The 118,878-nt window shown below is 40.0% G+C and overlaps 2 protein-coding genes and 3 pseudogenes across 2 annotated transcripts; 2 read left to right on the forward strand and 3 right to left on the reverse strand.

Moving 5' to 3' along the window:
• The first annotated feature begins 7,182 nt into the window (after positions 1–7,182).
• On the forward strand, positions 7,183–8,200 carry LOC113831264 (annotated as a pseudogene).
• A 3,002-nt stretch (positions 8,201–11,202) lies between these two features.
• On the forward strand, positions 11,203–12,015 carry LOC100755042 (annotated as a pseudogene).
• A 4,342-nt stretch (positions 12,016–16,357) lies between these two features.
• LOC100754462 (cytochrome P450 2C28) lies at positions 16,358–41,558 on the reverse strand. Its single transcript, XM_027407424.2, has 9 exons — positions 40,989–41,558; positions 39,708–39,870; positions 39,388–39,537; positions 33,101–33,261; positions 26,397–26,573; positions 23,087–23,228; positions 21,445–21,632; positions 18,597–18,738; positions 16,358–16,762 (listed from the first exon to the last, which is right to left on the reverse strand). The coding sequence occupies exons 1-9, from the start codon at positions 41,154–41,156 to the stop codon at positions 16,581–16,583; spliced, it is 1,473 nt and encodes a 490-aa protein (XP_027263225.1). The 5' UTR covers positions 41,157–41,558; the 3' UTR covers positions 16,358–16,580.
• A 363-nt stretch (positions 41,559–41,921) lies between these two features.
• Positions 41,922–72,424, reverse strand: LOC100757012 (annotated as a pseudogene).
• A 3,378-nt stretch (positions 72,425–75,802) lies between these two features.
• Hells (helicase, lymphoid specific) lies at positions 75,803–110,323 on the reverse strand. The gene is made up of 22 exons (XM_027407425.2): positions 110,125–110,323; positions 109,710–109,831; positions 105,366–105,488; positions 103,291–103,347; positions 101,178–101,214; positions 101,024–101,088; positions 99,309–99,347; positions 98,150–98,377; positions 96,398–96,580; positions 95,073–95,216; positions 92,776–92,972; positions 90,596–90,692; positions 88,328–88,489; positions 87,495–87,634; positions 87,277–87,415; positions 85,504–85,587; positions 85,304–85,423; positions 83,418–83,534; positions 82,562–82,721; positions 79,811–79,907; positions 78,965–79,041; positions 75,803–76,098 (listed from the first exon to the last, which is right to left on the reverse strand). Exons 1-22 carry the CDS (start codon positions 110,183–110,185, stop codon positions 76,004–76,006), a joined length of 2,544 nt encoding a protein of 847 aa, XP_027263226.1. The 5' UTR covers positions 110,186–110,323; the 3' UTR covers positions 75,803–76,003.
• Between the last annotated feature and the right edge of the window lie 8,555 nt (positions 110,324–118,878).

Raw genomic sequence — 118,878 nt, forward strand, 5'->3', positions numbered from 1 at the left:
CCCAAACAATGTACGTCCATACAACAAGGACATATGTTCAACCATGTTCATAGCAGCATTGTTTGTAATAGCCAGAACCTGGAAGCAACCTAAATGCCCCTCAACTGAAGAATGCATAGAGAAAATGTGGTACATTTATACAATTGAGTACTACTCAGCAGAAAAAAGCTATGGAATCTTGAAATTCAAAGGCAAATGGATGGAACTAGAAGAAACCATCCTGAGTGAGGTAACCCAGACACAAAAAAACAAACATGGTATGTACTCACTCATATATGAATTTTAGATATAGAGCTAAGGATTACCAGCCTACAATCCTCTTCACCAAAGAAACTAGGAAACAAAAAGGATTCTAATGGAAAAATGCATGGACCCCAGGAATAGGAAGGGGCAGGAACTCCTGAGCTAATTGGGAGCATGAGGGTAGGGGAGAAGGAGCTGCCAGAATGAGAGGAGGAGAAGAGGAGAGGATAGGAGGAAATGGAGGAGCAGAAATGTTGAGTTGGGGGAAGAATGGAGGAGAACAGAATGAGAGATACCATATCAGAGGAAGCCATTATAGGTCCGAGGAGACATCTAGCACCAGGGAGATTTCCAAAGACCTACAAGGATGACACGAACTGACAAATCTAGGCAATGGTGGAGAGGATAACCTAAATGCCCTTCCCCTATAATGAGACTGATGACTACTTTTATGCCATCCTAGAGCCCTCATCCAGTGGCTGATGGAAGCAGAGGCAGACACCACAGATGTACACTGAACTGAACTCTAGAACTTAGTTGCCGAGAGAGGGGAATGAACTTCAAAGGGGTCAGTACCAGGCTGTTGAAACCCACAGAAACAGCTGGGCTGAACAAGGGCACATGGACCCCAGACTGCTATCTGGGAGGCCAGTACAGGACTGATCCAGACCCCTGAATATGGATGTCAATTAGGTGGCCTCTGCACTCTAGGGGTCCCCTGGTAGTGGATTAGTATTTTTCCCTGGTGTAAGAGGGGACTTTAAGAGCCCATCCCACTTGAAGGGATGCACTCTCAGCCCGTACACATGGGGGAGGGCCTAGGCCTGGTCTAGGATCATGTGGTGGACTTTGGGGAGCCATCATCAAGGCCCTACCCTGCCTGGGGGGTGGAGGGTGGATGGGGTGGGGGCTAGGTGGGGGATGGGGGAATGGTTGTGGGGAGGGGGAAGGGATTGGGGAGTGGAGGGAGAGGGAGAAGGGAATGACATGTGAAACAAGCTTGTTCCTAATTTGAACTAATAAAAAAAAATTACAAAAAAAAAAAGAAACCAAACTAGCTATTCTGTGGGTAAAAGAGGAAAAAGCTTATTCCAAATTGTCAAGGGGAAATAGTCTCATGGTTAAATGACAATTGGAGAATGCAGGCAGCTCTCAGGCTGAGGTAAGGAAGTTAAAAGAGGGGGCTAAGAGGAATTATGAGGAAGCAAAGAGGTTAAGTGTCCTGGTAACAATTGTTTCAATCTAGCTGGACGTTGGTGGTGCATGCCTTAAATCCCAGCACTCGGGAGGCAGAGGCAGGCAGATCTCTGTGAGTTCTAGGCCAGCCTGGTCTCCAGAGCAAGTGCTAGGATAGGCTCCAAAGCTACACAGAGAAACCCTGTCTCGAAAAACCGCACGCGCGTGCGAGAGAGAGAGAAAGAGAGAGAGGGAGAGAGAGAGAGAGAGAGAAAGAGAGAGAGAGAGAGAGAGAGAGAGAGAGAGAGAGAGAGAGAGTTTCAATCCAGGATGTCTTCAAATGGACTGAAAGACTTGTCAGATAGAAATGTCCCAAATCACAGAGGAGAATGTCCCTCCCATGTGATAGGAGCCCAGTAGAACTAGAAGAAGCTTCCTGGCACATTGATGTCATTTTCCTAATAAAAGTAAACAACAGGGGGCTCCGTTGTAACACTAACCCAAATGGAAGGGAGAGGCAAATGCTCAGAGCAGGAGAGGGAGAAAAGGCTGGAGAGATGAGTAAGTAGAATTATCCCACGTTGAGATTAAGGTAAAGATGGGAGATTACCTTTTAGAATTTCCAATTTAGTGTCAGGGCCTGGCATAGTGCCACAGACATTGTCAGCAAAGCTTGCTTTGTTAGTTTCAGTTGAGCAGCTACTCCGAGCTATTTTCCACACCCACAAGCATTATGCAAGTTAACTCTTTCTTTCACCTTGCTGTTGGGCATGAGTGTGGCACCAACAAATCCCATCGATAGCTTTTTATGTTCTTAAGAGTCATGTGGTGTGATTTACAGTCAGGCATTGCAGGGGAGGCTAATCAGGATTATAATCCTTTGCTGCCTCTTTCTAATACCCTGAATGAGATAACAATGAAGGGGTTCCCTTATAAAGAGGGAGAGCAGGAGGCTCCAGAGCGCATATGGGCTCCTTATCACCTACCATTGCCTGTCTAAGCACACTCCCAATAGAAAATGCTGTAAGAGGCATGTCCTTTCCTCCTTTCTCTGTATACCAGTCCTTTTATAAAAGATTGATTGATTGATTTATGTTTGTATAATGCATACAGTGTTCTGTCTACATGTAACCCTGCAGTCCAGAAGAGGGCATCAGATCTCATTACAGATGGTTGTAAGCCATCATGTGGTTGATGGGAATTGAACTCAAGACCTATGGAAGACAAGCTAATATTCTTAACCATTGAGCCATCTCACCATCTGTCCCTTTTATATCCCAAGTTTCTACATCTAAAACTCCCTGGTCTGGAAACCAGGGGCTGTTGGTACAAACTTAAGAAAATCAGTCACCTGACCAGTGCTGATCTCAATTCTTTTTTTCTCAAGTGTATGTTTAGTGATATCAATAAAGAATTGTTTTTCTTTTTTGTTTTTTTTTTTGGACTCCCCTGGACCCATTCTGACAGCAAGGCAAATGTAAGGGGAAAAAAGGGAAGGTAAATATTGGATTACTCACCCATCTTTACTTGACCATCAGTAGTCAAGGGGCTGCAGCATCATTAGTGAGAGCCTATCCATGGCAATGATTAGGGGATTGATTCTTCCTTTTGGACAATCTCCAGGAGAATGTCTCTCTCTGGACTGCTGTGGAATGATCTTTTTGTACACATGAATATGTACTACTCTCATCAGCTAATAAAGAGATGACTAGCCTATAGCTGGGTAGGAGGAGTATGGGTAGGAGAACCAAGCTAAGAGGATGCTGAGAGGAAGAAAGGCAGAGTCACAGGAGTGAGAGGACTTTCCCGCTAGAGGCAGAGGGTGCAGATGAACATGGCATGCTAATAAGGATACCACCATGTGGCAGAGCACAAATAAAAAATATGGGTTAATTTAAAATGTAAGAGCTAGTTAGTAATAAGCCTGAGCTATGAGCTGAGCATTTATAATTAACATTTAAGACTCTGAGTGGTTATTTGAGAAAATGGTGACTGAGATGGAAAAACTCTGCCTATACTGGACAAGCTCCAAGAAGAGCTGCCTCTCTCTGATGGACAGTCTTCTTGATTATCCCTTCAATGTCCCTATTCCTGACACCAGGTACAGCTGCTTGGGGACCAGCTTCCAGCAACACAGGGCTTGAAAGGAAATCCATGGACTTTTTTGTCTGAAGGGGTAGAGGAAAAAACACTTGCATAGTCTCTTAATGGCTTCCTTCTTTATTCTGTATTATTCTGGTTCTGCATTCTCTCTCTAGGGCTTGTATACTCCAACAAAACTTCCAGGCAATATAGAAATTACAATGTGGTTATATTCTATTTCTCAAGTGAATGATTATAATGAATACAGGTGAAACCATGTTTTTCTATTTTTAATTTTTAATCACTTTTTTATTTTAAAACAATCTTTTCTCATTTTACAAACCAATCCTAGTTCCCACTCCCTCTCATACTCCTGCTCTTCCACCTTCCCCCACCCCACCCCACCCCATCCACTCCTCAGAGAGGGTAAGGCTTCCCCTGGGGAGTCAAGAAACTCTGACTTTGAGCCAGGACCAAGCCTGCCCCCCGCATCTGGGCTGAGCAAAGTCTCCCTCCAAAGACAGTGGGCTGAAAAAGCCAATTCAAACCCTATGGAGAAATCCTGGTCCCAGTGTCAGTGGCCCCCCAGACTGCCCAAGCCACACCACTGTCACCCACATTCAGAGGGCATAGTTTGTTTATATGAAGGCTCCTCCACTGTCAGTCCACAGGCTCAGGTCAGCTGTTTCTGTGAGTGTCCCCAAAATGGGCTTGACCAGTTTGCCCATATTATCACTCATCCCTCTCTTCAACTGGACCCTGGATATCCACCCAGTGCTTAGCTATGGATCTCTGCATCTGCTTCCACCAGTTGCTGGATGAAGGTTCTATGATGATAATTCAGGCAGTCATCAAATTAATTACAGACAAAGGCCAGTTCAGGTACCCTCTCCACTAATGCTTAGGAAGCCATGTTTTTCATCTCCCTTACATGATTAAAACAAAGCCATCCAAAGAACCCACATGCATTTACATCCAAGTCGTTTGTTACAGATTAACAGAGCATGAGCAAGCAGGATATTTTTCTTAGCCATTTCTTTCGTTGGCAAGCTACATATTGCAGTTACAAAGAATCAATCACTTTATTACTTATCGTGAAAGGTAGCATTGTAAGGAATCTTAGAGGAATAACAAACCTAAACATTTATACGTGAAAAACAATCAGTCAGCTCTACTTTAAATCTTTAGGATGCTATTTACTCATCAATAGGTTTTTTTTTTATATATCAATAGGACTGAGGGCAAAAATGGGTACAAAGAATTAATCATTATCTTTAATCATCAACCAACCGTAGCAAGGAAAGTACATCAGCTAGTAACAACTGGACTGCTTTGTATTTTTGACCCTCACCTAATCAATCTTTAACTCAGCTATGTGTTCTTGTGAACTTTAGATTGTTTTCTAGAGTTTTTCATCTCAAAGCTATTATCAAAACATGTACTCTAACCTGAAGTTACTTTAAGGCTTTGTTTCAGCTATAATGCACACTGAAACCTGCCAATGCATTTCAACATTAAAATAAAAAAAAAATTCAAGCCACCCTGGTTCCTGGGGACTCAATTGTTTTCCTTAATCATTCCTTAACCTGAACTACAATCTATGCAGCTCCTTAGGTGAAATTCATAAGTCCTCATGTGAAATGCTTCCTTACATCTATTTTTAATCACCAAAATTCTATTTAAACCAGCATTATTATTATCAATTAGACAGTACAGCTTAGGAAGAAATCAACACAATAATCCACAGTTTAAAATGCCCAGTAGAATGAATAGATGTTTCCATGAAATAAACACAGTACATTACAGGCAATGAGGATCTCCCCACATCCATTCACACCATGTCGGACACCAGAGAAAGATGGCAGCAGCAAACATGTAAAGGCACAGCAGAGCAAAAGACATTCTGGAGAATGTGGTCTCTGGGCCTTGCCTATCCAAGATTCACTCATCAAAGATTTGCCTCCTGGTGGGATGACACCTTGAACTTCAATTGCCAGCTGTTGCCCCTCTGGCATGGCCACCATAAGTCATCCTTGTGGATTCCTGGGTTTCCCTGGCACCAGGTTTCTCCGTAATGCCGAAATGCCCCCCATAAAGACACACCTTTTTTTCTCTCTCCTTCTGCCCCACCCCCAACCCACCCAACCCAATTCCTCATGTTTCCACTCCCACTCCCCTTCCACAGCCCAGCCCAACTTATCCAGTAGATCTCTTCTGTTTACCCTTCCCAGGGAAATCCATGCATCCCCAAAAAGAAGTCTTTCAAATCATATATTCTGCTTACATAGATGCATGAACTTAAAATTTTAAGTATAACTCATAAATTTTAGGTGGCAAATGTATATTAAGTTATTAGTTAATGTGCATGCTTTTGTTTTCATTCTAACTTGCTTATTTTTTCCATTTTATCTTTAAATTTTTATATTTTTAACTGAAATAGAATTATATTATTCTCCTTCCCTTTCTCCCTCCAACTCCTTCCATATCCCCCACAACTCTCAAATTGATAGCCTTTCTCTTTATAATTATTGTTTCATACATATTAATGCATGCGTATGTATGCACAAATACATAAATAAAACCTGATAACCTGTTGGAGGGGTGTGTGTGTGTGTGTGTGTGTGTGTGTGTGTGTGTGTGTGTGTGTTATACATTCTGACAACTTTGGATTGGATAACCAATAGGGGGCTTATCCTTGGTCTTTAATTCTCTCCCAGTAGTCATTAGTTGCCCATAGTCCATCGAAGGGTGGGACCCCATGAATTTTTTCTTCCTTCCATGTTGCCATATTTTATGATAGGAGCATCATTCCAGTCTTATTTATGCAACTATTTCTAGGGGAAACTCCTTCACAGCAGCATGACTGATACTCTTTCTCTTAACAATCTTTCCACCCCTCTTCTGTGATGTTTGAGCCATGGAGGCAGGAGCTGTGATGTGGATATATCTATTGGGGCCCAGGTACCACCATCTGTTGATCTCCGCACTGTTGTGGTTTTCTGTGACGGTCTCCATTGACTCTAAAAAGAAGCTCCTTTGATGAGGGGTAGGAACTACAGTCACATCTGAAATTTTAAATCATTCCTATTTGCAGGTGATATGATAATACACATATGAAATCATAAAAATTCAACCAGAAAACCTACACAAATAATAATTTCAACAAAGTGACAGGATACAAAATCAACTTACAAGTATCAGTGGCCTTTCTAGACAACAACAACAAAAAACACACTCAGAAAGAAATCATGGATAACCCCCATTTACAATATCATCATCAAAACAAAATATATTGGAATAAATCTAAGAAGATGACGTACCTCTACAATGAAAATCTCAAACCTCTGGAGAAAGAATTGAGAACTAGAACATGGAAATATACCCTGGTTTCGTGGATTGGTAGAATTGTTATTATGAAAATAACTATCCTGGTAGACTAGTCCACTGTGGGGAAGCAGCGGCGGCGAGCCGGCGGGGGTGCGGCTGAGGCCGGAGCCCTGCCCCCGGGCCGGGCGGCGGGCGCGGGGCGCGCAGCCGGCGCGGCGATGAGTGCGAGCGGGCGCAGCCCCGCTCAGTCCCGGGCTGCCGGCGCAGACCGCGGCATTGTCGGGGGAGGGGTCGGGAGCGGAGTCCCAGGCGAGCGGAGGCGCAGGCGGCTGCCGAGCGGAGCGGACGCGCCCCATGGGGAACACGCTGACCTGTTGCGTGTCCCCCAATGCCAGCCACTACGAGTCCGAGATCTACGAGGCGGCGGCCGGGGACGCGGTGGGGGTAGCGCCGGCGCCTGCTGTGGCCGTGGAGGTTGCCGAGTTGGATTTCGGAGCTGGCGAGGGCCACCACCTGCAGCACATCAGCGACCGACCGAGAGATGCCCGAAGATTTAGCTTTGGAATCAAACCCTTCTGACCATCCCAGGGCAATCACAGTTTTCCTCAGCAAATCTTAGACAGATGTGCATGAAAAGAGGAAGAGCAACCATTTAAACCATTGTGACCTTAGCAATATATTACCACATAAAGAACAGAGATGCAAATCGATCCCTGGACATTTTTGATGGACGACCACATCCACTCACAAGAGAGAAAGTTCCAGAGGAGTACTTTAAGCATGACCCCGAACACAAATTTATTTACAGATTTGTTCGCACACTTTTTAGTGCTGCACAACTGACAGCGGAATGTGCAATAGTAACGTTAGTTTACTAGGAGAGACTTCTAACTTACGCTGAGCTCGACATTCGTCCTACTAACTGGAAAAGAATTGTTTTGGGGGCCATTCTTCTTGCCTCCAAGGTTTGGGATGATCAGGCTGTATGGAATGTGGACTACTGCCAGATCCTCAAGGACATCACAGTTGAGGACATGAATGAGATGGAAAGGCATTTCTTGGAAATGCCTTTCGTAGATCTCGGATGGAAAGGCATTACTCCAAGTCAATATTAATGTTCCTGCCAGTGTTTATGCCAAATACTACTTTGACCTTCGCTCCTTAGCCGATGACAACAACCCGAATTTTCTGTTTGCTCCTCTCAGCAAAGAAAGAGCACAGAACCTAGAGGCCATTTCAAGGTTGTGGGAAGACAAATACAAAGACTTTGTGTAGAGCTGCTCTGAGAAGATCTTTAAGCGCTGATAATTTCATTGGTATTCAGCGCTCTAATGCCATCCTCTCTTAAGAGAGAGACATTGAGGAGTGAGAACACCAGGGACTCCTCATTGACACACTGGAGAAATAGCACCTCTCCTGGTCAGAGACTGGCAGAGGTTGGACTCCACTGAATGTAAAAACCTCAAATTCAAGAGACTTTGGACACTGACTGCTGACTCCATAGGAAAGAACGGGACCTTGTCAAAGCAACTACTCTCTGTCCTTTGTAATGTAAACAGTTACGAAAACCACTCTAAAGCAAAAGCTCTGACTACACACAGATATTGCTTACCATGTAGGCTAATGGCTGTGAAATATGTGAGGTTTTTAAATTGTTTCAATTTTTAGACTTTCATTTGAGACAGGGTCTTTATGTAGCTTGGGCTGGCCTCAAACTCATTATGTGACAGGCTAGTCTTGAATTCCTAATCTTCCTGCCTCTACCTCCCAAGTGCTGAGATCACCATGCTTGGCCCAGACATTTAGAGTTTAAAGACACTAACCGTATAGCTTGTGTTTTTATTGTTTTTCTTGCCCCTTCCCCAACTGCTGCCTATGCTTTTAGAGTTGATTCAGTATTACCATTAAAACATGAGACTCCTTCCCATTTTTGTGGTGCTGGGAATCAAACTGAGAACTTAGCATGTGCTTGGTGAGCATTTGACCACTGAGCTACACTCCTCAGCCCCAAGCATGAGATACTTAACACTCATGAAACCACCTAGGAGCAGATTGTAGCATCATTAGGTATTAAAAGTTCTCCTACTGTGTCATCAAAGCTGCTAGTCATTATTGGCAATCAGTTTAAATTACCAAAAAGCTGCTGGGTAACACTCACCGTTCGTATTCTTTGCAAGCACTGCTTGCTAGCATTTTGGTATGATTGGAGCCATAAAGACAAAGTATCAATTGTTGACTACTTCTGTTGGGTCCTCGCTGCATTTCCTGTGAACTATTAATGGTGCTTCTCATTTTCAGATGATTTTTCTCATTGTTAAACAAGTGTATTAAAAGATATCTCCATAATGCCAAACAAAAAAGAAAAGAAAAATCCTACTGAAAGTAATTTGCAGTTTTAATGCAACCCCCATCAAAATACCACAATATTCCTAAGTTCATATGGAACCACAAAAGACCCCAGAGAGCCCAGGCAATCCTGAGCAATATGAATACTGGATGGATTGCTATTCCAGATTTCAAGATGTATTATTCAGCTATAGTGATTAAAACAATGTAGTACTGGCAGAAGAACAGAGATGTGATAATAAAATAGAAGACCCAAATATTAGTATTCATAATTATACAATATTTGATAAAGAGTCAATAAATACACCAGAGAAAAGACAGTATCATCAGCAAATGGTGCTGGGGAAAGTGGATGTCATTAAAACTACTAGAAGAAAACATTGGCAGAACCTTACGTGATATAAATGTAAAAAAGGACTTTCTGAACAGGACTCCACTCCATCTGCCCAGGAATTAAGACCAACAATTGACAATTGATAATATAATTGACTTCTGCACAGTTAAAGAAGCAATCAAACAAGTGACTAGAAGCCCACAGAATGGGAAAGAATCTGTATCTGACTAAGGTTTAATATCCAGAACATACAAAGAATTCAAGAACAGAGTCAGGAAAATGACCCAATTAAAAAATGGGCTATGTGCCAGGCAGTAGTGGCATATGCCTTTAGTCCCAGCACTCAGGAGGCAGAGGCAGGTAGATCTCTGTGAGTTCAAGACCAGCCTGGTCTACAAGAACTAGTTCCAGGACAATCTCCAAAGCCACAGAGAAACCCTGTCTTGAAAAACCAAAAAAAAAGGGGGGGGGAGCTATGCACTGAACCATACCCCTGGAATCCAGTTGCAGAGAGGGAGGAGGGATGAGCAAAGGAGCCAAGACAGTGTTGGAGAAACTCCCAGAAACAGTTGACCTGACCTAGTGAGAGCATGGAGAGACCCTTAGTCATAAAGCTGCGGAAACAGCATTGAACCCAACAAGCACTCTGAATGTGGGTACCACCAAAGAAATAAAACTTTTCCATAACTGACGGAAAGTGAACTTTGGTGAAGTCACTGGGAAGGGATTGGTAAGCTCTCACCCTCAGGTAACTGTTAGTGCTGCTTAGGGTTTGTCATGTTCAAAATTAATGATTAAATAAAACACAATGAGAAAGCAAATTTGTTAAGCACAATATCGGCAAGCCTTGCACGTTCATTTAAAGATTGAAAAAAAAAATGGGTGCTGTACTTTTAACATGAACTGACCACCATGATTGGTCCCCACTAGAAGTATGGTTTTAAAGACTGTAGAATCATTGGAGGGATAACTTTGCTGAAGGAGGGGAGACTAAGGGAAGACTTTGCAGTTTTATGGATTGTATTCCCCTCCTGTCTGCTTTTTGTTCCAACAAAATAAGACTGGGAGAGACCCGACTAGTCCCAGCTGGACCTCCATGAAGTTATCTTCCACCATAGGCTTACTCTTCACGATGGCCTGTAATGTATCATGCATACTGTTGAGTCTATTAGGAAGTAGAGCCTTGCTGTAAGAATTAGGGTCCTTGGAGAAAGAAACAGGAATATGTGGGAACTGAAATCAAGAAGAACAGAAATTTAAATTTCAGCTAATAGGTCAGAACCTCATTTGAACCTCTGGAAGTTTCCTTTGAGAAGCAGGGTATGAAGGAGAGGCCACGAAGACACACATAGTGCAGGAAGCAGCCAGTCCTCCGTTGTCATTGCTACAGACAGCAGTGAACTCCTGGTGAGAACCAGCTTTTTCATGTTCGTTTTCCTCTGAAACCTGGCCCAGTTGTATTTGTATTAAAAATTTGTACACATTTGTATAATAATCTGTAACTTGTGGTATTTGGCACTATTAGAAGAAAAACTTTGGATTCAGGCCTTCTTGCTGTTTTTATATCATTGTTTTATTTTGTTTTTTAAATAAATCCTGTGGTTTGATAAAAAAAAAATCCTGTGGTCCTGGGAATTGGCCTTTAGGTTTTATGACATGGCTCCACTTCCTGTCTGCTTTATGCTTCCGGTGCCATGAAGATTTGGAGGAGTAAGAAATACCAAGGAGAGTGTCAGCGCCAGAGCCAGCACCAGAAGCGCCCTCACCTGCGCTCTCCCTCTTTGTGTTGCCTCTCCAGGGACTTGCCAGCCCGCACTCCTGCTCTCGCCCTTCACAAGATGGAGTTGCTATGTTGCAAGAGCATCACTGATCCAAGGCTGCTAGGGAACCAGCGTATCATGTAGAGCTTGTTCGGCCTGAAGGAGCACTGTGAGCAGTGAGCAGTGTGAGCAGTGAGCCCCCTACTTCCAGTGCATACAAAAGGAGATCAAGGGGCATACGCCATATGCGGAAGATGCTGGCATACTGGATGCTGGAGGCGTGTGAGGAGCAGAGCTGCGAGGAGGATGTCTTTCCTCTGGTCATGAACTACCTGAGCTCCGTCCCTCACCCAAAAGACGCAATTTCAGCTCCTCAGTACCGTCTGCCTGTTGCTGGCCTTCAAACAGCACAAAACCACCCCCCCCCCGCAACTATTGAGAAGTTCTGCATCTACAGGGACCAAAGTGTGGCTCCTTGACAGTTGCGGGAATAGGAGGTGCTGGTCCTGGGGAAATCTCAAGTGGAACCCAGCTGCTGTGATCGCACACAATTTCCTGGCTCTGATTCTGCACTACCTTTCTCTGCCCAGTGACCGACAGGTCTTGGTCAAAAAGCACACCCAGACCTTTTTGGCCCTCTGTGCTACAGATTACACCTTTGCAATGTACCGTCCATCCATGATCGCCACAGGCAGCATTGATTGGGGCTGCAGTTCAAGGCCTAGAAGCCTTCTTATGCAAGCATAAGAACATAATCAGTAACAGCCAAGGCAATGAGTCACCACCAAAGCCCAGCTATCCTACTACAGATAACCCTGTGTAGAAGAAAATGCCGGCCAGCCCACCCAAGCTGCAGTCGCCTTCCCAGGTGCCCAAGCCAGCCCTCATGAGCATGTGTTGCAGGCACTTCCTCCCTGAGCCAAGCCTGCCTCTATACCCAAAGACTGATGACAAAGAGACACCTGACCAGAGACAACAACAGGAAAGGATGAAGCACAGAGCCAGCCATCTGAGTCAATGGGACCTTGGGAGAGGGTATAAAGGCAGGCCTAACTTCCTTAATAAACAAGTCTGTAGCATGCTCTGCTGCTCCCTGACTCCCAGTGCCTGAGTCCTTGGTGCTGCATCTTCTCACCCCCTCCCCCAAGGGATGACTGAGAAGGGTCACTCACAACAGCCCTGCATATTCCAACACAGCTGAAGCATAAGAAAAAGACCTGAAAACCAACTTTATGAAGATGATAAAGGTCCTTAAAGAGGAAATCAATAAACCCCTTAAACAAAGCCAAAAAATAAATCTGCTATGAACATGGTTGAACAGATGTCCTTGTTGTATGAATGTGCTTCTTTTGGGTATATGCCTAAGAGTGGAATTGCCGGATCTTGTGGTAGACTGATTCCAATTTTCTTGAGGAGTCACCATACTGATTTCCTAAGTGGCTGTACAAGTTGGTACTCCCACCAGCAGTGGAGGCGTGTTCCCCTTTCTCCACATCCTCTCCAGCATAAACTGCCATTGGTGTTTTTGATTTTGGCCATTCTGACAGAAGTAAGATGGTATCTCAGTGTTGTTTTGATTTGCATTTCCCTGATGGCTAAGGATGTTGAACACTTTCTTATGTGTCTTTCAGCCATTTTAGATTCCTCTGCTGAGAATTGTCTACTTAGTTCTGTACCCCACTTTTTAATTGGATTGTTTGGTGTTTTCGAGAATAGCTTCTTGAGTTCTTTGTATATTTTTGGAGATCGGCCCTCTGTCAGATGTGGGGTTGGTGAATATCTTTTACCAGTCTGTGGGCTGCCATTTTGTCTTGCTGACTGTGTTTGCCTTACAGAAGCTTCTCAGTTTCAGGAGGTCCCATTGATTAATTGTTGATCTCAGTGTCTGTGCTACTGGTGTAATGTTCAGGAAGCAGTTCAAGGGTATTTCCCACTTTGTCTTCTAATAGGGTTAGTGTGGCTGAGTTTATGTTGAGGTCTTTGATTCATTTTGACTTAAGTTTTGTGCATGGCGATAGGCTTATGACTATCTGTAGTCTTCTACCTGTCCGCATCCAGTTATGCCAGCACCATTTGTTGAAGATGTTCTCTTTGTTCCAGCATGTAAATTTGGATTGTTTGTCAAAAATCAGGTGTTTGTAGGTGTGTGGGTTAATGTCAGGGTTTTCAACTCTATTCCATTGGTCTACCTGTCTATTTTTGTGCCAATACCAAGCTGTTTTTAGGACTATAGCTCTGTAATAGAGGTTGAAGTCAGGGATGGTGATGCCTCCAGAAGTTCCTTTATTGTACAGGGTTGTTTTGGCTATCCTGGGTCTTTTGTTTCTCCATACAAAGTTGCGAATTGTTCTTTCAAGGTCTGTGAAGAATTGTGTTGGGATTTTGATGGGGATTGCACTGAATCTTTTGGCAAGATTGCCATTTTTACTATGTTGATCCTACCTATCAAGAGCACAGGAGATCTTTCCATTTTCTGGTATCTCTATGAGGGATTTTCGCTTAACTTGAAGTAGGAAGCTCTGTTTATAATCTACATCTATGAGGTATGAAGACACACCTTTAATCCAGACCCTTTGAGCTGGAAAAACCCACTTCTAATGTGGATCATGCCTTCTGCTGGAAACCTTCATAAAAACATGGAAGAAGGGAGCTTTTGCTCTTTGCCTTTTTACTCTCGCCTTGCTAGAAAGTCCATTCCTTCCCTGGCATTAGAACCTACTTCTTCGGGATTTCAGCATGTACTGAAAACCCAGCTGAGACACCCACCTCCTAGACTGAGCAACTTCTGGATTCTTGGAGCTTCTTTTGGTAGAAAACCATTGTTAGACTAGCTGGACCATGGCCTGTAAGAAATTCTAATAAATCCTTGTTCTGTATATAGAAAAGGAGTCATTCTGTAAATTCTGATCCTCTAGAGAACCCTGAGTAACACATCTGGTTTGGGGGTTTTGTTTTTTGTTTTTGTTGCTGTTGTTTTTCCATCTCTTTGTTGAGGTTCTTTGTCAGAATACTGATCATCTCGGGGTGTGTTCTTGAAGGCGCTGAGTTCCTCTCATCATAGTTACGTCATAAGACGTCATACTGATTCTATCTTGTCAATTTCTGACACCTAATTCTGACCATTGGGAAAGACTGTGGTTTCATAAAACTGTTCGGTGCCTATCTGTGCCAAATCATCTAAAAACTGAAAGATTGGGTCTTTCAGTCTTCACAATCTGGTTTTGTTAGTCTCTGTCTTTCCAGGAACAAGCTGGTTTCAACCTGTAGTCACTTCCACCATCTCAGCATAGGCAGCATCCAAACCCAGTTTGTTTGTTTGTTTTTTCCTGTGTAGGCATGATATAGCTTCTTTCAGAACTAGAAAGCAATCAAGACTCAGATTTGCCTCAGACAGTGGTGTGTGGTTCAAAATGAACAAGTATGATATCTAGAAAGGGTATCCATCCTTACTACTTCCCCACCCCCACCCCCCGGGACTGGAGTAGAACCAGATGATTCATCTGTTCATGAGCTGTGGTCAGACACTGCAGAATTTTGCCTAAAACTGGATGGAGCTACCATTAGTGGACCAAGTTCCTATACCACATACATGGCAATAAATGCCACTAAGCTGTATCATGCTCTGAGCCCATAGCCTGAAAACCATAGCACAAGGTTCATGATTGAGCTGAAGCAGACTCCTGACCTAAGACCTCAGTATCAGCCACAAACAACGCTGGCTGGAACAGGAGTTTAATAACACAGATCACATGTTTTTCCCTGGCACCAGGCTTCTTCCAGGTACAAGAAAGCCTAGGGGTATGAGTTGTAGGATCTCCTCAGACTGAGTATCATCAAGCTGGCACTAAGTCCCAGAATACCCATGTGCTGACTCCCTTGCTCTACTCCACCCCAATCCCAGCAAACAAGACCCCATGCATACTATGCTGCCCCAGTTTGGTGTTGACCTGTGCTAAAACTGACAGTAATTCAAGCCAAAATACAAATAGGTCCCACCAGGTACAGATTTCTCTCTAGTGTTGGAGGAATTCTAGAGCACTATCTGCAACCACTGGCTCAATAATAGTCATGCTCTCTGGAGATAGGATGTTGTACATACAGTCTCTTGGAGTTCCAAGAGGGTATAGCTAAGCCAGGTCGTACCAGAATCTCAAAGTCACTGGTACCCTCAGTCTGAGGGGAGTTCTCAGGCTCACTGTGCATCTGGCAATGATGTAGAATGAAGCTGAAGTCTGTTTCATCAGAGTACAGGTTTCTACTTGACACTGGAACAGATCTACAGAATCCCCCTGTGAGCACCTGGGAGTTCAGGGGGTGACTTTGGTTTCTATCTCACGCAGGCCTGGGCATTCAAAACAATGAGAAAGAAGCCAGGGAAACAATCCTATTCTTGATAGTTTTTAACAACATAACCGACCTACAAGTGAAGCAAAAACCTCCCCAGTGAAAATTTAACACTAAAAGAAAACTGAGTGGGACATATGGAGGTGCAAAGACCTCCTGTACTCCTGGGTCAATAGAATTGATATGAAAAAGGCTATATTAGTGAAAGAGACCTGTGGATCTCTTTCACTAATTGGGTACAATCCTCATCAGAACTCTACTGTGAGTTTTCACAGAGATTGAAAAAAATCCTAAAATTCATATGAAAGCACAAAAGCCCCTGAAAACCCAAAGCAATGCTTAACAAAAAGATTAATGTTGGAATTATAAAAATACTTGATTTCAAATTACACTACAAAGCCATGGTAACAAAAACAGTATAAATGCTGACAAAGAAACAGACACATAGACCAACAGACTAATATAAAGGGCCAAAAAAACAAGCCTATGTAACTATAGCAACACAAGTTTTGAAAAAGTTGACAAAATAAAGAATTCTACTTCCTACTTATTGCTACCAATTCATACGTTTTCTGTTTCATTTTAATTTCATCCCATTATGATATCCCATTATGATACTAACTTTACTTTTTTCATTCTTTATATGCATTATGCACAAAGAAGCCTGAAAAATGACCCTTCAGTTAATAATTCCTTTTATTTTGAACTAAGCAGAGAAGAGATGGCTCTTGGTTGAACTATTCTGTATTACACTCTAACATACTAATAACTCAGTCAAGTTTAAGACTTGAAGGGGGGGGCAAAATATGTGCGGTAATTCATGAAAATCTTCTTAAAGGAGGATGGGTGCTCACTGTATTGTGGGGGAGTGGAGAGATATGAGAAAATAAATGAGAGAGGTAACCCTAATAGTGGGAAGGGCGTGGACTATGTCAGGGACACCTGCATAACAACAGCCAATCTGTCCGTTATCGAGGAATAAAGTACAGCTGGTATGAAGGTGGTACACAGCCGAAAGTACTGGCCACTGGGGTAGTGTCAATGTCCTTTGTATCAACCAAAGATTTCAGATCGAAGTTCTGTAAAATGGTGGTCAGAAACAGAAAGAGCTCCATGCGAGCCAGGGCCTCTCCCACGCACATTCGCTTTCCTGAAAAACAAAAGCAAACACAGAGGATCCTCTCCTTACAGTGGGTTATGAACTGTTATAAAGACAGTCAGTTAAGTATTTGATTCTTAAATGGTGGGTTGGTCAAACAGAATTGTAGGGGACAGTGTAAGCCACACCTGCTAGAAGCTGGCTACAGGTGTGCCTAACCACGCCCATCAGGGCATGGTCAAGGTGAGGTCAGGATGACTCGTGATAAGGTTTAAAGGTACAGACAAGGCACATGGGAGCCCCTTCTCTCTGGCCTCCCTGCCTTGCTGCCCCTGGCATGCTCTGGCTTTCGTTTGGCTGGAGCTTTGCTAATAAAGGATATCTTAACCTCACCAGTTACTAAGCTCATTCATTACAGAATGACAGAATGAACAGAGATGCACACAACTTTAGATACAATGTCATCTGCTTAATGTCTGGTTTTAGTAGGCACCCTTCATTTTTAAATATTTATTATGAGCTCTATGTCACAACTTCAGTAACAATTCATACAATAGAAATTATCCTTTGACCTTTCAAGTTGACATCAATCTTCCTCTAGTGACAGATTCACCTCACTGCTCTAATGGCTGAAGGCAGCAGTGTCAAGGAGATACCAAGTTTCCCTTTGTGCCTATTCAAGCTTACCTGTCTATAATCACCTACTTCAGATGCATGTCCTGCATCTGCCCTACGAGGCAAGATCCAAGTGGGTGGCCTGAACATTCACATTCTCTTTTCCGTCTGATACCCAATGCCATCCTATCCCTCTCAGCTCCACTTTACCACTCCCTTCCCCAAACTCCGGCCTTCACCATGGTCTAAGAAGTGCTGCTCTGATACTTTCCTGAAGCCCCCACTATCTGTGGCATTTCTCTATGATTCTCTGCGACCCTGACTCCCAGACTTCCTTGCTGCCCCTGCTTTCACAGCAGCATGGACCGTTTGAACATTATGCTGTGTCATCTTCTGCCTCCCTGCCCAAAGATGAGTTCCCTAAAAAGAAGGACTCAGTCTGTCACATATGAAAATGGACAAGGCAGACCCACAGGAAAGTCATAAAAACATGTGACCAAAAAAGAATGTGATTCTGTGTTCAGAGACTTGGAACACATAATGTGCACTGAGATTGAACAACCATAGTGTAGGCTCATAAGTCGAGGAAACCCTAGGGGCTCTGGAATCACTGTCGTGTGTCCTTCCGAGTTTTCGAGGTCTCTCTTGGCCTGCATTTTTGTCAAGTTCTTGTGTCCCGAATCTACAAAAATGTCCCCTCGTGTACTTCATTTCCTCTGTACAGGTCCCTGCCTCCTCTTCTTACCTCACTTCCTTCCTCCCTAGGAGCCAGCCAACTTTCCTCTGTCCTGTTAGAATGCTCTGTGACATGAGAACTTCCCCTCTGACCTTGCTAAAAACCCAAGCTTCCCTCTCTCACAGCACTAATGCAACTGGATGACAGTGACCTGTTGACTCACCTGCTGCTGACCTACATTCTAGTTTTCTCAATTTAAAATATAGGCTGGATATTCTCAAAGCCCCTCTAATGTGGAGCAACAATGAGGATGTGCCATGGTTGAGGAACATGCATGGGCTTTGGAAGTGTTGCTCCTGAGGAGACACAAAGAGCAAACCCACTTGTCTGTGAGGACATGGTGGATGATCCAATTTATCTCCAAATTGCATCTTGTAGAATCGGGCCTGGTGGCACATGTCTCTAGTGCCAAATACTCAGACAGCTTGGACAAGAAGCTTGAGTTCAGGAGTTCAAGATCAGCCTAGACAACATTGTGCCAAAAGTAAAGTTTACCTTGTACCTGAAATACCAATAGAAATAAATTTCATTTACCTGTGGAGAAAGGCATAAAGTAGTCACTCTTCTTAAAGTTTCCATTCTCATCCAGAAAATGGGCAGGGTCAAATATTTTGGGGTTGGGAAATTCTTTGTCATCATGTAGCACAGAAGTCAGTGATGTTATTAAGTCTGTGCCCTGAAAATAACAAATAAAAATATGGCATGAAGAATTCAATGAGTGGAAGGACTGGCAAGGAGACTCAGCAGATAGAGGCACTTGCATGCAAGCCTAAATTTGACCCTGGATCCCAGAAAGTGACAGGAGAGAACTGACTCATGCAAGTGGTCCTCTGACCTACACAGCCACACACACACATACACACATACACACATACACACATACACACATACACACATACACACACACACACACACACACACACACACACACTGTTTCTCTCTCTCTCTCTCAATAAATAAATGCAATTTTAAAAACTAACAATGAAAGAAACAAGAATGCTATCATGGCTTATTTTCCTGTAGTCTTTCTTTGTTTTCCTTGGTGGTTCACTGTCTTTATATGTATTAATGCTCACAAAGTATTATTGTTCAGCTCTTCTTATTTTAAATTTGTATTAATTTTATGTACCAACCACAGTTCTCCCTCCCTCCCCTCCTCCTGCCCCCCACTTTCTTAGATATCCTCATTCATGAAATAATGCAAAAAGAACACTATATGCATAAAAGTCAGTCCTAAAAAATGAAGGTGTAATAAAGGCTCCATAAAAAAGAGACTATATCTTTACTAGACTTAAATAAATTTTAACAGAGTTCTTTAAGTGAAAGAGATATCAGTTTATAAGAAAAAACATGAGAATGTATGGATTCATAGGTAACAATAAATCACAGACAAATTCAAAAGGATCTAACATTGTAAAAGAATGAAACACAAATCATATCTTCACTTTGAATGACAAAAAGTCAAAAATCATAAATATACAAGTATGTTCAAATATAAGTAATATAAGAAGATAAATGATGTGGCATCCAAATCAAATTGTGGGGCCATAGCTCAGTGGAACAACACTTGGCTAGCGTGTGCAAAGCCCTGGGCTCAATCACCAGCACTGTACTACAAAGAAAAGAAAGGGAAGTAGCAAGGATAAAGTTTCAAGGCATACATGAGCATGGTGAAACACACCCATAACCTAGGACTGAGAGGCAGATAGTGGAATCATCTGAACTCAAAAGACTGGGGACAGCATCAGCAAAACAGTGAGACACTAACTTAGAATATTAAAAATGTTCTGTTCAAAATGTAGGAAGGAATAGAGCATAGGTACAGAGTTTTATTAGGTTATTTTCTGTTTCCTTTGGTTGGTTTGCTTGTTTATCTCTTTTTAAACTTCATCAGCATGTTAAGTTGAATTTCAACACAACAAGATAAAATCAAAATATTTTTCTTATACAAGGCAAAATCTATAGTAGACACACACACACAAAGCAAGAAATCAAAACAGACTTACACACTTTTTGAGTAAACTACATTGCCACAAAAGGGGATTTTAAAAGACAGAGAAGAAATAAAGAAGATGTAATTAAACCAGAAAGCAAAAGATAATTGGAAGGCATTGCTTGTCAATGATTACCCTAATTATAGATGAAATTCTCAAATTTAAATACCACACCACAAGAAACTTAATGTTAAAAAAGTATGTTGTTGGCTTACTTCCCTTGTAGGGATGTATATAAACTGAAAGAGATGCAATAAGATGCTGCAGGCAGTGGAATCCAAATAGATTATGGCAGAAGTATCCATAATTAAAAATATATACTTTAAGCCAAAATCAGAAAAATGAGACAAAGAAGGTCATTATATAATAATAAAAGGGTTAATTCAGCCAGAGGGATGTATACAATTAAATTATATGTTATATACTATAATATATAACCATACACATAGGTGATATTATATAACTCCAATTATATATTATGTGTTATTATATATAATATGTGTCTCCAATGTGATGCATGGTACAACATAGAGCACCTAAATATAAAAGCTTAACATATTAGGATTACAGGGAAACATAGACTCCAATATAGTAAGAGCAGGGGCCTTCAACATATACACCCCTTTCAGTAGTGTACAGCTCACACAGCTAGTCAACAAAAATAGCAGTGTTTTAAATGTTTTAAAGAGTTTACACTTTATTTAGAAATCTCATTCATTCTGGAAAAGGGTAATCTATGTGTAAGCCATTGAACTGAAAACAAAACAATATTGAGAAAATAAAGGAAAGGTCAGATAAGTTAGAACCATAATCAAATCCCCAAATTGAAAGTTTTAGTATGTTAAAGCATAAATAATTTATAAATTATTGCATTTAAAATCACCCCAATAAAAAGCCTCAGAGAAGCATTTTGGAAAATCAATGAATGGAATGTTTAACATTTACTTAGAAATATAAATAGAACCCCAAAAATATTAATGAAGGCTGTATTTGGAAGACGTTGGATAATAAGATGTCTCATAAAACAGCAAGCAGATCTATGAGTTCAAGGTTAGCCAGAGCTACACAGTGAGTTCCAGGGTAGTCAGAGCTACACAGTGAGATCCCATCAAAAGAGAAGAAGGAAGAGGAAGAGAAAAAGGAAGAGGAAGGAGGAGGAAGAAAGAGGAGGAGGAGGAGAAAGAAGAAGAAGAAGAAGAAGAAGAAGAAGAAGAAGAAGAAGAAGAAGAAGAAGAAGAAGAAGAAGAAGAAGAAGAAGAAGTCATAAAACTTACTAGTCCTACAGAAATCCTGCTTTTCTTGTTTTGTGTTGGTGGAGGACTGGAATCATATTTTGAATTCAGAAACTATAAGGTAACTGAAGGGCATGGTCAGAGGAACAAGCTTACCTTGGGAATTACATAATTTCTGAATTTAACATTACAGGTAGCTGCATGGGGCACATTGTTGGGGATGAGGTTAACGTATCTCTGGACCTCATGCACCATTGCATCTGTGTAGGGCATTCGGGTCCTGTCCTGCATGCAGGGACTCCTGTTTCTGCCAATCTCATGATCAATCTCTTTCTGGACTTTAGCTGATAGGGAACAATTGAGAAATGGTACAGTTGTCATAACAATTCACATCTATGTGAAGTATGTTAAAGGCATTGGGCCATCTGCACACTTACAATTAGAGAATTACTATAATTCACAAAACTATCCCACTAGTTAGGTATTACTGTGCAGACAGATATATTATTGTACAGATTAATGAATATACTGAAATGAAATGTTTCAATATGTAAATTTCATGTACTATGTAGTTGGTAGCTTTTATGTATCTCACCTGGTCCCACAGCTGCTTATAAAATAATACTCTGGAGCTTAATAATAATAATAATTGTTTGGCTAATGGCTCAGGCATATTACTAACTAGCTCTCATGATTAAATTAACTCATTTCTATCATTTTATAATTTACCAGGAAGCTCGTGGCTTGTTACCTCACATCTTGTTTCCTGGTGGCTACATGGTGTCTTGCCAACACGGCCTTTCTCTCTGTAACTGTTTGAATTTCCCCCTGGCTCTGTTCCACCTAGCCATTGGTTAAAATATCTTTATTCATCAGTCAATAAAAGCAACACATATTCGCAGCGTAGAGAAGGACATCCCACATCAATATATAAATTCTAATGATTACTCTTATGAAAAGCACAAAACAAAAATTAATTTCATGTCGAAATCACAGTGGGGCTTTAAAATGGAACCCTGGAGCTGGAGGTATATTTTGGTGGTTGAAAGCACTGACCTGTCCCCCAGACAACCCAGATTTAATTCCTAGTACCCACAGGTGGCCCACAATCGTCTACAACTCCAATATCAGGAGATCTGATGCCTTCTGGTCCCTGTAGGCACCAGGCATGCACTGGGTCTGCAGACATATGTGTAGGCAAAACACCCATAAACATAAAATCAATAAATAAAAATTTTAATTGAATACTAATATATGTATTGTGTACTTATGCATATGTGAAACTTAGTATCTTTTTCATCCTTACATTTCCCAAAGACATTTACTTTGAGACATCCTAGTTTTGTCTGTAGTTTCTGATTACATTTATAAATAATAACTATTTCTATTATTTTATAATACTATTTCTGATCAGTTTTTCAATAAAGATGCATTATACTCCTATGACCACTTCACGCAAAATATATAAACTCACACACACACACACACACACACACACATAAATACATGCATACATATACTCATACATATATATGCACACATACACACACAAACATAAACACTCCAGACAGTACCCAGAGTATCTTTTTGTTGAATTCAGAGCTTTGGTGTTTAACTATTTCTCAGAGTAACTGTTCTTCCCTTTCTCATTTTTTCTATTATCAAAATTGGTCTTGTTTTTTTATCTTATCTTATGTGTACAAATGTCATCTAGTGACACAAAAAACATCAATATTAAAACTTCTTTCAGAGATGTCTAAAGAAGACTAGCTTTGCCTCACACATGTCAGAGTCATACCTGTGACCTCTGTGTGCTTCATGAGGAGCAACAGTCCATATCTGAGGGTAGTACTTGTGGTTTCTGATCCAGCTACAAACACGTCAGCCACAGTAGCCATCAAGCTTTCAGTAGTAAACTCAGAGTGTGGATTGTCCTTTTCCTAAGAATTTTTATTTGGTTATTAGATAGTGACCACTATATTAAATTGTAACAAGTGCTACTAATACAGGTTGCCCTACAGGTAAGCAAATTTAGAAAGTTAAGGGTGTAGCAAAAATATTACAGCAAGTATACAATATGTCAGACAATGTAAATTACCTAACCCAATCTTCATTTCTATTTCCTTATTTCTTCCTTGCATCAAAATCCAATTTCCTGAACCTTCTTATAGCTATGTTAAGCCATAAAAACCATGTCACACTAATAACATAAGAAAAGAACCCAATGATACAAATTTCTCATCCCTTTATACTTAAAATATATATAGCCCTAGTTTTTTCCCTTTAATCTAGTCACTGTAGATGTAATCTCTAGAGCTCAGAGGTCTCCCTTAATCAGCTAACATTTGACAAAAATGCTAATTCAGATCAAATGCCACCCATTTTCTTTCTGCAGCCAGTTGCCATGGCTAGTCAAGATGCTGTGTTTCTGGCTGTTGCAAAAGCAAAAGTGAGTGCTTAGAAAGCACAGCGCTATGGCATCTCTTCCCATTTTTCTACATTTACCAATTAAAAACTTCTAGCTTAACTAGTTACACTTAAGAATGTAAGTTTAGCACACACACACACACACACACACACACACACACACACACACACACACACAATCCTTTTTCTCTTCTTAGAATTCTATACTGATTTAAATCTCCCTCCTTAAATGAGACTTCAGTATTTACCAGGGAGTCTCACAGACAAGCCCCCTATGAGACATAAGTAAGATAACAGGTACCCACTTTGTCAGCCTTATCTATCTTCTTGGCCCTAAGAAATGCATGCCTGGTATCCTTGCTATTGCCAGAGAATTGCTAACTCTGTGTGTGGGTATATAAACTGAAAACCTTGTGGGATGAGAGATTATTAAAGAGCCATGATGAGAAGAGAATGTGTATGAGCTAATTCCTTCACATTCAGATCCCTTTACCTATATCCTGTGCTTGCTGAAGCATCCTGTCTGAATCCTGGGGGAGCATTGAGGCTGGCACTCTAAAGGACCCTGTTAATATTGACATAGGAAAGTAATAGTTTTCTCAGTCACCAAGACAGCCAATTTTAGACTTCAGAACATAATCAAAACAAGCTGGTTGCCCCTGGAGATGAATATCTGCTTTCCCCTAAAGACAAATACACAAAGTCATTTTCCCAGTTGTTTATTGCTGATTCAAGGTTAGCTTGATGTGATAATATCTCACTTGAACAAATAAAGCCTGTCTGGGGGTGAGAGAATGGAGCTTGCCACTAGCTAACCATAGAGGTCTGGAAGTCTGTACAGACAGACAGGAAGTGAGGTAGCTAAGCAGAAAAGGATATAAGCTGCTAGAAACAGGAGATCGCTCTCTTGTCTGCTGAGATGCTAAGGAGTTAAGGTGTGCTGTGGCTTGCACTCCTTCTCTCTAATCTCTTAGCATTTCCCTCAATATCTGATTCCAGCTTTTTATTATCTAGACCAATTAAGAACTCCATTTACAGCTTGAAGCAACTTTTGTAGACTTAACTTTCTCAGAAGTTGGCTTTTTGCATGTAGTCTCAGTCTCAGTTTATGTTACAGGCTCAAGGTTCTGCCAACTAACTGTTTACTTTCTGTCTGAAAACCCTCACTAACTTAGAGCTACATGTATGGCCAAGCATTACTCACTGGCTGGTCAATGTGATCTCACTAGCCTAAGAGAAACTATGTGACTTATCATGTGGTCAGGCTTTCTGCAAATGTAATATATAATCGTCCAGACTTTAGCTGTGAGAGAAGTGGTGGTGTGAGAAGCAGCTAGATTGAGCCATGTAAGAGCCGTGTAGAAAGCTCTTACAGAGATATAAATAGAGTTCTTAATTGGTCTAAGTAATAAAAACCCGGAGTCAGATATTGAGGAAGATGCTGAGAGATCAGAGAGAAGGAGCAAGCCATGTCACACCTTACCTCCTTAGCATCTTAGCAAACAAGAGAGCGGTTCCAGTTTCTCCCTGCTTATATCCTGTTTCCACCCAGCTAGTGGCAAGCTCCATTCTCTGACCTTCAGACAGGCTTTATGTGTACAAGCAAGGTATCACCACACAGAGTGTGTGTGTGTGTGTGTGTGTGTGTGTGTGTGTGTGTGTGTGCGTGCGTGCGTGCGTGCGCGCGCACGCACGCGAGAAAAGGATATAGCTGAATGGGCAGAGAGAGAAATGTGAGAGATGAAGAAGAACAAGCATGAGAGAAGTGTGAGAGAGTGAGTGAGCAGAGTGAGTGAATAAAGTGAGTGAATGATGTGGAAGTTTGTCTGTCTGTGTGTGTGAGAGAGAGAGAGAGAGAGAAGGAGGACTATGTGGAAGAGCTGCTGCTACATAAAGGACCTATGTGAAGATCTGTGTGAGAGAGTGTGAGGGAACTGTACGGTAGAACTATTTAAATGAGATGTATAGCAACGGCTGTGTGGAGATATGTGGTTGTGTGGAGTCAGAGATTTTCAGAGAGGATTTTTTCATTTTTTTAATTAGAAACAAGATTGTTTTACATGACAATCCCACCAGTTCCCTCTCCCTCCCGTCCTCCCCTAACATCCCCCCAACTAAAACCCTAGCTATCACATATCCTTTCTGCTCCCCCTGGATGGTGAGGCCTTCCATAAGGTGTCACCAGAGTCTATCGTATCCTTTGTGATAGGGTCTAGGCCCACCCCCGTGTGCAGAGAGGATTTTTTTAAGATGAAGTAAAAGATAAAGTTACCAACAGAAAGCACCTGTATCTCCTTATTTTTTCACCTCAGATAAATGAAAAAATTTTTCCTAAGCCAAATTTATGGAATTTTTTGAATACCCTGGGTACTGACTTGAGGCTGGTCCCTCAGTTAGCAGTATTTAATGTTTGATATTTTGTATTTTCTAAGTCATTTATATGTCTAACTCACCTGAAATGTATATTCCCTTTCCTCATATAACTTATTAAATGATGCCCATGTATTTTGATTGCTTAACAATTCAATTTTAAATCTTAAATGATGCTAATCCAATCCATGCCCACAATAGGAACCTAAAGTTCGTACCAAGTGTTTCTTGCCTGAAAAGTTAAATTTCTCCCAGTAAGAATAGAAATGATTGATGAAATACAAAATGCAAGCCAACGAATAGCATTTTACCTGTTCCATTTTGATCAGGAAACAGTCAATGAAGTCCCGAGGATTGTCCATGTCCAGTGTTTCTTGGTGTTCTTTCACACGTTTCAAAATATAACTTTTTATTTCAGCAAAGTTTTTAAGTGCTTTGTTATGGCTCCCTGGGAGATAATCAAGGAAGGCAGGGATAGCATTGCAGACCTTAAAGATTTAAAAATATATGTTTATTAGGCTGAATGTAATCACACACATTTGTAGACCAGTTACTCAGGAGGCTTATGTGAGTGAATCACCGGAGTCTATGAGTGTGAGAATAGCCGGGGTAGCATAATGAGATGCCCTATCAAAAAAAGGTAAAAAGAAAAGGAAAAAAAAGCCCTAAATTATTAACACATATTAAAATCATATTCCACATATACCAAGCAATAGTTAAAAGGTAGAGCAAATAAAAAAAGATGGTGGTCATTTGACAAAGAACATTTAGCTAAATATAAAAAAGAGTCAGTCCACTATGTTGACCAAGATGATCAAAGGTGAAAATTAACCACATAGTGATCAAACTCAGTTGTGAAATTTCATGTTAGTGACTCCTAACAGATAGATCATGAAGGAAACTTGCCAGACACAGTCTTGAGCAGAGATAGCTGTGAACAGATATAGCTGTTGAACTGAGCAACTCTTTTTTATTTCCCTGATTCCTTTGGTTATTTTAGGTTATGTATGAGAGTGTATTGTAGGGAAAAACCCTGATAACAGGTACTGCTGACCACACCCATCTACAAGACCTGGTTCTAAGACAGGTTCCAAAGCTACACAGAGAAATCCTGTGGCGGGGGCGGGGGGGGGGGCAGTCTTCTGAAAATTACTGCAGAAAAGCAAACAAAAATGCATCAGTTTAGGGTGATAACAAGAGAGATTAGTCAGTAAACAATTGCTGCACAAATTGAGGATCTAAGGCAGCCATGTGAAGAAGCCAGACATGGGTGGCCATGCTTGTAATCTCAGAGACCTGGAGGAAGAAGCAGGCAGATACTTGGGGCTCAGTAGCCAACTGGTCTACCCTGTAGGTGAACTTCAAGCCATAGGGAGACTGTCTCTAAAACAAGGTGAAGATCCTGAGGAAGCTTGTTCTCCAAACTCCACATGCATGCATACATACACAATTAGTACATGTACCACACACGTGTACACAAACACACAAAAACAAGTAAATAAAATAACTTTAAAATATGATAAAGCACTGGGGAGAGGAAGAGCACATCTTTAATCCCTATACTCAGGAGGCAGAGACTGGAAGCTCTCTGTGAGTTTGAGGCCAGCATGGTCTACAAAGCTAGTTTTAGGATATCCAGGGCTACACAAAGAAACCCTGTCTCAAGAAACCAAAGTAAAATAAAATATGATAAAGCAAAAATATTTCTGAAGGAAAAAAAGTAGCACAGGAGAGGGAGGAGGGAGAAGAATAATGTACTAAAGTCACTTCTTTCTGAATTCTTGAAGCTTGGAGACAAAGTGTGTTGGAAGCCAGGGGTTAGATAAACATGTGGACTATTACCTTTCCCACAGTTAGTGCTGATATTTAACCTATATTGAATATGTGGCTAAGTCCACAAGAGCTTTCTTCAATAACTTTCCTTCTTTGCACAGCAGATGGCTCTGCTGTCTGCAAACAGTCTGTGATCTGAGTTGGCTCTCTCTCACACCCTTCTGAGACTTTGTCTTACTGAGAGTTGGAGAGTCAGCTCCAGTATGTCCTGAATCCTGCCTGGAAGATAACTGTACAAAATAGTTCAACACGAGGGGTATAAACATTTACCCATAAAATGCTAAGTTGGGTTTCTTAATGTCTATGTTGAACTATTTGCAAGAGCTAAGAAATGGAACCAGCTTAGATATTCATCAAAATATTGTGTGTATGTGTGTACATATACAGACAGTGAAATGTTATTTCAGCCATAAATAATGAAATCATGACGTTTCATAAAATGCATGGAAATATAGATAGGTATATAAGCATTTTGGGTTTTTGTTTTGTTTTGTTTTTCAAGACCGGTTTCTCTGTAGCTTTGGAGGTTGTCCTGGAACTCTCTCAGTAGACCAGGCTGCCCTTGAACTCACAGAGATCCACCTGCCTCTGCCTCCCAAGTACTGGGATTAAAGGCATGAGCCACCACCGCTCAGCTAATAGATAGGTATATAAGTAAAAAGGGAACAATGAGAAGGGGAAAAGATTAACAAGAAGGGGAAGGAAAGACAAAAAGATAAGGGGGAGAACTCATGTGACAGAAAAACAGAAACTCCTTAGGGAGACAAAGAGAGCTAGCAAAAGTAGGGAAACAGAGAATGGTAAGAGCAGTGAGGGAGGAAAACAAATAAGAACAAAGTATAATTGCACATACATACACAAACACACACACCCATACACACAAGTACATGAACCATAATGAAGCTCATCATTTCATGTGGTGATTTTAATTTTTTTATTTTTTTTGGTTTTTCGAGACAGGGTTTCTCTGTGTAGCTTTGCACCCTGCACCCTATCCTGGCACTCGCTCTGTAGACTAGGCTGGCCTCAAACTCACAGAGATCCGCCTGCCTCTGCCTCTGCTTCTGCCTCCCAAGTGCTGGGAATAAAGGCCCAGCAATTTTAAAATTTTTTAACCCTTGAAATTTCATGAATTTCTATAATTCACATGTTATTGATGAGAATAGATATTAAGGAATTTTGAGCAAATGTGCTATAGAACACAAAGCCATCCTTGCTATTCTTACTAATAGTTCTCAGTCTCCAGAGTGAAATCCTGACTTTATAACCAGGAAGGATACAAGAGCATGAAGAAGGAAATTGGAAAAGTGGAAAACAGAGAAGGAGACTTAACTGGGGAGAGAAGGCATACATGAGCTGTAGAAAGGAGGAATAAGCCGGGCGTTGGTGGCGCACGCCTTTATTCCCAGCACTTGGGAGGCAGAGGCAGGTGGATTTCTGTGAGTTCAAGGCCAGCATGGTCTACAGAGTGAGTGTCATGTTAGGGTCCAAAGCTACACAGAGAAACACTGTCTCAAAAAACAAAAAAGAAAAGAAAAGAAAAGAAAAGAGGAATAAATAATTCTATGCTTGAAAAAGTCATAGTGAAACATTATTTTATGTTTACTCAAAATACATATATAATAAGTATGTTGTATACATATATATGCACACACATATTTGAAATTTAATATACATATATAATAAATGAAACTGTACCACTTGGAGTGATAATGCTTCCCTCGAGAACCATAAACTATCTTACAAAAAACACCAGAGATAGATGTGGGAAATCTCCATTCATTTTGGTAGTTGGGGAAGTCCAAGAAGCTCTTCAAACAGAATAAACTGTTTCCATTGCTCTTGATTGCCTCCCAGAACTTGAAGCTAAGACTGTACTACTGCTGAAGACAACTCACACTTTGGACACACAAGACTTGGAAGAATCCAGCTATAGCCAACCTAGAAATCTCTTCCCTGAGGACTAGTTTTTACTGGTTTCAAGGGTGATACACAAGTTGCCACAGGAAAAAAGCAATTGTAAGTCTTTATGTAGTGACAAAACCTACAAACCCCACTGACCAGAACAACAAGGTATCCCCAATGATGCAATAGTGGCACTTATATCTTGGAAATAACCAAGTAGTGTCTAACGGGACTTACCTCCTGCTCAATGGGAGGGAGTTCATTAGTACTGTAAGCTATAGATTGTATATTGAATCTACTACTGCTAGCTTCCTAAATCAGTATAGTTCCTAACTACACTCTAAATATGCATCCTATACTCCCAACTAAGTGTAGCTTTCACCACTCATCAAAGAAACCTTTTCTGTTTTTCTTTGGGGGGGTTGGTTTTTCAAGACAGGGTTTCTCTGTGCAGCTTTGGAGCCTATCCTGGCACTTGCTCTGGAGACCAGGCTGGCCTCGAACTCATAGAGATCTGCCTGCCTCTGCCTCCCGAGTGCTGGGATTAAAGGCGTGCGCCACCAGCGCCCAGCAAGAAACCTTTTCTTAAAAACAGATGAATACTATTACAGAAATGCACAACTGGTTAAAATGCTGTGCACGACTGACTGTGAGGTGTCCAACCGCAATGGATAAATCTATAAAGCAACTCCTACACATCAGGATGAGGGAACGTCACAGAAGAGGAGCAGAAAGATTGTAAGAGCCAGAAGATCAGGACATCTGTTGTGAGATAGTGCCTTCTGCATATGATGGAGAAGTTGAACTCAGGAAGTCTCAACAATATGATAGTCTAAACAAGACCAGCACATTAGCAGCAACACTTGACATGTAAATGGTGGGTGTTGAGAGAAGGGGAATCATTCTTCCGGGATGATCCCCCTGATAAATTATCTAATCCCAGTAGGTCATTCTAAATACATGCACATGAGAAACACTAAATGTATTCAGTAGCTTATTCAAGATATATATATATATATATTAAAGAAGTCAATAATTTGATAGGGAGTTACAGGGAAAAGAAAAGGTGGAAATGTTGTTAATGTAATACTCAGTATGAAATTCTAAATGAGACTTCCTCCTGCAGCAGATAGGACCAAAAATGGAGACCCATGGCCAGACATTATGCAGAGAGTGACCTTGGAACACAGAGTTCTAAACAAGAAGTCTCCATTAAACCCCTCCCCTAGAGCTCAGGAGACCCTTTGGAAGAGGAGGCAGAGAAGTGGGGGAGACAGAGTGGGTGGACGACACCAGAAGAACAAGGTCTTCTAAACAACTGAACAAAACTCATGAACACTCAGAGACTGAAGCAGCAATCATAGGGCCTATGCATATCTGCACCAGACCCTCTGTGTATATGCTATAGCTTTTGGTTTAGTTCTTTTTGTTGTTTGTTTGTTTGTTTGTTTTTCGAGACAGAGTTTCTCTGTGGCTTTGGAGGCTGTCCTGGAACTAGCTCTTGTAGACCAGGCTGGTCTCAAACTCACAGAGATCCGCCTGCCTCTGCCTCCTGAGTGCTGGGACTAAAGGTGTGCGCCACCACTGCCCAGATGGTTTAGTACTTTTATGGGCCTCCTGAACGTGTCAAGGAGTGGGTCTCTGATTTTTGTGCCTTCTCTTGGGACTCCATTATTTTTATGTTGGCTTGTCTTGTACATCTTCAATATGATGGTTTTTATTTTATCTTATTGTAATTTATTTTGTTTTGATATCTCTTAGAAACCTGTTCTCTTTTAATAAGAAACAGAAAGGGAGTGGATCCCGATGGGAGAGGAGGTGGGAAGGAACAAGGAGAAAGAAACTGCATTCAGATTATATTGTATGAGAAAGGAATTGCATCTGATAAAAGGGGGAATGAGAGTGGTAGAAACAGAAATTTACACAAAAATTTTAAATTAAAAATAAACATAAGAAACTCAAATAAAGAGACTTAACTAGTGATACCATAGTAAAAATGTTCCTAGAAAGTCTATTTTATATGAACAAAAAGGGAATTGTACTTTTAAAAAAGTATCATGAAACCCAACTCAGCATTTTATGGATAAATACTATTATACACAAGAGTGGTTAAATGATTTCTACACAAGTTCACAATTATCTCCCAGGCAGAGTTTAGAACATACCACAGAATGGGATGCTGTGATACCTTCTAAAGCCCAGTCAGTCTTCCCATCTATGTTCCCAAGCATCCATTCATGATACTCTCAGAGGAGAAATTTCAGCCATATAAATTGATAAAATGTCTCTGACTTGACTGACAGATAAGCCTGTGGGTGATAGAATCTTTTCAATGAAAACCTGGATGTGCTCTGAGAGTTTCAAGATGTTTCCAGGCTGTCACCAAGTATCACCTGGAAAAGGGAGTCAGTGGAAAAATCCTAAAGAGTTGGCTTGAACTGAATTTAGGCATTGCTACTGGTCAAAAAACTGAAGTTCTCAACTAAGTCTTTGAGAAGTTCATGGCACTATGACAAGATATGGACAGGACCATGGTTCGGAAACACTCATTTCATGGGCAGGAACTTCATTCCTCCATGAAAATATTTAAAAATCAAACAAAAAAAGCCATAGATTCAACTCTGGAGAAATCAAAAGTTTACAGATACCATGTGGAAGCAGAGTTGATAAAGCAGTGGAGGCAAGTTAAAAATAATAGGGAAAGGGCTGAGGTTAAGGGAACTGGCTGCTCTTCCAGAGGACCCAGGTTCAATTCCTAGCACCCACATGGTGGCTCACAACTTTCCAAAACACCAGTTTGGGGGAATCTGATGCATTTTTCTGGCCTCTGTGGGTACCAGGCAAGTGTGTGGTGCATAGAAAGGTATGAAGATACAACCCATATACATTTTTTTAAAAGGTAGAAAGGCTTTGTGCTATTTTGTCTGCCCTTGTCCCACCTGTCTCCTTGGCTTGACAATAGCCTTGACAATGGCACTTTGTAACTCGTTTGTGGCTTCTTTTGTTGTTGTTGTGTTGAGGATCAAACATAAATCCTTGTGCAAAGTACACAAACTAGCTAAACTAAGATTTCTCTTCAGCCTCTCCCTTTATTTTTCCTTCACCTACTTTAGCCTCCTGAGTAACTGAGATAGGGGGCAGAAGGAAAGAGGGGGGAGGAAGGGTAATGAAGACTGATTCTGCTTTCCAACAAAATTTTATATACCAAGCTTCAAATTTTAACTTGTCAAGAAATAAACATAAATGATTTGTTGTGAAGAAAACATCTTAGTCTCACCTGCATCCATGGGGAGTTCAAAATTTCAAAGTTTTCATTTAATTTCTCCATCAAGTTAAGAAAATTCTCGTCTTTATAATCAAAACGATTATGAAAAACAACTGAGCAGATCACATTGGAAGGAGCACAGCTCAGAATGAAGGTGGGATCACAGAGTGAGCCTGAAGGATTGGAAACATTTTAAAACACAATTGAAACATACCTGTAAAGTCTTTATCTTTGGACTAAAAAAGCAATAATAACTTTAGAATCTCTCAGGAAGTATTGGCACAGAATTTCAATGGACTTTCTGGTTCACAGAAGAAACTAAGAATATTGGACAATGGGATAAAGCTAGAGGTGTAGATATTTCCCAAGATCAAATTCTTGGATAAAGAGATTATGCTACTTTAGAAAGGCAGTGTCAATATCATGATCATCTGTTGGGTTTATGCTATGTAGCAGGTTTGAATGCTTGAGACAGAATTGGAGAAACAGTAAAGAAAATTGAGTCATTTACAAAAGTTATATAGATTTCGTACAGTTATACAGATGTCAGCAGCAGTAAGTAGAATGATATCAGACACAGAAGCTAGAAAAATAATAATTGAAACAATGGCTTTTGAAAATGCTAATACCCAATGCAAAAGGATAATTAGGCCTTTAAAAGCAAGATCATCACCTTTGGAGCATTGGATCCGAGATACAATTAATATTGAAATTCATGCCCATGATGATGATACATCGATAGGAGAGGTTTTCAAGAGATTTGAAGAAAAACTAAAATGTTAATTTTTTAAATTATGACAGACAAGTTTACCTGAAAAGTAATTGTAATCAGGGTGTTTCTAGAAACAATTCTTTTTATAAATATAATCCAAACAGAAATCTCCTCCCTTCTGGGTTACACAGAAGTTGTGGCAAAGGCAGGTATTGGACTAAGGGCTGTAGGTCAACAAGAGATTATAAAGGTAATACCCTTCCATTGGGAAATACCCTGAGGGGACTCTTACAGGCCCCTATGCAAGACCATATGCCAAATTCAGTTCAGTCCTTTCCTTTCACCATGGAAAGCACTTCCCAGAGCAATTAAAGAGCCTATTGAAGGAAATCATGTTACTCTGGGTGATAGAAGAGATACTAAATCGAGAACAAAAAGCCATTAAAAAAAATCACAAAGTGAATATATTGGCAAACTTCTGTAAATGAATAGAGACCAAAATCAAAGTACAAATAAATGATGTTTTCATTGGAGGTCTGGTAGACACAGGTGCAAATGTAACAATTTTATCACAAGAATCTTGGCATCTAAATTAGCCTCTTCAGGAGGTAAATATTCAACTTTTAGGGATTGGAACTTTATCTCAGGTAAAACAGAACACAAAGTGGCTTGAATGTATAGGGCCAGAAGTACAGAGCAGATTATTAAAGCCATATATTGCTAATATTGCAATGAATTTGTAGGGATGAGATTTATTACAGCAATGGAATACTCAGATAAACATTCCCCCAATATTAGAAACAAAACATAAATTAACATATGGTTCTGGAAATTTTTATGGAAGGTAATATAAAGAGCAGTCACCGACCTTCCAGGTAGTACAGGAAGAGGACACAACAGCTGCTGACCTCCCAAAGACACCAACAGCCCTACCTTTAAAATGGCTGACAGAGAAACCTGTTTGAGTTGCACAATGGCCCTTAACAACAGAGAAACTACTGGCTTTAGAAGAGTTGGTACAGGAGCAATTAATGCTCAACATAATGAGGAAACAACCAGCCCTTGGAATTCTCCTGCATTTGTTATTAAAAAGAAATCATGAAATGGAGAAGGGTAACAGATTTAAGAGCTGTTAATAAGTTGATACAGCCAATGGATGCTTAGCAGTCTGAAATTCCTTTGCTTTCTCTATTGCCTAAAGGATGGCCTGTCATAGCTGTTGATTTAAAAAATGTTTCTTTAGTATACTATTACAAGAAAAAGACAAAGAAAAATTTGCCTTCACAATAATTTGCCTTATAATAATTCTCAACCTGCTAAAAGATATCAATGGAAGGTTCTCCCAAAGGGAATGTTAAATAGCCTCACCCTGTGCCAATATTTTGTGTGGTAGTCATTGTAAATAATATGTAAGCAATTTCCTTAATCTATAATTTACCATTACATGAACAATATTTTATTATCTGGTTCAAATGTAGATAATTTAGAAAGCATGTCTAAAGACATAAAGATTGCCTTGTTGGCGATTACAAATTTCTCCTAAAAAAAAAAAAAAAACACAAAGAAGAGATTTTATTAATCATTTAGGTTATAAAATGGGTTTACAAAATATTAGACCACAGAATGTACAAATTATGAGAGATCCACTGCAAACTCTTAATGACTTTCAAAGATTACTAGGAGACATTTCCCATTTATGGCACATTATTGGTATAAAACCTGTTTAACTGATTAAGTTAAACAAAACCTTAGATAGTGACAAAGACTTAAATCATCCCAGAGAATTAACAGCTGAAGCTGAGAGAGAATTGGCATTAGTGGAAGATGAATTACAGATTGTACATGTGGATCATGTGGATCCAAAGTTTAACTGGATTCTATTCTAAGCATTCCCCTACAGGAATTTTATTGAAGAGCAAAGATATTATCATAGAACTAATATTTTACCACATAAACAGAGTAAAATTTAAAAACTTATGTGGAAAAGACCTCTGAGTTGATCCTAAAAGAAAAGTTGAGCACCTTTTACTAATGATAAAATTGAGAAATTATTGTTAGAAAGTGAACCCTTCTTCCATCAGCTACTGGATGTAGGCTCTAGGATGGTATTTAAGGTAGCCATCATTCTCATTATAGGAGAAGGACATTTAAGATAGCCTCTCCACTACTGCTTAGATTCTTAGTTGGGGCCATTTTTGTGGATCTCTGGACATTTCCCTAGTGCCAGATTTCTCTTTAAACCTATAATGGCTCCCACTATTAAGGTATTTTCTTTTCTTGAAACAGAGATCCACAGCACTGAGCCAAACTCCTGGAATCTACTTGTAGAGAGGGAGGAGTGATGAACAAAAGGGTCAAGACCATGCTGGGAAAACCACAGAAACAGATGATCTGAATAAGTGCAAGCTCACAGACCCTAGTCTGACAGCTGGGAAACCAACATAGGACCGAGCCAGGCCTTCTGAATGTGGGTGTCATCCAGGAGACCTGGGCAGTCTATAGGGCCTCTGGAAGTGGAACCAGTATTTATCCCTAGTGCAGGAACAGACTTCAGGAGCACATTCCTCATGGAGGGATACTCTCTTAGCCTAGATGCACAGGGGAGGGCCTAGGCCCTGCCCCAAATGACTTGACAGATTTTGATGATTCCCTCATGGAAGGCCTCACCCTCCTTAGGGAGTGGATGGGGGATGGGGATGGGGGGTTGGTGGGGGCATGAGAGGATGGGAGGGAGAGGGAACTAGGGTTGATATGTAAAATAAGATTGTTTCTAATTTAAATAAAATCTATAAAAAAGAAGTTATATACAATGAAAGGAAGGAAGGAAAGAAAGAAAGAAAAGAAAGAAAGAAAGTTGCATAGCTAACAGAGCTAATGTGAGACTCCTTTTCAGGTAAAACACCAAGATATTCAGCTTCTTATTAAAAGCAAATAAATAAATAAATAAATAGGAGAAAGGAAGAAAAAGAGGACATTCTCATTTTTCCTTGGAAGATAAATAATTTAAATTGTTAACTTAAGTCAGACATAGTAGCATACACCTTTATTCCCAGCACTCTGGAAGCAAAGCAGGCAAATTTCTGTTCTAGCCTGGTCTACATACTAAGTTCTAGGATAGCCAGAGCTACAGGGTAAAAGACCCTGTCTTGAGAAAACAAAAGTAAACAAACAAAAAGATTTGTGTGTGTGCATTTCAGACTAAAAAAAAAAATATCTAATTTCTGGTGCTGGAGACCTCCTTGGCAATTAAGAGCACTGACTACTATTCCAGAATCCCTGGGTGACTTGTGGCTCACAACTCTAGTTCCAGGGGATGCAATGTGCTCTTCTGGCCTCTGCAGGCATGGCATGCATATAGGCAAGACACCCATATAAAGTAAAACTGGAAATAAATAAATCTCAATTTTTTGAGCTGACTTCTAATCTATTCTTATATTTAGGAAAGATAAATCTCAAAGTAACTTAGAATACAAGCTGAAAAGCCAAATTCACTTTGATGAGCATTTCATGAGTAGAACTAGCATCAGGGTAAACTAATTATCATAAAAGTTCCAAGTCAAAATTCTAGTGGTTTAATATGCACCCAGAATTTCCTTTTTATTCAGATACGGTGAGGACAACAAATCAGATTAGAATCATAGGGAAGACTGGTGGTTACAGCGCCCAAGAGGAGGCAAACCATATCACATGGGGTCAGTCAGGGACGGCATCAGGGTTGGTCTGCAGGAGAGTTCAGAGAGGTCAGGAAACCAACTATTGTAGAGGGTAAAAAGGCCTTGTGCACACAGACAAGCGCTGGCAGGAATCCAGGAAAGTTAAACACACAGCTTACCTCTTCATTGGAATTAGGTGCATAGCTGCTCTTCCTGGAATGCCAGGAAAGATGTAGTAGTTTTATGCCCTGATGATCATTTTCTGTCTGATGGGACAGGCTCTGTTCTCCCAGAAGTTACATTTTCACTTATCCCAGACCTTTCCCCCTAAACCTTGAGTATTGTTTTTAGACCATAAAACCCATTCTTGTAAGTGATGTTACTTGTGCTTTACAACAGCCTAAGTGACTCCTGTGCTACCTTAGGGCCAGGCCAATCCTGACGTCCTCGGTGTTATGTGTACCACAGTCAAGTTCCCTAGACCCTAAATCTTGGGCACTATTTCTGAGTCAATGGGACCCAATCTTGTGAAAGAAGCCGGATGTACTTTGTAAGGGATCTCAATGTAAACATGTCTTGAACTGCTGTGCACTTGGGGCTTAGTTAATTGTTACCTGAATATTGTTATCTGAATACTTTTTTCCAAAATTATGCTGCACTTAAATATGACTAAGGTAAAAATGATCTGAGTCAGACTCGAGAAGTCTTAGTCTAGAGCTGGTTACAATAAAATCGGGCTGAGATGAATTTCACTCTTGTCTCTTCATGCATTGTTTTTTGGTTTTGGTTTTGGTTTTGGGATTTTTTTTTCTGCCTGCTGGAAAGCCTGCAGGGTGTTAGGACATTCACAGGAGGAAGGCATGAAGCAGGGTGAGAACACTGAGTGAAGCCTCATTGATAAAGTAGTCTCAGAGGCATCTAAGCCATAAGGATGCTCTTAAGGATCTCATACAGTGCTGTGGGATGACCCGGGGCAAAGAAAACACAGGATTATCATTTGAGAATTTGATAAAGGAAACGCTTGGAAGACTGGGCTATGGTTAGGTCCCTTTAAAAATCCAAGGCATGTTTTCTGTGACTAGGAAATAGCTAAGCCTGGGAGTAAAGGCCCCTCCCTAGATCTGAAAAGCATCTATGAGTCAAAGATTGCAAAATACAGAAAATTAAAACATGTAAGTTAAAACTAACTTACAATTAGGGGGAAATAGCGTAGAATTAATAGTAGTTGAAATAGGTTAAATAAATAATTTCATACATGTTACATATTAGCAGAATTCCGTCAGAGCACATATTTACTCAAGAGATATGAAATAGCACAGCAAATACCGATTAACATCAAATTACCACTGAGAGTTTTTAAACAGCCCTTTGTTTGCAGAGTCAACACAACTGATGAAAGTAGCACTCAAAGATGTTTATGTAAAAGAAAATAAAAACATGGTTCGTATCATTATTGACAGAAGTTGCAGGTATGGGTCTTGAGGCAAATCTGTGTCACTGTGTCACTAAAGCTGACCAAGCAGATATAGACCACCTTAATGACAAAACATGCCACTTCCTCATACCCATGAAATTATGATGGGCTCATTCATACCACATACACTTAATGAATATCCTCCAAGAAAACATTCCAAATAATAAAGTCATAATCACACTAAAAGGAACTATTACCCCATATGAAGTTTTTATGAGACTCAAAACTTTCTGGCTTCGCAATAGTCAGGTTAGAAAATAAGCTGTGGCAGAATGGGATTAGATGAGTATCATGACCACACTGTATGAACAGTCAGTGTGTACAAACACAAGGACAGAAAGGCAAAGCTCTGTCATTGGGCGCTAGCATAAGAGCGAACAACCACTGCCCAGGAGTAGCTGGCTACCGCTGCCGTGTTGAAAGGGCGGCATTAAGGAAGAGCAAAGTAAACGGTACCCACCGTTCGTTTTTCTTAACTCTTCCACAAGGCAGCGTGCTTCCTCTTGAATGCGGTCCTCGATGCTTCTCTTCCCCATCCCAAAATTCCTCAAGGTCATAAGTGAGAAGCGCCGAAGCTCCTTCCATTTTGTTCCATTGCTGAAAACGATTCCTACCAGAACAGGACATGGAAATAGAAGGGAGACCCCAGACAACGAAGAAGAACTGGCCTCTGACTGCCACTTGGCTCCCGCCCCGTCTCATCCCCATGATGCCTGGCCAGCACACACCTGCATACACAGGCATGCACATCCATGCACATAAGGGCGCATGCACACTCACCAAGGCCATTATTCATTCTTTCAACAATTGGGAAGTTACCCCTTCCAGAAAACTCCTCTCCAAGGTCATCCAGTGCCTCCTTTACTGCTTCATATCCGTGTACCACGACAGTGGGCTTCATGCCAAAATACAGAGTGAACACGGGGCCATAAACTTTTGAGAACTGGAAATTTAAAAAAAAGAAAGAAAGAAAATTCATGTAGCAGCAGAAGAACCTAGAAGACCTGGGCTGGTATTAGCATCTTACGCCCCTACATTTGTAGTTTGCCAACCACAACTTCAAATGTAGTTGGATTCAATCCCTAAAAAGCTGTCTGCTACAGCTTTCAGGTGCATCGTGAGTCTAGTTTCCCAGGGGACGGCCAGGCAAATAATGTGCAAACTGTCAGAACCATGACACTTTGAAGTAAGTTTATCTGTGGGTTTGCTGATAAAGAGAGTGACAAAGAAATCTCAAGTTCATTTTGGTTTCCCATGGGCACAAAGTCAAGACTCAGATTTGAACCCTGCTCAGGGATCTCTTGTACTTGAGCAACTCACCAGTTCCCAGCATCCACATTGAAACAAATACTCAACTGTGAAGGACACTACTTCAGGACTCGGCTGGGCTCTTCTCACAGGGTCTGACTCGGTCGCCCTGTGATAAATACTGGAAAGCCACCATTTAAAAACTCTCCCTCAATGAGTATGATACCAGGCAGTTTGTAACCCTGATATTACTAAGGGACAGATAGCAATTGCACCAGCACACGAAGTGTCCCACAGAATTTCTTCCACATGGCTCATTCCTAGGTCAGACAGCAGCTTTGTACAGAGTCCAGAAACACTGGTGCCCCCAATAGACCTTCCTAGGTCTATGTCATGCACATATGTTTAATGTGACTCAGGTTCCCTTGACATCAGATATGAATTGTTTCTTTGAAGAAATTAAATTATTCTTGCTAACTTAAACATAATACACAACATGTATATAGGTGACTTCTCCAGTAAATTCTCAAAACAATTCCATTACCTTTTAATAGCTAAAGACCATAAAGCAGAAAAAGTAGCTGTTCTCTGCTATATGGACTTTATCTTACAGTGTAAAATTTCTAATCTGGACAAATACATTATCTCATTTAATCATTTCTGACAATGACAGTCCAAATATGATAATCCATAGGGCACAATTGCCTTATAGTAAGTAACACAGTTTAACCATTTGCCTCCAGAAGTGTATTTATTTAATAGCAGAGATTAATTTTCTCTTTCCAACCACTGTGGAGCAGGAAGTATACTTACGTTGGCTAAGGATTTGCTGATGTCCTTTATATCTATCTGCAGGATGTTTCCAATAAGTGGGAGAGGAGTGGGACCAGGAGGGAGCCTCCCTCTCCCAGAGTTCTGTCTCCAGACTAAGAGGAGAAGCAGACAGGAGACAGTGAGCACCAGGACCAGGACTGGATCCATGGCAGCCTTCTCTTCTTAGGGAGACACCTGTGAACTTGCAGTCCCGGGCTTTTATAATGCTAGCTGCTAACTCAACATGTACCTCTGAGTGTAAGTGACCAATCAATGAGGCGCACTTTTATCTCTCTTCTGGGTGGACTCTGGCCTGTTGGAAAACACTAAAGCTACTCTTTACAATCTCACTGCCTGTCCCCACACCAAGCTGTTGTAACTAGTCTGGAGTTGGACTTGGCCCAGGTACTTTTGTGGGCTTTTTACTGTTGTTGTTATGCTTTTACTTGTAGGGTGGGGCATATTTCAATACCTTAGGTAGTTCCATTTGCATTCTGAAGCCCAGATTGAGGTGCAATGAATTAACTATTTGTTTTCATGTATGAATCTGGGTATACATGCATGTGCATACATATACATACAAGTGCATGTGGAGGTCAGAGGTTGACTTCTGGTGTCTTTATTTTTTGTTTGAGACCAGATTCCTCACTGAACCTGGAGCCCTGCAGATCATCAGTTTGGCCAGTGAGCTTCAGGGATCCTCTTGTCTCTGGCCCCCACCCAACACTGAGTTTATAGAGAACGCAGCATTTGCTTGGGTGTTGAGGGAACAGAACTCAAGTCCTCATGATTTCACGGTGGATACTTTATCAACTGAGTCATTTTTCTAGAACCTGAAGTAAATTGCTTGTGCAAAACTCATTCCAGTTTCTGGACTGGGAACCAGTTGGGAATTTAGGATGTTGGAGATAATCCATGTACTTAATCCCTAGTCTATAAAATACGATGTAGCCAGTGGTGCTTCTCAAACATCAGGATACTCTCCTTGAGACTGAAAGTCTCATCCAAGATTTCAGCATTCTGTGTCTAAAGAGAAAAAATGTGTATCATAACTCAGATGTCTTTGATTTGGGGGGAGTCCTTTTCACCCCTGTGTATCATCTTAGTCTTTCCACAAACCCAGTATCCTACTGCCTCTACCTCCATTTTCACTTGGAAAATGTGCACATTTTAACTGATCCAACATGTATCAAATTAGCTGAGTAAATGTATGCATATTTTACCATTAAATGCCCTAGTAGTAGTAGTAGTAGTAGTAGTAGTAGTAGTAGTAGTAGTAGTAATTTGGTTTTTCGAGACAGGGTTTCTCTGTGGCTTTGGAGACTGTCCTGGAACTAGCTCTTGTAGACCAGGTTGGACTCGAACTCACAGAGATCTGCCTGCCTCTGCCTCCCCCCCCCAGTGCTGTGATTAAAGCTGTGTGCCACCAACACCTGGCTCTAAATGCCCCTTTAAAACACTTATAATAGGGATTTTTGTTTCTAATTGTTGTTTGGGGATTTTTGGGGTTTTTTTTTTTTAATGGATAAAGGCAGTCTGGGGCATAGCAGACCTATTGTATCTTGTACCTCATACATGGGAGAACTGAGCGTTGAGATGAGATCTGTTGGCCATTGTAGTGTTCTGTGGCTTACACTGAGGCTATCCAGAGGGCAAATTAAAACCAGCCCCCAACCTCTAATTATTCTGAAGGTACGGCACCCTGATTTGGTTCCTACAACAACAGGCTTCACACTAAATAGCTCTTATTTGACTCAGATGTGTCCAGGGGAAAAAACAAAACAAAAACTGAACCAGTCTCACCTCTGCCAAGATGAAGGGAGGGTTATACAATGCTCTCCTAGTTATCTTTGAAGGGGTTTTGACAGTTTGGTTCCCACAGTTTTCACACCAATCATATGCCTTAGATTCTTTCAGTTACCCTTGCCTAAGGTAAAATTCTTTTTCAGTGCTGAGGAAGTTGGGCCTTAGAAACTCACACAGACTAAGGATGGTAGAACTAAGACCAGAAACCATGTCCCTTGCAATTTGCACCCTTCTCTCCAGACTTCTGGTTATCTGGGTTCACCATGAACCATGATCAATATTTCATGACTCAAGTTGTGAATGTCACATGAACATGAATTTAGTTAATAATTACAGCTCCTGTGTGTTAAGATTGGTGTTGGAAGATCAGCTTATAACACTCATTGCTTGAATGAATGCAGGGATTGGTGAATTCTTTATCCAAGGCAAAGAGAAGCAGCCTGACTCACATCACCCTAAAATCTAATAGCTGCAAACCACAGTCAGTTCTCTTTAGAACAATTGTGTTTTTCTTACAGCAGTCCTTACCACAAGCCTGTACTGTGTGTTTGGACATTGAACCTCTGTAACTGTGAGCTAAAAGAAATCTTCTTTCCTTCATAAGCAGCTGTTCTATTTTCATTTCTGTTGCTGTGATAATAATATGCCCCAACCAAAACCATCTTAGAAAAGAGGGGATTCATTTTAGCATACAGTTCCAGCTTACAGTCCAGCCTAGTGAGTAAATCAGGGCAGGAACTTCAAACAGCTAGTCATCACATTCACAGTCAAGAGCAGAGAGAGATGACACACACACTGGCTTTCACCTCTCAGCTTGATTTCTCTCTCCACTCTTACGTGGTTCAGAAACCCCTTCCTTAGGGTGGTGCCAGTCACAGTGGACTGGATCTTCCCACATCAATTAACTCAGTTTAAAACAGTCCCCCATAGCCACCTCCACAGGCCAAACGAAAGGACACAATCCCTCATTGAGACTCTCTTCCTAAATGATTCTAAGTTGTATCAAGTTAACAAAGTTAACCACCACAGTAGCCTATATCAGGTAGTTCCTTATAATAATGAAAAAGTAAGATTAATTCACTTTACAACCACCCCACAATTTTTCTGTGATAGTATTATTGACACTCATTTTATTTCTAATATAAAGCTATTTTGAATATTGTTAATATATACATTCGTATGCATTTTTTGGTATTACAATGAATTACATTTGTGTTTATCATGTACCTATAGTAGAAATGTTAAATATGTATGCACCCAAAGTAAATTTTTCGAAAGAATGATTCAAATGTTTGTCCTAATTTACAACTGTACTGTGAATACCAGTTGCTACAATCTATTGACACATGAAGTATAATCTTTTAATTATTATTTTAACTATTCTGACAAATTATATCTCACTGAAGTTTTTGTTGTTCGGGGGTGATTTTTGGTTTTTATTTTATGTGCATTTGTGTTTTGCTTGCATATATCTGTGTGGGGTTGTCAGATTCCCTGGAACTGGAGCTACAGAAAGTTGTGAGCTGCCATGTGTGTGTTGGGAATTAAACTGGATCCTCTGGAAGAGCAGCCAATGCTCTTAACATATGAAACATCTCTTCAGTCCTTCAGTGAAGTTTTCATTCAAATTAGCATGAAGAATATTAATGCTAAACACATTTTCAAATGTCTTTTGCCAATATAACTCTTCTTGTGAAAGACTTTTTTTTGTTTTTTTGAGACAGGGTTTCTCTGTAGCTTTGGATTACATTACATATTTTGTATAATATAATCTTCATTTTTGTATAATATAATCTTTATTTTTTTAACAATCATAAGTATACTAATAAATGATCAGTTTACATAGAGCATTGTTACATTCAGTACCATGAAAAGTAAACTACCTAATTATTTCTAAAGATCTATAATATTATACTGTATATTCCCTAAAACAAAGGTGATTTTTCCTATGTAACTTTAGTCAAATAATCATGGCTAGGAAATAATATTGGTAATTCCTCATTCTTAATTGTGTTCTACCAATAAGTCCCAAAGTTATTTATCACGTCTCGCTGGAAACTCAGTTCAGAATCCATCTTCATGTTACAAAGATTGTCCTATCACGTGCATTATTTCAGTCTTTCCCTAACTTATATGACTTTGGCATTCACTAACAGAATATTCCCAAGGTTTATAAAATGCTCTTTGATTTGCACTTATTTGATGCTTCTAAGTACTCAAGTTAATTTTAAGTATCTCTGGTCGAAAGGTCACAAAGTAAGTTCTTTGTTTTTCTAGATGACAAGCAATTAAGACCTATTTCATTATTAATGATGAGTTTCATAGTGCTGGAAGGTGCTATGTACACTTATAAAGGAGAAAATGAACCATCAGTCTTACCCAGCTGGGAACCCTGAAAGATACAATGGCAATCAGTCTGGCAGGGTTTAGCCAGTGGAGCAATAGTGGCACAAATATCATGAGAGTTACCACTTTCTGCTGAGATCCACAACCTGAAATCCTGTATCTGGTACTATTATCTGGACAAGAACCTATAGCTAGACAGGACATAGATAGACGGGAGAACCCACAACTGTTAGGATGCTAAACAGATACAGAATTAAACTGACTCTTTTTCATATTCTCTTTTTTATTAATTAATCAATGAATACTTTTTTCAGCCAGATCACAGTTTCCCCTCCCTCCTCTCCTCACGGTCCCTCCCCCCAATCACACGGCCCTCTGCTCCCATCTGCTCCCTCTCCCTTCCCTTCGGAAAGGTGCAGGCCTCCCATGTATATCAGCCAGCCATGGTATAGCAAGGTGCAGCAAGAATAGACACATCCTCTCCTATTAAGGCTGGACAAGGTGACCAGCAGGAGGAAAGGAGCCAAAGAGCATGCAACAGAGTCAGAGACAGCCTCCACTCCCTCTGCCAGAAGTCCCAAAGGAAGACCAAGTCACACAAATGGAACACATGTGCAGAGGGCCTAGGTCTCTAGGGCAAGTTCTCTGGTTGTTGGTTCAGTCTCCATGAGGTCCCATGATGGAATCTCAGAGTCTTTTTGATTTGCATTTCCCTGATTGCTAAAATGCTGAAAATTCTTTAGTTGTTTTTCAGCCATTTAAGACTCCTCTGTTCAGAATTCTGTTTAGATCTGTACCCCATTTTTGTAAACTGAACTATTTGGTTTTTTGGTGGGTAGTTTCTTGAGTTCTTTATATATTTTGGAAATCAGCCCTCTGTCAGATGTAGGGTTGAAGAAAATCGTTTCCCATTCTGTAGGCTGACGTTTTGTTCCTTTGACAGTGTCCTTTGCCTTACAGAAGCTTTTCAGTTTCATGAGGTCCCATTTACTAATTGTTGATTTAGTGCCTGCATGATGGGTGTTCTGTTCAGGAAGGCCATGTGTTCAAGGCTAGTCCTCACTTTCTCTTCTGTCAGGCTCCGTGTATCTGGGTTTTATGTTGAGGTCTTTTATCCACTTGGACTTAAGTTCTTTGCAGGGTGATAGATGTGGGTCTAGATTCTTCTAGATGCTAACATCCAGTTATGCCATCACCATTAGTTGAAGATGCTTTCTTTTTTCCATCATACATTTGTAACACGAAAAAAACAAAAGACTTAGAGACAGATATTGGGATTCAACCTAAAGATCAGGGAAGCAAAGCAGCCAAGCTACCAAAGAGCTCTTTCCTCTAAAAGGGCTGGGGTGTTCCTATTCCCAATGCGGCTGGAGAATGAATGCTCCTAACCTCAATGTGAAAGGAGAATGAATGCCTGACACTGAAACCTTGCTCCTGTCTTCTACACCTTCCAAATGCTGGGATTAAAGGTGTGTGACCCCAGAAGCTGAGATCATCTTTGTGTGAGCTGTTTCTTTTTAGGACTGGATCCATCTTGTGTAGATACGGGTAGCCCTGGACTCACAGAGATCTGTCCACCTCTTAATCCTGAGTCCTAGGATTAAAGGTGTGAACCACCACCTCCTAGTTTCTGGCTGCTGGGATTAAAGATGTGTGCCTGGCTTCTATGGCTTGTGGCTGACTTTGTTTTCTGAATTCTCAGGCAAGCATTAATAAATCATAAATAATATATCACTACATATATTTCTGGCTTCTTTATCAAAAATTGGATGTCCATAGGTATGTGGATTTCTGTCTGGATCTTTAATTTGGTTCCATTGGTCAATTGTCTGTTATATGCCAATACCGTGCAGTTTTTATTACTATAACTTGGTAGTACAGCTTGAAATCAGGGATGGTGATACCTCCAGAAGTTCTTTTATAGTACAGGATTCTTTTTAACTATCCTGGTTTTTTATTTCTATATGAAGTTGAATATTGTTCTTTCAAGTTCTGTAAAATATTGTGTTAGAATTTTCATGGGGATTGCACTGAATCTATAGACTATTTTGGTAAGATTATAGTTTTTACTATGTTAATCCTACCAATCCATGAGCATAGAAGATCTCTCCATCTTGAGATATCATCTTCAATTTCTTTCTTCAAAGACTTGAAGTCCTTGCAACACAGGTCTTTCACTTGCTTGGTTGGAGTTACACCAAGATATTTTATATTATTTGTGGCTCTTGTGAAGGATGTTGGTCCCCTAATTTCTTATTCAGCCCATTTATCATTTGTATATAAGGCTATTGGTTTTATAGTTTGTTTTGTATCTAGCCACTTCGTTGAAGGTGTTCATAAACTGCAGGAGTTCCCTGATAGAATTTTTTGGGTCACTTATGTATACTATCATATCATCAGCAACTAGGGAGAGTTTGACTTCTTTTCCAATTTGTATTCCCTTGATCTCCTTTTGCTGTTTTATTGTTCTAGCTAGAACTTCTAGTTCTAGTACTAGTATCTATACTGAATAGATAGAGTTGACAGCCTTGTCTTTTTCCTGATTTTAGTGGAATTGCTTTAATTTTCTCTCCTTTCAATTTGATGTTGGCTGTTGGCTTGTTGTATATTGTCTTTATTATATGTTTAGGTATGTTCCTTGTGTCCATGTTCTCTCCAGAACCTTTATCATGAACGAGTGTTAGATTTTTTTATTTTATTTTATTTTTTGGTTTTTCAAGACAGGGTTTCTCTGTATTGTTTTGGAGGCTGTCCTGGAACTCTCTCTGTAGACCAGGCTGGCCTCAAACTCACAGAGATCTGCCTGCCTCTGGCTCCTGAGTGCTGGGATTAAAGGCATGTGCCACCAATGCCCAGCTAGGAGTGTTAGATTTTGTCAAAGGATTTTTCAGTATCTAATTAGATAATCGTGTGGGTTTTTTTTTCTTTCAGTTTATATGATGGATTACATTGACAGATTTTTGTATGTTGAACCATCCCTGCATCTCTGGGATAAAGCCTACTTGATCATGGTGGATGATTTTTTGGGGGGGATTTGATTTGCTACTATTGTGTTGAGTATTTTTGCATCTATGTTCATAAAGGAAATTAGTCTGTAATTCTCTTTGTTTGTTGCATCTTTGTTTGCTTCAGGTATGTGGCCTTGTGAAATGAATGTGGCAACGTTCCTTCTGTTTTTATTTCATGCAATAATTTGAAGAATATTGGTATTAGCTCTTCTTTGAAAGTCTGGTAGCATTCTGCACTAAGCCCTGGACTTTTTTTTGGGGGGGGGGCTTTTAATGACTGCTTCTATTTGCTCAGGAGTTCTATGTCTATTTAAGCTGTTTATATGATCTTGATTAACTTTGGTAAGTGGTATCTACAGAGAGAATTGTCCATTTCTTTTAGATATTCTAATTTTGTGGAGTACAGGATTTTTTGAAGTATGGCCTAATGAGGAAATCTCTAGATTTCCTCAATGTTTGTTGTTATATCCCCCTTTCATTTTCTGATTTTGTTAATTTCCATATTCTCACTCTGCCTTTTAGCTAGTTTGGATAAGGGCTTATCTATCTTATTGATTTTGTCAAGGAACCAAATCTTTGTTTCACTGATACTTTGTATTGCTCTCTTTGTTTCTATCTTAATTGATTTTAGCTCTTTTAAACTCTTAAAGACTTGAATCTGATTTACTGTGCTGAAAATCGTCATGCAGAGTACCTAGTAAATAGTTAATGAGTTGTTAGGTGTGTGGATAGAAGACATACATCACATTCTCTGCTCCAGACACAGCTTCCTTCACCAAAACTTCAAACTGCCCCATTTGACCAAGCAATGCTCTGATATGTCCCTCAGGAGCTATGACCTTTACTCTTTATGATCCTTGTGATCCCAGCCTCTTAGCCTTGTGGATTTCCTCATCATTATGCATGACTCCACATAGCAGGAACTGCTTGAATCCTATGTTTTCTTATCATATGCCTCCCTGGAAAAATGAGTTCCTTAAGAAACAGAGGAGACAGGTGGTATACTCAACTTGATTTGCACATATACTACTGACAGGTACACTATGACTTATGGAACACATCATTCTATGTGCTTATCATTCAAAAATGTGGGGACCTCATCATCATAGATGAGCCCTACCTTGAAAGTACAGGTGAGTTTATTTTTTAAGAAAAAAATGAGAACTGCTATCATTTCACAATTCAGGATTATCAGTTCAGGCAAGGATCATCAATTAGTTCTATTAAGAGGGGTGTGGCCACTGGTAAGTCCTCCATGCTCCAGAGGATAGCGCCACACCCATGAAATGCTGATGCCCTCATTAGCCCAGTTTGTCAGGGGGGAGGGAGTGGCGAGGGAGATTTATGAGATGAAAAGATTTGATGAAAGTCAGAGAGAAAGAAAAAAGGAGACGGCAAGTGTGATCAGATTGCACTACAGACTTGTAAGAAATGGTCAAAGATTAGATTTATCTTTAAAATTACTAATTAACTTTATATACTGTTGTTAAATTGACTGGAAAAAAGGGTGCTCAGGCAGAGATTATATAAGTTAATGTTAAAACTATTGATAAATTATTTGGACAATAGGATATTCAAAGATTTAATTCCATCCTTCATACTTTTGTTTTGTTTTGTTTTAATGCATAACACAGAACCTCATTAACAGAGGATCTGAAAACATACTATGTTAGGAAAGATGATTCTTAGCATCATCAACAATGGAACCACAGTATATCCAGGGCCACAGTCTGATGAAGCAGGCCACCAACTGAGTGTCACCTATTAAATGTCCTTGTTCAAAACATGCAATTGGACCCCAATCTCCAAGAAAACATCCATGTAAAACCAGAGAAGCATTTCACAGGTCAAGTAGCTTTGACTCTTCAAAACAATTCTTGTATCAAAAAGAAAATGTTTAAAGGAAATGTTCACATTTGGAGAGCCAAACTGGAGATTTGTCCCTTTATTGCACTATAAGAAGTTCTCCACCAAATCTATAAAAGATACCTTGGTATATCTAAAAAATATAATATTAAGCTGTGTGGAGGATAATATTAGTATATTGATAACTTCTTCAGGGTGAGGGTGCTGGGAGACACACTTTAAAGTGTTTGGATGTTAAGTGTGATAGATTTAATAGACTAAAATATAGTTCTAAACACATCTTTATACCCCAATATGCCCATTATATATAAAAACACACTCATATATCCATTTAAGTACTAATTGAGTCCAGATATTCTCTTAGTTACTTCAGCTATAAACTTGACACAACCCAGAGTTGTAAGAAGGAACTTCAACTGAAGAATTGCCTTGATAAGATTGGCCTATGGGTATGTCTGTGGGTCACTGTCTTGATTGATGATTGACATGAAAGCACCCAGCCCACTGTGCGTGGTGCCAGGAAAGTGAACCTCTGTTGTATAATAAAGCTTTCTGGACAACAGCCAGGGAGAGCATACAGATAAGCAGAATTCCTCCACGGCTTCTGCTTCAAGTTCCTGCCCTGCAGGAGTGACTACCCTGCTAGTGTTCCTGACCTCACTTTCCTCAATGATGGACTATGACCTATAAGATTAAATAAACACTTTCCTCCCTAAGTTGCCTTTAAACATGGTGCTTATACAGCAGCAAAAACCAAGCTAGTAATGTTTAATGAAAAGTTAGAAACTCCATGTTTCTAAATTAATGATATTTAAGAGCTACACTTTTTTAAATCTTTTGCATATTACTACATTAAATATTTTCTTATTAGCTAGAGCAATAAGACAAGAAAAGGAGGTCAAGGGCATACAAATCAGAAAGGAAGAAGTCAAACTTTCACTATTTGCAGATGATATGATAGTCTACATAAGTGACCCGAAAAATTCTACCAGGGAACTCCTACAGCTGATAAACACCTTCAGCAAAGTAGCAGGATACAAAATTAACTCAAAAAAATCAGTAGCCCTACTATATGCAGATGATAAATGCAATGAGAAAGAAATCAGAGAAACATCAACCTTCACAATATCCACAAACACATAAAATATCTTGGGGTAACACTAACCAAAAAAGTGAAAGACCTGTACAGTAAGAACTTTGAGTCTTTAAAGAAAGAAATTAAAGAAAATACCAGAAAATGGAAAAATCTCCCATGTTCTTGGATAGGTAGGATCAACATAGCAAAAATGGCAATCTTGCCCAAAATCAATCTACAGGTTCAATGCAATCCCCATCAAAATCCCAACACAGTTCTTCACAGACCTTGAAAGAACAATACTCAACTTTATATGGAAAAACAAAAAACCCAGGATAGGATTGACATGTGAAGCAAGCTTGTTTCTAATTTGAACTAATAAAAAAAAATTTAAAAAACCAGGATAGCCAAAACAACCCTGTACAATAAAGGAACTTCTGGAGGCATCACCATCCCTGACTTCAAGCTCTATTAGAGCCATAGTCCTGAAAACAGCTTGGTATTGGCACAAAAATAAACAGATAGACCAATGGAATTGAATTGAAAACCCTGATATTAATCCACACACTTATGAACACCTGATTCTTGACAAAGAAGCTAAATCTATAACATGGAAAAAAGAAAGCATATTCAACAAATGGTGCTGGTACAACTGGATTTGGACATGTAGACGATTGCAGATAGATCCATATCTATCACCATGCACAAAACTTAAGTCCAAATGGATCAAAGACCTCAACATAAATCCAGCCACACTGAACCTTCTAGAAGAGAAAGTGGGAGATACCCTTGAACAAATTGATACAGGAGGCCACATCCTGAACATAACACCAGTAGCACAAACATTGAGATCTACTATTAATGAGACCTCCTGAAACTGAGAAGCTTCTGTAAGGCAAAGGACACAGTCAGTAAGACAAAACGACAGCCCACAGAATGGAAAAGATCTTCCCAACCCCACATATGACAGAGGGCTGATTTCCAAAATATACAATGAACTCAAGAAGCTAGCCACCAAAACACCAATCAATGAAATTAAAAAGTGGGTGCAGAACTAAATAGAAAATTCTTAACAGAGGAATCTAAAATGGCTGAAAGATATTTAAGAAAGTGCTCAAAATCCTTAGCTATCAGAGAAATGCAAGTCAAAACAACTCTGAGATACCATCTTACACCAGCCAGAATGGCTAAAATCAAAAACACCAATGACAATCTATGCTGGAAAGGATGTGAAGAAAAAGGAACACTCCTCCATTGCTGGTGGGAGTGCAAACTTGTAAGACCACTTTGGAAATCAGTATGGCAGTTTCTCAGGAAAATGGGAATCAGTCTACCTCAAGATCCAGCAATTCCTCTCTTGGGCATATACCCAAATAATGCACATTCATACAACAAGGATATATGTTCAACCATGTTCATAGCAACATTGTTTCTAATAGCCAGAACCTGGAAGCAACCTAGATGCCCCTCAACTGAAGAATGGATAGAGAAAATGTGGTACATTTACACAATGGAGTACTACTCAGTGGAAAAAAGCAATGGAATCTTGAAATTTGCAGGCAAATGGATGGAACTAGAAGAAACCATCCTGAGTGAGGTAACCCAGTCACAAGAAGACAAACATGGTGTGTACTCACTCATATATGAATTTTAGACATAGAGCAAAGGATTACCAGTCTATAATGCTCTTCACCAAAGAAACTAGGAAACAAGAAGGACTCTAAGAGAAAAATGCAGGGACCCCAGAGAATGGGAAGGGGCAGGATCTCCTGAGCTAATTGGGAGCATGAGGGTAGGGGAGTGGGATCTGGCAGAATGAGCGGGGGCAGAAAAAGAGGGGAGAGAAGGAAATGGAGGAGCAGAAAGGTTAAGTCTGGGTAAGAATAGAGGAGAGCAGGATGAGAGATACTATAACAGAGGGAGCCATTATAGGTCCGAGGAGAGATCTTTCACTAGGGAGATTTCCAGAGATCTACAAGGATGACATCAACTGACAATCTAGGCAATGGTGGAGAGGATAACCTAAATGCCCTTCCCCTATAATGAGACTGATGACTACTTTATATGTCATCTTAGAGCCCTCATCCAGTGGCTGATGGAAGCAGAGTCAGACACCCACAGCTATATATTGAACTGAGCTCTAGAACCCAGCTGCAGAGAGGGAAGGAATGAAGATCACAGGGGTTGGGACCAGGCTGGTGAAACCCACAAAAACAGCTGGCCTGAACAAGGGGGAACACGTGTACCCCAGTCTGATGTCTGGGAGACCAGCACAGGACTGATCCAGACCCCTGAACATGGATGTCAATGAGGAGGCCTCGGCACTCTATGGGGCTCCTGGTAGTGGATCAGTATTTTTCCCTGGTGTAAGAAGGGACTTTGAGAGGCCATCCCATGTGAAGGGATCATGTCAGGGAGGGCCTAGGCACTGCCCAGGATGATGTGGTGGACTTTGGGGAGCCCCCATGGAGGGCCTTATCCTCCCTGAGGAGCAGAGGGGGGATGGGGTGGGGGACTGGCGGGCTTGGGGAGGGGAAGGAGAGGGAGAAGGGATTGATATGTGAAGCAAGTTTGTTCCCAATTTGTATATTATATTTTTAAAAATCTAAAAAAAAAAAAATTCTCATATATTTGCAGCCATAGGAGGAACCCAGGTGTGAATTTGGGAACTTCAGCAACACTAAGTGGCAAAATGAGAGAAACAAGCTTACCTTAGGGATGAAGCAGTTTCTGAATTTAACATCAAGGTCACTGAATGAAGCAGGTTCAAGAGGACAAGGTCAATATACCTCTGGATCTCATGCACTACAGCATCTGTGTAGGGAGGGCATGTGGTTCCTGCCCTGCATGCAGGGGCTCCTGTTCCTGCCATCCACACGTTCTATCTCTTCCTGGACTTTAGCTAGTAACACAAAGTGGGAAATAATGTAATGTGGCTCAACTCCCATAGCAAGTCAGTGCTACATGGAGCATGACGAAGATGTCTCAGCAGCATCACGGGCCCTAAGCACATCTAGACTTGAAATGCCACAGGAAAATATAACTACCGAAAACCCAGGCATTCATTAACTAGATACACTTCTATATATTATCATACAGGAAAATCTATGCACATAAGAATACTTAAATGCTTCACTATATAGTTATTTTACACATATGAACTAAGAAATTTCTATCCCTGTAAGGACAAAAACTAGAATATAAAAATTAGTGTCATATCAAATTAACATATAGTGGTAATTGAATTCTCCTGGCACATGGATGAGGAGGTGTGCATGCACACTCATCTGCAAATTCCAATGGTTCTCTTTAGTTTACTCATATGCCAAACAAGGGCACTCATTCCAAAACACTCTTTTTTCCTTAAAGATTTATTTATTTTTTTATTTAATTTATTATGTATACAGTGTTCTGCCTGCAAATATGCCCACACACCAGAAGAGAACACTCTGAGAGCTCATTATAGATGCTTATGAGCCACCATGTGGTTGCTGGGAATTGAACTCAGTCATCTCTCCAGCCCTTTGAAACATTAACTGTCTTGGGAAATTTATGCTCACATTCAGAGGTAATGGGCATTTCTGTTGTTTTACTGTACTATTTACAAACAATTTCTCAAGGTTCCTTTTAAAAGAGATGAGGAATTAGAGCTGGAGAGATGGCTCAATGGTTAAGAGCACTGACTGCTCTTTTAAAGGACCCAGGTTCAATTCCCAACACCCACATGGCAGCTCACAACTGTCTGTAATTCCAAGATCTGGAATATATGCAAGCAAAACACCAACGCACATAAAATAAAAATAAAACCTAGAAAAAGAGATGAGGAATCACTTTTATCACCACCTCATACAAAATAGACTCCGCAGACTCTCTCTCTCTTTCTTACACACACACACACACACACACACACACACACACTTACTTCTCTCTCCTGCAGTACACTTAAAATTTTATCATATATATACTCATTCTTGTATCAGTGTTATCATGAATATTTCTCACAGGTAAGGGAGCTGTTTTGTTACATGTTTTACACCTTCTTGAACATAAAAAGCCTATTCAAATTCCTAATACTGGATGCTATCTTAGTATAATTATAAATGCTCAAATATGTTTCAAGCCCTAGAAATTTTTAATCACTAAAACTCATACAATTGTCACTCATGTCTCTCCTCTAAGACTCTTCATATGTTATCTACAGTCCATTCTGAAGCCAGAATGGGAAGGCTTGTCACATTATTATGAGAAAGGTTGGCACTGACCCAGACTCTCTCTTCCAGACATGTCACTCACCATGCTCACATGTGCCAGAGCTGATAGGTACTCAATGGTACTCAACAGAGCCTAGCAAATATCAGAGTGAACACTCTCCAGCCTCCAGAACTGTGAGATAAATATAACTATCTTTGTAAAATATCTAGCCTCCATTATTTTGTTATATTGAAATAAAAATACACTATGTCACTTGCATACTCCTGTATCCTTCAGGAAACCAATGCATCAACCTACACCAGTTGGTAACACATATGCCTTGCTACAGACTCCTCCCATCAAATGCAGACACCTTATCAGAGTAAGGTCACTAAAATCAGGGCTGGATGCTTTTGCTACTGTCTTGTTTCTCTCAGTTACTCTCTCCTGCTGTGAATGTATGTCTCATTCTTATTTCTTCCTCATATATACATGTTACACCTAGCAACAGAGCAAATTCAATAATGGGGTTTCTCTAAGAGACCCAGTGGAGGGCATGAGTAGTGTCTTCCCAGCATCTATGTTGAGTTTCTCTGGCTCCCTGTCTATAGTCATACCTGTAACGTCCACATGCTTTAGCAGCAGCAGGAGTCCATAACTCAGAGTGGTACTTACTGTTTCTGTTCCAGTTCCAAACATGTCAGTTACAGTAGCCACCAAGCTTTCTATGGTAAACTCAGACTTCGGATTGTGTTTTTCCTAAGATTTATGTGGATATTATTATAGTTTGCTGGCACACTAATTACAGTGGATCAAAAATAACTCAGGAACTTCTTTAAGATAAGAAACAAACAATGGCAAGTCTAATACTAAAACTGCAATACCTAAACAGAATAGCAGAAAATGTTATTAGTTTACCCATTCCTCAGAATAGCAGAAAATGTTATTAGTTTACCCATTCCTTATTTCTCATTCTTCAAAATGGTTGAAATTTTGAAGACTACCAATGGTCTCATCACAAAAAAAAAAAAAAATGATACTGATGTGAGGTAATGCATTTGTCAATTGGCCTGATTTGAGTATTTCATTGTGTGTGTGTCTGTGTGTGTGCAATCAAGTTGCCACATTGTACCCAAATATATATATAGTACTTATATAGATACACACACCCACATATATATAGATATAGATATAGATAGTCAGTTTTCCATCACTTTGACAACACACCAAGAAAACCAACTTATAAGAAGAAAGTTTTCACTGCTGCTCATGGTTCTGTTGTTTGGTCCTTGACTGCTTGACCCTAGGAGCCTGGGCACACTGGAGACAGAATATTGTAGCAGAGAGAAATGCAGGAGAGCAGAGCTGCTCAGCTCTCATAGCTAGGAAGTAAAGAGAAGAAAGAGACAAGGGCATTGAACTGAAGAAACAGTCTGGTGATCTAACTTCCTCCAGCTAGGCTTCACCTCCCAAAGCAGTGGTTTTCAATCTTAATATTTACATTAAGATTCATAACAGTAGCATATTTACAGTTATGAAGTAGCAACAAAATAATTTTATGATTGGGGATCACTGCAACACGAGGAACTGTATTAAGGGTTGCAGAGTTAGGAAGGTGGAAAACTACCTTTAAAAGGTTCTGTCACCTCCCAAAAACATCTTGAGCTGGGAAGCACATCTTTAGAACATGGCTCTTTGATAGACATTTAAGATCCCAGCCATAAAAAAAAGAAAATAATTTTTCAGAAAGCCATGGTAAGTAATTCTTCTGTTAAAGAACTTAATTAGACACAATGTTGACTTCCTCCTTAGGAACTCTGAAATGTGTAAAACTAATGGTATGGCTGGAAATCAGAATGTCTGCCAGAGAGGTCAAGTCGGGCTGTGGTGCCACTCCAAGGAGCCTGAGAGACCCATGGCAGGCTTTGTGGAGATGAGCTTGCAGAGCGAATAGTATCTCCAGAACAAGTAAAAGCGGCAGGTATTATGGGAAGATACTTTTTAAAAGTAGTTTCATGGAATTGGGGGGGGGTGGCACAACTAGAGACAGGTATAGAAGAGCAGCCTCAGAGAGCATAACATTGTCGAGTAGAGCCACCCGGAGGCTCAGGCCACCACCTCAGGCCACTACCTGGCCCACCTCATCCCATCACTGCCGGCTAGGCTGGTGTTACCATTCAGCCTGCAGACCCAAAACTTTGGCGTGTAGCTGCCACTGGCACTTGCTCTGCTAGCCCTGCTTGGGGGGTGGGGGGAATGGGAGGGCCTCAGGGCCATGATTGCAAACCTGGGGTACCTGCAGGGCTTTGGGCATCCAAGGCAGGTTGATATGCAGGGGCCTGGAGCTTGTGCAGGCCCTGCCCCCAGACACACTGCCCAACCACACATCCTGACTCTGAGCAACAAGCTACACAAGATGAATGGTTCATTTTCTGGATTAAGTCTTCTCCACTTCTGTGGTCCATGCTGCCTCCAGAGACCGTGTTGATATCTGTGATCCAAGCAGCCACTGTAAACCTTGGTGATGTCCACAACCCATGCTGCTGCTTGCTGCTGTGGGCAAGCAAGCTTTGTTCACAGTGGTATCGATGACTGCAGACTCATACATGAGAATGAGTCCCTGAAGGCTTCTGTGACAACATCCCCTCTGCTCCCCTGAAAAAACGAAACAGTCCAGACAGGAAGCTATTAAAGAGAGTCCTTAAATGTTGTGATGAAGACATGGAAGTGTAGCTCTTCAGTCGATGGCTTCTGGTGGGGCAGAGAGGACTCAAGCTTTCTTTAAGGGGCTGGCCACTGGGAGTTTGACCATGCTCCAAGGAGTATATGGCTAACACAAATTGGACTTGATTGATTGTTTGGTTTGGTTTTGTTGTTTTTGTTTTTTTTCTGGTGGAGAGGTTGGGAGGGTGGACCTGGGAGAAATGGGAAGCAAGTATGATCTGGGTGCATTGTATGAAATTCCCAAATAATTAATAAAAATATTATGTTGGGGTAAAAAAGAAGTCAGAATGTCAGTTTGGGGAAAGGAGCTGATAAATTGCCATTCCTAAGTGAGCTTTGCTGAGAGAGCCTTGTGAGAACAGAGGCCATGATCATTTGGATCCTGGGGTTAGAGACCATCGGAAGAGACAGTGTATCATTTCAGAGGCAGCCAGGGCCTCAGAAGGAAGGTGGCCCCCTTAAAACCTGGGAAGAAGCTTCATTATTAGTAATCAGTTGATGCAATAAATACACACGAAATGGAATAAAGGTCAAAGCATGCATAAAACTCTCAAAGAACTAACAAAAATGGAAGAAGATACCGTGTCTCTTTCTCCTTCCAGGCTCCTGTCAGACTGTCCATGAGAGACATGTCCATGACAATATGACAGGGCCCACAGGGAGAGAGGAAGAACCTTCAGAAACTCTAGAACAGAGTGGGTTTTTTTTTTTACAAGTTTTAGGGGATTGGCAGGAATTTCTATGCATTATTCAGTCTGATTCAATATACATGGGTCCATGTATAGAGCCAGGAAGGTACTTGGTGGAATTACAACTCCTGAGGTAGGCATGTGTGTATGATGCAGAGAGGCGGACTATGAGTCTACAGTACTGCAGGAAGCATGACCTGATTTCTTCAGGCTAATAACTGACTCTCAGAGTAACCAATGGTGAGGAGTAATTCCTGAGGATGGTTTCTAAACTACACACAAGCACACTTCTGTACATACATGTATATCTGCACAAACAAAAATATACAGTACAGTCACAAAATTGCACACAGATGGTACGAGGCCATAGCCAATGAGCAGCTAGATTCTGATACTTCACTAAGGTCCAAGGAGCAGCAGTGTTTATAAATACAGCTCTGAGGTAAAGGCCACTGGTTGGTGAGAAACAGAAACCTTGGAGTCCAGCCTAACCCAAGCAAAGTGGGCAGTCTTCACAGCGTTGTGGAAGTCCATCTCCATGGCAAAAGTTCTCCCCTACCATCAGACAAGGCACAGATCAAGAGTAATTTGTTTGTCAGCATCTCCAGTTTCTCCCAGTTCTTTAGCTTGTTCTGCTCTTCGCCTCACCTCTGTTCAAGGAGTGTGTTTGTACTTGCATGTGTTGTTGTATCTATATTACGCTTCTCACCTAGTTTCTGAGCTGTCCTTTCCATTACTCTTTTTTTTTTCTTTGATATATTCCAGGCAGGAAGTGACATAGCAAGGAGACTCATATTTAAGCAAAGGAAACAGGAAGTGTCCCCTTTGTCCCCTTTGCCTCCTCGAGCGGCAGGATGTGAGCCACCAGCAAGAGAGGGTGCCAGCAAAAGGCATCCTCTATAAGTCTTATAAAATATATAGATTTATGATAATTAAGACTGAGCTAGCAGATGAGAAGTCCTAGTCATTGGCCAAGCAGCTTTGAACCTAATACAAGTCTCTCTGTGTATTAATTTGGGCCTAACTCAGGTAGGCAGCTGGCGTAAAGTGCACACGTGGCGGTGGGGCTCGGTGGCTTTTGGCAGAAATGCGCTTGTGTGGGGCAGCGGGTTGGCTGCGAGCCGGGAGCACCTGTGGAGAGAGGAAGCTTTCCTGGCCTAGGCCGCCAGCCTGGTGGAGCCCACAGGCTGTCCCAAATGGAGCCTAGGTTTTTAATATCCCACTCCTGACAAGAAAGTGTTCAACATCCTTAGCCATCATGGAAATGCAAATCAAAACAACTCTGAGATACCATCTTACTCCTGTAAGAATGGCTAAAATCAAAAACACCAATGACAGTTTATACTGGAGAGGATGTGGAGAAAGAGGAACACTCCTCTATTGCTGGTGGGAATCCAAACTTTTACATCTACTTTGGAAATCAGTATGGTGGTTTCTCAGGAAAATGGGATTCAGGCTTCCTCAAGATCCAGCAATTCCACTCTTAGGCATATACCCAAAGGATGCACATTAATATCACAAGGACATCTGATCAACTATGTTCATAGCAGCATTATTTGTAATAGCCAGAACCTGGAATCACCTTAAATGCCCCTCAACCAAAGAATGGATAAAGAAAATGTGATACATTTACGAAATGGAGTACTACTCAACAGATAAAAACAATGACATCTCAAAATTCGCAGGCAAATGGATGGAACTAGACGAAACCATTCTGAGTGAGGTGACCCGGACACAGAAAGAAAAATACAGTATGTACTCACATAGAGCAAAGGATAACCAGCCTACAATCCACAACCCCAGAGAAGCTAGGAAACAAGGAAGTACCTAAGAGAGATATATGGACCCCAGAGAAGGGGAAAGGGGCAAGGTCTCATGAGAAAATTGGGAGCATGAGGGAGGGGAAGGAAGGTAGGAGAAAGAAGAGGGGAGAAGGGGAGAGGGAAGGAGAACATGAGGGATCCAGAAGGTCAAGTTGGGGGAAGGACAGAGAAGGAGAGCAAGAAAAAAGATACGTTAATAGAAGGAGCCATTATGGGCTTAATGAAAAATCTGGCACTAGGGATATCTCCAAGGTTCCACAAGGATGAACCTAACTAAGAATCTAAGCAATAGCCGGGCATTGGTGGTGCACGCCTTTAATCCCAGCACTCGGCAGGCAGAGGCAGGCGGATCTCTGTGAGTTCAAGGCCAGCCTGGTCTCCAGAGCAAGTGCCATGATAGGCTTCAAAGCTACACAAGAGAAACCCTGTCTCAAAAAAAAAAAAGAATCTAAGCAATAGTGGAGAGGCTACCTTAAATGCCCTTCCCCTACAATGAGATTGATAACTACCTTAAATGCCATCCTAGAGCCTTCATCAAGTAACTGATGGAAGCAGAAGCAATTCACAGCTAATCATTGAACTGAACTCCTGGTATCCAATTGTAGAGAGGGAGGAGGGATGAGCAAAGGAGTCAAGACCATGGTGGGGAAACCCATAGAAACTTGCTGACCTGAGCAAGTAGGTGCTCAAGGACCCCAGTCTGACAGCTGGGGAACCATCATAAGAATAAATCAGGCCCCCTAAATGTGGGTATAAATTGGGGGACCTAGGCAATCTATGGGGCCTCTGGTAGTGGAAATAGTATTTATCCCTACTGCACAAATGGGCTTTGGGACCCCATTCCCTGTGAAGGGATACTCTCTCAGCCTAGATACATGGGGCAGGGCCTAGGTCCCGCCCTAAATAATGTCAGACTTTGATGATCCCCCATGGGAGGCCTCACCCTCCCTGAGTCGTGAATGGGTGGGATGAGGGGTTGATGGGTGAATGGGAGGATGGGAAGTAGAGGGAACTGGGATTGGTATGTAAAATTAGATTTTTTTTTAATTTAAAAAAAGGTTAAAAAAAAAACTAGGGTGGCACAACCAAACATTAGGCAGAGCTAGGGCAACTCCACATAAAAGGGAGAGGAAGGTGTGTAAGAGCCAAAGGACCTAGCACATCAGGAGAATGTGGCCACCAAATCAAGTAAAAAGAGTTCATAGGAACTCACAGGGCCTATATAGATCTGAGCCAGATCTTCCCATATATTTTATGCTTGTGTAGCTTGGTAGTCTTGTGGGAGTCCCAACAGTGGGAGTAGGGGGTGACACTGGCTCTTTTGCCTGCTCTTGTAGCCCTTTTCCTCCTACTGGGTTGCCTCTTCCAGCCTTGATATCAGAGTTTGTGCCTAGTCTTATTGTAATTGGTTAAGTCACATTTGGTTGATATTCCTGGGACGTCTGCTCTTTTCTGAAGGGAAGTAAAGGAAAAGGGAGGGAAAGGCCACGCATGTAGTGGGGAGACAATGGGAGGAGTGAAGGAGGGGTAATGCTGAAGGTGGTCAGGATGTAATGTAAAAGAGAATAATTTAAAAAAAAAAAAACTTGGGTGAACTTGAGGAGGAACATTTCAGTTCACATGACTGTACAAAGGGAAGTGCTGATAGAGAGAGACTGTACTAAACTGATCATATGGACAGACATAAGCATCTCTCTCCAACATCCAAGACAATAATGTTTCCATGCATCCACTCTCTCTTTTTTACATACAACTGTGAACTACTGAAAGGCCATGATTCACCTGCAGGAGGTAAACTAAGAGGTCAAGGAAGTTCAGTCCATGAGTCACTCCCTGATACTTCTACTACTAATGGCTGGCCTCAGTAATAAAATCATGTTTTATAACCAGGAAGGGCTCAAAGATATCATGAAACTCAATTCCGAATTTAGTGGACAAATACTCATACACAACAGTGGTCAAATGACTGCTATAAGATCACATAACTATCTTCTATACAGAGTGTTGCCAACTTGATAGACGGTGATGTCATTGAACATGACAGCCCAACAGATTTATGTTTTATACACTCCAAATCCAGATCATCTAAATATCCTGACTCTCATTACTTTCTCAGCTAGAGACCCAGCTTCAGCTGGCCTCTGAGTCTTTGGTCTGGAACCCCTAGTACTCAGGTTCTTGTCAGCATCTGGCTGCAGTCAACATGAATTATACAGTGGAGTTTCAGCTGACAAAGCAGAAGGTTGACTCACCAGAATGAATGCATTTTGGTGGAGATAAACCCAGTCACAAAATGCTGGGCCCACCACCTTTTGTACAACAGCTGTTCTTACAGTAACCTCTTGTGAAGCCATAAGCACTCTCTTTCTCTAAACAGCACTTGCACCAAAAGATTTAGCAGTGTATAGGCTATTGGGCACAGTTTTCCCATTACTACCATATTGGGTCACCTCCCTTGACTCTGTGGGACCTCCAGTGAGCAATGTAGTCAAGCAGTCAATAACGTTGGTTCCCACAGTCTCATCTCCGCTCCATTCCCTGAGATAAGCTTAGAAGCCAGCTCCCTGCAATTATCTTCTATTTGGCAGGACATTTGGTCAGCAGAGGAGTCCTTCATATGGATCACATTTCAGGCCTTCAAGGAGTATGGCACCTCTGACTTTGTTTGACTCATAAGTCCTTCCTGATAAAAAGACTGGATGTCCCAAAATCACCCACTGCAGATTTGGGAAAGTGCTAACCTGTGTATATAAGCTGGAAACTTCACAGCACAGAAAAAAGAATAAAGAACATGATCTGACCAGCACATGTGTGAACTCTTCCATACTTCTTAGACTAGAAATTTTCTTTTCTTTTCTTTTCTTTTGGTTTCTTTGACACAGGGTTTCTCTGTATTGCTTTGGAGCCTGGCCTGTAACTCGCTCTGTAGACCAGGCTGGCCTCGAACTCACAGAGATCCACCTGCCTCTGCCTCCTGAGTGCTGGGATTAAAGGTGTGTGCCACCACTGACCAGCCGGACTAGAAATTTTCTAAGTCCTTTCGCTACACCAAGGCAACTGACCACCTGAACTGTGCCAGGGAGTCGGTAGAGCTGGACTCTGCTGGCCTTCAACAGCATCTGTACTCCTATTCTCTGTCTCATTAAATTTGCCCATCAAGTTAAGAAAAGTCTGATCTTTATAATCAAAACGTTTCTGGGAAATAATGGAGCAGATGACATTGGAGAGAGCACAGCTCAGGATGAAAGTGGGATCATAGGGTGCTCCTGGGGAAATGGGAGATATTAAAAATAGCTGTTAATACATGTACATGAAAGACTCTTTGACATCATATTGGGGTAATTTCAGAAACTCTAAGTTGTCAAGTTCCTAGAAATTCTCTATCAGGCAGAACCTCAGCATATGGAGAACCAGCACACTGCTTTTCTCTCAAACCTGATTTAATAACTCCTTCTAACCTTGTTTCAGGATGGGTATCCAAACACTATGTTAATGTTACTGCCCTTATTTACACATTGGGCCCAAGTGACTTCTTTGGCAAGCAAAAGAAGAACGGTGTAAAAGAGACACATTTTAAAATAGGTATTAAAATAGACCTGGGCATGGTAGTGTACACCTGTAATCCTAGCACTCACAAGGAACAGGAGACCTGAGAGTTCTCTACCAGTCTGAAAGTTCTAGGCCAGTCCTAACTACACAAGACTTTTGTCTAAAAGGGGGGAAAAGGAAGAAAGAAGAAAAAAGAGAGAGAGAAAAATTTAAAGACCTGAAGAATTCCACCTCTCTAGAGAGCTTGCAGACAATGGAATGTTAGTATAGGAGGGAAGGAAATAGCGGTGACAGTCTTTAACACAGAGGATAGTGAGGGAATTGCAAATAGAACCAGCAGGGAGGAAGACCTAAAACAGAAAGATTATAGGAAATGAATGCATTTAGTAGGACAAATGTAAAAAGCTGTAAAAAAGAAAATTAAAAAAAATCATTATTTTGGGGGAGCTAGAGAGATGGTTCAGCAGTTCAGGGGACTGGCTGTTCTTACAGAAGACCTGAGTTCAGTTCCCAGCACCCACATGGCAGCTTTAACTGTCTCTATCTGTATTTCCATAGGACTCGACTCCCTATCTGGTGTGCAGATGTACACACAGACAAAACACCCACACACATAAACAAATCAATAATAATAAATAAATAACAGTATTTTAATCAATAAAAATACATACAACCTGACCTGGTGATGCAGGCAGGTAACCCTAGCTACTCAGGAAGTTGAAGCAGAACTATTGCCTGAGCTACATTGAGTTTGACATAATCCTGGGCCTGTTAGAGAGACCCTATCTCAAAATAAAACATGAAATCAAAGATTGTAATATAACTCAGTGGTTGAGACTTTCTTAGCAGATGCAAGACCCTACATTCAATCTCCAAAATCATATATTTAAAAGTAAAAAACATACATTACTAGAAGATAGATTTGTTTGCTTAAAATAAGTTAAACTTTTTTAAAATTTCACTATAATTTAAATCATATACAAGTAAAACATGAAGATTAAATTGATAAGTGGTATCCTTTCCTTCTTATTTTAGTGCTGGAAAAAAAAATAGCAAGAATGTCCTATTCTGGAAATAATGTTCATTATCACCAGTCAGATCCCACATTGGCTTGGAAAAGCCTGCCCTCTAGTGGAGGTTTGTGCTATTGCGTGACATAGTCATCAACAGAATACTACAGTGCTTGCTTTTTCTTCTTAAGATTGATTTATATTATGTGTATAAGTGTTTTGTCTGCATACATGTGTGTGCACCATGTGTATGCCTGGTGCCCTTAGAGGTTAGAAAAGGGCATCCTATGCCCTAGAACTGGAGTTACAGATGGTTGTAAACCATGATGGTGTGTTCTGGGAACCAAACCTGGGGGAGGTCCTCTTAAGAGCAGTGAATGCTCATCACTAACAAGCCATCTCTCCAGCCTCTATTCAGTTTTTCATTTTAACAGCACTTCATTCCATTTCATTACTGTACAGAAAAGCAAATTAGTTCAGAGAGAATGTTTTGTGGACAATTCTCAGCAAAATTATTCTAATAAAATTATTAATAAATTTCATTGTGAAAAGTCTACAAGTGCCCATCAGCTATAATTAAGGGTGATGAGCCAAAACATGCACACTACTCACAACAGCAAGGAAATGGAGCCAACAGAAGTGCCCACAAGTAGAGTAACTGAGTTCTATACCCACAATCAAATATTACTGTCTTTAAAATGAATAAAATCCTCTCCTACTACAACGGACATATTAGGGGACGTGACGCTAAGCGAAATAAGCCAGACAAAGAAAACATTACTTCATTCTCTCTTTCATATGGAAACTTAAAAAAAAACAAGTTGATCTTACAGAAAACAAAGTAGATTGGTATTTGCGAGAGGTTAAAAGGGATATGAAGGAGCAATAGAAAAAGACTAGATAACAGGAAATAAATACAGTTACACAGGAGGAATAACATCTAGTTCTCCACAGCACAGCACAGCACAGCACAGCACAGCACAGCACAGTAGCAGTAATTTACATCAATTCACTACATATTTTACAAAGAACTAGAAGGAGTGATTCTAATTCTCCCAAGAAAAAGAATGGACAAATGTCTAAGATGAAATGCTAGTGACTATATATCATTACAAATGATATGCATGTGTCACATTCCTTCTGGACTCTATAAATACATGCAATTACTGTTTGTTAGTTTTAAAGGGTATCTGTGCACAGGTGATGAGGAATTCAACAGAATAAGCCTACTTAGTAGTTGACTATGCCTAAGCCAAGCCCTTTTTCTATTATAATACACCATAACACTGTGGGTTCAGAATTTTTTTTATTTTAGCCTAGGAGAGGAAGAGATAATCATTGGGAATTATTAATTTGAGATTTGCAGTAAGGGGGTTCACAGTGAAAGTTTGATTCTCAATCTTACCCTCTACTTCATTTTGAAGAGACACATTAATATCAAGGGCATTTGGAAATCAAGCTGAAAACCATATTTACTGTGCCAACTAAATCACAGATGAGTAAAGCCAAGAGTGGAAGGTAGGTAAAAATTACCATCAATATTCTAACTCAAAATCCAATTGTTTCAAAATTCAGCCACAATTTTGTTTCATTCAGACACAGTGAGGTTCACAGATCAGATTGCCCTTCAGCAGAGCCCTAGAAGGGACAAGGGCAGTTGCCACAGGAGGGGCCATCCATAGCATGACAGGATGGGTAGATCCCAGAGAAGCCTCTCAGGCCTAGAGCTGATAGGAAAGGGACAGCAGAGAGCCAGGCCTTTGCTGGAATTTATGCAAAGGGATGACTGTGAAAGGAAAGGCAGACTTTGAATCTTAGCATGGGAAAGTTTGACTAACTGCAGAAATCTCTCGACCATGCCTGTGAGGAGTCACTAACTGTCTCATACCTGGCCCTGGATGGATTTGCAGAGAGAACATGGACTTGGAATGTGGGAATTCCCTAAAAAGGGTGGTTGAGGACCATAAGTAGGCCATATTGGATGCTAAAAACAAGCTTTAGGAAAGTATTTGCTATTGTTATCAATTATCTCACCTTGGGAGGGGAAGTCCAAGATGTCAGAGCCTCATAAAATATAGAAAATAAAATTCACAATTAGTACAAAATAGAGGATAATAAGAACTGAAATAGAGCCAAACTATAATTAGGAAAGTTGAGGTTAAGCATTAATAGTAATTGAGATTTAGTTCAATAAATCAATTGAAAACTTCCTTTTTGTAATGTAGATGACTCTTAAAATATGTGGACAATCAAGTGCACAGTGAGTAACATTAAGTAGCTCCAGCTGACATCTTTAAACAGTCAAAAACAGAGAAGCAATCCCAAGCACTAAGGGAGCCTAGGAACTAGACACCATACATAAACACTATTGTTGTGAACACTACAGACATGGATGGACTTTTAAAGAAGCCCAGACATGCCTATCAGGGAGGCTGAAGCCACTAACCAGACCAATGAAGTGGATGCATGCATGGTTTCACATTCCACGGAGTAGTGAGTCACCAGTAATGTCCTCTCACAAACATGCTCTAGTGAAATGTTTTAGAATAGTTAGCCCACAATTATGCTATAAGGGAAACATTGCCAAATGCCTTCTATCTGTATGGCATTGTTTGAAAGTAAAGTTTGGCACAAAATAAAATTTAATGATTTTTGTATCCCTACCCCATATGTACAGACATTATATACAAACACAGAAGGCATTGAGCTACAAAATCTTCCTTAGCTCTCTGTACCAAACCATCCTGCTTGCATAGTGTTGCCAAGCATTTCCCTCAGTGTAAGATCAGGTTACCCCAACAGTGTTACCATGGAGATCACTGGAGAAGCGAGCAATCTGGTCAGTGACACAAAGTGATACCTACCTTTCGTTTTCCTCAATTCCTCCATAAGACACTGTGCTTCCTCTTGTCCATGGTCCTCAAGGCTCCTCTTCCACATCCCAAAGTTCCGCAAGGTCATGATGGAGAAATGTTGGTTCTCCTTCCATTTCGTCCCATTGCTGAAAATGATTCCTACCAGGATGCAAAACCGAACTAGTTAGGAAGACAAGGAGCTGGCACATGGAGCCATCTGGATGGCCTAGAGCTGCTCAACGAGCTCATCTCGTCTCATCTGCATGGCCAAGGACCAACTAAAGCATGCACACATTTGTACTCACTTACCCAAGCCTTTGTAAGCTTTTTCAAGTACTGGGAAATCGCCTCTTTGAGAAAATTCCTCTCCTAGATAAGCAAGTGCCTCCTTTATGACTTCATACCCATGTGTAACGATAAATCTTTCTGTCAAAAGCCGCCTGAGACCCACCGCCACGTGTGAGCTTTACGCCAGCCGCCCGCCTGAGTTAGGGCCCAAATGAATACACAGAAACTTGTATTGGGTTCAAAGCTGCTTGGCCAATGACTAGGACTTCTCATCTACTAGCTCAGTCTTAATTATCATAAATCTATGTTATAAGACTTATCTTATCGGACGCCTTATTGGTGTCCCTCCTTGCCGGTGGCTCACATCCTTCTACTGGAGGAGGTGAACGGGAAAAGGGGACCCTTCCTGTTTCTCCTTCGCTTAAATATGAGTCTCCTTGCTATGTCACTTCCTGCCTGGATCACCACTTCTCTACTACATTTCCCAGAATCCTCTTTGACTCCTAGTCCTGCCTAACTTGCCGTTTCATTGGCCAAGCAGAACTTTATTAAGCAATCAATAAGATAAACATACACAGAAGTACTTCCCCCATCATCTCCTCTTTTTCTATCTAAAATAAAAGGATAACTTATCTTTTATAATAACTGAAGAAAACTATAACCATAATTATCTGTCTTCAACTCTATCAAAGACCACAGAAGGAAAATATATAAACTCTAGAATTGACAGAGACATTTGCTACCTGGACAGTCACCCAAAGTTCCTTTGTAACATTGGGGCATCCATCTTCAGCCCATAGGCCACAGTGTGTCTAGCACACTTCTCCATTTCAACAGGAACCCTTTAGTGCTGTCTTGTTTTGTAAGTTCAGCAGTCACTTTCTTGTGGGTTCTGCATGTCCAGTGTATATAGCAAAAATTGTCCAGGCAAGAGCAGTTTCTTGCCCAAATGGCTAATCTTGCCATGTTGAAAGCAAACTCCATAACGAGTTTCTTCGATGCCCATCCTCCTTTCTGACGTAATTGGTGTGCCAGGAGCAGTTGTGTCTCACTGCCAAACCCTGAAAAAGAAAAACCCTAAACCATTTAAATGACATATTTCTGTAGGTCTTTGAAAGGTTTGAAGAATACCTAACCATCTCAAATACATCTCTGTAAATCTAGAAAACCTAACTAACCTAATTATAAGTTCTGACTATTATAGGTAAAAGATCTGTATAAACACAATACCTAAACAAGAGGAGACATATACCTATCACAAAATTGACCTTAAAGTTGTAACAATAAATGAAAATCTATACCAATGTAAAGTATTAATTCCTATATCCTATTCCCCTTTTTTTCTATAAAAAAATTGACTATGCTCATTATCATTTATAACTAACCCCATTTAAATGAAAACAAACATTTATAAACAATATTTGGGGATTTGGGCGTCGTTCCTTCTAAACTGCTTCCTGCTGATTGGGGGTGATGTTCATATACCATGGGGATCATGATAATACATAGAAACCTAACCAAGTCCTTGTTTTTGTGGTCTGTAAGGCTGTATAGTCTCAGCTTCAGGGGGTCTTGCTTGATCAGACCATATTAGTCTGGAAGGAATCCACAGCTTTTTATTTTCTGTGGAAATATAAGCAAAACCTTTATTTCTAAGTAGCCTGTTCTTAAACTTAAATTTTGAAGTTAGAGCATTTTTAAAATGTATAAGTTGGATTAATTTAGCAGCATTTATAATCAAATGTATTTTAGTAGCAGTAATTCTTTCCTCGGCAATCAAACAATTTAAAGACAACAATATGGCATATAGTATCCAGACTCTCTGTATATTTTCCATCTTTATGTGGCCTTTTATTACTTTATTTTTACTTTCTTTTGTTTCTTTTTTCCCTGAGACAGGGTTTCTCTGTGGAACTGCTTCCTTCTCTCACAAGCCTACATATATTTTTAAACGCAGTGTAAACCTTTAGAGGTTTTTCTTCATCTGGATCTGTCTTTATCATCTTGGGAGTGCCGAGTCTAAACTCCAGAAGTACCAGGATGGCGCGAGCATATGGAAGCTGCTCCAATGCCTCTAAGTGGTCCAACAGGGCAGGCTGTGGCGGCAGGTTTCCCTCTTTGTCTGAGAACCTTGGGACGTGGGGGTTATCCCGCTCATTCCACAGGACCCCACATGGCTACCATCGTCCCATTTCAGCAGGAAGTAACTTAGAAGATGCTATGCCCCCATTCCCCATTATTGTTTATTAGGGTAGTGTATAAGCCTAGTTAGGAATGACCTTCTTATTGTTTAGAGTTGGGATTGGAAGGAGGTGTTCAAGTTAGACACCCTTTCCATATTATTTTAAGGCTTAGCCGAAATAAACATAGATAGGATGTGCAATAGCAGATAATTGTATCTTCTTATATTTCACCTTTATGATTGTTCATTTTAGATGTTTTACACTATTAAGTTTTAATCCTCTTTTAGACTAAAAGGGGAATTGTAGGGAGACACTCTAGCTCCGCCCCAGGTAACCCGGACAGGTGTGACAGAACACGCCCGTGAGGGCCGAGTGAGGGGAAGTCTAAGGTGACATAAAGAAGGCTTAAGGGGTCCGCAGACAAGGGGGCGCTCTCTTCTACTCCCCCTTCTTCTGCTGGCCCTGGTCCCAGCTCCCTCCTCCTCGCTTTGGCCTGCCCTTGACTGGTGTATCCGAATAAAGAAAACCTTGCCCTATTGACTGCTGGTTGATCACTAACACCCATGCAACACCACAGTGGGCTTCATGCCAAAATACAGAGTGAACACAGGGCCATGGACTTTTGAGAACTGGAAAATTGGGGGGAGGGGAATTCAAATAACAGCATAAATAAAATCAGTATGTAGCCTACATATTGTACATGATCTACTGATGTCATCACACTGTTGATGACTGTTTTTGTTTCTATAAAACAGCTTCAAATGTTGCTGGATTTCATACATAAAAAATGATGTTTTTGAGGGCTGGAGAGATGACTCAGAGGTTAAGAGCTCTGGCTGTTCTTCCAGAGGTCCTGAGTTCAATTCCCAGCAACCACATGGTGGCTCACAACCATCTGTAATGAGATCTGGCTCCCTCTTCTGGCCTGCAGGCACACATGCAGACAAAACACTATATACATAATAAATCTTTTTTTTAAAAAATGGTGTTTTGTTATAGCAGCATGTCCCCCATTTGTCAAGAATTTATGAGGGAAATCCTACGTAGACCATCACATCTAAACAACACCTTGAGCTGCACTTATTAATTTTACAGCTAAAGAGACTGAGGTCCAAAGACTTTCAAATTCATCTCAGTATTACATAAGTATAGGACCCCAATTTGAACCCTGCTCAGTGAATTTCTGCTGCCTGTTCAGTCAGTCCCCAAAGTCCACACAGAACAAATATCCAGCTGCTATTGAATTTGCTTCAAGATTTCCTACTAAGATTTTTTCAGGGGATTGATTCTGTGACTAATAATTAGAAATCTACATTTTTTAAGTCTCTTGGGTCTGGGGAGATGGTTCAGCAAATGCTTGCTGTAATGCTTGCTGTGCAATCTGACTTCAGGTCCCAGCATACACATAAAAAGCTGGTGTTCTCAGGTTAATAATCCCAGCCCTGGGGAGGCAGAACCAGGAGGATCCTAGGACTTGAGGTCAGCCAGAAAAGCCAATCACTGAGCTGTAGGTTCAGTGACCTACCTTGCCTCAAAAAACAAGATGGAGCAGCAATTGAGGGCACTCAATTTCAACCTCTGGCCTCTTCACCCACACACTCTAACACCTACACACACACACACACACACACACACAGAGAGAGAGAGAGAGAGAGAGAGAGAGAGAGAGAGAGAGAGAGAGAGAGAGAGAGGCTCGAAGACAGAATTTCTATGTAGTATAGCATTCTACTATTCCTGACAGTGGCAGTAGCACTCTAAATAGAAGAACCTATGGGAATATTCGCTTTACAATAAAATAATTAATAGCAGAGATTAATTTTCTCTTGTAACCTAATAGAGGATCTTGGAAAGCACTTACTTTGTTTAAAGACTTGCTGATGTCTTTTCTATCTATCTGCAGGATGTTTCCAATAAGTGGGAAAAGAGTGGGACCAGGAGGGAGCCTCCCTCTCCCAGAGTTCTGTCTCCAGACTGAGAGAAGCAGACAGGAGACAGTGAGCACCAGGACCAGGACTGGATCCATGGCAGCCTTCTCTTCTTAGGGACACACGTGTGAACTTGCAGTCCCGGGCTTTTATAATGCTAGCTGCTAACTCAACATGTGCCTCTGAGCGTAAGTGACTAATCAATGAGGCGCACTTTTATCTCTCTTCTGGGTGGACTCTGGCCTGTTGGAAAATACAAACAGAAACTGTTCTTCACTCTTCTTCACTACTATTCCACCCTGGAAACCTGTCATAGCTGGCCCAGGGCAGGACCCATGTACTGCTCTTTTCCTTTTCAGCAGGGATGATTCCAAAATGCAATCTAAACTGGTGGGGGGGGAGGGGTAAGTAAAGTAAATCATTTGATCATAGATTGTTCAAACATTAGAGGCAAATCATATGCTTATATATAAGATAATGTTTACTCAGTAAAAGCTTCCTAGTGATTTCGATACATGTCTTGAAAATGGAGCCCTTTAAAAAAAATGCTTTAGTGTGCTCTAGTAACATTATAATTGATTAATCACTGGTTAAGCCACGTAATTAGCTCAGCAAACAAACATGTCACCCTACAAAGCCCTTTCAGGCAGAAGATACTCTTTTCACCCCTTGGAGAATTCAGGACAACAGAAAGGCAGTGGCACAGCTTGCAGGCATCACTCAAGATGTACACCACACTATTGACAAGAGGCCCGTGTTCTCTAGAGATTAAATCAATAATACAGTTTCTCCCTTTCATTCCCTCAGAAGGGGAAACTCAACTGACCGAGGGTCACAAGCAAAACCCCCTGCAATTTTTCCTCAATTCCTCCCATGCTGTGCAGCCTGGGGTTTAGGGAAGGATAACACAAAGCTGTACTTTCTCCCCCTTTCAGTGTGATTTTTCTTACAATTATGCTATGCCCAGGTGCCTTGGTCTCTCACCTGATTTCTTTAGCTCTTGTGGCAATATTTTCTTGTGTGGGCAGTGTTCAGATGGATGGTCCTCTTGGCGAAAGAGAACCGATTGCTGACTATTCTGCTATCTTGCTCATTCTTTGCTCTGCAGACTAGATTAAAGCCTAGTCTGTAAATATCTTCCTCATTTCCCAGCAGCTGGCAGTCCAGGAGCAACAACTGCTTTTTGACCGGTTACCATTCGAATAAAGAAATACAGAAACATGGCACAGACAGGGTGGGAAGGGCTGTTTCAGAATTAGATAGGCAGAGTTTAGGCATATGCTGCTGGAAGGAATGGAAGACAGGAACTTCAGCATACAGGACCACAGAGAGCTGGACCAGGATGGGGACCACCATCACCAGAGCAGAGCTTTCACACAGACATGGCATACAAAGCTATTGCCATTATCTGTCCTAAATTAACCAGCATGGGGAGATGTTTTTAAATTTATTTTTTAATTTAGTTTTATGTTCATGAGTGTTTTGCCTGCATGTATGTCTGTGTGAGGGTGTCAGAAGCCATGTGTGAGCTGCCATGTGGGTGCTGGAAATTGAACCCAGTGCTCTTAACTGCTGAGCCATCTCTCCAGCCCTCTTAAATTTTTATTTTTATTGACTACATTTAAAGTGTGCAACATGATACTCTGATACACATATTTAAGTTATTATAGTCAAACAAAGCAACATTACCCACCATTTTACACGTTACTTTTTCTTTCGAGCAAGGCTGTGCTTCCTGGAATTCTGGAAGGGGAAACCTAAATCTGACCTTTCTCCCCCTTTACAATGCCATTTATTTTGTTATACCCAGGTGCTAAACTCTATCAAATAGGGATACAGCTCAGTGATAGTTTGTCCAGTATGCACAAGGCCTTGGGTTTATTCTACTCACAACACACACTCACACTCCTAAAGTCTACTTTGTAGAAAGTTTTCAATTTATATTACCAGCCAGGCGTTGGTGGCGCACACCTTTAATCCCAGCACTCGGGAGGCAGAGGCAGGCGGATCTCTGTGAGTTCGAGGCCAGCCTGGCCTACAGAGTGAGTGCCAGGATAGGCTCCAAAGCTACACAGAGAAACCCTGTCTCGAAAACACAAAAAAACCCTCCCTAGATACACAGGGGAGGGCCTAAATCAATTTATATTACCATATCAGCCACTACTAGCTACTTCCCTAAGTATTACATGAAGTTACTGTACATTTTATCTAACAGCAATTTGAAACATACAACTTAATTCTTACTATTTCCTCCTCCCCTCTCCTGGAGACATTGGTTCTACTCCACTTTGCTTTGATGACTACCTACATTTACAACTGTTGAAAATATTTACTATTAAAAAAAAAAAAAGAGCTCCTGCAGTTTACTATATATACTGATCTCTTATTTAATCAACTACTTTCTCAATTTTTTTTCTTTTAGTTCCATTAATCTAAAGTCCTTTCATTTGAACATAAATACAGATAACAACTTCCCATAGGACCATCAATAAATACATGATAGGGGCTAGAAAGATAGCTCGTGCATTGAGTGCTTATTTCTCAGCACTGATGTCAGAAGATTCATAATCTCATGTTAACTCCAAGATATCTCTCTCTCTCTCTCTCTCTCTCTCTCTCTCTCTCTCTCACTCTCTCTCTCTCTCTCTCTCTCACACACACACACACACACACACACACACACACACACACACAATTTTAAAAAAGAATCAGGGGAGGGAAAGGGAGGAGAGGAAGGAGGGGAAACTCAGCATGTAAAGCAAATGAAAAAATTAGAATTAAAAAAAAAAGTAAATAAATACACGGCTCATTGAACATGTCCTCTCTCCTAGGTAGGGTACACCTAGGATTTCTTCTTCATTGTCTTATAACCTTCCATGCAGGACAAGGATTGTCCCCTTTGATGATGGTTATGGTCCCTTACTTTGTCTCCTGAATTTCCTATGCACAAAGGTCTTTTCTTTACTCTGGTTGTATCTGCACTCTTTCTATAAATACTCTTAGTGTGTCCATCCAACTTCTACTCTTGCATTGCACAATGTGTCCTTCTCAAAATCTGGTTTTTTATCAAGAGCTTACAATTTCTTTGAGCTTTTCTGCTGAAATTAATAATTAAATGACATCCTTACAAAAGAATGAAACCAGTATCAGCTAACCCTTGTTATTATTTTAACTAAATTACTAGTTTCCTGAGAAAATAATGTGATGAGATCATATTATAATAAACATTTATTTGGTAAGTCATCTTATTGACTCAAAAATCAAACAATTTACTTTAGCAACAGAAAGTACAATTTCAATCAATCTCCCCCATCAAAACCCTGCTCCATAACTGAAGTCCACATCCCATGAATTACATCAGCAGGGGGAGACACTAAACTTCCACAGGAAGACTGTATAAACTGTATAAAATGGTTAAGTACATATTAGACAATATTGAAAGACAATACTCAAAAGTACAACTCAGTCCCAAAAGCTAACTGAAAAACAAATTTAATAGGAATTGTGTACTTAATAAATCCCAGAAAATTATCATTTCAAGGATGTAACAATACTAGTTACATTATATAAACTGATATAATCCAAAATGTAAAGTGAACAATCTAGACGTCAAAGCCAGTAGGTAAGCTACCAGAATGGATATAAACAAAAGTTGTTAAAAGCCATTTCGCTCCGCTTTAAAACAAACATTCAGCACTGGAATCTTCAGAATTTTCAAGTATCTTGAATATCCCTGTTTTCTCTTTAATTGGTCTTGAAGCCTTCATTTGATCTAAGAGAGAAATAGAGACACATACATTTTAAAGGCATAAGAAATTTTTAAACATCCTAAGAAACCTCTAATATTATGGTGATAACGCTAGTCCTCTCTCCAAAATATCCCATAGAAATGTGGGATATTCTTTCCCTTACCCATAATACTGTAATACTGTTTTTACTACAGCTCCAATCAGCACAGAGGAAGAACATGGACTTTCACAATCACCTATAACTTCAATCCCAGGGTATGACAACCTTTTCTGACTTCTGCAGGAACCAGGCATGCAAAAAACACTTACACACACACATTAAATTTTTTTTTTAAACTGGATACCATGGAAAACTAAACTTTTAGCTTAGAACCAGCACAAATTTTTGTTAATGTGCTATGTGCCTCACAAAATTGTCTAGCATTAATTTAATAAAATCTTTTCATAATGAGCTCTGTATGTGCTATACACACATATACATACAGACACATACATACTGAGAAGCACGCATACACACAGACACACACTCACACCCCACTGTGCATGTGTCTCTGTGTATACAAACCAGAGAACAAGGTGGAAGATGTCAGGTGTCTCACTCTTCCTTTTATTCCCCTGGGACAGGGTCTATCACTGAACCTGGAACTAGTGGGAGCCCAACAAACCTAAACAATTCTGCTGTCTCCATCCCTCCCCGTGAAAGTTACAGGCACATGTGCGATCATGTCCAGCTTAATAGGCTCTGGGTATTTGAACTCAGGTCCCCATTCTCTAACAGCAAATGTTCTTACCTGCTAAACCATCTCCCTAGCCTTGTGATCGCTTCAGAATTCTTTTCCGGTTGGGCACGTTGGTATTTACCTGCAACCCCATCCTTTGAGAGCAATTTCAATTCTTATTTCTTACCCCTGTAGTCTGTTATCTTATACTCTTTAAAACTTCCTTCTACATGGTTAAAGTGACAGCTATTATCCTTGGTTAGTCCTGAGTTCAGTAGTAGCTTCCTAGATGGGTGTTCAAAAAACTGTCTTCTGACTGGGTGGTGGCGGCTATTGCCTTTAATACCAGCACTCAGGAGGCAGACGTAGGAGGGTCTCTGAGAGTTTGAGGCCAGCCTGGTCTTCAAAGAGAGTTCCAGGACAGTCTCCAAACCTACAGAATAACCCTGTCAAATTCCCCCCCACAAAACAAAACAAAACAAAACAAAACAAAACCTGTCTTTTCCCCAAAAGACTTGGTAAACGGCTTGGTAATGCCTTCAATCAAACTCCTCACATTGTCTTAAAACAAACAAAAATCAAAACAATCAAGCAACCAACCTCAAACTAGGTAACAAACCTAAAGAAGCTAAAACTCTAAGAAAACTTCAGTCTCTCTTTCAAAAAGATTTCTTAGAACCCACATAAAGCCAGACATAGAAGCAGTAGCACCCATGTGTAATACCAGTCAGTACCCCTAGAGAAATGGGAAACTATAGACAGGAGAACTAAGGAGGCTCATGGGCTACCCAGCCTAGCGCACACAGCAGTGAACAATGAGACTGTCCCAAATAAGGTAGGTGAGGATTGAAACCCCAAGTTGTCTTATGATCTCCAACTGGGTACCATGGCAGACAACACATGTCCATACCCATAACACATTCAAAGAATTACTAAAGGAGGGAGAGAGGAAAGGAGAGAGGGAGGGAAAATGGCTCAGTGGTTAAGAGCACTCACTGTCCTTCCAGGAACCTGGCTCAATTCCCAACACCCACATGGTGGCTCACAACTGCCTGTAAATACTGTTCCAGGGAATCCAAGACCTTTTTCTGCCCAGACATGCAAGTGGTGCACAGATATACATAGAGGAAAGACATTCATAGAAGTAAAATACAACAAACTTTCATAAAGATTTGTATTGTAAAAGGAGAAACCAGAGGTTAAAAAAGAACTACAAGATGACTACAAGAAAACATCTTAGACAAAGCCAGGCACCTGCACATGTGAACTAATACTGGTTCCAACTGCATACACATCCCACGTGCAAGCCAAAACCAGACAAGATGCCAGCAGAGATGGTAAGTGGGTAACATAACCCCACACCTACCTTTGGAGCACAGCAACTGTTAGTTGCTAGGAGAGAGACAATGTTCTCTAAGAGTATGGCCCCTAGCTAAGTTATCAGTGGAAAATTACACATTCAAGACTATTTGGGCAGCACAAACTGTTCTTGAAGGATTTAAAAAGAAAACAGAGTACGGTAGGTAAGGAGGCTGATCTGGGAAGACTTAGGGGAGGGAGCATAAACGATCAAACAGTTAATACGAACTCCCAAAGAACTAATAGAAGTCACTAGGGGAAAAAAAATGCCTGAAAATGATTAATCTTATCTCACCAAAAATAAAAAACCCCAGACACAGTATGCTTTCTAATATGACAACAAAACACTGTTCGTGTTTAAGATACAGAACTTTAAGACAATGGGCAATTTCAGGGTACAGGCCATTTTACAGAGCAAATAACTGAGATCCTCCATAAACCATTAATACTGAAAAGCAAAAGGTAAGCAGTGATATAAGACAAAAAAAATGAACACAATTTGGATAATTTTAAAACTGCAGAGACAGAAAGATAGAGAGACAGAGACAACTGAGAAAACCTGAATAAACTAGGAATAGATGAAATTAGATTAGTGCCAATATTCTAAAGTACAATACTGACCTAAGCAGATCAGTTTAACAACATGTAGAAGCACATTTGTTTTTAAGTCTCTAACAAAAGAGAAACAGCAAGGAACAGGACTTAATAGATGTTGTGAACAATTATGGCTGAATATACTACACCAAAACTTCATTACACTATTCTCTGTATATGTTTCAAAGTTTACACTACAAAAAAGGCAAATACTCACCAATGAGATCACTTCGATCTAGTAACAACTCTAGGTCTTCATCACTAATGACCTTCTCTCTTGATCCTTTTACTTCCCTATAAAAACAACATCCAAAATTTATCAGACTATACCCAGAACTATGTGTTACATTTTTTTAAATTAATAAAGATTGCAGGAGCTAGAGAGATGGTTCAGAGGATAAGAGCATTGATTGCTCTTCCAAAGGTCCTGAGTTCAATTCCCAGCAAAAACATGGTGGCTCAACTATCTATAAGGAGATCTGGTGCTCTCTTCTGGCTTGCAGGCATACATGCAGGCAGAACACTGTATACATGATAGATAGATAGATAGATAGATAGATAGATAGATAGATAGATAGATAGATAGATAGATCAAGGAAAGAAGGAAGGAAGAATATTGCAGACTGGAGAGATAGGTCAAGGTCTGGTCTTCCAGAGGAACTAAGTGCCATTCTCAGCACCCACCATGCAGTTTATAACTGTCAACATTTAACTCTAGTTCCAGGGTATCCAATGCCCACATTTTGCTTCTGTAGGCACCAGGCACACACATGGTGCAGATATACATGCAGAAAAAAAAAAAAAATCCATGCAGATAAAATAAAAAATTAAAAGCTAAATAATTTTGGATCAACAAACTGGCTCAGTGGGTAAAGGTGCCTGCCACCAAGCCTGACAACCTGAGCTTAACCCTCTGGACCTACATGGTAAAAGGAAGGAACCAACTCTTCCTAGTTGTCCTTTGATCTCCACATAAGCACAATGACACAAGCATTCTTGACACCCCTCCCCACACCTACCTACCTATCTATATATATTACAATAAAATTTAAAGAAATTTTACCTTTCGTAATCTCTAGATTTTAATAACTCCATTAATTCCTTAGGATCTAAGAAATTCTTAGATTGACTTAACCCAGACTGACCACCTTTGAAATGATCTGGAGAGGTAAAGAAAAACAAATCAACAAATTCATACTATAATATAAATTTCTTTGAAAACTACAATCTATCAATCTATCACAAACCAGGAACAAGGCTTACAATTTGAAATAAAACTTAACATTCAGTGATTTATTTTGTGTGTAGGGATCCATTGTGCCATTTCATTGGCTGACAACTTTCAAAAGATTTTTTTTAGATGGTCCAAAAAAAAAAAAAAAAAAAGATAAACAATGAAAACCCTTGGATCTTGCTGGAAGCATAAAATTTTTTTTAAAATTTAGGATATTTACTAACAGATAAACACATAGCCCCTCTTAGGAACAAATAAAAGTAACATATAAACAATGACTCAAACAATTAGCTTATTTATAATAAACAGAATATGGGAACATTTCAAATGTCCATCAACAGAAAGGTAAATGACCTACTAAGTTAAAAAAAATTCCTCTAATATATAACATACAGATGAATCTCAGAATTATTTCTTTTTATTTTGTTTATTATGTATACAACATTCTGCTTCCATGTATGTCTGCACACCAGAAGAGGGCACCAGATCTCATAACAGATGGTTGTGAGCCACCATGTGGTTGCTGGGAATTGAACTCAGGACCTCTGGAAGAGCAGTCAGTGCTCTTAACCTCTGAGCCATCTCTCCAGCCCAGAATTGTTTATTTCTATGAAGCTGGGAATTGAACCTGTGGCCTCACATATGTCAGGCAAATGCTCTACCACTGAGCTACACCCCAGCCTTTTAAATCTCAAAATGTTTTTAAAAAAGAAGAAAAAAAACAGGAAAAAAAAAAAAACACAGCTAAAGAGTACAATATATTTGTCACACTGTGACAAAAAACAAAGCATTATTTGTCAGAGAAGCACAGGGAACTGACTGGAAATGGTACAAGAGAACTTTCTGCAGTTATTTTGTCACAATTACTGAATTGTATACTTAACATTTATGTCTTTTATTGTATGCAAATCTTATATTTCAATAAGTCTATATTTTTATATTCCTTAATATTTTGTAAAATTAGTATCTTCAAATACTACAGACTTGAGAATACATAATCATGGATAAAATTTATGAAACTAAAACTAAGTTTAACATTTTAAACAATTATAATTTTATCAAATTTAACCTGTATTACAGTTCAAAAATTTGTAAAAGACACGGCTCAGTTCCTCACTCTGAAATTGTTAACTACAATCTAAATTGTCACCAAGTCAAATTAATTCTGTCTCAAATCTAACCTGGTTTTCCATCAAAACCACGTATGAGGGACAACAAGAGTCTGATGGTCTGAATTCAATACCTAGAACCCATGTAAATGTAGGACAGAACCAATTCTGAAATCATCGTCTGACTGCCATACCTGTGGACTCTTATACCATATACATAAAACCATGCATAAACACAAAGTAATAAAGAATATAAAGTTAAGAAAATAGAAATAACCCAGACAACATGTGCAGGCAGAAGAGTATTATAAAATCAGTAAAAAATTGACTTTAAACATTACTTTTTTGGGGAGGGGGGGTTCGAGACAGGGTTTCTCTGTGGCTTTGGAGGTTGTTCTGGAACTAGCTCTTGTAGACCAGGTTGGTCTCAAACTCACAAAGATCCACCTGCCTCTACTTCCGAGTGCTGGGACTCTAAAGGCGTGAGCCACTACTGCCCAACTAAATATTACTTTTAAGATCAAGTTCTTCTCATTTCTCCAGATTTAGAGAAACAACTTCAACTTTTCTTCAGGTACTCACTAGGCTACTTAATAAAATAAAATCTTATGTTAAATGAGTAAAAATAGAACTATGCTTGGATGGGACAGTGGTGGCACACCTTTAATCCTAGCACTCGGGAGAAAGATGAAGGTGGACCTCTGTTCAAGTGATTACACAGTGAGTTAAAGGACAGCCAGGGCTACACAGAGAAATTTTGTCTTGAAACACTTAAGAAAAAAAGATCTATCCCAAGAAATCTCCTCACTCATTCATTTTACTCCTTCAAAGAATCTACTCTACATTAAATAGAATTTATGAAATATTAGCTAAATATTAGCTAAATAATATTAGTATTTAATATTCAGTGTATTTAAAGCTCTTAAGTTTTAAAGCTTTTTGGCAAATATCTTACCAGAAATATACAACATCAGTATATTAAATTTAAATGACAGATTTGGGGATATTATACTCCAGAGGGTCATTATCCTTGACCCTTTCCCTCATTAGTTATCAAATCACTGAGGTTCTTCGTGTCCAAGGACAACTCAATCTATGCTTTTAGGAGCTCCAAATCTCTTCCTACTGCACATTTAAATCCTGTTTCATCAAGCCATATTACTTTCCTTTAGAACGTAACAAAAATGGAAATTCTCAACACACAAAATGGACAACCAACGTGTAAATTTTACCTTGTAATAATCATTTACAGGGATGGAGAGATGGCTGACGTTTAGAGCACTGGCTGCTTTTACAGGAGACCTGGGTTCAATTCCAAGCACCCACATGGAGGCTCACAACTGTAACTTCAGGTCAAGATAGCCTCTCTAAGCATTAGGATTGCACATGGGGGACAAACATACATGCAGGCAATACACGCATACACAAAAAAATAAATAAAAATATTTTAAGTAAGTTAAAAATCAATTACTTTTATGGATGATAAGCTTTTCCAGTTTTCTTTTAGCAGCTGCTCTTTCCACAATTTTCTGATCAATAGTATTTGCTGTTACAAGGCGATATACAACAACTGGCTTTGTCTGACCAATTCTATGACATCTATCTTGGGCTTGGAGATCAGACTGGGGATTCTTAAAGTTAAAAAGAAAGATACAGTTAGCAGAATTACATTAAAATTAAACTTGTGGGCAGTTGTGGCACACCTTTAATCCTACTACTCAGGAGACAGAGGCAGGTGGATCCCTGAGTTCAGGACCAGCCTATCTAAAGAACACATTCCAAGACAGCCAGAGATACATAGAGTACCCTGTCTCCAAAAATGAATGAATGAATGAATGAATGAATGAATGAATGAAATTTAAAGACACTTAAAACTTAAGAAAATTTGATAAAACAATTATAGTAGACATTATCTGACAGGAAACTTTCTAATGGTTCTTACATGCACTCTAAGTTCCAGAATAGCTGCATGAATCACCACTCACACAGGACAGTTTTAAAATTTTCTACGTTAATGTTCCCACAAGTACCAGCGAGATGGCTCAATGGGTAAAGCCTGACCACCTCAGTTTCACATGGAGACTCCTATATGTTGTCCAGAATGTTACTTGTCACATAATCAATCAATCAATCAATCAATGTGATTTAAAATGAATTTAAATATTCTGAGTATATTTAAGTTTTTATAGGCAGAAAACTTGATGAATAATTCCTACCTGCAAATAGTCACTTTTCAGGATAGACAAATGAAATTGCAGTATATATATATAATAAAGGATAAAATTTTTAGAACAGAAATATAGTCAGCATATTGCTGCATTTCTTACCCAATCACTGTCATAAATGATAACTGTATCCGCCGCAGTCAAATTAATGCCTAAGCCACCAGCTCGTGTACTGACTAAGAAAATAAAAACATCTGGATCCACATTGAAACTGTGTATCTAAAAACAAAAGAAACATAAACATAAAAAATTTAAGAAAGAAACTAACTTTAAAAATGACTGGGGTGGAAGGCATTAATGTTTAATACCACTGTTAAAGTCTTTTCCAATAGAAGTAGAAAACAATTATATTAGCTAATAAAACCGCTGCTTGAATAAACTTTGCTTTTCAAGCATTTACATCATACAGGATATTTTTATTTTGTTAAAGCTTTGCATCATACCCAATATCAAAAAAAGCAAAATGATTAAAAAAATGTATCAGTCAGTAAAGTACCTGCAATATGATCTGAGTTCAGATCCCTAGCATCTATGAAAAGACCAAGTGGCAAGCCTGATCACTAATGACATACCTGGTGGGATATAATGAAATGGCAGAGACGGGTTGATTCCTGGAGCTCAATAGCCCATGAGCCTAGCTAATTAATGAGCTCTACATGCAATGGAAGACATTTAATGTCTTCCTTACCTTGGTACCTGTGCATGTGCACATCCACACAACCAACATATACATAAAACAACACACACACATGCAAATAATGGAACAGGATAAGAAATGAGATAGATAGAAAAGGTTGCTTGACTAACAAGAAGCAGAATGTACTTTCTGGGTTTATGGTAATTTTGATCTCATTAGTGGTATGGAAAAATTTTTGCACGACTGTCAAAAACAATACTTTATTTGCTTCATAATAAGTAACTCTTATCCTAAAACATCTGTAAAAGTCAATGAAGAATATATAATTTAAATGCATCAAGAACAGACAGTCATGTGTGGTGGTTCACACTTAAACTCCCAGCACTCTGGAGGCTGAGGCAAGAAGGGTGCTCTAAGTCTGAGCCACACTCCAGTTCAAAGCAGGCCAGGATCATATACGCAACTGTCTCACAAAACCAAAACACTGCCCAACAAAATAGCTCCATGGATAAAGGCTCTCAACTCCAAGCTTGACAACCTGAGTTCATTCAATCCCTGTAACCCACAAAATGGAAAACACAAGTAAGGAAATGCTCTAAAAATAGACGCTGGAGATACTGAAGTGGTTAAGAGTGCTCATTGCTCTCCTAGTGACTGGGATTCAGTTCCCAAAGATTGTATACCCTTTTCTAGGCTTTATATACACCAGGTATTCATGTGCTGCATAATACATACAGGCAAAACACACACACACAAAATAATTATAAACCTTTAAAAACAACCGAGCTGGGCATTAGTGGCTCATGCCTTTAATCCCAGCACTTGGGAGGCAGCGGCAGGTGGCTCTCTGAGTCCAAGATCAACCTGGTCTATGTGAGTCCCAGGACAGCCATGGCTACACAGAAAAACCCCATCTCAGAAAACAAACGACAACAAAAATCAAATGAGGGAATGTTGTGTAGATGCAGTGGACTGTTATATCTCAGGTGTGATGAACAGAACAGTGGGATGTTAACGGCAGGTTCTGGATGGAATAGTAGCCAACTAAGAAATTCTAACTGTCACATACTCAAACTTTTCATACTAAAAGTTGAAAACTGGGATAAAAATTAAAAAACAATACCTTGTTATCCCAAAGTTATTACAGTAGTGGTTAAATAAGTAGGATATTATTATATCTAAGACTGTACCAGAAGATTACATGTATACAGGTATGAGACTCAAGAACTAAGATCTGTTAGTACTAAATCAAAATGCTTGTCCTTGATCCTACACCACAAGGGTTTTAGACATAATATCTCAAAGATGAAGACACAAGTTACAAAAAAGAAATTCATATGTACGGTCTTACATTTTTTTCTCTTTCTGAATAAGACATAGACCCATCAAGTCTGCTAAATGTGAAGTTTCTAAGATGACAATAATCCATCAAGATGTCCAACATGCTTGTCATTTGTGAAAAAATCAGCACCTGAAATATAAATACATCTTAATATATATACTCACTCACAAAAAACTACATGGTTAAAATTCTAATCAGGAAAACCTAACCTTGTGACCTCTTTTTTTAAGTTCTGGCAGCATTCGATCCAAAACTAAGAACTTTCCAGAATTTGTCACCAATTCTTCATCAATCTTAAAAGTAGACAAGAAAAAGGAAGAAGATTGTTACTCTAATTACCAATCATTTGCCATTTTAATAGTTCTTTTTTTTGTTTTTTGAGACAGGGTTTCCCTATGTAGCCTTGCCTAGTCTCACTCTCAGAAATCCACCTGCCTCTATCTTTCAAGTGGTAGAAGACGATCCGATCTTTTGAAAGTTACTTTTCAAAAAACTAAGTTAAAGTATAATTATGAATCATGAAATATGATTTATATTTCATATTACTCTATCTAAAGCTTTGTATAACCAGGTGTGATGGCTCATGTCCACAATCCAAGCACTGAGGAGGCAAAGGCAGGAGGATGAGAAGCCCAAGGCTAGCCTCAGTTATATAGAAGCCTTGAAGCCAGCCTTGGCTAAAAAATAAAAATTGGAGGCTGAGGTGATAGCTCAGTGGTTGAGAAGGCTTACTGCTCTTACAGAGGAACCAGGTTCAGTTCCCAGCACCCACATGGCCATAATCAGTAAGCCCTAGTTCCAGTTCCAGGTCCCTTCTTTTGACCTAAACAGGCATGAGGTGCACATACACAACACAGATACATCTGATACATATGCATAAATCTATATACATACATACACAGAAGATAAAATGAATAAATATTAAAATCCCAAACAAAATTAGAAAAGTTTTGCATAAGAAAACAATAGTTCATGCATGTATGTATGCATTAAGGTATGTTCTGCACAATTCAGTAAAATATGTACAAAAATTAGTGTCAGAACTTTGCAGAAATCAAAGAAAACACATGAGCTTGTACGCAATCTAATGGTTAAAGCTCAAGAAACATTTCAATAAAGATCAGCAAGTAAAAGCATTTTCAACATTAGCTTGATGATCTGCTATTTGATCACTGGAATCCACACAAAGGTGGAAGAGAACCAACCCACAAAGCTGTACTGACTTTCCACAGTGATGCTGTGGCATGTGACAACACACATATACACATGAAAACACTAACAGTAATGAATAATTTGTTTGTTATTGTTTTTTGGGTTTTTTTTTTTTTTTTTTTTTTTTTTGAGACAGGGTTTCTCTGTATACCTCTGTAGACCAGGCTGGCCTCTAATTCAAAGAGATCCACCTGCCTCTGCCTCCCAAATACTGGGATTAAAGGTGTGCGCCACCACCGCCCGGGAACTATTTTGGAGCTAGATAGCTTAGCAGTTAAAAGAATATTTCCTATAATTCCAGTCCAGAGGTTCTGGTTTCTTCTGGCCTCTTTATACACCCAGAAACCCACCCACAGACACACAAGCATACACATATAACTAAAAAATAAACATAATCCAGGTGAGGTGTCACATGCCTTAGAACCAGGCACAGACAGGCAAAGACAGACAAAATAAATTTCTTGTGAATTTTAGGCCAACCTGGTATACAGAGTGAGTTGCAGGCTACATAGACCCTATCTCAAAAAAAAAGCAAAAATAAATAATAAACAAAATAACATATAGTTCAATCTATCAAACAAAAATGTTTTGACGATATAAAAAACTACAGAAAACAAAATATTAAATATTTTCCTTAAAGTAAGACACTCTCAAAAAAATAATAAATTAAACAAAACATAGTATATAGCTTAATCTAACAAACAAAAGTATTTTGACTTATATAAAAAAACTACAGGAAACAAAACACTAAATTATTAAATGGTATTTACCTTAAAGTCTTGTGTGACAGGGTCTATAGGGTATTCAATTAGATATGGATGGTTGCAGCATTTACGAAGTAGCATCATTATATTTCGCAGCTTCAGATTAACTTCAGATTCTATAGGAATATTAACATCTACAACAGTCCTACCAAAAACATAGTATGTAAGTATGACACATGTAAAAACCACAATTTAAATACATAAATTTACCTTTAAACTCATACCTTTCTCTGTTTACATCTGGCTGTATTTGACTTATTAGTTTTTCTAATTCACTAGGGAATTCATCTAGTTCTTTGTAATTTATTGATTTTCTACTTCGCCGTTTTGGTCTTCCAGTAGGAGTTAGTTCAACTGTTTCTTTCTAAAGAGAATACATAAAAAGCAACCTGTTTAAAAACTCTATTAAGTTCTGAATATGAATACAGAATATTTTTATGTACACCTGATAATCATGCACCCCATTCCAAGTCTTTTAAAACGGTGGATGTTACATCAAAATTTCAAATACTCTCAAATCTACCTCTTTAGAAAGGAAACACATAGTAGGAGGCAGTTGATCTAGTTGATAAGCCTTTAGAAAAGTGACTCAAACATTCTGTGGTTAAGAATGGACTTCCAAGGGTGATGGGAGTGGGTGGGATATAGAAGGGCAAATCTGATCAAAGTACATGAAACACTTGAATGAAAATGCCTTCATGAAACAAATTACCACATGTAATGACTATATGCCTCTGCAAGTCCATTCTCTGGGTGATGATGATTAGTCTGACTTTTTGTTTTATAGTACAAAGGAGCATCAAACCCAGGTTGCTGCACATATAGATATATAAATTTTAAACAAGTACTTCCAAAGACCACAAAACAAACAATACACAGAAGATCACTTTAAGTGATCACTCTAAGTTTAAGAGGACTGTAAATAACAGAAAGTACCTTCTTCTGCTTTGGGCCTTATTTACCCACAAAGTCCTGAAAACAGGTGTGGAGACAAGACTAAAATCAGTCATGAAATTTTAAGTCATCCCATCTATAGTTATTTCAAACCTACAATTACCTCACAAACTTCAAACATGTTTGCAATTGTGCGGTTCACAATAGCTGTATAGAAGATCTCTTGTTTGTTGGAAAGTGGTGCATAAACAACTACTTCTCGCTTAGGAGGGACTTCAAGAGCAACATCAGACTTCAGTCTTCTCAGGAGAAAAGGAGTTAAAATCTAAAATGTAAACATGAACAAATAAATGAGCATAATTATTGGATTTTTTTCCTTAAGAGCACTCACCCCACATACACAAACCCTTTCTTCCTCTTGAATATCTCCTCAGGGATTTCTTCTTTCCTAAAGCATCTCCTTGAGATTTCCCCATACCAGACCCCACTAGATAACTTACAAACACATACACACCCAAAGACACCATTGCAAGTTTACACAAACAGATGGGTGTGGTTGCACATGTTAAAGGCCAACCTGATCTACAGAGAAATCTTATCTCAGATAGGGAAAAAAAACCTCACATAAAGTATATGTTGAGAAAGAAAATATTTGCAACATATAGGCCAGTAAGTTACTTGTAGCGCATATTAGGAAACACTGTGAAATAGATACTAAAACATGTAATTCACAAAATAACTACAAAAGATCCATAGACATTTGAGTATCTCAATTCTTTGGTGTGTAGTAATTGAGATTAAGCCCAGGTTTATTAAAAACTTTTTCAACACTGATTTTAAAATATTTATACTTCTCAAAAGTTGTTGTATATGCAGAATCAACTAGTTTCATTAAAAAAAAAAAATTTCTGCCAGGCATTGGTGGCACACGCCTTTAATCCCAGCACTCAGGAGGCAGAGGCGGAAGGATGTCTATGAGTTTGAAGTCAGCCTGATCTACAGAGCAAGTTCCAGGACAGGCTCCAATACAGAGAAACCCTGTGGGGGGGAGAGAGGGAGAAAATTTCCATGTAATTTTTATTGATACATAAATTATTTCTGGAGAACAATTGCCTGTTTTTGCAAAGCCTTCTGTAATACAACGGGGAAATGGTTCAGTGGTAGAGTGCTTGTCTGGGTCACACTACCAAAATAAAGGTGACAGGTGGTCTAAAAATTTAGATGAGTCAATGGAAACCTTACAAGCCCTTTAACCCAGAAATCTAAGAAAATAGGAAACGGGAATAGATTTAAGTACAGATACTTTAAACTTATGTATAATACAGGGGAAAAAAAAGATACAAAAAGCATATATAATTAACAATAGGAGGCAGGACAACAGGACATTAAAGCATAATTAAAATTCAATGTGCCTGCCCAGCATTAATCCCTCATATAACATCCATCAAATCAAAGGCCACCCTGTCTATACAGGTCAGGCCAACCATGGCTATAGCAAGACAGTCTTTAAAAACTAAATAAGAGATAAAATATAATGTGCTAAATCTTCACACAGGAAAAACTTTAATCTCTTTTAAAGCATAGTAAAAATAACTTTTTTTTTTTTTTTTTTTGGTTTTTCGAGACAGGGTTTCTCTGTGTAGCTTTGGAGCCTATCCTGGTACTCGCTCTGGAGACCAGGCTGGCCTCGAACTCAGAGATCCGCCTGCCTCTGCCTCCCGAGTGCTGGGATTAAATAAAGGCGTGCGCCACCAACGCCCGGCGTAAAAATAACTGTTGTAATGAAAAACTGTTTAACAAAATACAGATGAATACATGCTTACACAGTGACAGGTGTGAGGACGTACAACACAATGAGCATTTACTGGCAAGAATGGTAACTTGGGAGAGGATTATTTTTATTTTCTTCTGTTTTACCATTTTTTAATGATCACATATGTACTTTGAAAGAAAAATAATAAAAAATTGAATAAAATTATCACAGCACAAGCAAAATGCTTCAAAAGATTGGAAGATGAGAACTTTGAAAGCTTGTTTGTCTAAAGTAGACACACGTATGATGGACAGTTTGAATGGAGCAGGAATTGCAGAAAACACAAATGGATTAGACACTAGCCATGTAAGGAAGTAAATCACACAATTAATATTGGCAAACATTGCATGAACCTATACATTTTTTATTCTCTAGCTGATAAGACAAAATAAAATGATAAACCAAAAGGTAAATAAAGATATATTTTTAAAAAACAACAAAATTAGGTGAGTTTTTTGAGTTTTTGCCATAAATCCATGTGACAAGCCAAAGTAGGGGAAAAAAATAACCAATTAAATTTAGGGCAACTCATTCAAATCTCTACTACAAAGACTAAAACTCTAAAATTCCTTATTTATTTTATAAGTATAAAGTAAGCAGAATAAAGAGATTCGGCACCTGGTGAAGCATATGTAAAACGTTCTGTTCTCTCTCTTTAGCTATAATGTCTTCAGCAGTTTCAGACAGACTAGTGATGTCAAACCAAGACTCAAAGCTAGAAAAGAAAAAGGATTACAAGTTAACAATTACACTAACATGATACATGTTACAATTTCATATTTTCAGTTTTTTATTGTTTTGCTTTGTTTTAAGATAGCTAGGGTCTCATTTAGCCCAGGCTGAACTCAAATTCACTATATAGCTAAGTATGGTCATGAACTGGACTTCCTAAACTCCCTGCCCCCTAGTGCTGATATTACAGGCATGTGCCACTATACACAGCATCAATTTCATATTAGCTTGTGTATTACAAAGCAGGAACACTGTTCCAACAAGTATTCAAGAAGCAACTTTTGTTTTCAATGAAGAAGAAAACTTGTTCTGAAACCTGAAAGGGACATTTTTTTCTAAAAGACATAATCATACACAAGTCAAATATAGATTATGGAATAATTTAGTTTTTTGCTTTTGCTTTTTCCTGCTAAGGACAGAAACCAGGGTTTCAAGTATGCTAAGCAGAACTTTTTCACTGAGTACATCTCCAGCCCCCAAAGCACATATTTTATGAAACATTCAATTGATAGTTATAGAACTGACAATGCTCTTTTGGAAAACCAAGGCTGCATGGTATAAATCTAACAAATGATTGCTACGTATACATGCATGATTAGTTGTGATTCTAAGGCTGGAACAGAGGACCTTCCACATCAACAATTTAAATCCTAAGTCTCTGGGGTTTGGTAAGTGTCTGGCTACATAGCTTAGGCTGGCTTTGAACTCTCAAATCCTCAGCACAGGGATAACAGGCATGCACTACCAAACATACAGTCGAATGATTTTAAGTTCAATATAACATTAAGCTAAAGAAAGGATATATTATATATCCTTACTTTATTCCCATGTTAAAAAGGGGGAGATGGTATAAGAATGCAGATATTCATATAGTAGACCACATACTCTCAAATACAGACCACTTGATGTATGATTTTAAAATTAATATTTTTAATTAGTACCTTGATGCTCTTAATAGTAGATCTTCATAAGTTTATCCTTTAATAAAAGCATGCAAGGCACAGAAAGAGCCTGGCTTTATGCCAAAGTTTAACAGTCAGGGTTATAATGCATTCTCTAAATAAAAAACCAAGTTTCCCCCATTCAATTAGCTTTCTTCCCTCACTAATACCAATATAAATATCATTTCTTGTACTCAATCTTCTGCTTTATTTCACATTAATTTTTTTTGTTTGTTTGTTTTTTAAGACGGAGTTTCTCTGTGTTGCTTTGTAGACCAGGCTGGCCTCAAACTCACAGAGATCTGCCTGCCTCTGCCTCCTGAGTGCTGGGTTTGAAGGCATGCCCCACCACCATCCCCATCCCCCTGGCTGATTTCACATTAATTCTTACTAATGAAATATTTTTCCAATATGAAGATACAAAGCTTTTTGAAAATATACTTTGAAATTCAAATATATAAACAGTAAAAGTATTAGTTAGGTTGAAATCAGGAATTTTAAAGTTTTCTCTGGTGGTAGCAACTTCTACCCAGGTTTCCTTATATGAACTAAAGAACACAGAAAGCAAAAAAAAAAAAGAACACAGAAAGCTCTTCATCTGATTGAGCTATCCTGTAAAATGGAACTATCCACATGGAAGTATTTTAGAAAGCTATGATAAAGTCTTATATTCTCACGAGTATTTAAAAGCTCATGTTTTCACTATTTTTCTTTAGGAAAAACATGTTAATTATTTTTTTGTAAATATAAAATTACTTATTTGTGGGAGGGGTGTACACATGCGCAATACCACAGGAAGGGAGATAGAAAAGCAAAATGGAGAAGCCACTGCCTCCTTCCACTGGTGCAGACTTTCAAGACTGAATTCAGGCCTTCAGATTTGGTGGCTTTCACTTGCTGAGCCATCTTCCCAGTCTCCTAAAGGATTATTTTTGTTTGCCTTTAATCAATCTGAATGTTTGAAATCTTTATCTTCTCTCACATATATTCTATCAAAAGTAGAAAACACTAATATAGAACACAAAGCATTGGCTAAAGTATCACTTAAATTCAAGTTTCATCTAAAAACAGACTTGTAAGGTTAAAAAAAAAAAAAGGCAGAAAACAAGTAACTACCTTACCTACCTTTTCAAGTCATCAAATACATCTGGCAACAAAAAGTTTAGCAATGACCAAAGTTCTGATAAATTGTTTTGCAAGGGAGTACCAGTCAAAAGAAGTTTGTTATCAGCATTGAACCGTTTTAACTCCCTGATTAGCCGGCACTTCATATTCTTAATCCTGTGTCCTTCATCTACTATTAAGTATTTCCAATAGCAATGCTAGAAAATGAATCGAGGAAAGAAATTTTAAGAATCAATCTCATAATTTTTTTCTGGAAAAATACTTCTAACTGTAAGACTTCTCTTATGAGGAATATATATTGAATTCAATCAAACATCATTTTACTATCTCCTGGGATTATTCTTTTCTCCTACTGTCATAACAATAATAATTAAATCCATAAACCCAGGGCCTAGAATTATGTTCTTAGAATATACTTCAATGGAAATGCCCCAGATGTCATATGTTAATATTTTCACTCTTCTGAAATCAAAATCAGGTTTAGCTTTTCCCCTTGGTGCTTTGCCATGTGACATCAGAGTTCTAGAAAACTGGTATCAAAATAATAGAGTAATGAAGGAAAAGAGAAATCTTCCATTAGTCACATGTACTCTAAAATTTGATTTTATTATTTTGTTGAGATGGGGCATCTCTATGTTTCCCTGGCTAGGCTGAACCAGAGATCCATTCACCTGACTATGCCTCCTGGGTGCTAGTATTAAAGGCATGAAACAGCTTGTTCCAAAATTTTAAATTTTAAATTTTGGAATTTTCATTATGAGACCACATGTTATTTTCTGTCTTTTTTTCTTTTTTGGCTTTCTGAGACAAGGTTTCTCTATGTAACAGTCTTGGCTGTCCTGGAACTCATTCTGTAGACCAGGATGGCCTCAAACTCACTGAGATCTGTCTGTCTCTGCTTGGATTAAAGATGTACACCACTATGCCTGTCTGAAATTGATATTGTTTTTGTTCTGGTAACTGCCCACAATTTCCTTCATTGATTTTAGCTGTTTCCTATTCTCAGAAGCCAAATTTAGCAATTAGTATTTTCAAAAACACCATGTTTTTAAGTCCTAAAATTGTTCTCACTTAATACTTGTCCTTTCTTTTATGCTGATCAATCAAATAAAATCCACCTGAATATAACAATACATAAAGCAAATATATCAAGCAAATATATCAAATATATCAAGCAAATATTGCTAATTTTTTTTTGTGGGGGGGGTTCAAGACGGGTTTCTCAGTATTGTTTTGGAGCCTATCCTGGAACTCGCTCAGTAGACCAGGCTGGCCTCGAACTCATAGAGATCCGCCTGCCTCTGCCTCCCGAGTGCTGGGATTAAAGGAGTGCACCACCAATGCCCGGCCATATTGCCATTTTGAATGGTACACATTTTTATTAAATTATGGAGCTATGGCTATTGCCAAATTATATTCAACAGTATCACATACACAAATGGAACATTTGATAAACACTGCTTGTCAGTGTACTAGACATTACCACACCTCTTACAAGCTGTGTGTTTTGATGTCATATTGAAGCCATTATAATCTATGCTACTTTCTTTGTTTCTTTTAAGAAAAAGCTAAGGGTTTGTTAAGTGGTGAAGCAAGCCTTTAATCCCAGTACTCTGGAGGCAGAGGTTGGTGAATCTTTGCATCTGAGGCCAGCTAGATCTGCACAGTGACTTTCAGGACAGTCATGGCCATGCAGAGGCCCAATCTCAAAAAAAAAAAAAAAAAGGAACGAAGGATCTAAGGAAGGAAGGAAGGAAGGAAGGAAGGAAGGAAGGAAGGAAAAAGGTAAGGGAACTCACTCGGGATGAACACTACATGATCAGAGAAGAAAATGCAAAGCAGTAAGAACTACTGCAATTTAGATGACTAGTGAAAAAAAAAGGCAATTAGCTGCATTGTAAACATGGACATCAATAAATAAGAAGCTAACACAATAAAGTACACAATACCATCTACAGTCCTAAAAGACAACATAAAAATGATGTTCTGCAAATATTCTATTCTTATTTAAGTAAAACTGGACCATTAAATCCCAACTATTATGCCTCAAACTTATCTACAACACATTTACAGATCAGATTTATATGTGACTGATTCTAACACTTTAATATAAACACAGTTTAAAATGCCAGTCTTTAATTCTACTAATAGACAACAACCTTCATCACAATCTTTCTACAGAAGCCTCCAGTTTCTAAAAGAAATGCAAAGTGCATTACTTCAACAATGAAACAAAAGTTACTGGATGGTAATAGTATGAATTAAAAATTTGACTCATGAACTACAACCGTCTGTACCTGTAAAGCATTCTGGTCTCTCATGGCTATTTCAAATGATGTGATTACCACAGGATGAATCTGCAGTGTCCCTTGTTTTTTGTGGATATTCCTTACCAATTTTCTACGTTCCTGCCGGGTTCCATGATACAACATAGTAGGAATCTACAAGATTATATGGATTCAGGACAAAATATAAATGAGTTGGAAAATATAGAGCAAGTCATTTTCTAATAGATAACTTTAGTTCTATTTTTCTATGACAAAATAAGTCAACTTAATAAATCATTTGACTAACCTAAGAGAAAATGAAAAAGCACCCCAAAACCCACAAAAAAAAGCAAGAATTATGAGGCAAACTGGTAAGCCACTTCTAGAATATATTCTTTTCATATACTCTCTACGCAAGTATATAGATAAGATACATGTGTATGAAGTACTTGTGTTTAACTTGTAAAGAAGCACTTATATAAACAAGTGCCAAAATAAATCTCTTGCAATCCAGAACTCATTTAATGAACTGACATATACAAGAAGCAATATTATTGGGGGAAGAGAGAAGATAACATGCATTTGGGGAAAAAAAAATCCCTGTAAGGATAAACATGAGGAAACTGGAGAAACAACTCAGCAGTTAAGAGTACTTGCTGCTCGTCCAGAAGACATGATTTCCATTCCCAATTCCCACATTATGGCACACAAGTTGTAACTCCAGTTCCAGGGGATTTAATGCCCTGTATCAGCACCAGGCAGGCAGGTGGTGCACATCTTTAAACGATTTTAAGAATAAACATGACTATTGGTGGTGCAAGCCTTTAGTCCCAGCACTTGGGAGGCAGAGGCAGGTAAATTTCAGTGAGTTGGAGGCCAGCCTGGTCTACAAAGTGAGTTCCAGGACAGACAGGGCAACACAGACAAACCCTGTCTCAAAAAAAAAACCAAAACCAAAAAAAAAAAAAAAAAAAAAGACTGCAGCAAATCTAGGGTCAGAATGGGCTAAACCTATCTGAGGACAGCTGGGCTACACTGGCTATAGAGTTGAAACCATGTCTCAACCAAACAAGCAGAAAAATAAACATTACAAAGAGAATTTTTCTTATGTATATATGTCTCAGATGAATCAATGTGTGAAATCCCCAAAACAATCTAAGGAAATTTTCAGCAAAATGTATCAAATTACCAATACCAATTCTATATATAAACCAAGTAACAGTACTGTTCAAATTGAGTAAGTCAAATCAGATACAATGTATATGGAAATGAATTTAATTACTGTGGGTGATCTATAATTTAAGCAACAAAACAGAAAAAACTGTACACAGCAATTATGTGAGAAAGTATCTTACTTCTGGTGTAAATCTTTTGAATTCAGCCATCCAGTTAGGAAGTGTAGACAAAGGGCCACAAACAAGAAAAGGTCCAGGTACTCCCCTCTGAATCATCAATGCAATTGTAGCAATGCACTGAACAGTCTTTCCCAAACCCATTTCATCTGCTAAAATGCCATTAATTCCATTTTCCCAAAGCATCTGGACAAAAGAATACACTGCATGTAAATTAAATACAAACATTTCCTGAATTTTGGCTTCTTTTATAAAAATCACAATCAAAACTATGAATCCAACATAATAAAAGAAATTGTATGTTATGAGAAGTCCTTATCAAGGCCATGAAGTATTGACGGTCTGGCAAGTTAATTTTCATTTTAAAACAGAAAACACACATAAGGGACTAGAGAAATAACTCAGCAGTTAAGACCACTTGCTTCTCTTCCAATGGATCCGAGTTCAGATTTCACAGTCACCCACAACTCCAACCAGAGAATCCAATGCACTCTTAAGACTTGTGCAGTGTCCGTTATACAAGTACATGGTACACGTGCACACCACCCCACACATACATTATAATAAATCTTAAAAAAAAATACACACGAATATTTCCTTTATACTAAAATAGAACAATTTGCTATTAAGTTATTAGAGAAAAGACTCTATGCAGTACCAAAAATGACAACTCCAAGGGCTGGAGAGATGCTCAGTGGTTAGGAACACTGGCTGCCCTTCCAGGTCCTGAGTTCAATTCCCAGCAAGCACATGGTGGCTCAAAACTATCTATAATGAGATCTGGTGGTGCCCTTTTCTGGCTTGCAAGCACACTTGCAGATAAAGCACTCATACACATAAAATAAATTTAACAAAAAAAAAAAAATGAAAATTCCAGATGAGGCATGGCAGAGCACAGCTTTCATCCCGGTGGTCAGGAAGCAGAGGAAGGTGAACCTCTGAATTCCACAGGTACTGAGTTCTGGGTCAGCAAGAGCTACAAACTTAAGACCATGACTCCAAAAAAACACAAAAACATAGGTAATACAAGGGCTGGGAAAATGGCTCTGTGGGAAAAAGCTTACTGCACAGGTTCTGAGTTTGGAAACTCAGAACTCACATAAAAGCTGGACGCATCTGTAATCCCTGCACGCCTACAGAAAGACAGGAGGCAAAGATGAGAATCTCCACAAGCTCCTGAGACAGCGAGCAGAGCATCTGCACTTATGCACATACACACAAAATGACAGTCTGAGCCAGGTTCGATAGTACATGACTGCAATGCCAGCACTTGAAGAAGTGGATGTGATGGGCGTTGGTGGTGCATGTCTTTAATCCCAGCACTGGGGAGGCAAATGCAGGCAGATTTCTGTGAGTTCAAGGCCAGCCTGGTCTACAGAGCGAGTTCCAGAACAACTTCGAAAGCTACACAGAGAAACCATGTCTCAAAAAACCAAAAAACCAAAAAAAAAAAAAAAAGTTACTGACACACCCTCACACCATACACCTTGGCAGCACATGAGCCAACGCATACATGTCATACACACACACACTAATAATAACAAAAATATTTGGAAAGGCAAATTAACTTAGCAGATATAAGTGTTTGCTGTAAAAGCCTACTGACCTAAGCTTAACTCTCAAAATCCACATTATTAAAGGTGGAAGAGAACTGACTCCACAAAATCATCCTCTGATATCAACATGTAATGTGGTACACACCCCAACACCCACATGGACACAACAGAAAGAACTAAAAAGAAGACAATTCATTACCCTCAGCCACTCCATGCCTTCTACTTGGTACCACCTCATCACTCCTCCTGTGAAGTGCTTTGGTTGTTGAAAAGGTACAGGTTGTCCATTACATTTCCGAACCGGATCAAAAAAGGACTTAGAATTCTGCCTGACAGTTTGAGACAACCTATCTTTAATCATACTATTTGAATCCTTATTTTTCTGAAGATCTTCTACACAAAGATTAGTAGTGGAAGAGCTTTCATCCTGTAATGAGAAATATTTAATTAAAAGCTTGATATTAACTGCTGCTAACAAGTTCTCAGTGGGCAAAAAGCACTTGCTATGCCAGCCTGGAGTCCAGAGTTCAAACACAAAGAATGAGAAAACCACTGATTTCAAAGTTGTCCTGACTCCCACATGTACAGAGGCACACACATACATCATGCATGAAACTTTTTTTCAAAACAGAAATTTTAACAAAATCTATAGTACTGTGGCTACTACATCTACATAATAAAACCTGTATGTATAGTAAAAATCTCGAGACATTTCCATTCCCATATAAATGTGAAGTAACTTAAAAAGGGATAAAAACAGAACAGGGATGGAGAAATAGCTCACAACTAGAGGATCTTGCAGAACAGTAATTTCACTTCCCAGTACTACCCTCCTCTACTCTAGCTCTGGGAAATCCCTCTTAAATGGCCTCTTCAGGTACTCAAACTCACATGTGCATACATACATAGACACATAAACAAAAATAATCTTTAAGACCAACAGGGATGGCACGCCTTTAATCCCAGCACTCCAGAGGCAGAGGTGACAGAGCTCTATGAGTTTGAGGCCAGCTTGGTCTACAGAGTTCAAGGCTAGGGTTGTTACGTAGAGAAACCCTGTTTCAGAGGGGAAAGTTGAAGAGCAAGATCGCTCAACATTTGCTATCAGCCCCAACTGTTCAATGCCTAGGACTCATAAAGGAAGCCATTCCTACAAGTTGTCCTGACACCTGCATGTCACACATCCATATAACTAAATGAATGTAAAACAAGAATAATGCCAAAGGGGCCAGCAAGATGGCACAGCAGGTAAATGAGTCTGCCATCAAGCCTACTTTGTCCTCTGAACTCAACACATGCGTCTGCCATAGCATGCACATTAATAATGCAGAGACAATAATAAAATTTATAAATCTTACCTCATTGTCCTTATGTTTTTTAGCCACTGACAATATTTCCTATAAGATTGAAAAAAATAAAAGTTAATAATGTATAAGACTATGACTTCCATGGCCCCAGAAACGTGGTCCAGGTAAGCTAATACTATTCTCATCCTTAATCAAAGAAACATTTCTTTGTAGTGAATGCAGAGATGCATGGCTGATGAAGACACTTAGGCTCTGAGTTTAGTCCCGACCATTTTGGGGGAGAAGGGAGAAAAGGGAGCAGGAGCTCAGAGAAAAGAACTTGGGATGAAATACTGAGAGCAGTAATGACTTTAACCTCAGAACTGAAGAGAAAGAGACAAATGGATCTCTGTGAGTTCAAGACCAGCTTGATCTACATAGCAAATTCCCGGCTAGCCAAGGCTAAACAGTGAGACCCTGACTCCAAAAAAAAAAAAAAAAGAAAAGAAAAGGTTTAACATAAAATTTAAGATACAGCCTTTAATCCCAGCACTCAGGAGGCAGAGGCAAGCAGATCTCTGTGAGTTCGAGGACAGCCTAGTCTACAGATCCAGTTCCAGGACAGCCTCCAAAGCCACAGAGAAACCCTGTCTTGAAAAACAAAAAACAAAAAAAAACAACAACAACAAAAAATTTAAGATATAGAAAAATGGCTCAGCAGCTTAGGTGACTGTGCCATAAGTGCTGGAATTCAGATTCCAGTACCAACATAAACAAGCAAGGCATCCCACAAACACCTTTAACTACAGTTCTGAGGACCTAAGGACCCCTTCTGGCCTAGGTGCACAAAAGCAAATGTATTTATACACCAGATTCCTCCAGCAAACAGCTGTGCCATCCTCCTACATGAGCACTTCTTGTTTACTATATCCCCTCCCAAAACAGTCTCCTTGCTGTCTCCATGCACACTGTTCCTATAAACCAAAATGTTTTGCTCTATTTTCTCTACCAAAAAATTCTGTATTTATTAAAATCCAACTGTTAATAAACATATGATGAAGGCTGACATAACTGCATACTTCTGTAACCCCAGCACTCAGAAAACTGAGGTAACAAATCCAAGTTAGAGGCTACCTTGAGCCATATAAACTAAGACTGCCTCAAAAAACTACAATCAGGGCTGAAGAGATGGCTCTGTGGTTAAGAGCATTGGATGCACTTCCAGAGGACGTAAGTTCAGTTCCTATCACCCATATGGTAGCTCACAATCTTTCTGTAATTCTGGTTCCTAGGGATCTGATGTTCTCTTCTGGACTCTTAGGACATTGCACATACATACACACAGGCAAAACAGCCATAAGAATAAAATTTTTAAATTTTTTTTTCTTAATTAAGCAACTTTTTTTCTTTGCTTTGCTTGTTTTTTTTCAAGACCAGGTTTCTATGTGTAACAGCCCTAGCTGTCCTGAAACTTGTTCTCTAGACCAGGCTGGCCTCGTAGTCACAGAGATCCACTTCCCTCTGCCTCCAAAGTGCTGGGATTGAAGGCATGAGCCACCACCGCTCAGCTTTTTTCTTTTCTTAAAACAGGATCTGTCTGGCCTGAACTATGTAGACCAGGCTGGCCCAAAACTAGAGATCCACCTGCCTCTGCCTCCCCGTTGCTGGAATTAAAGACAACTGTCACCAAGTCCAGTTAATTAAGTAAATACATTTTTAAGGAAAAATCTACAGTAGGTTTTATTCAACATCCAATATTAAGTAATCTCCTTAGATTATTATATTACCTCTTTTGACATAACCTCTGCAATATTGTAAGATTCTTCTTCTCTTCCTCTTTTCTTTTTCATGACTATAAAACAAAACCATGTAGTTTTTAAATAGCAGCTAAAACCAGAAATGCAAACATACATTCGTCAAGCTGGAACAAAGTCAATTTACCTGAATTTTCTTCATTCCCATCAGCTGAATTTTTACCCTACAACATAAAGATTTAGAATGTTACTATTTTTTATGTGTAATTTTATGTGTTCTGCCTACATGTATGTCTGTGCACCATGTGCATGTCTGGTGCACAAAAACAGAAGACGGCAACAGATCCCCTGGAATTGGAGTTAACAACCACCATATGGGTGCTATGAATGAAACCTATCTCCTCTGGAAGAACAACCAGTGCCCTTAAACTAACTGCTAAGTCATCTCTTAAAACCCTAGAATATTATTTCTACTATGAACCTTTATGTTATCACTATTTTTTTAGAGAATTCATTATGTAGAGCAGACGACCAGTCTTGTAATTGCATCATCATTTTCACCTCTTCGTATACCAGACATGGCATTACACGTGATGATTAAGGACTGTAAAGACGACTGACTCAATGGTTAATAGCACTTCCTGCTCTTGCAGAGGCCCAAAGTTTGGTTCCCAGAACTCACATTAGGCAGGTCACAACTGCTTTAGAGGGTCCAATGCCCTCTTCTAGACCCATAATCATACAAACATGGTGGGTGATTACACAGAAAACACAGATACATATAAAAATAAAAATATAAATATTTTCCAATATGGTGCCACATACTTAATCCCAGGACTCAGGAGGCAGAAAGATCTCAGTGAATTGGAGACCAGCATATTAACCCTCTACTGATAATGCTCATAAAAAAAAAACCCTAAACTCAGTGAGTCACAAAAATAAATAGACATGAACATATTAATAAGAGGGGATTCAATGGGAGTGGGTGGAGAGGATAATGGGATGAATACAACTAAAATACTATCAATAATTAAGTTAAAAAGAACTTGGGAGATGACTCAACAGATAAAGCCGTGCTTAAAGTATAAAAATAAAGTTTAGATTTTAAAACCCATATAAATGCCAGGAGGGCATGATGCTCACATTTAATTCCAGTTAAGACAGAGACAGGGGATCCCTGGAGAAAGCAGGCTGGATAGACTAGCCATACTGGTAAACCATAGGTTCAACTGAGAGACTGCCTCAATGAACCTTGTATACATGTGAACATCCATGTGAACATGTATACATGTGACCATCCATAAACATTCAGACACATCACAAATACACATAATAATGAAAGGATTCTTCAATGGAAAAAATTTTTAAAGATTTGAAGAGAGGGCAGGAATGATGGCTAAGTGTTTAAGAAAGTACTGGCTCCCATTCCAGAGGATCCAGGTTCAATTCCCGGCACCCACATAGAAGCTCACAAACATCTGTAACTGTAGTTCCAAGGAATCCAATGACCTCTTATGGCCTCTCCAAGCACCAGGCACACATGTGGCACACAGACATACATACAGGCACTCACTCATTCATAAAATAAATCCCTTGAAAAAAAAATTACTAGCCATTAAGGGAAAAAAAAAATTTTTGTTTTGTTTTTTTTTCAAGACAGGGTTTCTCTGTATTGTTTTGGAGCCTGTCCTGGAACTCGCTCTGTAGAGCAGGTTGGCTTCGAACTCAAAGAGATACACCTGCCTCTGCCTCCCAAGTGCTGAGATTAAAGTTGTGTGCCACCAACACCCAGCCAAAAAAAAATTTTTATTTGTTTCTATTTTATGTGCATTGATGTTTTGCCTGCATGCACGTCTACATGAGGGTGTGAGATCTTGGAGTTACAGACAGCTGAGGATTGCCATATGGGAGCTGGGAATTGAACCCAGTTCCTCTGGAAGAGCAGTCAGTGGCTCTTACTACTGAACCATCTCTCCAGCCCAAGAAAAAAAAATTTTAAAGAGTTGAAAATTAAAGCAAACAAATAACAAATGAACAAGCTGAAATTCCAGGAGATCTAACATCCACTTCTGGCATTCTGGGGCACTCCACACACATGGTGTGTTTACACACATGTAGGCAAAACACACATAAAGTAAAAATAAATAAAAATTTCTTTAAAAAAACAATAGAACAATAAATTTGAAATTAAGTAGATAATGAATAAGTCATCCTTCATTGGTAGATCATCTGCTTAGCATATTTAAGACCTGGGTTGAACCCAGAGTACTAGAGGGGAAAATCCTGGCTTGTTATATTACCTCTACAACTTTTAATGATCGCTTCTTTTTCTCCAACTTCTCTTTCTTCTTCTGTTCCTGTAAGATAATTTTTAAGAAATGTGGTATAAAATATATCACAATTACATCATGTATTCATAATGAAAAAACTATTAATTTAAAAAGAACTTGTACTTCTAGGCTTTATGGGACTGCAGGAACAGATTTACCCTCCTCTGCCACACAACTAAATACAGATACAATATATTAGACAACAGCTTTCAAAAGAACAGTGAGCTTAGGAGAAAACAAAGGCAGACAAACCTTCTGACTGCTCAGCCAATATGCAAAACAGTGACACAGGTCTCAAAAGAATAAACAAACTGCCAGGAGGTGGCAGTGCATGCCTTTAGCTCCAGCACACTACAGGCAGAGGCAGGAGGATCTGAGTTCGAAGCCAGCCTGGTCTACAAAGCAAGTTTCAGAACAGCTACGGCTATCTATCTTGGGGGGAGGGGGAAGGAATAAACAAACCAGTAATAGGCAATTCAGTGTTCAGTTGTACTTCTATGTAAACTAAGATCTAAACTAATGCTATTTTTTAAAATGAGATGCTTCTCAGGGGTAAAAGATTAAAGTGATCAATACACTATATAATAATCTGAAAAATAGAAGACAAAAACAACATACCTAGCTAGACATACCTAGCTAACCTATAAATATTGAGGAGAAAAAAATACTGGGTATTTCCTGTCCTTTTTCCAACAACTGCCTGTTGGAACTTCTACCTTAATTGGTAAAACTGACACTCTTGTTGACATAAAGCAATTAGTTAATATGCCAGTGCTGAGTGTCCTAAGAATTCAATTCAATTCTAGTGCTACATACCTTTGTCCCAGAGTACCACATCTTACAGACTGAGTACTTGCTTAGGTTCCCACTTTCCTCAGTCCTGCTGCCAAACGGAATGTTCAAGTTGTTCAACCTTTGTTTCTGAGCATGAAATGAGGTTTCCACAACCTCTTCTCCAAGTGTGAACTTGCTAGAGCAACTCACAGAACTCAGGGAAACATTTACTTAAATTTATAGTCTATTATATTACCAAAAGGCAGCATGGCAGAAAGAGAGCTTCAGTGCTCTCTCCAGAACAGCATTCTCCAGGATCCTCCAACTGTTCCATAAAGGAAGCTCTCTCCTGTCCCTTTGGAGCTTCATTCCATAGGCAGGAAGGATTAAAGCATTGATCACAAGTGATCGACTAACTTAACCTTGTTTGAAGCTGAGTTAGGTCTGTATCTCTAATTCTGCTTTCAGCCTGTGAGTGACTAAACTCAGTTCTAGTTAACACATCAGCATACAAAAGGAGAGATGGCTCAGAGGTTAAGAGCACTAGCTGCTCTTCCAGAGGTTAAGTTCAATTCTCAGCAACCACATGGTGGCTTTCAACCACAATGAGATTTGGTGCCCTCTCTGGCATGCAGGCAGAACACTGTATACATAATAAATAAATCTTAAAAAAAAAAAAAATCTACTCTGGAGAATCCAGAGACTCTAGGAATTATATGATAGGAAACAAAGATGAAACCAACTATTAAAAATACTATAATGCAGTGGCTCCATTTAAATAATATTCTGGAAAAGCCCTACTGATCAACAGTGACAGAGACTCATCATGAGGTTTGCTTATGGCACAAGAGAACATTTTGGAATAGAAATGTACATTATTTCAATTGTGTTGGTGATAACATAGCTCTATACATTCATTGGTCGAAACTCATTAAATAGGGTCTAGAGAGATGGCTCAGCCATGAAAACCACTGTGCTCTTTTAAGATCCAGTTTGAATTCCCAGAATCCAAGTGTTAGTCGCAAGTATCTGGAATTCCAATCCCAAGGGATCCAATGTCTTCTTCTGCCCTTTTCAGGCACCAGACATACAAAGGATGCATAGACATATTCACAAGCAACCATTCACATAGAATAAATTAATAAAAATAATTTTAAAAACTCAACCATAAACTTGAAATCTCTACATTTTATCATACCTAATATATACCTCAAAAAGCTGGTTTCAAAATGTTTCTAATCTATCATCTATAGTTAATCATATATACGTACCTCCAACTGCTGTTGTTCCATTTTAGTCAACAAAAATTTTGAGTAGATATTGCTTTTTTCAAGCAAATGCTGAAGTCTGCGGTAGCGAATTTCAGTGGACTCTCTATCCCAAGACATTCGAGCCTATGCAAAGAAAAACACCCTATGACACTAATTTTCTAAACTCAAGACACTAAAAAGGTGAAGGAGAATAGAGGAAGACAGGAGGGGAGGAATTAGCAAGTACAATAACATGCATGAAAATACCACATGAAACCCATAACTTTTTAAGCTAATTAAAACAAAACAAACAAATCCTCACTGGCAAGGGACTACCACATCTTTTTAAAACTGCTGTTACCCAGGTGTAGTGGAAAACAAATGCCCACAATCCCAGTACTCAAGAGGTAGATGAAGGAGGAGAATCAAGAGGTCAAGGATAGCCACTGTTACATAAGGAGTTCCAGGACAATCTGGGTTACATGAGACCCTGTCTCAAAAAAACAAAAAAAAAAAAATCATAAAAACAAAAACAAAGCCTGTGCTATACAATGCCCTCTACCACGTGATTCAGTCTAAAGAAGGTCATCACCAAAGTTAGTCCCTCAAACTTGGACCAGAAGAGTAACACCAAAATAAACCTTTTTTGTCTGTGTGCATGCAAAATGTGTGGGCATTTGCAGGCCTGGACAGTCATTTTTAAAGAACAGAGGATAACTTTGTGAAGTCAATTCTTTCTTTCCACCTTTACATGATTTCTGGGTTAGAGGTCAGGTTGCTAGTCTTGTACAACGAAACACTTAACCAGCTGAGCCATCTGCCCAATCTAAACCTCTCTTCAGAATTCAACATGCTTACTCTACTGTTCATGTCTTATTCCCCTTACCAGCATTTTTTATTTCCCAGAGATCTGCCTTTATACTTTAGCTTTCTTTTAATAGGCCAGGCTGACCTCAGATTTTCCTGCATATACCTCCCAGGCACTGTGTTTACACACAGACCACCACACCCAGCTAGATCACTGCTTTTATGATACATACACCTTTTAATTACAAACCTACTTTTTATATTAATTTTATAATATTTATGTATTGAGCAATTTATTTTAACTTTATGGTATGGGTGTCTCATCGACATGTATCATGTTTGTGACACTTATATGCCTAGTGTCCAGAAGGGAACTGGATTCCCTGGAAGTGGAGTTACAGAGGGCTGTGAGCCACCACATGGGTGCTGGGAATTACACCTGTCTTTGAAAAGACTGCAGGTCTGCTTGGATGTCATAGATGTCAGATCCCCTGGAGCTGGAGTTACAGGCAGTTAAGCCCCAGTCTAAAACTCAAACACAAGAGCAACTGCCCACCTCCCTAGCTCTACAATTTTTAATATGTAATTAGAAGTAACTCTATCTACTTCATAAAATAGTTGAGGACTCAAATGAGTAAAACACTGAAAATAAAACCTGACTTTTTCTTTCTTCTTTTTTGAGTCTTACTATGTGACTCTGGCTGGTCTAGAATTTGCTATGTAAACCAGGCTGGACTCACACCTGCTTTCTGCCTCCCAAGTTCTAAGATTAAAGGCATGCATGCACCACCATGCCCAGCATGATTTTTTTTTTAAAGATTTATTTTAGGGGTGGGGAAAAATTATTTTGTGTTTAACTGTTTTGCCTGTATATATACATGTGTGCCACACATGTGCCTGGTACCTGTGCTGTTCTGAAGAGGATGTTGGATCACCTAGAACTGGAGTTATAGATGGTTGTAAGCCATCACGTGAGTACTGAGAACCAATCCTCTGAAAACGCAAGTAGTGCTATTAAGAGCTGAGCATGTCTCTAGCCCCTGTGACTTTTTTGATAAAGGGTCTTGTTATGTAGCCTAGAATAGTCTCAAATTTGCAGCAATTCTCCTGCCTCACTCTCCCAAGTGCTATGGTTAACTTACAGGTGTGAAGTACCACACCTGGTACTGTTTAAGCCAGAATCTCAGGTAACTCAAGCTGTACCAAGCCCCAACTCCCTATGCAGCTATATAGCTGAGGATGACCCATGTAGGGGATGACCTGGAACATCTGGTCCTCATGCCTCACATCCCAAGTGCTGGGATTACAAGTATGTAGTCTAGTGTGACCCTACTCTTAATAAATCTTCAATAAGGTTTTAACAATGCTAAAACCTTTAGTTTGAGCCAGGCAGTGGTGGCACACACCTTTAATCCCAGCACTCGGGAGGCAGAGGCAGGATGATCTCTGTGAGTTCGAGACCAGCCTGGTCTACAAGAGCTAGTTCCAGGACAGCCTCCAAAAGCCACAGAGAAACCCTGTCTCGAAAAAAAACCAAAAAAAACAAACAAACAAAAAAAAAAACTTTATCCCCACCAAGAGAAAACAAAGCAAAGGGAGTTAAGAATGTTGAGTTGGCTTAGTTGACAAAGAGCTTACCATGAAATCATGAGGATCTCGGTTAGGACTCCCTGAACCCCATAAAAGTGAGCATGGAGATGTTAGCAATCCCAACACTGGAAGGGTGGAGGACAGGAAGATCCCTGGGGCTTGCTGCCCGATCTAGCTAAATGGATGAGGTAATATTCAGTGAGATTCTGCCTCAAAAAAACAAGTAGCATGAAGGGAGATGGATCAGTGGGTCAGGGGTAAAGGCCCTTGCCATTCAAGCCTGACAATCTAAGTCAATCCCTGCAGTCCACATGAAGCTGGATGGAAGGAGAACTGACTCTGCAGAGCGGTCCTCTGACTTCTACACATGGAGGTAAACACAGGCCCACGAACATTAAAAACCTCTACTCAAGTGTAGCACGGAAGACACCTGACATTAACTTTTGTCCATCCTCCATGTGTAACACACATAAATACATGGGAAAGAGCACTGACATACAAAATAACGTGAACCACGTGACCCATCACTTGTTCCAGGATGGACTATTTCCCAAATTAAGCAGTTTTCTATTTATCCTTAGTTGGATCAATATGCCATTAAGGTGTATTTCCTTTCAAGAAAGGGCACAGTTGGTAAGGAAGGGTACTCAAGACACAGCTTGAGTTCAAATTTGACTTCAACACTTACTTTCTGATCAATTGGCTCAACTCGTTTATTTGTAATACAAATCTGGGCTGGAGATGGCACAGCAGATAAAAGTACAACTGCTCGTGCAGAGGTTCCAAGTTTGGTTCCCAGCACCCAAGTCCTGTCAGGTGGCTCACAACCTGCTTACACTAGCTCCAAGGTATCTATCTGCAGTCACTCCAAACTCAAGCGCACACACCCTTCCCACCCACCCACACATGAATAAACAGATTTCAAAATAATAAAGGAAAAATGTTCTTAAAAAAGAACAAAAGCCACACATGGTGGAACACGCCTGTAATCCCAACACTCTTGCAGCTCAGACAGAGGATTACTGTGAGTTCCAGCCCAGCCTGGGCTACAAAACTAAGATTTAAAACCCCAAAGAGAAGTCATATTATGCTGACAGGCTGAAATAAATGCAAGGAAAGAAGTAAAGATTTAAGAATCTTTCCAGTTATTGTATCAGTCTTTTTCTAGACTTAACAATTAAGCAGCAGGGTGGACCTTCATATTACTAAACAAAAACTTAATTTTCCAAATGTTAAAAACTGCTTTTACTAAGTTATAAAGATTTACAGAAACTACAAATACTCTAAGTTGTCATGAACATACACAGCTCAATTTTAGCTGAAGAATTTATTAATAGAAAAGAAAACTAAAACAAGTTGATCACCCAGGTAACACTCAGTAGTTAATTGCTAAGAAATCATTAGGAGCAAGAAATGGTAACACACTCGAGTAATTCCAGTTCTGGGAAGCTGGGTGGGAGAGTCCTGGGGTGTGGAGGTCAGCCTGGAAACCCGAGTAAAACTGTCCCCAAAACAAACAAAACGAGGTGGGGAGAAAAGAGGGGAGGAAATAATCAGTAAACCTGGATTTCAGCCCAGTCTTTGACTGATGCCGCTATCTACCATCTCTGTCTGCGTTAAAGACTAATTTTGACCATCAGGCACACAGTGACAGCACATATTTAAAAAGCAAATACAGGTGGCAAAGCCAAGCATTCATCAGTGACTTTGGAAGAATCTTAACGTTCAAGAAGGCGATTTGAAGCGCTCACTCACGCTATGTTTCGACCCCCCCCCTCCCCCTCAAGACCACACCTCAGAATCCTACCGCTCAGAGCACACGCCAGGATTTCATCTTCACACGTACGGAAAGGGCAAGGGAGCGGGCTGCTCTGAGTTCAAGGAAAGCCCAGCAGGCAGGTGGAGAGGGAACGCCCGGGGGTGGGGGTGGAGGGGGGTGGCGGGGAGCCTCGGGTCAGGCGGCATTACCTCTTCCAACATCTTCCGCTCCCTTTCAAGTCCCGCCGCCTCGAGCTGCTCTTCCTCCTCCAGCATGGCTGGAGTAATCAGTGCAGGTTCCGTCTGCTCAGCCATTTCTGGGACTAAGGGCCCTGAGGGGAGGGATGGGGAGCTTTTTACAAAGTGACCTCAGTCACAGTTTCTCACCTCCCAAGGCCACGCACGACCCAGCTCCCTTCCCAGATGCACTGGAGGCGAAAGCCCAAGCGTCTGGGGGTGACGATGCCCATTTGCCCGGACCCAGCTGGCGAAGCAGACGAGGTGGCCGGCGGCGCGGCCGGCGCTGCGCTCGCCCCTCAGGGCTCCTCACGGTTGCTCTCCCCTCAGCCCCGGCCCCAGGCGGCTCCCTCCCGCGAAGCGCGCCGGCTCCACGCCGCCGGCTCACCGCTGCTGCTGCCGCTGCTGCTGCCGCTGCCGCTGCTGCTGGCGGGCTGCTCCGCAGGCATGGCTGCACACTCGCCGCGGGGGGACACGGCCGCCGCCTCCGAGCGCCCGGAACGCCGCGCACTAATCCCTCACAGCCGTGCGATCCCAGCCGAGGGCTCGCTCAATCCCCCGCGCCACAAAAACGCGCGCTTCTCCTTCGCGGGAAAACCCGTCGTCTCGCGAGACTTCCGGCTCCCCGCCCGCTTTGGCCCTCGGCTCACGAGATTTAGAAGAGTTTCTCTGGGCGGTCCGCCTCTCCGCTTTGGGGACGCGCGCTGAGCCTGTGCCTGGACCAGAGTCTCCCTCCGGAGAGCTAGGATGCCGGTCCGGGTTAGGATGTCGAAAGCGGCCGAGCTCGCGGGACCCCGCTAACTGAGGATGGTTGTTTTGTAAGAAGAGATAAGAGATTAAGGCTATGGCAAATTTAGGATGAGATCAAGGTAATGAGAGATAAACTGACAGGAAGAAACAAGGTTCTGAAATGCGCTGGGGGTGTGGCTGAGTAGGTAACGCTTGCCTAGCGAGCACTGAGCCTAGGGTGCGAGCACTGACCGGCTTGCTGGTGCATTCCTGTCATCTCGCGCAGGACTAGCACTTCTAGCAGGTCATCCTTGGTTGCTAGCTAATTCAGACACACCCCGGGGGACATGAAACATACATAGAAAATGGGTCCTGAAGTGTTTTTCTCGTAGCTGTTTTTGCATGTCAGGAGAAAAGCCCTGCAAGTTGTCCCCTAATCTCTATGAATACCATGTGGCATTTGTAAGCCCACCCCCACACCTCAAAACACACACACTAAATAAAAATGTAAAAAAAAAATAAGAAGAAGAAAAAAGACGCGAGTTAATAATACACCATAACCACCATTAGAATCCTCTATTTTATTTGTTTACTTACTTATTTGAGACAGGGTTTCTCTGTGTCCTGGCTGTCCTGAAACTCACTTTGTAGCCCATGCTGCCCTCGAACTCCCCGAGTTTGGCCTGCCACTGCTCGGCTAAATCTTTTTCTCTTTTTCTTTTTTCTTTTTTAAAGATGGCTAATGACAAGCAGAGTTGACAAGGGGGATGGCACAGAAGGAGGTAGATAACCCAGATATGACATTGGGATTTTCTTCTAAAATATTACTAATTATATTACTCTACCCTCACAAAATGTCTTGGAAAGCCCTTTTTACATAAATGGCTTCGCTATCCACTCAATCAGATTTCAATACCAAACCTAACCATTGCTCACATTTACACTACTAGGTCCCCCTCAAACAAAGACAGAATTCCCCCAATTTCACAATAGTAAAATTTGCAAATCTAGTATCTGAATTACCTATCACTCCCTCATTTTCTCTTCAACATAGAAATCCCTGAAGCCTACTCCAGGAATCTTAGATTAACATTCCATTCTCCAGGGTTCCTAGAGGCTCCCTGAATTCTTTCCATTATTATTCAAATACTTAAATCTCTCTTGGAGGAGGAGGGAGGCAGCAGTAGCAGGAGGAGGAATTAGCTTTTTGGCAACACCAGGTGAAAACGGGATCCCCAGAGCAATATGGCTAACAAGACCAGCCATACCCCTAAGTTTCATGTTTAACTGAGACTGTATCCCAAGAGTAAGGCGAATAACCCTCCACATACTCATGTGCAGGTGCACTGGCGAGAGTGCGCACGCCCGCCCCCCCCCCACACACACACCACCACATACAGGAACAAATGGAAAAAGAAAATAAAAACAAAAAAACAATGTAATAGAAAGATGCAGATCCAGAGTCAGGATTATCTTAGGTTGTCTTTAGTCCCCTTGACCAGAAACCATCTCTATGTAACCTAACGTCATTCTGACTATCAGGTAAAACCTTTGGGAGGTGTTCTAAGCAGATCATCCCTTCCACTAACCCAAAAGCTAAGAAATCTCTGCACCAAAAACCTACAGCAGAACTGTAGTGTGGTGATGCACACCAATGAAGTGGAGGCAGAGAAACAGGCATTCAAGGTCAGCCCCATCTACACAGAATGTCTACATGCAAAGTTGGAGGCCAGCCTGGATTAACAGAAACCCCCGTCATTAAAGACAAATATATATATCCATCCAAGTATGATAGTGCATGCCTGTAACCCCAGCAGTCTGGGTGGAGGCAGGATCAGGAGTTTGCAGCCAGCCTGAGGTACAAAGTGAAACTCCTATCTTTCAAAATATAAAAAAATTTAAAAAGAAGTCTTTTAAAACCTAATTAGTTAAACAAAATATATGGGGAAGATTTCTCTATTATAGAGACAAAAAAGGAAAAAGAAGGGTCAAACATAAGCAAAATTCCCACTCTCTAACAGAGAGACTTGTTTCTAGCCTGACCCAGTAGTTGTGATGCCTTAAATAATTACAAACTAACTTCTGGTGGCACTGTACCAAATTGCTAGTCTCAGAAAGAACAAATAGAATTTTAAGATTTACTGTCTCCAGATATTAAGCTGCTCACTAAAATCTATTGAAACACACGCACACACCATTCTCACTGTGTATCCCTGGCTGCTCTGGAATTTGCTATAGAGACCAGACTGACCTCAAACTAGAGAGATGCACCTGCTACCTGTCCCTTGTACTGGGATTAAAGCATGCACCTCCAAGTCCAACCCAGATAACTTCTCTAAAATGCTACAAAGAGCGCCATTCCCTTTGAGAGGTGTGGTACAATTCATATCTCTGTCTCTATCTCCATCCCTCTTCTGTCTTCTCTCTCATATTTTTCCTCTCTCTCATTTTGCCTGCTGCATTTCTATTTACATTGTCTATTCTTTATTAAAACCTTTATGTCAAGCTGGGCGGTGGTGGCACACGCCTTTAATCCCAGCACTCGGGAGGCAGAGGCAGGTAGATCTCTGTGAGTTCGAGACAGCCTGGTCTACAAGAGCTAGTTCCAGAACAGCCTCCAAAAACCACAGAGAAACCTTGTCTCGAAAGCTCGAAAGACCAAAAAAAAAAAGAAAAAAGAAACACATTTATATGTCAGTTCTGGTATGGTATATGTTTACAACCCCCATACCTTGGGCTGCCATTATTGCCACAACATTCCCTACTTTGTTGTAATCTGTCCTCACTAATATGTTTGGTAAATGTCTAGATTTATGACTCTCCTTTCTTTTATGACCATAGACTTGTTATGTTCAGTGGGGAATATGTCTTTTTAGGCATCTTGAGTCTGTTCCTGGGCCATAGTCACTCATATATGATCCAGAATATACTTTGTTTTTTTCTTTTTGTTTTGTTTTTACCTCGAATCGAAAGCTGTGTTTTGTGTCAGTTTAGTGATTCACTGTGGGATCCCAAAGGCAACCCACTTTCACTGACAGTATGGTTGGCACCAGATACCAGCACAGGTCCTTTGTGCCTAATCCTCTATGTCCCCTTGTGCATCTGCTGGTAAATTCTTCCTGCCGCCCAAACTTCCCTTTTGGTGTGACTGGTGGTCTGGGCTGGTGTTGGGGATGCACTTACTTGCTTCAAACAGGAAATGAAGCATTTGTATGGGATCACAGAATCTCTGCTAGCATTTAGCCTTTTCTTCTTCTACCCCTCCAATGGCTAAACTACTCACTCCGGCAATTCTGGCAGTTTGGAAATTTGGGAGCATCTAAAACCAAAGTGTGTTGCCATATGCCCCTAATTGCAGCACCTGGAAAATAGAGTTGAGAGTATCACAAGTTCTCAAGATTCTCAACTACTTAGGGAGTTCAAGGCCAGCCTCAACTACATGAGACCCTGTTTCAAAAAAAAAGAAAGAAAGACAGAGAAAGAGTGCTTAATCCTAAAACACCAAAGAGAAGAGGTACTTGTTCCCTTAGATTCAATGGAGTGGAACAGTCAGGTGAACTCTAAATCCCTTTACAATTCTATAAATATGCAGGCAGGCCATGGTGGCACACGTCTTTAATCCTACCACTTGGGAGGCAGAAATCAGCAGATTTCCATGAGTACAAGGCTACACAGCTAGTTCCAGGAAAGCCAGGACTATACAGAGAAACCCTATCTCGAAAAACCAAGAGAGAGAGAAAAGAGTAGTGCAACAGGAAAAATTGACTTTGGGATGAGAGTTGAGTGAGTTATTTCCAAAAACACAACCTAAATCTGATCCAAAACATATCACTTTAATCCATAACTTTCATTCCTGTTCCCAAAGCCTGACTTCGGTATCATAATATAAAATATAATCCAACATTAAAAGTCCTATAGTTGGGGCTGGAGAGATGGCTCAGAGGTTAAGAGCACTGCCTGCTCTTCCAGAGGTCCTGAGTTCAATTCCCAGCAACCACATGGTGGCTCACAACCATCTACAATGAGATCTGGTGCCCTCTTCTGGTGTGCAGATATATATGGAAGCAGAATGTTGTATACATAATAAATAAATAAAATTAAAAAAAAATGTCCTATAGTCAGCCAGGCATGGTGGCACACACCTTTAATTCCAGCACTCAGGAGGCAGAGGAAGGTAAATCTCTGAGTTCCAGGTCAGTCAGGTTTACATAAAAACAAAACAATACCAAAACCAAACAACAAGTTATAAACTTCCTTTCTTTTTTATATATGTCTATGCATACATTTGTGCAGTACCCTCACAGGTGTCTTCTAGAATTGGAATTACAGACCATTGTGAGCCACCATGTGGGTGCTGGGAATCAAACTTCGGACCTATGGAAAAGTAGCTGAGCCATCTCCCCAAGTTATTAATTTATTTCTAAAGGGAAGGATCAGGGCATCACAAAGAATAATCATATCAAAACAAAACCCAAACCCAGTAGTGACAATACCAAATCCTATAGCCCAATGTTGGACATCTGGGACTCACTCGTGATAATTTCTAAGCTTCAAAGGCTTAGGCAGCCCCACCTCTCCGGATCTGCCATCCACAACACACCAAGTTTCTCTCTTAGGCTTAAGTTGGCACCGCTCTACATCTGTAGCTCTCCCTGGCAGACATCCCACAGTCCTGGCATCTCTACTACCCTAGGTTCCCTATTGTAACTGAGGATTACCTTCACCAACAGGACTCTTTGTAGAGACTGTGGCCTTAATAGCTCACCATGGCCCTTTCATGCCTTTGATTCTCACATTGCCAAGTTCTGTGAAGATCCATCTCAGCACCCTGGCCCCCTTGGATCACATCTTCTGACCCTGCGGAACTGCATTCATATTGTCCCAATGAAGCAGAGAAAGTTGGACATAAGTGGTGTTGTCTCTTACAATCACAGCCCCAGCATGATCAAATAATACAAATTGGTAACCAAAGTATTACATGACTGGCCCCTGGCCCAACTCCTGATAGAGTTCTTGCTCCCTCCTGAAATCTCATGGGCCAGGCTGCTATAGCCCCCATTCTTCTCAGCATTACTGTTCTCTAAACCCTCACAAGAACAGACCACCAAACTCTGCCTCTAGCATTCAACAGTTTCTCCAGCTCAAAACTCCAAATGCTTTTACATCACATCTCCTTTAAAAACAAGGCATAAATTTCACATGACCAGATCAGTCAAGTGACACCACATTCTCAGTACTAAACTGTGCCCTAATTCATTTGTTGCTGGGAAAAAAAAAATAACCCAGACCCAAAGCAACTTAGAGGAGAAGGGAATTCTAGGTCACAGGCCATTATATTGGGGAATCCAAGACAGGAACTAAAGCATCTAGTCACATAGCCACAGTCCACAGCAAAGAGAGAAAAAAATTCATATATTTATGGATGCTTGTCTGTCTATCATCTATCTATCCATCCATCCATCATTTGCTTGCTTGCTCTCATCTGTGTTTTTCCTGCCTTCTATAGTACAAGCCCCTGCCTAGGGAATGATGCCACTCAAAATAGGCTGGGCCTTCCTATATTAACAAAATAATCCTACAGACATGCCCACAAGCCAATCTGACCTAGGCAGTTCCTTAACTGAAATTCTTTCCAGGTGATTCTAGGTTGTGTTAAATTGACAGTTTAAACTAACCAGCACACTATGGAATCCTGATTTCTCACAAGGCTAACCTCTTGTCTCTACCCATCACTAGTAAATCTGGTACATGGAGAAATGACAGTTGTGTTGGAAAGAGGACTCAAAATGAGTTGTATTGTTACCTGAAGATGGGCTGAAAGATACTCCCCCAACCCCCTATGAAAATTAATGGTTGCAGTGTGCGCTCAAGGATGGATTAGTCCGTGATGGTAAGATTTCTTTATTCAAGAAAGCACCAGGGCAAGACGCAGGCCAGAGCGAGGTCACAGGAACCCAGCTAGCACAGCCAGAAAGAAGGGGCTAAGGTCTCCACGTGCAGCCTTTAAGAAGCTTCCCTTATGTCACCCTGGCTTTCCTTCACCACGCCCTTATGGGCGAGTCCCGGTTCCACCTGGTACCTGTCCCTGGACTATTGGGCGGGGCTAGGGTGTCTTCTTACACCCCTTTGTTTGAACACTTGGTCCCCAGTTGAACTATTTGGGGAGGATTAGGAGTGATCACCTTGTTAAAGCAGAGGTGTCACTAGAGGTAGTCTTTAGGGTTTTAAAAGCCTATGCCACTCCCAGTTAGCTAGCTCACTCTTTATCTACCTATCATCCATCCATCCATCCATTCTTCCATCCATCTATCTATCATGTATCTCCATCCCTCAACACCCACCTATCTGTCTCATGCTTGTAGGCCAAGATGCAATAAGCTACCTCTCCAGCATCATGCTGGCCAGCCTGCTGCCAAGCTCACTGCCATGGTGACCATGGACTCACCCTCTGAACTATAAGCCCCAAATTAAATGCTGTCTTTTATAGGTTGCATTGGTTATGTGAAGTGACAAAGACTTCTGTAATATTTGTTTGTTGAAGCAGGGTCTAATATATAACCCTGGATGGCCTCGAATGCATCATATAGACCATGTTGGCCTTCAATTTGCAGTGAAGTTGGATACGTGAAAACACACACACATATAAAAACATTCTTAAAATACAAGAGTGTAGACACAGAGAAATAGTGTTGGTCTAGTTAAAGAGTATTATCACATATGTGGGATTTTGTTTGGTTTAAAAGGCTGTTTTACTCATCTGCTACTTTCACTTCTTTAGGTCAGACTATTGTCTTAATTATTCTAACTCTAGGTAGAATATTCCTATACTATGTCCATGAAAATTTTATTTTAGGTACAGAGAGAAAAACAAACTCAAAGCCAGATCATGATGACTAATAATACTGATAATAGAGGAAAAAGTGAAAGCATTTTCTCTAGAATCAGGGGTGAGACAAGGATGCCCAGTCTCTCTGCTTCAAGGTGTACCTGCAATAAAAATATGAAAGTACAGGCTGGAGAGATGGCTTGGTGGTTAAGGGCACTGACTGCTTTTCCAGAGGACCTGGGTTCAATTCCCAGCACTCACATGGCAGCTCATAACTGTCCGTAACTCCAAGATCTGACATCCTCACTCAGACATACATGCAGGCAAGACACCAATGCACATAAAATAAAAATAAATTATTAAAAAGATAGAAAAAGCATATAAATAGGAAAGGCATTGGCGGATCTATTTTCAGGTGCCATGATTCTAGAGTTAAAGACTGCATAGACTCCAGAAAATATTTAAGACTTGATGAATATTTTTAGTAAAGTAGTATTTTATTTGATATTTTGTTTGTTTATAGACAGGGTCACTGTATGCAGCCCTGGCTGTTTTGAAACTTATTACATAGACCACGCTGTCCTAGAATTCACAGAGATCTGCCTGATTTTGCCTCCTGAGTACTGGGATTAAAGGTATGCACTCCTATAGTTGGCTGGGCATTTCTTATTTTAGAACTGTCTAGGCCGGGCGTTGGTGGTGCACGCCTTTAATCCCAGCACTCGGGAGGCAGAGGCAGGCAGATCTCTGTGAGTTTGAGGCCAGCCTGGTCTACAGAGTGAGCGTCAGGATAGGCTCCAAAGCTACACAGAGAAACCCTGTCTTGAAAAACCAAAATAAATAAATAAATTAATTAATTAATTAATACAACTGTCTACTCAATTCAGTAGTAAGTACATTTATTGATTGTATTGTTTTGTTACATGATTTTTGAGTCCTTTGCCGATGTTAATAATCCCTCGCTGAATGACATAGCTGGTTAAAATTTCTCCCATTTTTGTACTCTCTTTCCTGTCAGTGGTTTCCTTACTGATTGCTGACATCATTTCCTGTGCTACTGGAATTCTTTTTGGAAAGACCTTGCCTATAGCTTCAAGTATTCTCCCCTTAGCAATTTCAGTATTTTAGGTTTAAAATTATGGCCTTTGTTCCATTTTAAAATTATTTTAAAAATATTATCTTATATGCACGCGTTCCAGAGTGTATTATGCATATGAACCATGTCTGTGCAGGAGCTCCTAGAACTAGAGTTACAGACAGCTTTAAGCTGCCATGTGGGTGCTGAAAACCAAACCCGGTCCTCTGTAAAAGCAGCACTCTCAACTGCTCAGCCATCTTGCCAGCTGGATTTTTGTTTTTGTTTTTTTGAGACAGGGTTTCTCTGTGGCTTTGGAGGCTGTCGTGGAACTCACTCTGTAGACCAGGCTGGCCTTGAACTCACAGAGATCCACCTGCCTCTGCCTCCTGAGTGCTGGGAGGAAAGGCATGCGCCACCAACACCGGGCCCCAGCCTGATTTTTATGTAAGATAAGATATAGGGATCTAGTTTTCTTCTCCATATCGATATCCAGTTTTCCCAGCACCACT

Source organism: Cricetulus griseus, chromosome 3, assembly GCF_003668045.3.
Source record: "Cricetulus griseus strain 17A/GY chromosome 3, alternate assembly CriGri-PICRH-1.0, whole genome shotgun sequence".
In the NCBI taxonomy this organism is placed as follows: Eukaryota; Metazoa; Chordata; class Mammalia; order Rodentia; family Cricetidae; genus Cricetulus; species Cricetulus griseus.

Coding starts and splice junctions, on each gene's coding strand:
- LOC100754462 (XM_027407424.2), bottom strand. CDS start 41,156: ATGGATCCAGTCCTGGTCCTGGTGCTCACTGTCTCCTGTCTGCTTCTC. Junction 39,871..40,988: donor TCAGCAAATCCTTAGCCAAC/GTAAGTATACTT, acceptor TTAAATTTCCAG/TTCTCAAAAGTTTATGGCCC. Junction 23,229..26,396: donor TCCTGATCAAAATGGAACAG/GTAAAATGCTAT, acceptor AAAAATTCTTAG/GAAAAGGACAATCCACACTC.
- Hells (XM_027407425.2), bottom strand. CDS start 110,185: ATGCCTGCGGAGCAGCCCGCCAGCAGCAGCGGCAGCGGCAGCAGCAGC. Junction 101,215..103,290: donor GATCATTAAAAGTTGTAGAG/GTAATATAACAA, acceptor TTTATGTTGTAG/GGTAAAAATTCAGCTGATGG. Junction 95,217..96,397: donor TCAAAAGATTTACACCAGAA/GTAAGATACTTT, acceptor ATAATCTTGTAG/ATTCCTACTATGTTGTATCA.